Source organism: Lampetra fluviatilis, chromosome 15 (assembly GCF_964198595.1).
Source record: "Lampetra fluviatilis chromosome 15, kcLamFluv1.1, whole genome shotgun sequence".
Classification (NCBI taxonomy): domain Eukaryota; kingdom Metazoa; phylum Chordata; class Hyperoartia; order Petromyzontiformes; family Petromyzontidae; genus Lampetra; species Lampetra fluviatilis.
Genome location: NC_136289.1, coordinates 12,213,170 through 12,357,348, shown reverse-complemented (window position 1 = coordinate 12,357,348; position 144,179 = coordinate 12,213,170). Strand labels below are relative to the sequence as shown.

At 43.4% G+C, this 144,179-nt stretch overlaps 1 protein-coding gene across 3 annotated transcripts; it reads right to left on the bottom strand.

Annotated features, from left to right (window-relative positions):
* Positions 1–45,300: 45,300 nt before the first annotated feature.
* LOC144936231 (protocadherin-9-like) lies at positions 45,301–107,640 on the bottom strand. 3 transcript variants are annotated; one of them, XM_078863238.1, is made up of 5 exons: positions 107,231–107,640; positions 102,138–105,753; positions 74,370–74,694; positions 67,186–67,219; positions 49,696–49,862 (listed from the first exon to the last, which is right to left on the bottom strand). In XM_078863238.1, exons 2-5 carry the CDS (start codon positions 105,642–105,644, stop codon positions 49,826–49,828), a joined length of 3,903 nt encoding a protein of 1,300 aa, XP_078719364.1. In that variant the 5' UTR covers positions 105,645–105,753; positions 107,231–107,640; the 3' UTR covers positions 49,696–49,825. The 3 variants fall into 3 exon arrangements, with proteins under 3 accessions (XP_078719362.1, XP_078719364.1, XP_078719363.1); XM_078863237.1 differs by lacking the exon at positions 67,186–67,219 and adding an exon at positions 51,777–51,817; XM_078863236.1 differs by lacking the exon at positions 67,186–67,219 and having other exon boundaries at positions 45,301–49,862.
* Between the last annotated feature and the right edge of the window lie 36,539 nt (positions 107,641–144,179).

Genomic DNA, 144,179 nt, shown 5'->3' with positions numbered 1-144,179 from the left:
ATAGTGCATGCACACTCCAGATTTTATAGCGTCAAGAAAACAGTTGGCGCGGGAGGCTTAACTTGCCCACAGAGAATAATATGCTTATTGATGATGCGCTTCTTCGAACACATTATCGTCGGATTGAACTGGGGGAAGAAAAAAAGGGATGGGGTTAGAGCTACGTGCAATGCTAACGCGAGGCCAACCAGCGGCCATCAGCGCGCCCGTCACGTTATTGGGGATATATCAAACACGCCGCTCGGATGAGTTACTCGTGTTTTAAATGGAGACCTAGTGACTACGTCTATCGAGCTTGGAAATTCATTGGCATGTTCGCATATTTAATCAATTTCTGAGTGCGATTCCTCATAAGGATGCCGTTGGGTTGACGGGGCCATTATCTTTGTGGTGGCCGCGACCTTGCTAGACGTATATATGATGCTCGCCGCCATACGCACACTAAGTCACCGTAAATTGCGTTTACATAAATTCCGCCGAAAGCCATTGTCGGAGCCTCTTATTTTACACCTTTTCGACCTCTCCCGTTGCGCTGCTGCGTCTGTAACAAAAACGAACCCCCCCCCGCCCAGGGTTTTATGAACAATTGATTAGAGAGGCAGTCGTACGCTGAGCTTAGTGTTCGGTGATGATTAACTTGTGTAACCATCGCAATACACTGATACAGCGAGCGTGGCACTGGATCATATTCTTAGGTTTTTTTTCGGTAAAGTCACGTAGGTAAAACATCAAAATTAATGAAAATAAAATAAAACAAAAATCACGACGTTTCGGAGGCAACACAAGTCTCCGTCATCAGGTGGGACCGTCACAGCCGAATTAGCTGCATCAAGTGTGGCACTGGATGTCTGCCGTTCACCGTCCCACCCCCGTCTCCTCTTTGCCTGGAGCCCTGGACTCTGACTACATATTCCTGTGCGATGTGCTCCGTCGACTAAAAGAACAACACACACGTGTGCACGAGAAGCTGTGGCTTTAGATAACACGGCGTGTTTGTTCTATCGCATTCGTTGATGTCACTACTCCATGATCACTTCCTTCCCTCTGCTAGATCGTATAACTTGTAAGTCAAACACTCAACCTTCAGAGTTGGCTCTTTTAGTATCACACGGTATGGTCTTTTGTTGTGTGCTGCATCTAGTGCCGCATTAAGCGAGTGCTAGGCCTGTGTCATATGTTATAAAGGGGCCCTAAATAAAAAAAACGTAAATATTAAAACATAAATGTTTTACTTGCATAGTTAAGTAATTGTATTTTATCATTTGCTATACAGCCAGATAATACGACAAATCGCTAATCTTAAACACCCAGTCGTTCATAAAAGTTGAAGGCAGTATAGTACTATAGTAATAGAGCAAGTGCAGAATCACTGAACCGAAATTGATAGCTGGAAAGCATTTAGCGCGGGGCCCTTGAACGTGCGGGGCCCGCAGCATGCGCAGCTACTTTTGCTACGAGGATAATCCGGCACTGGCTGCATCTATACGTGTGGGTAAAAGTTCAGCGCTGCCAATTGCCTGCTCGTGCCACTGCTGGCAGAAGGGCCTCCGCTAGAGGCGCCTCTGCAGAGCTGCCTCTCGGAAGGTATTTTGGTCCACTCTTACACACTGGCCAGACGTAGGTGAGAGTACCCACGCGTTTACCTCACCACGTGCGACCTACCGAACGACGACCTGGCTGTACCCGTTTATACTTGCTGGCTGGACGGTGGCCTTCAACAGAGGTTCACGAAACTTGCACCATTGTTTTCAAATGGAAGCGGCTGATGACCACCGGATTTCAAATCCGGTGTGCTAAAAACATATCACCATGGCAACATCCATGAATAAATAAAAGTGAATAAATGTGACTACATAAAAAAAATAGATATATTTACTCAAGGGTACTTTCGGGGACTGAGACGGGGGGGGAGAGACCGTGATGTCCTCCTGCTTCTTCCCTGGGCCCTGAGCGGGATGCTGTGGAGCCGAGTGGGAGTAGTGATCAATAGTAATTAGAGCGGTGTCTTAGCCATGTTATTTCCGACATGCAACAGTCATCTTCTGTGCTCGATCCACTTATGGTACACACGTTGAATATAGATCGATCCGCCCAACAGCCTGGGGATTGTAAAGTTCCAATTATTTTACAGCATGTTAAGCATAATGTAAAAATACAATTATGCATATTTTTTTGCTAATTGAGCATAATAATAAAATAAACATGCCTCTTTTATTCTAATGCCATCAGACTGTAAAGCAACATCACCATCATCCATGAGCGATCCATTTCTGGATAAAGGCCTCATCAAGCCAGCCACCAACCTTCACATCTCTGTGATGTAACAATCCACCAAACGCCTGCACACGAATGGAATTAATTGCCTCATATTCTCGGTAGACATACTCTGAGAAGCGTTCCATTGCTGGAAAACATACCAGATTATAATTTGTTTGAATCCAATAAAAAATCTAAAATGACCATGTGGCACAGGTAAAGATTAAGTGGCTGACCTTTTCCATTTTTGTTTTGGGAAATTTCAACAGATTTTGTTGCTGTTTAAACCTATATTTACTTCAAATATTAAAACATCAACTTGAACAATACAATCGCATCTAAAACATTATATAAATAGCAAAAAAATACACACATCACGGAAGGCTAGTGTGTTAAATGGAGAGCTGGTCAAAGTCTTTCTTTGACACTAACCCTTTATTTTTCTGCCTTCTGGAGAAAGATGAGGGATGAACCTGTGCCAGTAATTGGAGTCTTTGTGTTGTGATCCCATTGGGAGGACAGTAGGAGGGAAAAGGTGGTGGGGGGGATAATTTTGTCACTGTAGATGGAGGGAGAGCCCTGATGAATTAACAGGCTGAATAAGAGCTGCATCATAAAAAAAAAACATGTCTGGGGGTGTGAAGGAAATTTGAGCAAAGTGTATTTAATTCTGTGCGATTGTCTGGCAATAAAAAAAAGTGTAAGTTGAAATGTAAAATATGCATCTGCTAACAAAAATTGTGCATTCGTACCATCACTATTATCATCATCATTAGTGATGCTTTATCTACTGCTGGATGAAATCTAAACAGTACCATTGCAACCTCTTGAGTTCTCAAGATTCAACAATCTATCTTGTTCCTGCGCTGAGCTGATCTCATCGTTCCGTCTCTACGCTGGTTGTACTCTCACTGCCAATCATCAACTGTCTCAACCATCAGCCTTCATTCCTTCCTAACAGTCAACACGATGTATCTTATTTGCGTTCGTTCTCGAAGCCATGTGTTCCTGTTAATATCTCTCAGCGTAATTCCCAGCATGCAGCTCTGTTTGCACTTTCTTCCGCACTCTGTGGACTGTTTCATACAGGTAGGAACAACAGTTCCACACTGCCCACCAGGGATTATTTGTATGTCTGTCGTGCATAGCCACGCCCTCGAATTGTATTTCATAAAGCGCTTCGGGCGGGCTCAGCACCACGTGACACGCCGCCCCACGCAGCTTGCGCCGCGTGACACTGATCGCATGAATGCGCTGTCCAACCAAGTTCCTACCTGCCCACTCCGATGGAACGTGTTTTTATTCATCAGTACCCCCATTTTCTGATGCCGGTGTCATTTCAACTGACGTAAATGTTCTCCCTTCAGGTGTAATGTCATGCTGGTTTTCATCATCAATATCAAATTTCCTAAAGCACTCTATATTTAGCTCTTGTTCACCTATTGGGTTCATCATTGTGATCTTCATCTGCTGTATATGTATACTTTCATTTTCAGTCATCCTTTCAACAATGATTTATTTTTATGAGGAAACTTGCTTTACATTGGACATGGATTTGAATGTTCTAGTTTTTAGCTTCAGTTCAACCTTGTGGCATTCTTGGTGAAATTCTTCAATCATTTCATAAAAGTGTTTTCCTTTGTTATGATTGTCATCTGACAAATGTAGATGACTCATATTCTTAGGTTTTTTTTGGTAAAGTCACGTAGGTAAAACATCAAAATTAATTGCAGTCACGAAAGCTTCAAATGTAGATGACTCGTTCTTTCTTCAAGACAATGCTTACATATATTGCATTAGCATACTTACATATTTGAAAGATTTGACGAATTATATATGTGTATGCTGTTCTTTTTTTCTGACTGCTGAAGCACACTTGGTCACAACACGTAGAAATTAAACAATGAAAACCATACGCCATGATTGCATACATTCTGCAATGCAGATGCTGCAGGTGGAGCAATGGAGCTCCACTACACTGTTAAGCTACAACCTCAGTCATAATTTTAGCGATGGCTATAACAGTGGTCAGTACTCTGAGTGCTATCAGAACCAGTCATGTCTATTACCCCACCTCTTCCCCACTTTACCAGCCCATACTGACCACCCTGGTGACATATACTCGAACAACCTCGCAATGGACCCAGAGGAGTGAGGCACTTGATACAGTAAATCTAGCTGTGACGGTCCCACCTGATGACGGAGACTTGTGTTGCCTCCGTAACGTCGTGATTTATTATTTTATTTTATCTCTATTATTACTTTTAGAAAATTTTTACCTACGTGACTTTACCGAAAAAACATAAGAGTAAGAGTGAGGCATTTACAGGGTTATTATTATTGTGTAATGACAGGGTGCCACCTATCAGCCTAAAAGGGTAATCACGGGTATGGGCAAGACAATGTAACAACTAATCAGAAGGGGGGCGTATCTGGGTTAAAGGTAAAAGGTGGGGTGAGTCGGAAAGCTCCGGGAACCTGCTCGAAGGTTCTTGACGGAGGCGTGGCCAGAGGCGGGGCCTGGCCACACCGAGAGGCAGAGGTGTGGACTCGAGTCATGTGACTTGGACTCGAGTCAGACTCGAGTCATGAATTTGATGACTTGCGACTCGACTTGGACTTGCATAACAATGACTTTGTCCCACCTATGAGATGTGGACTCGAGTCATGTGACTTGGACTCGAGTCAGACTCGAGTCATGAATTTGATGACTTGCGACTCGACTTGGACTTGCATAACAATGACTTTGTCCCACCTCTGCCGAGAGGTATAAAAGGCGGATGGAACGGAAGGTTCAAAGTTGTTGCGGCGGGGTCCCGGGTCCTGGCTGCGTCGCTGCTCGCCGCCATCTCTCGCCGTCGTCCGGTCGCATGGAAGATCCTCTGCACGGCTCCCATCGCCGTCATCGTCACGCTAGTCAGTCAGCGGTGTGGTTGGATGTAGGCGATGGGACTATGTAGAGAGGTCGGCTGTGTGTAGCTAAAGTAGAGACGTGTATATATGTGTATCGGCCTGTGTTGTGCCCAGTGTGAGAATAAATAAGACGAAGCCCTCTACACGACGTGTCTCAGAAGTCGCTCATTACAATTGTTCAAAGACGCATTTCCAATTGTTTATGACACAATCCAATAGGCAACGTAATTAACATCCAAAAATACAAATGTTATGAAAGCTGTATATTTCTATGAGCATTTTATTAGTGATTTTAAACAAATACATAACAATATGACCAACCAGACCACGCAATTTAATACACAATCAGTCTTGTACGTTATTGGTATTCTTCTGTATAAACTTTTCAATTGTATTTTTGTGTGTGTGTGCACTATTGTAAATAACTGTGGTCCAAGCAATTTGGGGCATCAATAACATAAATGTTGGTTTTTACAGTGATTTAATTGGCATAAAGATTTTTTCAAAAATATTTCTAGTAATTACGTTCCCACTGAAATGACATGTATCCTCATTATTTTACCATGTGCAAGGCATATGTCATTTGGGGCTTATCAGTAATGCAGATCAATCGCCATCATTTAAAAAAATGCAGCAGTGTGCAAGGGGCTTACATGTTTGTGAATTGTACGTGATGATGCGGGAAGTAGACTTGGTGACAGGCAGGCTATGGTAAATCGCACATTCAAAAGACCGAGAAGACATGAATATTCCTGGTGGATGATAGACACATAGTTGATGTGTTTTTGCAACACACAGTTGATTTGTATTGCTCTCTGTCAGTGTTTCTCTTTGAAATAAAATGCACATACATGGTGCAAAAATGCCTCCCGTTCGGCAGACAGCAAAAAACATTTACGAAACTAAAGCTTCGTGTAATCCGCGGAAGTATACTTTGGCAGACTGTAATAGAGTTACAGATGAAGAAATGAAGAGTCTATTCACCGTTGGCATCTCTCAACTTAGGGTAAGTTCTTATTCACGAAGCTCCGGATGGCCTGTCACCTATACCTTAAAGAGGTCATCTCATTGAGGGATGAAGAGGCTCACTAGCCCCACGATTGTAAAACAAATTAGACGCCTGTTAAATTGAAATTAATAGCAGTAAATTACATGATGCCAGGACTAAATAAAGGGAACAGATTGGAACCCGGCTGTAAAGAATGTGTCGCATTAATTCATAGCGTGACGGGCAGCGCTAATTGATGCTGGCCCGTCGCTTCCGTGGATGCGCTCCGTAATTAATGGGAGTTGCAAGCTTTCTGCATGTTTCACGTAATGATCCCTCACCTGGACAAAGACCGGAATGCTGATCATTGAAGGGTCGTCTCGTGCGAGGCATGGCTGATGTGATACCGTCCGTGAGGCCCTTTCACCTCGTGTCATGTTATCCAAGTATCAATAGCCGAATGATGGAGCTTACCTCATATACGCGCTGGCTAAATGTCGTTTTTATTCTGAGGCTTTAAATAACAGTACGAATAATAATAAACGGTTCCTTATACATTGGTGTTAGAAGATGGTACATCTTTTTCTGCAATCAATATGAGTTTTATTGGATGCTGTATATACGCACGGAACGTTTACAGTTATGTAACACTGCAATGTGTCTCATCTACTATGCACTGTTACAAAAATATATAGCTACTAATGTAAATACCTTGAACAAGCAATAATATGGTCTAGATATGGTCCGTATGCTGGGCAAGACGTAAGTAATCTGTTTTCCAACTCAGCCTGTCTTAAAATCTAGCCATGGAAATGTGTAGAATTAACATTTTTTGCAATGCTGCCCTAAATAAATTTCTCTCCATATTCCACCTCAGTCTTGTATTACCATTCTGATATGCTCTATGGCAACATAAGCGGCTCAATGTTTTTCCTACATACAGGAACACATGGGTTAGCAAACATACGCAATTTGGAGATATCATATTGATCGTTATGAAACGTGGGTTGGGGCAGGACACGTCGCTAGTAGGGGTGATATTAATAATATGCATTTATATAGCGCCGGAATTCCAAAGATTATGAGACGCTTCAAGATTCTGATGGCTGATGGACTAGGCCAGGGGCTGGCAATGAAAATAACAACAATAACTTCTAGATTTGAAGCTTTCGTGACTGCAAGGAATCATACTCTTAGGTTTTTTTCGGTAAAGTCATGTAGGTAAAAATTTAAATTAATAAAAGTAATAATATAAATAAAATAATAAATCACGACGTTTTGGAGGAAACACAAGTCTCCGTCATCAGGTGGGACCGTCACAGCTAGATTTACTGTATCAAGTGAGGCGAACAATTCCAAGATACAAGTTCTTAAATACAAGTTAAGGGGGGGAGGAGGGGGGGAGGAGCTTATCTGAGTGTGGTAGCCACTGAATGGAACGTATTGGGGGGGGGGGGCGGGGCTAAAAGAGAACAACAGGTGCACATGCTAAAGGCCACATGCTAATTTTATTAGTCACATGGTTAATTTTATTTTTTACCTACGTGACTTAACCGAAAAAACCTAACAACAAGAGCGTTTTTTTTTCGAAATCGGTAAAACAAACTCAATATTTCAAGAGCCGCAATGCACGTGAGTACGAGACGGTGGGTACTTAATAAATAACGGTCACGAAGCGGCAGTCCTTAAAGAGCCGCGTGCCACTCTGGAACCGCAGGTTGCCCGACCCCTGGACGAGGCTAACAATGCAGTGGCAGCCAAAGGGGAGAGTATGTCCAGCATTAGAGGATGTCCACCATGCAAATGGAGCTTGTACGGTGGAGCCAGACGAATGCGAGGTAAGGATGGCTTGGGAAGGCCTTCGTCAAACATCCAAGTTCAAGTTCATTTATTAGGTATAGCCCTGTGAGCCATTCGGCTCTTGAATCGGGTGCAACAGCAACAAACACAAAACAAAAACATAAACAAAAAACATCTTAAAGTGAATATGTGACTGAGTGCAAACAGAAAATCCAAGAAAAGCCAGTAAAATATTGCAGAAAAAGCACCGTACACAAAAATGTGCAAGAATCCCAGTGGGATGCAAGTCAAACAACAACAACAACAACCACAAGACAACTTAGATTAAGGCCATCAGTCTAACTCTGTATTACAACAAACAAACATGGCCAAACCAAAAAACGTATCGAAAATCACCAAAATAAAGCCATAAAAGCAATGTGACTGCGGTCATAGGAACTGTGACCGAATTTTCACAATAAACGACGTGAACAACATGTACTACCAAACTCTGCAGCCATAGCTGGCTGCATGAGTCACTCCACAACAGGAGGAGCATCAATCCAACAGTGGATTGAACACGGCTGATGCTGATAGTGTCATGGCGTGTTAGCAACACTCGCAGTGGCATTTGCTTGGTGGAGGTTTCATGGCTAATCACTCTTAAAGCAATCCTGCTTCGTGTACTCCTGGGAATCAGCAATGTCATGGTAGAAATTGTGTGGTGTTTGTAACTTTGCTTTATAGGTTCACATTTCTGGGGAATAAGCTATTCAATATCCTCAGCTTCTCACGATTCCTAAAATGGCCATTAAAATATGATCTTATGTTCATTATAAATGTATAAAATAGCACATATATGAATGTATTAATTCCAATGCCATGTGCATACCTCTATAGTAGATTCACACGTATGTGGATTAAATGTTATACAAAAATACATGCGTAAAATTAACGCCGATCTGGAATTGTGACAAGTCCTTTTAATGTGGAGGGAATACGTGTTTATAGATATTACTTCTGAAAATAGAAAAAATTAATGTTCTTGTAAACTAATTGTGAGTACATATGTAGTGAGTCACTTCTGAGACACTAATAGTAGGAGGCAACACACGTTTATTCTACACTTTTGGACACTTTGGACACACACGGGAAAACTATAAACGGGTCAGTACAGCCAGCAAGCTCTCTGACCCACGACATCGGAGACGAAGACATAGCACCTTGGGTTCCATTCCACTGACAGACAGCCCTTATCCAGCCTCGGGACTTCCCTTTTATGCCCCCTGGCGTGGCCTAACTCCGCCCTTGGACACGCCCCCGTCTGGAAACTACCAGAAGGTTCTGGGCCACCTTCCGCGTGTCTCCTGCCTGGCTACGCCCCCTTCTGTAACCCACCAGAAGGTTCTGGGGACTATTCCTCACGTGTCCCCTCGGTCACCTTTGCCCCACATCCTTTACCCCGGTCTATCACGTGCTCCACCAGCTGGCCGGGGTGCCACGTCCTCATATGCCCCCTTCTGCCAGCAGACACGCACCCTAGTGACCCACTCCGTGGCATTGCTCTGCTGGCAGAACGGCTGCCACACCCTGCTCTGCCGGCAGGTCGGCCATTACGCCCACATTCCCTCTCAATGTCAGTAACCAGCGCTACACGCCGTAGTGGCCCATTCTATGTCACTACACATACATGCAGTAGTTGGATCGCTTTTCTTTTTACTTCGCAAACATAGTCCAAATGCAAGCTAGCCTTGAACACATTCAATAGCATTACTTAATTAGCTTTATACCTGCTCCTATGTCCTCTCAATGGGTGCATCTCTCTTAAAGGGTGGTTTGAAATGCGGTTTGTAGAGCTGTCTCGAGGGTGAAGCATTAGGGGAAATTTGCCCCCAGGCCTCACGCAGAAAGGAGGGCCCCGCAACAGACATGTGCTTTTTTCTGATGCTTGCGCTAATGAATAAGTGGGTTCCACAAGTGGTGTCTGTACTCGATGACGGAAGCTTGTGTTGCCTCCGAAACGTCGTGATTTAATTTAGTTCTTTTAACTTGTATTATTTTTATTTTCATCTACGTGACTTTACCGAAAGAACCAAAGAGTATGGATCCTTGCAGTCACGAAAACTTCAAATCTAGAATTAAGTGGTGTCTTGCCCTAGGCCTTCCAGCCCAGGGCCTCAGACACCTGTGACTCTTCAGAATGGAGTGTGTTTACTGTTCAAGGTTTTACATTTTCATTTCTTTAGCGTGCTATTGTGATTACAGGCTTCCTAATGGCCGTTTAAAATGTAAAACATTCCTTGCATATTTGGAATGGACAAAATATTTTGGGAATAAAATAAACTGCATGCTGCAACATTAAAAAAAATATATACATTCTTGCTATTTTTTACATTTTGAAGGCAATTTTTTAAAATACTCATCATAACATATTATCGATTGTATTCATATTCTTTGGATCTATCGGTAAATTCACGTAGATTGAAAAATAAAGTGAATAAAAAAATTAATAAGCCACTAATGTAGACTGTAGCCTGGTTCTTCATCGGAGTGAGTGTACTGTCAGTTTATAATGTAGACTGTAACCTGGTTCTTAACCTGAGTGAGCGTACTGGCAGTCTATAATGTAGACTTATTATTCTTGTTTCTTTCGTTAATAAAAAATAAAAACCCACGACCTTTCGATCGCAACACAAGCGGTCGTCATCAGGAAAAGAGGGGTTAGCCTCTAAAGGAAAACTATTTATTAAGGTTTGGAGATGGGCGTAGTCAGCCCGCTGCCTCTTTAAGTTATGTTTGGCATCATCGTCAGAAGTCTGTAGATTTCCGTTTAGGCATATGGCAACTAACTGGTCCTGCAAAATACATCTGCCAACCAAAATAGCCTTGCCTGTCCGAAAAGCATTACACCTGATACCAAAAATCAGTGTTGCTCAGCACACACCCAAATTCCGATAATCCAACGGTGAAGAACACGCACACCAGCCTCTCTACATGTTACAATAAAAAATGGGCCAACACAAAAATCTGTGCAATGTAAATCCCAATACGTTACGTATTTGCTCATATGTATTGTGCTAAACCACTCATTACGTAGATACGGCAAATGCATCCTATTACCCACGGGGTTATCCACAATGTTTAACCCTGCAGATTAGAGGGGTACAATTGCCGCACAGTATTCACTCACTCTCGGACAGAGAACGACACAGAAGTGCGATGAACCGCAGGCAAGCGGCAAGTCAGCCATGTGGTGAATCAGAGTCAACAATTACTCAAGCTCTGCGGTCCTCTATATATTAAGATATTTCAGCCCCTCCCCCCACTCTCGGGTCCCTCCCTCCCCTTCCCCCTTACAGCTTTTCCCCTCCCCATACAAACCTCCAAGTCGCGCCATGTGCTTCTCACTTGAGTGGGGCAGTGAGCCGAATTCTTCCCCGTTCACTGGGCCCTTGTCGCGTCGAAATCGGGCTGCTGCTCGCGGAGTTTCTGCTACCCCCCTCCGTTTTGTGCCGGGCTTGCGTTGAGTTATAATAAAAGCAATAAATATATATTCCGCCGATTAGCACGGTTGGCTACGTACGGTGCGAAAGAAGTGCAACATACATACGATGAATGAGCGTTTACGTGGGAGGAAATCGGAACACCCGGGGGGAAACAATACATCTTGCCTCATCACCTCAGTGTTGTACATCCTTGCTGCATGTCCAACACATTGATATATTTGTTGTAAGTCAGTCACAATTCTGCTCTATGTGTCTTTCGGAGTAATACAACCTGTTTAACGTTCACGTAACCTTTCACGTATGTGTGTGTACATGAATTCGTTTTCACCCTACGAGTCTCGAGAGCAGATTGTCAAGTGTGCAAAAAATATGAATTAGTGCATTTTCATTGCTGTTGGCCAATTTGGTGGCGTATGGCGTGAACATCCTCTATTGTTCTACGCCCGCATTACAAGAGACTGCTGACACAGTGACACGGAATGCTGAGGCATGCTCTTGGAGAGAGCCTCTCCGCATTGAGCCCCATAAATGGGTTTGTATTGATGGTGGGCTATTTTCTTGGGCAAACTTGAGCAATAACTGCCATCATAATTCTGTCCAGCCAAGCATTAAACGCAGCTCGGAAATCACTCCGTTATTGGGCGCAGGTCACAGGCGACGTTCATTACAATAAAAGCACACAGTCATAACGTGCGGAGGAACAGTATTTTCATGTTTGTGAACTGTGAACGTATCTTGCTGAAGGGGAATATTGTGAGAATAACTTATAAAGGCTACAGATTTTCTTAAAATTGTTGACACAACTGTTTGATATATTAAAAAAGTGTGGTGGCTGTGGTGCCGAGATGTTAACTACCTCGCCCGGTATACAGGAGGTTGTGGGTTTGATCCCGACCCTGACGCCTGCTGTATATTTGGAGTTTGCATGCTCTCCTCGTGGTCGCGTGGATTGTTCTCCGGGTCCTCTGGTTTCCCCCTCCACATTGAGAAACATGCGTTTAGAATATGTGGCTGATATACATTTCCACATGGTGATACGCCAATTCGTTGAACTCTCATTGTGGCCAGGTTGCTTCTGGAAAAGAGCTATGTAGTTCAGTCGGCTTTACCTGGTAAATAAAATAGTTTCGTTTAAAAAAAGCCATCAATGGGACCCTTTCGCCAGCATCAATATATCCAAGGATCGAAAGGGCATAAATAGAGGTATTAAAATGTTCGCGCACCAAATGGACACCTATTATACACGGCTTCAAGTCTGCATTAACCACACAAACTTGTGATACTGGCAAATGGTCGCATAGATATAACCGCTTCACCTGAGCTCTTCATGCTTTGGTGTTTGCATTGTTCTCGTGCTGTTTACTTTTTAGTATCCTTTTCTCTATCGCACCGGTGAGACAAAGCCCCTCTCTGTAGTGTGGGCCAATCAGTTTCAAGGACAGTGCATAAATTATCAAACCATATTTGTTTGCTTTTTTAACCACACGTATGAGTGGTATATGCAGACTTGATACCCGGAAATCTGTGTCTATTTGGTGTTTGCACATCCTAACACGTGTATATTTGCAAGAAAGAATACTACCTTTTTAAAAAAAAAATGCAATATAAAGCAATTTGTAATTTGTGAAGTTTCACACATACGGGAGAGCTGCTATTAACACGACGTCTAATAAACACGGAGAGCGAGAGACAGAGAGATCGAGGAACGAGAAAGCGAGAGAGAGAGTCATCTCTGTTCCGTTAAATAATATTCCATCGCAGCTCCGAAGCATTGCTGCTGCACGGCACGTTGTCACGGATGCTCCTCTGATTGGTGACAAAATAATGCATCGTGTTGTCGGTGGAGAAGTGAGTGCTGGATGAAAAGCGTGAGATTGTATCGTGAGCGATGGTCCTTGTAAAGGCGTTGCTTCGTGACAGAATGTACCACGGTATTAGGCGTAACAATGGTTAGAACAATTTGCATGTTTAAATATAGTGAAAGAATGAATGCTCAATTAACAACACCAATTGGTTCGGCAATATATAGGGTTGGGGAAGGCAAAGCCTCATTTTATCCAGGTGAGGAAAATTCCACGTGAATATGATTACATTTTTAGGCACATGAAACAGACATTGAATGTCTTGTTGCTAGCATCTTGTACAGAATATATGCTCTATTGACGTATAAAGTACTTTAGTGCAAATGATCTTTTTATTTAGCATAACGCATAAAGATGCTTGAATGCATACAAAGTTTGTCAATTTAATGCACGTATATTCTCGCAGTCTGGAAAATGGCAATGTCCAATAAATTGTTAACGGCATACAAATCAAAGAAAGAATAACTTATAATCTAACACAACAACGACGTGTCAGTAAAACCCTGCTGTGGAAAAGAATATAATTAAGAAAATCACGTGTGACTTGCGAAGAAGAAAAAAACAACGCAAATCGATTGTAACCGTTGAAGATACATTGCACCTTAATGCCGTTCTAAGTTTCATGGCACAGTGTACACCAAATAGGAATGAAGACCGAATATTAACTGCACGCATTACGTGATTGATGCAAAGAGCGCTGTCTCCGCTCGCTTGTACTGTATGCATGATTTTGGACAGACGGACACATCGCCTGTGCTTGCACAACAGTAATTCATGGCCTGTGCATTCTCTACTCTGACTCTCTGTCTAGAGCTTCTATCTCCCCTCCCCCCGCCTCTACCCTCCTGGCTCCCTCCTCCCTCCATCCTGCCTTGCTCTCCCTATTACTCTCTCACTGTCCACTTTGCTCTCATATAAACTCTCTCATCTTTAATGCATCTATCACCTTTCCATTCTTCCGTCTCCCAGTGTCTCTGCCTGTCTCTCTCCATCTCTTTCTTTGTATTATTCCCTTTTTTTCTTTTATGTCTGCTCGGTTATTGTTTGCTGCGCTAACTAATCTGTCAACTTACCTGATTGCCTGCTTAATTTTCTATCTGCCTGCTTGCCGACATCGATGTGTGTTGAACTTCTTTCTCACGGTACATAGCCAACCGTGCGATCTGCATTGTCTTTTTTTGGCTGTCTGCTTTTTCTAGTCAGTCTGTCTGCCTGCCTTTCAGCCAGTCTGGCCTGCCTGTCTGCCCAGCTGGTTGTCCCCTTCTGTCTGCCCAGCTTGCCATCATCTCCTCACTATCTGCTTCCTCCCCCTCGCACTCATCACGGATATTTCCTCCCACTTCTATTTAGCCCTGGCTACAATACCAAAACCCGGTGCCTGTTATACAAGGCTCCTGGGCATTTTTTTTTCTTCCCACGGAGCCCAATTTTCAATCAGCACGGCTGCTCAGCGTGAGCATGATGTATGACAAACATCTTCAGAGCCTCCAGCGGGTAGCTCGAAGAAGTGAAGCATCGAAGCAGCACTCCAACCATGGGACTGGCTGCATGCGCACAGGCTGCTTGGTATGCAACTGCCCCATTCCGTCTGGCCTTAACTCTCGCTGCTGTGTAATTATTAATTCCTTAAAAGTGTCGCACGTCATTCCCGTGCGTGTTTTGGATTAATGTTAGAGCGCTCGGCCATACTGACTATTGCCTTGTATCAATGCTAACACCAACAGAGATTTTCATATTAATATTTTTCAAAAACACACAAAAAGGTGCCTGCTATTTTTAAAACTGTTATATTTTTTGCTTTGCTATTGATTGATATGAGGTTCGTAAAATAATCATTATCGATAGTATATACCTCAATGACGATACTTGATGTTTATACTCGAAACATCCTACGGAATGTAAAAATAGCCACTGCCACAATTGCCAATGGGTAGTGCATAAACATGATTCACGGTATCGAACAAGGTGGCTAATGGAACATTTATTATGCTTTTAATAACACATTCAAATATGCACGTGTGTAATTTGTATACATTTGCCTTTGATTCTTTTGTCAATAAACTATAAAATTGCAGCCGTGTATTTCGGTGAGCTATGACGCTGCTCTGTGCTACACTGCTGTTAAGCGCCAGACTATGAAGACACTCACACTTTTGGCTCTGCGAATATAAAAAACAAACGACAACTACATGATGATTATTATTTTAGTAGGGAAGGCCAACTGAGCTCCATAGCTCCTTGCCAGAAGCGATATGCCAATCACAAACGATAGCCCGACGAAGTGGCTCATCATGTGGACATTTTAACTGTACCCTCAATGTATGTTTCTAAATGTGGAGGGGAAAAACCGGACGACTCGGAGGGGAAAAAAAAATCCACGCGACAAACGGGGAGAACATTCAAACTCCAAATATACAGCAGGCGTCAGAATCGGGATCGAACCCATGATTTCCTGTATACCGGGCGAGGTAGTTAACATCTCGGTACCACAGCCACCACACTTTTTTAATATATCAAACAGTTGTGTCAACAATTTTAAGAAAATCTGTAGCCTTTATAAGTTATTCTCACAATCTTCCCCTTCAGCAAGATACGTTCACTGTGTGGCAGGAGAGGAAGTGAGCATCTCGCCACCGTGACACTGACCACACACAGTAACCCTCTACTCACACTCCACCGCAACTCGTTGATTCTCTGTTTTTTTTCTAGATTTGAAGTTTTCGTGACTGCAAGGATCTTTGGTTTTTTCGGTAAAGTCACGTAGGTTAAAATAAATAATAAATAAATTAAATCACTAAGTTTCGGAGGCAACACAAGCTTCCGTAATCGTTGATTCTCTGTAACCTCGAATTTCCTCCTCGTATGTCCATTCCCTCATTAGCGGCGTGCATTTAATGGGAAAACTGATGACGATGGAACAACGCGATATTGCATTGATGTCATAGTCCCGTTTCAACTTGTACACTGCAGTTGTTGAACATAATAATAAAACAACAACAAAGTGATTTGTTAAGTAACAGTTATCTATCAGTATCACAAACTAAAACCCAGTTTAGGCATTGTGTAAATTTACTCTTCATTTTTTTTCAGATGGACTGTAAAAGTTAAGAAATTTATAACACGGTAATGAAAATACCAACTCATGCAAGGTTGTGATACATGACACATTCATATCTTATATTGTATGTGCCATTCCCTTGGTTCTTGAATAATGAATCTTTTTTTTTACAATTCTAGATTTTATAGGCAGCTTGTTTAAAAGGTGCTCATCCCTAGTCTGCACGAAAGCAATATTTTCCAAGGTGGCTTGAGGTTTATGCATTATTTACAAACTTGCTTCAAAGCAGCAAGGGGGCAGCGCGTGTGAATGGGACTGGCTTAGCTGATGATCTACACGAAGGCGAGTTAGTTGTCACGAGTGAAGCCTTGCCCTGCAATGATGAACGCTGACAGGGTGCGACACATTTGGTCAGTGTGTGGGGAAAACAAAGGGGGAGCGCATTCCACACAGAACGAAACAATGATGACAAAGCGCTACGAATACATGTCAGCAAGCGGAGAACGAGCTGCTACGCCCTAATATTGTAAGACTTAAAAATGTCACGTGGCAACGATAGCATGAACAGAGTGCTGCCCGAAACATAATGCAGCACGATTGACACGCAGTCTTTCGCGACTAATATCCATAATAGAAGTTTTTTTTTTTTGGGTTAGATCGTATAAATATAAATGTGTCGTTAAACCCGCCACCACCCGGCAGAGCCAACTAGTAAGGATTTGTCACGTAAATAAATCATGTGAATTCGTTACGAGTTCAGCACACCGCTGTGTTGGAGAGTAAAATCTACAACATTTACAATTCGAGTACGACTTTTCGCCGGAGTTGTCAACTCCGGCTGTCGGCATGCTAGCAGCAAGCCCACGACTCGAGGAGGGCACCTAACACAGTCTGGGGTGGGAGTGGCGGTGCAGTGGTGAGTGGCACCGCAACTGCGAACCTGGCCACCCGAGTTCGATTCCCGGCCATGACTTTAACTTTATATCGGTGGTGAGCGATATCATAACTTTCCCGGTTGCCCCCCATTCACCAAACCCGCACTGACTCACCGTGGTGAAGTATGGTCAAACATGTCCCCGTGACCTATATGCACGGGGGGGGGGGTGGGGTGGGGAGACCTGTCTTCACAGCTGTGGATTGTCAAAGTGCTTTAACATTTTTTTTTATTTAATACAGCATACATATACGTGGGTAGAAACACCTGTAAATAGTGTTTAGAAAGTTGTGTGTGGTTTTATTGCACCACCCTAAATATGTATGAGAGATGCATACGTATTAAATATATAATGTGTCCAGTATATCTGCACAGGTAGATTCGTTACCTAAGGATGCGTGCAGAAACGCACACGCCTGCTTTATGGTGCCAAAAGAACCACAATTTGCAGCTGTTGCTTCATCAGCCAGCTGATTAGTATTGCATAACCTCTCCATTATACTGTAAGAAAAAAAAACAACAAACGGCAGAGTGCCACCAGTATAACATTATTGCTGCAAATAGCTCGCATGCCAATTTAATTAGTAAACAAACACAATCAAATGGTTCCATAACTTTCGTCCACAAGCGAAGCCGCCGTGCCATGCAAAGCAATGCAAAAAAAAGTATAAAAGGAGGGTGAGAAAATATGCTCAAGTGGCTTCGCCTGCACTTCTTGATACCCATGCTCTTACTTTGGAGTGTAATATCCACGCAGCTTACAGGGGGAATGCCCCTGCCGCCTCCCACCGTAAACTGATTAATGCGCTTTTGTTTGCAATATTCATCTCTCTTGTGGGAGGGTGAAGGTGCAGTGGAGCTGGCAGATATGCGAACGGTGCATTGGCACGACGTGGCAGACAGAGCAGGTGGGGGCTCGCTTTAATTAGCGGCACAAGGAATAAAACCCGAGCCCATGCTTCATGCGTGTAACAGATTGCATATTAAGGGAGGCAATATGCTCTCGGAGGCCCGGCACCCACGCAATAAAGTTCTGCCGGTAGTGCCTATCTGTCAAATAATCTCGCTTTATGTATACAGTTATGACCTTCAAGGCTCGGAAATGACTTCCTGTATATTTTATATCTTCTCCAGTACCCAGGGGGTTGATCATAAAATTGGCCGTGGTGCCGGGCACCAGACTGGAATATTGCCTTCACAGGTTTGACCTTAAATCTCTCCGATGTTGGGCTTGCTCAACCTGGTGACCTTACCCAGCTGGCTGTTTAAAAGCAGACCACGCTGCTGGCCTCCGTATGCCTTCAGGGCTACAGAAACTCATAATGGTGTACGTGTGTTCAGTGTTTAAAAAAAGAAAAAAAACGTTTTCCCGGATGTGCGCAGTTTGTTCAATGTGCTTTCTGCAATAAATTATGAATGGGCAGGTCTCAACAATTTGCACTATTTAAGCGGGGCAGCCTGACAAAAATGATTTTCCATCGTTCTTTGCTACACAGACTTCACTTATGGGTTGGTCAGAGATCAAACGTTTTCGAGAGGGGTGGTGTATTTTTTGCTTGTTTGGTCTGTTTGAAGACGATTGTACGCTGACCTTTACCCATCAGAAGGTGATACACACTGGTGCCATCGCTTCGCTTGCACTTCAGATGGATAAAACTAAACAAAAAAAACTTTAGGGAGGTTTACGTGCGCGAATTATGTACGTGCAAACGGTAGTGTCGTGGTTAGTGTACTACACTCTTAACTTGGCGATCTGAGTTCGATTCCCGGCTGGTATTCACCCGGATTGATTCGGCCTTAAGTGAGTATCCGGTGCAGTGTGTAAACCTCAGCGCTGGGGAAGACAAAGACGGCCAGGCGTGATGCCTTGCCACGTCGCCCACTTGTGCGCGCCATCCCAACTCTAATTCGTGCCCACTTTACAGCAGTTGTCCCAAGAGTTTGATTTTCGTTGTTGAAAAAATGAACCCGTAGCCACATGCATAATTGAACGTGCTGCCTTACCCGTTTTTGTGCTGTTCAAGCTCGCGTTTGTAGAGCACTCCTTGAAAATATACAGAACGAGGCTTTGCGCTTTGCGAGATGTTTATTTCGGAATGTATATGATTATTGAGCTCTGCGTGGACAAGCGAGTCGGTTTTCCTGTGGCCCCTTGCCTGCTCCCACTCCCCTCCCCCGATCTTTTATATTTCTATCGTCCGTCATGCTTTGCTGTTTCAAAGCCTTCCCTGCTTACGTGTATGTGTGTGCAGTATCGTGGCGCAGTCTGTCTCTGTTTCATCTAATCTTTTGAATGCCTCTCCCCGCGCCATCCTTGTTATTCTTTAACTCTGTGTTTTCATTTTGTGCTCCCTTAGATACCATTTGTATTTCTTTACATTTGGCGTGAGCCCCTTTTTTCTGAATATAGAAACACGTGCCAGTGTATCCATACATGCGTGGTAAATATTGTCACCTAATTCCAAAAGTTGGACAAACATGGCACCAGAACAAGGCGAACTCCATTAAGCGTTCATGCTGCACCCTCAGTTCTTGTGACATAATCGATGTAACATTACCTGACTTGTGAGTTTTATATCGGCGGTAAATATGATATAAATATGCCCTACTCTCTAAAAAAAAAACAAGCACAGTAATGTAATTATGCTTTATAATGTATTCCGCTCACCTTGGTAATCTGTCACAAAATTGGACGTAGATAAATGAGTTACGATGTTGTTAAGTAAAATGAAATAGGTAAAGTAAAAGTAACTTTGCTGTTTTTCACTAACATGCCCTCATCAGCTCCGTCACATATTATATGTTTTAGTCAATTAGACGACGGTGATTTAATTCCATCGCCAACATCATCATCATCATCACCATCAGCAGTCAGAGTCAATCTGCTGATGGATGAAAATATCCTAAAGCACCGCCGTCTTTCAGGGACACGCGGTGTAATGATCCACCGGGCATCTACACAGCTGATTTTGACGTTCCATCTCCCCGGTGGACGTCCTCTTCGACCCTGTTCCATGAGTTGGCTAACAAGTCCATCGTTTTTCTGGACAATTGTTCATCATTTCACCTCTTGATGTCTCCTGCCCAAGCCCACTTACTTTTCTTAGCAGTATTAACGATGTCATTAACCTGCGTGTGTCTTCTAATCCGCGTGTGCCTCTTTCCGTTTCTCAATGTAATTCCAAATTCTAATGACGCCCTTAAATGCTTCTTATTTTACATGTCCATTTTACTGATAAAAGCTAACCTCACAGTATGCTTAAAATAATACGAGTCATCGTCATCGTCATTTAAGGTTTTTTTTGCTTTCAACTATTTTACACAATGCATAGGTTAACATATGGACCACTGCTTTGAGTGTCCCTTGGACTGACTGCATACAATGGGGACACCCGTTGTCTCCCTCAGCAAGATCTCCAAGCCCCTTCTCGTGTGGACACGAGCCAGCTCATTCAACCTCACCCAGTCTCTTGAATTATACCTGGCCCAGGAGTGACTGTCACCACGGTCCCCTGTCTTTTGAAGTCTCTTTTGTGTCTACCGCAGACACAATACCTAGTTCATGCCGTGCTGTATAATGTTAAACACAACACCGTTGATATCTTTTGAATGCGGGCCTCTTTATTCTTGGCTGTGTTTCTTGGGGGGATGGCGGGGAGGGGGGAGGTCACTTGTTGGTTCAGAAGTCTGGCAAGAAGTCTCCCTGGATGAGGCTTGCCCTTTGCTGGCAGCAGCGATGAGAGGCGGCGAGAAAGGCTGACGGGGGAGGAGGGAGAGGTGGGGCGAGAGTTGGGGGGGGTAGGGGGTGGGTAAAGGAGAGGAGTGTGTTTTTTGAACAGGCTTGTGGGTGCGGAGGGAGAAGCATGTCTCATCTTGTGTATATTTTTGGGACATTTTATGTTTGTCGGGCGTGTGTCAACGCAAGATTTTGGCGATGGCAACAAAGGCAAGAAAGAAGGAAGGGCGATGGGCCGATGGCATGAGAGAAAGCGTGCCTCCTTTAAAACAAGAAATTCAGTCAATAAAATGTAAAGGAGAGGATGACAGCTGGATTGTGATGGAGCAAAGGGAATTTCATTACGTACAAGAAGAAAGTGAGAATGAGCAAGGGGACTTGGGGTTGGAGGAGGGTTCACACACGTGGCAGAACCAATGGCATTCGCCAGTGCTTGTCCTCATATTACTTTGTCCTTATGCTTTTTAATCTTACACCCTCTTTGGTTGCAGCCCATGCCTGGATGTATGTTTCAAGTTCTGTATCGATGCCTCACATTTCCTTTCAAAGGGAAGGATCAAATATTTGTTTTACTTAAAGTACGTGCGGCATTTTTTTGGGAAGAATAAAGTTCAATGCCTTTTATCAGCTTTCGAAACATTGACACTCGTAAAATAAAGCGTGTAGACTTTGCGAAGGAAATTCAATGAGTCTGGGTATATAGTTTCGCAAAGTAGCCCTATAGAATATTTTTGGGGGAAAGTTGGAGGCATGTTGAGTTGAATGGATGGTGTTCTTTAATTTATGGAATATATTTGAAATTTCCAAAATATATTTTTAGGTCTAGCTATGGGTTGATTGGTAGACATGAAACATCAACAATTTAGCAAATGTGTGAATTCACATATTCATTCATTTGCAAATGTAAAATGTAGACACGTATTTACGTTTGATATTAGGCCCAGATTTGCACCCTTCTTTACAAATTATGCAATCATTACATTTAATTAATTTACATTGGTGGTTGTAATCACTGTCATCAGCAAATCTGGAATTGCTAATATTTTCCCCATATGTGTTTACATCATTATTTCTCCAAATACAGATTATTTTTTTGGAAAATGTCTTTTGAAAATCAATGCAATTTCAGCGAGTGGGCTTTGGACAAGACGTTTCCCTGGAAATCATGCTGGCTGGTGGCAGAGACTAGAAAAAGAGTTGCAGGTCAAAGAAGGGAACATGCCTGACAGAACGCAAATCGCCGAGATGGAGGGGTGACATTTGCTTTTGAGCAGGAGCTCTACGTTTTTTGTTTGCACCGTTAAACTGTGAGAAATGGTGACAGCCTTGGGGAGGCATTCATCCAGCAGTAGATGGATCATAACTGGTGGATGATGATGACGATGATGATGAAATGTAACCGCATGTGTTTGTTCAGCAGTTAACTACGGATGATGCAGTCGCCGTTGTGAATGTGAAAATATTGCTTGCAGGAAATTGGAAAAATTGATGGTTAAATAATTAAATCATTATGAATATTAAGGCTGTGATGTATTTATTGTTACAAAACACATTTTTAACTCTGCATGAATTCAACAGATGGCTGAGCAGTCATCCGTACACCGGGAAATAAAATGAAAAATTTAAAATGATGATCGTTAGGGGACCTGGTAGTGCACTCATGAATTATAAAGAGAAAGGAAGTTTTGTTTGAAATCCAACTTAATGCTTCTTTTTATGTATACGTCTGTGTGTGTGTGTATATGAGGTAGATTGTGAGAGCAGTGGCGCATTGGTTAGCGCACTGCGCTACGAACCCGCCAACTGGAAAACTATGTTCCCTTTCCCAACAGCTGATCGGAGATAAAATTATGCCTTTGTGGACTTAGTTGTGATACCGTTCCACATCGATCTGCTTTTGTTACATGTGTAGATATCATTACATAACCAGAAGATAGTCCACTGAGAATATTTCTATAGTTTGCTCGAGAACAATGGGCATATTGTAGGTACAGAACTAGATTTGACGCTTTCGTGACTGCAAGGATTCATATTCTTGGGTTTTTTCGGTAAGGTCACGTAGGTAAAAAATTTAAATTTAAGTTAATAAAAGTAAAATAAAAATAAAATAAAAATCACGACGTTTCGGAGGTAACACAAGCCTCCGTCTTCAGGTGGAACCGTCACAGCACGCTTGCTGTATCAAGTAAATGAGAAATTCCAAGAGATTCGACCCTGTAAATATACTGGTTGAGGGGGGAGGAGCCAGGGCAGGCCCCTGGATAGGAGTTTTTTATTATTATGGTAAGGTTGGTGCCGCTGACTTTACCGAAAAAACCCAAGAAGATAGGTACAGAACTGTAAATACTATCACTTACTGACAACTGAACTACCAACTAAGCGATTCAGCCACTGCAACTTATCTGATATTCCTATCAACACATATTTGGTCAGATTATCACGTGGCCTACCCCGAATACTGTATCTCTGAATTTGGTCCAACATTGTTTGCATGAAGACTTGATGCTGCTTATAAACTCGTACGAAGAGTTTATTTTCATTCGTAAATGCACGACGATTAAATAACGTATGTGCATCAAGAGGGTAGTATCCCACGCACGTGACCACTGCTTGCTCGACCTCCAACAACGAAGAAAGGGAGCACAAAAGAGCACAGCGAAATTGCGATTGTTCCATACAATTTTAGCTGAAAGTAGTTCCTCCATTTTTAACCAAGTCAGCTGGAACGATGTATTGTCACATTGCGGTCGGAAATATTTAAGTGCTGTGCGCACTTTTTTTATCCTATGAAATAATTACCAAGCTCAGTATGTGGCACTCTCATGGTTGATCTGCCGCCCGGAGTTGCTCGGTGGGTAATGGTGCATTTACTCTCATCACTGTGGCATTTTCTCCACAAAGCAAAAAAAAGTATTTGGCTCAACACCTAGCACTTACTAAAAATATCGGTCTCTCTCTAGATAGTTTCTCCGTTCCTGTCAATCACTGTGACAGAAAGTGTCAGGCTGGTGCCAACACGTGAAATTGTGATTGTTCGAATTAAAGAAAGAGGCTTCCTTTACGGTTTTTTCCAATGGAATTATTTTATGGAAAAGTATTTTGTCAAGTAGTACATTATAAATGTATATACCTGGCACAACTCTGAAAGACACGTTTAAAAAAAATGGTGTGCCTGATGTTACATTGACCTTGATAACTTTTTTCCCGTGTTGTATACAACATCTAGAGATGTAGACACGATTTCAATCTAATTTATGAGTTTAGGAAATACAATACAATGTGGTAAATGGTTAATTAACAGGACTCTTGAATCATAACTCTCAATTGTGAAAGAGACATATACTTGGAAGAGCATATTTGTATTAAGGACAGTCGCTGATTGACAGTGCCAGCCATGGAAGAGAATGCAGAGGACAGGTACACGAAAGAGCTGATGATGAATTAAAATTAGGACATACTTGAACGTTTTGTGTCTTTTAGCTGCTCATGACTCTGGATAATCGAATCTGCATGGATAAACTTGAATACAGCAACTTATTTCAACTGGACAGCGATTTGAAAAAGAGATGTAGTGTTGGAACATGCAAACCTACTGATGTCTTAATTAAATTTTGGAATAACTGCAGTACAATTCAGTCAATCGCGTACTTAAGTAATTAGGCAGCAGAGCAATCGTTCAATATTTTGCATAGTTAAGTGCTTTGTTTCTACTATCAGCATCGTCATTGCATGTACCGCTGAGCATATGTGGCCCTAAGTGGTTGATAAGAGATCAATAACTTGCAAAGTAAGAAATGGATCTCCGTTCACATTTTTTGGCCCATGGTACACAGTAGGAGGCGAGTGAGAGGGCAATTGGTTATACTGGTAGGAACGAAGTGGACCAGACCACCAATAGATTAATGTGTCCGTCCGTCCGTCCGACTTGTCCGTCTGTCCGACAAGATGGCCGCCCGCTCCCCCTGCGATCCGTGAACTAAATGAACTAAACAAGATGGCCGTCGCATCCGGCGCAGCCAATGACATCGCCTGTTGCAATCCTTGCTCTGTGGGCGCGCGAGTCAGTGGGGAGGTGGGTGTGGACGTCATCGCTCACCCCCCATGCACAAATCATTTTCTTTTTAACTCCTCTATACCCGGTCGATATCCCTGTACCGGTATTAGTATTATTCCTACCAGCCCACCCCGCAGGGTCCTGTTCTCCCTGCTGCTATCGTGGCGACACGGTCAGCCCCCCCAAAAACAAGGTCATAGGTGGTCACCACCAAAAAGATTTGGAATTGAATATACTTTCAGATGTATATTTGGCCACGGTCGAGAGTTGGCTGCACTTTTAACTTGGCCACCTGCGTTTGATTTCCTGGCCACGGCTAACATCAGTGGCGAGTGACATCAGATCTGGTCCCTGGCATCCCACATCACCCGTACGCTTCACCAACCCACACGGACCGGTATGCGAAGTATGGTCAAAAAAACAACCCCATGTCGAGGATTGAGAATGGCTGAAATTAACTTTTTCTATTTTTTTATTGAAATTGCAGATATGGCTATGAAAAAAAAAATTGGGCGGAATTCCGCTTATACTGTATATGTTCCACGCATAAAACACATCCCTCTATGTGAAAGATGCATTTGTAAACTTTATTCAAATTTACGTTTAAAAAGTATAATGTGCATCCATTATTGATTTGCGTAAACATTTACGAAAACAAATGACCCTTTAGAAAAAAAAAACCCTGCCATGTCCTCAAAATACCCATAAAAATGTATTCCCAAATATGTTTTAATTCTAGCTATATTTGATTTTGTGGGTCAAGCATTGCATACACCATTACAAATGGGTATCTTATGTGGACCGTGGCTTTAACACATATTGCCTGTTCAGCTGACATCGTGGGTTGAAGCGATTTTAATTATGCCAGCTCATTTGAAGATAGCAAGTCCATTTTTTTTGTTTATTGAGCTCGATTAAATTATTTGCCAATGCCTTGACATGGAATAATGAAAGATGCAATGTTGTTAGAACTTAATCATTCTGTCAGCCTTGATACACATGTACATTCGCATGTCTTTCATGCCAAACTAATACTTTTCTGGCAGGCATTTTTTGTCGTAATTTATTTTTGTAAGATATATCACGGTATTCAATAGTGCAGATTGTACCCAGAATATAGACTTGCATTATGCTCGCCCACAGTCCTGTGCAATTGCTCCTTCGGGAGCAGGTGCTGGCGATGAATGCGACACTTAGTCACAGTTAAAAAAGAAGATATATATACACGCACATATATATGCCCGCTATGTGCCACTTTGTTGCATATCCACTTTAAGGCAAAATGAGAGTTCCTGTGAGCACAAAGGTGTGCAGATAAAATGGGATGGAATTTATCATAAATTTTTCATAGACATGGCTTTGTGCTACCGCAGCAACGGCCGTTTAATTGGGCAGCGTTGAATCGTTGAGCGTGGCATTAGTTAGGTTTTTAAAACGATATTTGTGGGGCTGTGACCTGTGTTTTTGCTTGTGGAAACAGTTTGTAAGCTATATTTTCAGATTTGTATACGTAAATCACCGTCTATCCATCATAAGGTGCTTAATAATAAGTACAAAATTGATTACTGGAGCAACAATTTTCACTTTACAGGCCCTTTGCCTGTTTGAGGTTAACCATTTTTAAAAGCAAATTGCACAAAAGCAATTTTAATACGACGGCGAGCGAGCATTTTTTTTGCATCCATCTATTTAATTCTGTTGCTGTTGTTTGCACCTTTCCAAAGCTGCATTGCCCTGTAACTGCCTCCACTGCCGACAGATTCGGGCTGTGGTCGTCGATGTGGGCCTCACCGGCTGAAATGAAACCCGAGTCGATGTGAAGGTACGTACGGGTTATGGAATTAATTATGCGACTCGGCTATAGAGTACACCATGTACCAGATAAGCCAAAAGAGCTTGCGTATGCAGTTATCCCTTATTATTCTTTACATCTGCTCATAGTTCATCTCTGCAACCACGTATAAACAATTATTCTGGAAACTGTAAGCAGCACTGTAATTGTCATATTACTGTGTGCTACAAAACACTGAGGATCTGTTCAGGATTATACCTGCTGGTTTATAGTTATTTCGAAATGTATAGGTATTCAAGATCCAAATAACAATAAAAATAATTATGAATTACATCTTTGTTTTACAAATAGAGGATTTGGAACTGTTGCCCACAAGAGTTGATCGAATTGTTATTTCATCCACACATAGAGCGCCACCAAAATTAAAGTTGTCAAGTGGTAGCAGAGTGCTTATTGCATGCATCCAATTATTTTAGTTAACTCTCAAAGCTGTTTTGTTCTTAGGTTTTTTCGGTAAAGTCACGTAGGTAAAAAATGTAAATTAAAATTAATAAAAGTAAAATAAAAAGCAAATAAAAATCACGACGTTTCGGAGGCAACACAAGCTTCCGTCTTCAGGTGGAACCGTCACAGCACGATAGCTGTATCAATACACGATAGCTGTATCAATACAGCTATCGTGCTGTGACGGTTCCACCTGAAGACGGAAGCTTGTGTTGCCTCCTAAACGTCGTGATTTTTATTTTATTTTTTATTTTACTTTTATTAATTTAATTTTTTTACCTACGTGACTGTTTTGTTTACTTTACTGGCGACTGATAAAAAAAGTGAACAAAACCCGGTTATTGGTTTACCGCAACATATAGAAATATTCAAAAAGTCAAAGTCAAAAGTCAAAAGTCACTTTATTGTCAAGTGTGTTACATGCATGACATACAACACAGATGAAATTACAGTCCTCTCTCTTGGTCCCACGGTGCAACCAAGCAATTAAAAAATGAATCACAATTAACAGGCATAAATAAACAATAAACAATCGGCGATCAACACAAGATAAATAATCAAAAATGTAATAGACTTAGCACTAATGTAGCATAATCACAATAGAACACATTCCAAATGATTACTAATCTACAACTCGCATCGTAACAATAGGCTTATTACTAATCAAGTATATAATTACAATAACCCCCCCCCTCAAATCTTTGCACCTGATGAGTTAATGAGTTAATGATGACGTCACCCTGCTGCTGCTCTATATAAGAACGGGAGACACAGCAGAGCCTCACCATTCTGGCGAATTGCCCGATGATGCTTGATGCAATTACCAGCGAAACGTCGTACTCAAATTGTAAATGTTGTGGTTTCACGCTTCAACACACCGGTGGGCTAAAGCAGTGAACTATTTGTCTTTTGTCAACGTGACACTTTTTTTTTACTGATTGGCCGTGTCGGGTGGTGGAGGGTTACGACACATTTATAAATAACGCGATCTAAACCCAAAAATCGTTGATTATTTATCTTGTGTTGATCGCCGATTGTTTATTGTTTATTTATGTCTGTTAATTGTGATTCATTTTTAACAGACATAAATAAACAATAAACAATCGGCGATTCAGAGCAATGGACATGGCATTTGTACCTTTTTCGCTGATTAACGAAGGTAACTGCCGCGGTGCAATGGTAAGCAAATTAGACTTGCAACCAAATTCTAGATTTGAAGTTTTCGTGACTGCAGGGATCCATACTCTTTTGGTTCTTTCGGTAAAGTCACGTAGGTAGAAAATAAAATAAATTAAATCACGACGTTTCGGGCACAACAGCAATTGTCTCTTGCTGTGGTTGTCCCACCTGATGACAGACTTTCAACCGATAGGTCGCTGGTTTGATTCCATCTAGTGGTACAACGGGAAGGTCTACAACCCCTCCCCCCTCCACCTTTGTCCACTCAATAAACTATATGCGTAGAACCACAGTCAGTCAATTGGCAGGTCACGTGTGGTGGGTTAGAGCATGGGTAAGTCCACCTCTTCCAATACGTCTGGTCAGCATGGAAGAGTCGACCAAATGCGGCACAGTGCCCCATAGAGCTCCCTCTAGTGGAGGATCTTCTTGCCAGCAGTTGCAGGCTTGTACCTTACTTTTAACTGAGAGACAGCGGTTACCACTTACCATTAAACAACATTCCCACACGGACCTGAGTTTGGTTCCCCACCACGAAACAAACCCCATGACTGTTGGATGTAACGTTGGACTTCTTTGGCACCGTACGTAGCCAAACCGTGCTAATCGGAGGGGACTGAAACACGACATGGGAAGAAGGGCCTTCAGCTCGCACTGGATTGTAAAGGCCTGAAAGTTTTGATGATGATTATTATTATTAATGAGAAGCAGTGAATTAATACACTCTATATTGTGAATGGTTCTATACGTATTTATATGTTTTGGTAGTTTGTTAATGGATATATATGTAGTGTTGTAAAGGACGGACTTCTAAACTTATTTATGGCACACACTGTTTATTATCTTAATACACAGTCCCTATCACACAAAGGGGGTATATGGTCCCCTCACCCGTTACCCTGAGGAGACGCAGCCTCCGGACCTTGCAGGCTATCTAATCTCTCTGCTATCCCAGCGTCCTCTGGCTGGACCTAGGGGATCTCTCCCCGACCACTGGTTACACTGAGCCCTAGCCCTGATAAGGGCTGGAGGGCTTGGTCCAGGGTCCTAGATGTCTTCGGCCGACTTGGGTCTTCGTGTAGCAGAACTGGCCAAGAGCTCTCAGCGCTCTGGCTTTTATACCTGTTCGTGGCCGGGTTGTCCAATCCCCAGCCACCTTGTGGGACCCTCCGATTGGTCCTTCCCAATCTGGCGTTTGGATCCTACCTCACCCCCTTTGACCCTGACCGTTTGATTGAGCGGGAAAACCTTGTTTACGATCCGCTCTCTCACAGTTTGCGAACAGCGAGTAGTTAACACCACTACATATATATTCTGCTGGAGACACTTTGAGAGATACTACAGCAGTCAAACACTAAGCTGGGAACTCTCTCTTTTTTGCCAGGTGCTTGTGTGAGAACTATTTCTGGCAGGTCACATCATGGCTCTTTGGTAATGGCACTGAGCCTTCTCTACCATCACTTTCTGCACTGCCAGCTCTGTAAATTGGGCTCACCATACACTCACACCCATTACTACAGTGCCGACAAGAATGGTGTGTTGACTGGCACACATAAGTGTCATAGGAAGGTTGATGGCCTTTACAATTACAACTTTACATCAATTTCACTCCGAAGAGTCAGAGCAGCTGAACTTTGCAGTCGATATTCACCATTCCGGGTACATGTGTAATAAAATACTCTGTCAGGCACTGCTGGTCTCTGCTTGTCTTTTATTTAGGTTCTTCTCCGCACCCCCCCACTGGCCTCCTCTCGGACCAGTGTCGTCTCGCGCGCGCCCCGCGCACACTCCCTCTCGTGTGCCACGCACGCTCCTCCATTAGCTCCTCTATTCCCGCACTCCGCACACCGCTGGCCGACGGCGTGCTGAGGTCCTTCGGCCACGTGGCCGATGGCGCGGATCTTTCCTCACCACCCAACGTGGCTCAACCTCTTAACTTCCCCGACTGCCCTGATCTCTTCCGGGCTCCCACTTATATACATTCCCCCCCACGTAACCCTGACTCCTCCCCTTCCGGATCCTCAGATCCGGCCTTCCCATACTACCCCGCTGGCTCCGCCCCCATTCACCTCGCCTCCCATTGGAGCCGAGGTGAACGGTGGCACCTCCCACACGCCCCGCAGACCAGGCTCCGCCCCCCAATACCCCGGGCCGTGTGATTGGACCCGAGCCCAGCAACAACCCCAATTACGCTCGCATTACACATGTGTAATGACAGGGTGACACCTGCCGGCCTGTAGGGGTAATTATGGCTATGGCTGCATTACATAATGCCTTATTATGAAGGGGCGTATCTGGGGTAAAGGTCAAGGGCGGAGTCAGTCGAGAAGCTCCGGGAACCATCCCGAAGGTTCTGGAAAGGAGGCGTGGCCAGAGGTGGAGCTTGGCCGTGCCAGGCAGATATAAAAAGCACTGCACCTCTGGTTCGGAGCTGTTAGAGTGGGGTCTGGGTCCTGGTTGCATCGCTGCCGTCGTCATCTCTTCGTCTTCGACCAAGTGGTTGTCCTTCTGCAAGAGCAGCTCCATCGCCGCCGCTACGCTCGTCAACCAGCCAGCGTAGCGCAGGACGGAGATGGGCTGCGTGTTTGGACAGCCTGGGTGTAGCCGCGTTACGACGTGTATCGCTCTGTGTGCTCTTAATAAATATGAAGCCTTCTACTAGACGTGTGTCGGAAGTCGCTCACTACACATGTATCCAAATGTTTTTGTTAACTCACAATATAAAGTTTCTGCATCATCAAATATTTTATGCGCAGCTTTGTTGAGCAAGCGTCACAATGGGAGGGCATTAAACAAAAATAACGTACACATATCTTTGTACTTCCTGTGGGAAAATAAACACACTGCCTGCATATTTATTACCGTTTTCTCTTGTGGTCCCTCACTGCTTTCGTAATGCACCCAAGCCGATGACCGTGCCTGCGCCGACTGATAGTTCAAATGTCTCAGCGAAGAGTCTCCTCTCCCTTCTGAGCCAGTGAGCTGTGTGCATTGTTTCTACCCTTTGCATGACAATGCCTGAATACTCGCCACAGGCAATTACATTGGATAATCTCACTTCACTGCTTACTGACACCCATATCTCCCTAAGGTGGAAAAAAAGGCGAATTCTAAATTTAGAGATTCCCCAAATCTCAACAACACGGGGGGGGGAAGGGGGAGGGGTCATAAATGCCCTAAGCATTTTGACTCGAGCAGCATTCAAGACAATTTCCTCCAGTCCAATTGTCGCGGTCACCTCAGTGAAAATTATTGGTGGCACCCTTGGACATCCTCATGAATGGTCCTTTCATCTGCACTGACAGTTCATATCAGATGCTGACGTGCCCCCAACACCGGAGACCATTTTTTGTGGAAATTCTGTAGCAGATCATACTAAGTAACATAAAATTCCGAGCAACAATTGTCCATCTTACCTTCTATAATTTGTTTGCATTGCTCACAGGTGAAATGAGGTGCCCAGGGTTTGTTTTGATCCCTAATAGGCATGCCGAAATATGCCTTGTACGCCTCACACATCTTAGCAGATACCTCCACATAGTACTGTGCACTTTTTCGATCTTGTTTTGATAGATTGGCTGCAGACATAGCAAAATGCGTCTGCCGGATGCTTGCAGCCTCTTGATGCCATCTCAGAAAAATGTAGATATGTATCCACTTGGGCAGCTGGAACTAAACTGAACTGGTGTTTATACTACTATTCATATTACTGGAAAGTTCTTGAATGTTCTAGAAGTTACTCCAAGTTTACTCAGCACTGAATCTATCTGGAATGTTCTGTAAAATAAGTACATTTAAAAATATCACTGTCCTGGTCACAAAAGCAAAGTTTGTGGGGAATAATAGCCATTTTCTGTACTTTTGAGGCATAAGAAATTAGGAAATAACACTTAATACCCAGGAACAAAAACGAATTGCTACACAGTGTTATGGATAGATTCCAGAGCCATCTTCGGCCGTTTCTACTCTGATCCCAACAAACAGATTGGGAGCTGATGAGTTGACGATAAAGAGAATACATGTATCACAATTATTCACTCGTCATCAAGTCTCAGGATAACTTTTTTCCTGTGAATGGTATACTTGAAAAACATCATTATTGTGCGTTGGACAAGTGGAAGGTGACGCGAGTAACCACATAAAATAATGTCATACAGGGAGGTGACACTCAGCACTGCCATCGACTGGCCATCTTGCAATTTCACAAATATAACTGGCTAGGCAATAATCAGGCTCAACCCCAGCTTAGCTTCCGAGATCTCATGAAATAAGGTGTTTTTCTGGCGAATTGATCATAGGCAAATGGCATAAATGAGAGAATGAATTTCGCTATTTTCAATGAAAAAAAAATATCTTCAGATCTTGACGTGTAGTTCGGTGAAAAGGGAACAGATGAGCTAGTGTTCCAGTCTGCTTTGCACCTCTCCACTGAAGCTATCTCATTAATTACTTTTAGAGGGCAGCTGGCTCAAACACCACCCCCTTAGGTTGTATACAGTGTTGTTTATATTCACTGAAGAGGGCATCGTCATTAGACGGAGTGCTCTTACCAATAACGCCTGGTAACCCAGCGGCATTTGTTTAACTAACCTGACTTTGCTGATGAGTCCCAGAAGGTCAAAAATTGTTCGGGGTTTGTTTAAAAATATATATGCAGCCAAGAGGATGTTGGGCTAATAAATATTTGTACGTCCATTTTGGAGACACAAAGCAGATGTCTGATTATATACTTCATTTTCCTTTAGCGTTCGTAGCTTTACGATTTGGTTTTACTGTACTATCTTGTTTGGAAGATCCAGTGATTGACCCATTTGTCAACAGTTACCTGAACAGAAGATGAATGCAGAGGCAGCTTTTAAAACATCTATGGCAAGGAGTTGATGTCAAGCAGCTATTTAAATGCTTAACCTGAAAAGTAGCAGTCAAGTTATAAATATTAGTGCCATAGTCGAAGATCAAAGAGTTTGAATGCACTAAGAATATTTAGTTATCGTGTCCGTTACTGAAATAAGTTCTGCGAAAAGTTCGTGCTTTGCTCCAAATGTTCTTTTGATCAATACGTGGAGCTGATTTTATGCAGCACATTATTTGGGCCGAACAGATCATGACCCAAGAATGACTCTGGGGTGTTGGTGGGAGCAAGGTGTTTGGCTAAAACAGCTGTCCACTGACTCGTAGAACGTTCAGATGTATCAGCTTAGTTGTCTGTGGGGCAGAGCTGTTGGATAATCCAGCTTGTAGGGATTTATATGTTCTAGGGAAGTGTTGATTGCGGTTCAACCTGGTTAAACGCACTTCAGCTGCATTGCTGAGCAGGGCACACCTTGTGGAAATAAACAGGGGAAATTATTCCGCTGTGTGATGTGGTTTTTGGGTTTTTACTCCACGGTGTTCGGCATCGCGTCCAACGGCGTTGCTGTTCTTGCGGGGAGTTTGTTTAGTGAAGTAAATGGAGCGTCTCAAGGTTTCCCCATCGACTGTGTATAGTTGCTGCTGGTGTTTTTTTTTTATATGCAGGTCAGCTGATGCACGAGTCGTGAGCGTGTATGCACAAGTGACAGAGACTAATACATAACAGCAACTGGATATGCACCAGATAATCGATTATCCAGAGGCTTAGAGTTTGGGAGGGGGCGATGGGTTTTCAAAAACGACGGATAATTGCATCGTTATTCAACATAGCTTATTTTTGCACATTCTCGTATGACAGTGTTTTTTTAGGCGTTGGCATAAATAAACAAGCAAATAGACAAAAAATAAAGACCCTACTTTAAAAAGTTACCATATTTACTGGACCATGCTTACCACTCCAATCTCGAAGACTCAACATGGGGTGATGTATATACGTGCAGTATTTTCATTATTTAAGTTGTATGTAGTGTATAATGTACTGTATATAATATTTTACACTGAAGTCAAGCATAGCTACTCTTTTTATCACGCACATTGTGCCGATTGCCAGACTGGTTATATCCTTTGGAGTGTTTTTTTGCCGGTTTCGCCGGATCGACCCGGGACCGCCGGATAATGTTGGAAGCAGCCGGATAGTCGCGCAGTGTCGGATAATAGATGATCATCTGTGTAAAACACCAGCAGTAATCGAAAACTTTATATCGTCGAGGGGAAAAAAGGAAAGTATGCTGTATCTATTCAGTTCCTGAAGAAGCCTCCTAGCACGAGCAGTGAAACTTTGGACATCGGCTAAAATCAGCATTCGGTTACAACTCAAAACCACTTCAGAGCACGAAACGGAACAAACACAAAAGAAGCCCACATTGTAGCAGTATGATTCCACTCATCCAAGACTGTTTTTTTTTTAAATAACAACATTTGATCAAATCGTTTTCATGCTCTGTCTGGACCTCGAAGTAAACATAGCTGGCACGTATCTTGTTGTACGTCCACTGTGGTGGCAAGGCCATGCAAGCACCAGACGTGTTTCAGAGGGCCGCAACTATAGTGGGGAAATATTTGGATGTTCGGTGACCTTTTTGATGGCTATTACACCTCGTCGAATTATAGAGCACCTTTCTGAGCCACCTCATATGTCTCTTAAGTAATTAAATGCATGAAAATAGGCAACTTTGACTGAAAGGATGTAGGTGGCTCGGGTCAATTGTAATACTTTGAAACCAGATTAGACTACAAACACAATTCTGTCATAAATAAAAGTGATAATCTATTAAATGGCGACCCTACTAGATGTATACTACACGGCACGCGTATATTTCACTTCCCACGCCCGCTTCGTTTATGACCCTAGGACTACACCCTATAAAACAGCATTCAGCAGCTTTCCACCCTCTTTCCTCCTGATTACGATCACCTGTGTCGTGAGCGAAACGTCGTAGTTTTTTTGTCAATTATATATTTATTATTTTTATTAATTCGTACCTATCTACGTGACTTTACAGAAAGACCCAAGGATTATGAATTCCTGCAGTCACGAAAGCTTTAAGTCAACATTTAAGCATTTGTATGCCCACTGAGCACACAGGAAGGTCTCAAAATGTTGCGTTAGCTGGGCCCCTTTCCAGCATTAGGAGGATGCTGTGGCATCTTGCCTTTTTTTCTCCCGAATAATATAAATCTGCCAAAACCCTCACACGATCTTCTTTTTTAAGCTGCTTTTTTATTTGAAACGATCGAATGAGCTGGCCTCTGAGGCATGACAACCACAAATAAATATAATTATTTACAATAGCTACTTTGAAGCACTGTCCCTGTTGACATTGACGGAGACCAATAATGAAGAACGCCTACATATTGCCTGACGTCATGTTCATGAAACTGCAATGTTTGGCACCGACTAACACTGTAGAACGTCAACAGCTGCACACCATTGACACGAGCATGAATTTGAGCGTATGATAGCCATCGAACAAGCCATCGAACAAAGGCAGTCACTGCATCGTGCGCTTCTGCGGCCGTCTGGAACGCTCTGTCTTCCGATATTAGGAAGCCAATTGAGCCATGCACTTTAAAATTTAGTTTGAAAATTATTTCTTTAGAACTGCTTTTTATGTTTAGTTCGTTCTCCTTACCACACACCTCTGATTATCACGGTTGGCTATGTACGGTGCGAAATAAGATCAACATGCATACAGATCACGATTTCCCACCTGATGACGGATACTTGTGTTGCGCCCGAAACGTCGTGATTTATTTAATTTTATACCTACGTGACTTTACCGAAAGAACCAAAGAGTATGCGTACATACATTATGAAGTTTGGTTACTGAGCTTGATCCACTCGTGTGTTTCAACATCTTTCACCAGATCTCGCAATCAAATGTTGATTTGTGTAAATTTATAACGTGTGTATACAATCAAGTTCAAGTAGATTTGTTTTAACCAGGTGAGAACTCAAACGACTAGGATGAGTCTCCTTTGCAAGAGTGACCAGGGGCATGAGTCTGCCAGTAGGGAGCAGTGATTGGTATGTGTAGTTCCAATTGAGTAATTCTCAAGCGTATCCTTTCCCATCTTTGGAAATCTCACTGTCCTCTGTCAGTTATCCATCTTGGGTGAAATCTTATGGCATGTACTAAACCGTGCTCTAAGCTCAAAACGAGTTTCTTGAGAAACGCTTTTTATATTTAGTTTGCTGTCCTTACCCCCGCATCTCCGATTAGCATGGTTTTTACGTATGGTGCTAAAGAAGTTCAACATACATACATATGAGAATGGTTTCCTTGGTATACGTTTGCAGGATGAAGCTATACTATTTGACGATTTAGACCTTGGCGGATGGAATTCACCAAATTTACTAACCAATAGAATACAATTCTACAATACGATTTTTTTTTTAAATCTCTGTAGTCTCTAACTGCGATTATAGCTCAAGACGCTGTGCAGAAGCAGTGGACATTTTATTTAAAAGAGGCAGAGAAAATAACGAAGATCTTGGGCCTGGACTTTAACAGGAGAGGCAAGTCGACAACACGGATCACTGTGGGGAGGGAGTTTTCGACAAGGGGAGCTACAGAGTAAAATGAGCAACCAGTGACCGGCTGATATGATCAGAACTGTTAAGGTGAGATTTTTTTTTTGTTAAACCATGGACGTGAGTAGACAGGGCCCAAACAGAGATTCTCCCCAATTGGGACTCGGCACTTTGACGCGAGGCATAATTGTAGTCGTGCGACAAGCCGCCAGACCAATTGCTCCCACCATAGTTCTCAGGATACATTCGTTTCAGACTCGTATGCATGAAAATATATTCTCATTTGCCGCAGGTCAGTATAAGTGCAAAAACAATTAAGTTATTCTTTAATTAATAGCGCTTTTTTTTTTACTCGTCAACACATACGATGCCCATAAAAAAGCATCTGCCATGTGTAGTAAATTAAGCGCATTTCTGAAAAGGACACTTTCTTCAATTACTTGTGTCATAGACGCCTGGTAAGCTGCACACTTCTCGTTATTTTCGCGGCTGCCAAATGAAAAGGTCATGTGCAGGCGCACGGCGGTATCGGGGTGGGGGCTCCCAGCCAGCCAACTTCCCCTTCTGCGCGGGCCAGATGCCGAGACGTACAACATTAATGGAGACAGAGGCACGGCAAACATGCCCAACCTACGCGGAGACAATGAAGTGAGGGTGCACAACATGCCCTTTAAAATGCAATGCGCATTGGAAACAATGAAGTTAGGCGCACAGAGTGCGGCCTTTTAAAATGCTGCGTTGATCCGAACCACGCTTGTTTTATCTGTCCCGAGTCGGTTACGCTCGTTTGAGATCTATCACGTAAATGATCGCTTTATTTGTGGAAATTCGTGCGCGTGGCCAGGGGGCAGTTGTAGGCAGGGCTGATATCTGAACAATTTCTTTGTTTTTTTTTGTGCGGAGGGGGGGGGTGCGGCGTGTTCGCGTTCTGCTTGTTTGGCATTTTAACAGCGGAAAAGGCAAAAATCTAGAATGGAAAAACACAGAATAGCAGATGCTTCATTCTGCATCGTGTCATTGCTGCTTTTGCCGGAGGGGGCAGAGGCAGTATAAACTCATTACACGAAACAAAACCATGCATGTGCTGTTTTGGCTTCTCTCTGGGCAAACTGAATAATTCATAAACATTTGTCAATAAACCATCCTTTCCTAAGTTTTATGCGTAACCTCCATATGTTTGGTCCTTATTCAACATATAGTAGTTAGTAATGCAAATGCTGCAAAAAAAGAATTGGCTTGAAGATTTTAGTTCAATTATTTATATTTCAATCACCATCACGACATTATGCTTGCGTTATCATCTGTACCGCAGTTTTGTGTGCGCTGCAAAGCGATGTAAAAAATATATTATTGCACTTGAAATGTATTACGTTTATAATACCAATTGTAAAAAAAAACATTATCAAATTTTTGTTACCCTTTCATACAGCACCTAATTGCATTGGAAAGGGTGCACTTGTAATCCGACGCACTATATCGTTCAACGGGTGCACGTCTTTTTCTTTTCATTGCTTTTGACATTGATGATTATACTACGCTGCTCCATAGCCGCAGTCCCTATAGCTTATTCTTTAATTTACTCGCTCATTCTCCTCTGTACGTGGTAAATTATGAATGAGGGAGAACACGACCTTGCTGGAGACAAGGGGCCACAAGTATGGCACGAAGGCAGCCTTGAATCCAGGATAGAGCTACAAAGCATGGTTAGCCTCTGGCAAAATTGTAGCACTGTGGCTATTAATCTAATGCTCCATAGATGTGGCTGCCTGTTTAAAAACAGTATTAAAAGATGAAATGCATGTTTATGGTTGTAAAAAAATATGAAGTCACTATTTCATTCAGGTGAGATTTGTATATATATATCAAACGATGACAATAGGTGTGATGTGTCTGGCTTTATATACGTTTGGGTTTTGTGAATTCTTCTCTGGCTGTGAAAGGATTAGTTTTCCCTCCACAATCTGGACAGTGTTTAATTTGCTTGCAAACCTAACACCCATCCTCGTGGGTCGATGATTTGACCTGTTTCAGGATCCCGATTAAATAAGCAAATATATCTCTTATTGACATTGTGTGTATAAGCATCTAAAATTCGACGCACAGTTTACATGAACAAATTATGGTACAACCTATACATATTTAAAGTACGTGCACAAGTCGATGACTATAATTGTGTTTGTAAACATTTATTCTTTTAATCAAAGTATCAATATATTATTAAATTGCTTGGTGGTTACATGGGAAGAATATCCTTTCTTTTATTATACATAAGCCCTGTTTTTTTCTATTCCATTTTAAAGTGTTTATTTTCTCATTTACTTCTCTGTGGATGCAAGAGTTTCTTAAAATGTTTTTTTTATTACATTTTCAAATATTTTACTTAAAACAACCCAGAATGGTCTCTGTGTCACACTAAATCTGAGAAATGTTCAGAAATATTGCGCCAGGAATCATATTGCTAAGTAAACACTGCGTAATAAATATATTAATGTTTTACCCTGTTAAATCGCGTGTTATAAGCGCTTCTGAAATCGAGCATATATATGCATATATCAAAAGAATGGCTTAATAATTTCAGCCAATGGAAGTAATATTATTTGCTGTTATAAGTGCAGTCTCTGCAAGGTCTTTGCCAGGATTATTTTTGAAAGCATTTTTGTTCGTGGCCAAAGTGCTGCTTACTACCCTAAAAATGTGGGATGGGAAAGAACGATAATCAATTCAGTAACCATTCACTCACATTAGTTGGCATGGAAACATTCTCCGGGTGATTTTCTGGATTTACGGGAATGCATTTTGGAGCAAAAAGGCAAAATATTCTTTCACTCCACTATTTAACCACATTATCTCGCATCGCTTCCCGGATGGGTTCTTAACAGGATGTGTGCAGTGCACGGACACGCACACTTACGCACATGGGCACGTGCGTCTAATTTCGTCCAACACATGTAATGCTGCTTGCTCCATTTTATATTTTTCACCAGCGCTGCAAATGCAATACACGTGGCCGGCGCTTGCATAAGCTCACAGACAAATAATTACTGTAATGTGTTTACAGCCCTTTGTTAATCCTCCGCAGGGTGAAGGCATTCCCACGGTAAGCCCCTGTAATAGGGTTTTTTTTTTAACCATACTTCTCCACGCTGGTCAGTGGCGGTTGGTGAAGTGCAGGTCCAGTTCAGATGCAATTTGCCACTGCCGGAAATTGAACGCAGGTGGCAGCGTTTACATTGCAGAACACAAACCGCTGAGCCACCACTCTATCCTACAATGGTCACTTTCGACACAAACCGTTGAAGGTAAAGGTGCAGCGTTGCAATTGCTTGCTCACGCGACTACTGGTGGAAGGGGCGTTCATTAGAGGGAGCTCTAAGGAGCTCCTACGCGGCCTTCCCTTCCACACGTCTTCTTTCTTTAGCATGGATTAATCGCATCAGATTAAAGATGTAATTTCAGATTTGGTATCCACTCAATTGTCTGTTCTGAATCAGAGTGGGTCTCGTCCATTCCTCCTTTAACGGAGTGAAGACTGCAGCGGCAGCAGCGGAGTGTTTGCGATGTGGGTCAATGGTTTGGGATTCGTGGCTTCCGAATCTTTGATGGTGCCATTTGTGCATCAGGTGGCCGCATTGGTTACATGCCCCGTTGCTGGCTCGGTTGATGGTCATCCATTGGCCGGGTGGAAGTTTGAAACCGGGAGGTTCGATGGTTGGGTCCTGCACGAGATGTCTTTTTTTGTTGTAACGTCGGCCGCAGTCCAGACTCTCGCTTCAATCCCTCGCATTAATTTGCATTGGTGGCGTGGAGTGAGGCTGCTGCGATTCAGAAGGGGTGGCGTGAACAGACCACTTCGGAGGAGGTCGGAGCGTGCTCACAACTTCACCCCATACCGCACGCAACCTGGTGGGGCCCGATGGGCAGTGCACACAACACGTTGACTAGTTGACGTGGAGAGACAGATATACGAAGCGAGACATCACCTGCTTATCCATTTTGTCATTTATACTGCTGGGTGGATACAAGCTATGGGGCAGGGGGGGTTAGATGATTGCCCGTTATCCCAACTGCGGCGACCTCTGGATTCATAATAGAGGTTTTTTTTGGGTGAGATCGTGTAAGTATATAAATGTGTCGTTAAAACCCGCCACCACCCGACACAGCCAACTAGTAAGGGTTGTCACGTAAACAGAACGTGGCCAATTCGTCACTAGTACATCACACCGGTGTGTTGGAGAGCCAAGCCACAACATTTACAATCTGAGTACGACGTTTCGCCAGTAATTAAAACTAACTTCATCAGGCAACAGCCAGATTTGTGGAGAAGTCCACCTGTTTCGTTCCTTACATAGAGGCGTAGATGTGGTGACCACACTTATGCGCTCTTGCGCAAAGTGGGGGGGGGGGGGGACCTCTGGATTGCAAGTCCAGTGTGTGAGCCATAACACCACGACAACCTCCGTTATTGACATATGACAAGATTTTCCAATGGTGGCATGTCTAAATAGTTGCCAGAATTTTATCGAAATTTTTACTTAAAACTTTCGTGACTGCAGGAATCAATATTCTTGGTTCTTTCGGTAAAGTCACGTAGATAGAAAATAAAAATAAAATTAAGAATACCTTTAATAAATAAATAAAAGCAAAAAACCCACGACGTTTCGATCGCAACACAAGCGGTCTTCATCAAGCGGAGAGAAAAAATAATTCCTATTTTCTATTTTGAAAATGAAAATCCTATTTTCAAGACCGCTTGTGTTGCGATCGAAACGTCGTGCATTTTTTGCTTTTATTTTTAATGTAACTGATTTTTTATTGTATTTTTATTTTCTATATACGTGACTTTACCGAAAGAACCAAGAATAGTATTGAGCCACTTATTATCTCGTGCTCCCCCACTCCCACCCATTGCCATTGATGTAAAGCACCTTGAGATTGTAAAATGAAAGTCACGATAAAAAAACGTAATTATTATTGTTCGCATTGCTGGTCAGAAACCTTGGGATAAATACATCTGAGTGGGTTTTGCTTGCTGAAACCAACGGTGGTTTCGTGATATTAGGCTGACCAGGTGTGAGCATTTGATTTCACGTATCAACAAAGTCATGTAAAGCAATCTGCCCTTCACCTCACTTAAAATACAGGGTGTTTCAAAAGGTTGAAACACCCTGTATTTTTTTTTAAATACCTGACACGAGGCCCAATGAACAACTATGTTTACACTTTTGCCTTCTTGTTTAAAGTATGACGCCCATTGCGAATTTAACGCTATCCAGTTAAATGCTGCCGATTATTTCCAAATGTGGATAAATCCAATGCTGCACGGGTGCATTCGGATATGTATGGATGACATGCGCCTTGCAAATGTAAATTATTGTCATTGCTGAGAATCGCACAACCTGTTTTTTCTCAAAACCGAATGTATCAAAATCAAGCGTGACTCACTCGCAAGGAGAAAGGCAGCAGTGCCCATGACTTTAGTCTGCAGAGAATTTCACTCTCGAGACACATTTAATGCTACATCCAGTAAAGGCTGGATTGCCATTATGTGAGTTGTGTCTTTGTGACTCTGGGAGGCTGCAGGCAGTGGCCATCAGCGCGCGTCCTCCCGAGACTTGTTTTGCTGCCCGTGATACAGGTTTTCCTTCTCCTGGACAATGTAATTGGACTTGGCCATCTCACAAACAGCTGCAAATTTGAACCCCACCATGCACAGCAAGAGCGCAGCAGAGTGCGGCAAAAAGGTATTTCCATGCATTGCTCTTTCTCTCTGTGTGATCTCTTAGGGTGCCAAACAGTCAGAAGCTCAATTGCTTGATGCATCCAAATTGCGTATAATCATACCCCCCCAATCAAAGCGATTGCAGTATTTAATTCACTGACGGTGCGCAGTCATTTCAGTGCCTGTGAGAACGCGCTTATCCCAGCAGGTAGCAGACTCAGGCAAGAACTGTCTGCCTCGGTGGATGGAGATGCGAACGGCCTCGATTACGCACACGCTTGTTGAGCACGAATGGCAAAGCCACCGGTGCACTGTTCCTTGCAGAAATACTGCACGCTCGAGAAATCCCTTTTAACTTAGAAATAATTCCCATTAATCATGCTGACAACCCAATTTAGTACAGCATAAAACATTTTTTTTTGCGAACACAAAGCGCGTACAGGCGATAGGTCAGTCGCGTTGAATTTTTGTCGTCACGTTTTGCTCCACGTAACGTTTTTGCAGGCTCCTTTTGTTGAAAAACAACTTGTAAACACGATGCCTCCTTTTCAACACGTAGGCTTGGACGATGCCTCCGAACATTTCGATATTGCTTTTGTGCGTGCATCTCGCGTGTTCTTCAACTTGTTTAATTGCATTGCTCGTGGTTGGGTTTGTGTTGGGGTTTCTTCTTCTTCTTTCAAGTCTGGTCAATGGCCCAGTGTTTCAAGCATCCACGTCTCTGCAGCCAAAGTACGCTCGGTGGCATAAATGTAAAATCTGGCACTCACACATGCTCTCATAATAATTGTGTACCATCTGGCCTTTTGCATGCTATTTTGCACCAAAAAAGTGACGATATATTACCCCAACAGATGTTGAAAATTTACAAATATGAGCATATTCCATAAATCATTCAGGTGATTCTAAAATAAACAACAAGGTATTTTCTCTGGCGTTTGGTTTACTTTCTTTGTATTTTTGCCAGCTTCATCCACTTGCACCACTCACTGGCACAGGGAAGAGAGTTCTCTCTCTTTTATTTCTCGAAGGACATTAGAAAAAAAATCGCGGGTTACATTCGATGGAATTTTTTTTCTTCCAAATATGTGCGACAGAACCAAACGCTCACTGTTTAATATTATTTTACTTGGAGGCAGAATGTTTCATCGTGAGATGCAATTGCATTTTGCCTTAACACTTTCGTGACTGCAGGAATTCATATTCTTGGTTCTTTCGGTAAAGTCACGTAGATTGAAATTTTCTTTAATAAAATAAAAATAACAGAATAAAAATTCTAAATAAAAAGTATACAAATAAAATGAAATTAATAAATTGAAAATAATAAAAGCAAAAAAACCCACAATAAAAATTGTAAAATAAAATAAAAATGTTTTTTTTTAAATAAAAATAAATGTAAAATAATTCAAGCAAAATACCCACGACGTTTCGATCGCAACACAAGCGGCCTTCATCAGGCGGCGAGGAAAGAGGGGGCAAGCCTCCAAATGTAGCTGCTTATAAGGGTTCCAAAGTGAGTGGGCGGGGGAAAGAGCTGCGCAAGCAACACGAGCTTTTTTATTTTTTGTTTTCTATTTTCTATTTACGTGACTTTACCGAAAGAACCAAGAATATGCAATTGCATGTTTAGCTTAATTTTCTGTTTACATTTGGTGCTCAATATCTGCTGTCGAGACTTTCCCATGAATTATAGACGTTTTTTGTGCCACTAAGTATATAAAAAAGACGTGCCCTAGCTCTGCAAGTTGAACTTAAATTGTGTGTTACGGCAGGCTGGCAGGCATACACCTTTCATGGGTGAGGTGCCAGCCTTGTCCGACAAGGAAGAGAGCTGTGCCCTTTACATCATCAGCACTGCTAATCAAGTTTGAGACTCAAAACACAATTGACCCGAACTGCCTTTTTAACAGTCGCCTGATTACTTGGGTCACTCGTGTAAGCAGTTCACGTCAGTTACTTTATAGCTTAACAGTGTCCCACCAGGACTGGTGGATGAGATAAAATAGTGGTATGTGTGCGGATTAAATTTGCAGGTTCACTGATGTTTCGTTGAGCACTTGAAACAATTACGGTAACTAATAACCCAAAGCACAATTCCTAAAAGCACCGCTGAATATCTGTCTTTATTTATTAAAAATGGCCATTTAGCCATCATTCTTTAATTAAGCTTTAAATAGGGCTTCAATTCTCAAGGGCATCTTTGTTATTACATTTTTTTTGCTTCATAGACATTGGTGTTTCTTCTTCTTGGTTCTTTCAGTAAAGTCACGTATAAGGGAAATAATAAAATAATACAAATAAAACTGAATAAAATAATGCTTATTTTATTATGTTTTATTTTTATTATAAAAAATGTTTATTTTATTATGTAACATTTTTATTATTTTATTATTTCCCTTATACGTGACTTTACCGAAAGAACCAAGACAATGAATCCCTGCAGTCACGAAAGCTTTAAATCGAAAAATTGGTGTTTCTGTCTGTGGTGCTGTGTGGCCAGGAATAATTTGATATGGATGCTGTCCATCGCACCGCGTTTTTAGTCGACTACACAGCGAGTCTCCACACTGGAAATTCACGCAAACAGGTTTAACATTTTTATTGTTTCTTGCAAAGCAGGTTTGTGACATACCGGTAAAAAAAACACAAACAAAACATCAGCTATTAGAGCGATAGCAGAGATTTGACTGGACAGCCTTTTTCTGCCGTGTTTACACATCTGTTGGTATGTTTTTTAGGTTTTTTTTCAGTTTTTGTGGGTTTTTTCTCTTTTTTTCTTTTTGTTTAAAAAAACAAAACTATTTCCTTCACCTATAGATGCAACGAAAAAATCGTAAGGTTTATCAATGCTCAGGCAACAAAGGACCAATTTTATTTTCACGTACCGGGATGGAATGTTCACCAAAAAAATGTCATTACACGCGCACATTAATTTAAAACTAACCAGCAACAATGTTATAACTTTTGTCGTAAAATACCATTGCAAGTCAATGTAAATACAGTGCAGTGTTGGCTTTTACATTCGCCACACTCGGGTACAGTATTCTTCTACATCAGTCGTAGTATGAGTACTTAGCACATCCGCTGTTGATGTTCTGTGCTCGTGACAAGTGCTCCAACGTTTGGCCTGGAACCTGCCAGACTTGGCGACAGCGTGGCCAAGGGATTGCACCGCGTCATGCAAAACTAAAAAATAAAAAAGCAACTCTGACACGGTGGCCACACGGAGCGTGGCTGTCAAATTTGAAAAATGTCCGTGCATTATTTACATGCTACATTCTTTCTGCCTGCTTCTCTGATTGTGGCCAATATTAAGAGCATGGCTTCAGAAATATTTCGTTGTTTTTTTAAAAGATGTATTTTTTTTACCGATGTGTATGAAAAGTGCTAATGCATTGTTTTATTCACATTTATGACGAACGTTAAATCCTAACTAATACCTTGAAATGCGTAAGGACTGAATTTTAACGCCGTATTTCTCTCGGGTTCTACATTGATTTTGATTGACCAGTGTTTGAATGCACTTCTAAAGCTCCATTAAATACAATTTAATGTAATACTAAGTCCCAGAGGCAACCTTATAGGAAATGTATCATCTGGGATAACACATTTAATTAAAAAAGTAGATAATTTAAATAGCAACAAACCACAACATATCAATATTTAATTCTAAAGTAAACTACAACGCACTGAAAAAGCAACCAGAGTATATAATGAGAATGTAAACACGTTTTATGTTTGGCCTCCGATAAACGGCTAATGTTATTATCAAATTGGTTGTAGGTACAATAGAACGGCAGCCACTGTTTAATAAATTGTAGCTAATAAAAAAATAGCAATGTTTATGCAACGATTTTTATTTAATTTAAATATATCCTTTATTTAACCAAGGATGCTAACCTATGTGTATACATATTTAATTTAACAATGCAACACAAACTAAATTATATATACATTACATGTTCGGGTGGGATTATTAACTTTTGCATTTGGGCTGATGTCTGCACATTATATTCCTAATGCACTATATTTACGGTGAAATATTTCATGATTGACAGCCACGCTCATAATAAATTCGTCATTCTTAATGCCGAGGCCCTCGTGCAAGAACGATCACAATGAAGCTCAGTCAACTCCACCCAGCGATAACGTGTTTTGTTTTAAGCATTTTTTGATTGTCCATTAATGCCAATGCACAGGGATTAATGATTTCAGCAATACCAACTCATTCTGGCAAATATCATGTCTTTTGTGTAAAAAAGTATGGGCGCGTACATCACGGAATCAAAGTCACATGTTTCACAAAGACTAGTTTAGTACCCTGTAGTCTGGTTGAAGCGATTTGCCTAAGCTCACAACGGAAAGGACATTGTGTAAAATCACAACTTTTCTACCTTGACATCGCTCAACCACCATGGTTCATAATTTTCCTAGATGTGCGGAAGTATAAAAAGGATGCTGTGACATTGGATAGCTTAAGGAGATGGAACACTGCAACAATGCAGTGCTTTATGCTTGAGAGTTTAGATAAACCTTGGTGTCCAGGGTGTTAAAGAGGGCACAATAAAGCAAGCCTTCTCTTTTATCTCTCTATGCCGAAAGCCACCTCTAGAATTCTGTAAATCTTCGAGGAGTTTGAACTGTGCGGTTCAATATTAACGCACGTCTGGTGTGCAGCCCTCACGCCAAATGTGTCACAGCTGTGAATATACAAGCCCCAGTTTAAATGAAACATTTTGACTTGTGAAAATCGTTTCAATGTACCATAAACCCTTTCAACTTTTTGTTAGATATTTTTTTTTAATCCCAGCTATATAAAAACTGTTTCGTTACATCCCAATTGGTTTTGGATATTACCAATCCCCCTTTTCCATTTCTTTCAGCAAAAGGATTTTGCAAAATAACACAAACTATCCCATGAGGGATTGGATCAACAATGGGCAATATATGCAGTTTGTCAATTGTTCGATTTCCATTTAATTTCCTAATGAAAAGTACATCTCAAAAGGCACAACAGCTATAGATAGGGCAAGATGAATGCAACATTCATCAGAAGCAGTATAACAACAGTTAAATGGCTCTTTTACAACAACTGATGGCTAGGTTAGGCATATCAACGCTTGAACTATACAGCACTGCACTCTCAATGTCATTTATACACTTTCCTTTAGACTATTTGAACAATTTTAGCCTACACATATACAGTTACCCATTTCTTCATTTCTTTTTTAACGTATTTAATTTCATTCAAAGTAGTGTGTACATGGGCCTATTATATAAACTCGCCACTCATAGACGCTTGTGAGATCTTCACACACCGGTGCAATGGAACGGCCTATTAAGCCATCTCAGCTTCCTTCGGATCCCATTCCGTCTCATTTCAGAGAAGCGTTCCATCCCATGGAGGTGACTGCACTTTTGTTCGCTCATGATTCGTTGGGTCCATGTTCTCGGCAATAGTTCATTAACGCGACAAAAGATGTGCTCTTTACACACAGCGTGTTTCTGTGTTAACATCCACCACTCTCCTATTTTAGTTTTTCTTTGGGCCAGGCGTGTGGCTTTATATTATTCCATTGCAGCAAAAATGTTGAATCGTTAAAAACAGTTTTAAAGATCGTTCGCATATATGCAAGTATACATATATTTTTTTGTAAAGAATGAATTGAAATAGAACTTGCGGACATTATGGAGCACACATTGTGTACAATGTATAAAAGCTGTAGTTACACGATGGGAGGTTTTGCCACAGTACATTTTTTTTTAACAAACAATAAATCGTATGTGGGTTGAACGATGAATAGATGAAAGCTGTCTATATCTAGACCAGAATACTTAAACAATCACATAATTAAGATGATAGTGGAATTAGTATTTTGCTAATCTACTCAAGTTCCACAGGTGCAGTGAAGGGTGCTTTTAAAAGCCCCTTTATTACGCATGAAGCTTTTACAGATCACTAATGTTCTCCATACACACAGCATGCATACCTTTACAGTTCTGAGGCCACCGATAAATTATCATTTGTGTACAAATCTGGTGGAGCTGTGTTTTATTTAAAAAGGGACAGTAATTTCCTTTACATATATATCATTTCAGAATACATTTTTATGGCTTTGCACATCTTTTTTCAATAGATATTCTGAATCGATTTAGCATTTCCACACTTATTTTTTTGTAAATGTGGAGAATATCCTGTAATTCTGAAAATGCATATTTAAACTCAGAACTCACACCAAACCCACACTTCTCTACATAATGGAAAAACCATTTTCAAGATGTATATAGTATTCTGAAACCTCTCTGTCATTGAAACAACAGGCACTGATCTTGTGTCTGTATCCAGACTTGACGACAAAATATGTGGCAGTTTTTTTCTTTCTTTTAGGAATACAGCATTTACAGGTAGTGCTCACGGCTGTACGGGGCAATTGACACGGTGGCCTGCTTATACTTGGTAGCCGGGTTGGCGCTGCTGCTGCTGTTGCCACCACTGCCCGGTGTGGCCGGAGGAGGCTGGGAAGACCCCGTGGCCGTCAGAGGGATGGACTCCTTTTCTTTCCCACCGTCACCATCTGAGAGCTGCCTGAAGGCTGCCATGCCAATGCCAGGGCCACCCCCGAGACCCGCGGCGTATGCAGCCTGTCGCAGTAGCAGGTGGTTTCGGTTTCGGTCCTCCCAGAGGTTCCCCTGTGGCGCGTGCTCATCGGACGGGCCAGTGGCAGCAGCAGCAGCAGCTGGGACAGATGGAGCGGTGTTGGCCGAGGTGGGGGACACGGCCGGGGTGGGGGTACGGCTGGAGGCCCGCTCTCGCGCGGGACCCATGAAGGTGGAGAACGGCGGTGCCGGGTGCTGGACGCCTCGGGCGTTGGTGCCAAGGTCGGCGGCGTTAGGGTTGGAGGCCACGGCGGCCGCGCTCAGTGGGACGGCGTTGACGGCGGGCAAGCGGGCACGGGAGATGGGCACGTGCTGGGTGGGAGCGGCTGGCATGGACTTGTCGAGCAGTAGAGCGGTCTCGGGCTCCGGGGGCATCCAGCACAAGTCGGAGTGGCCGTAGCGCTGGCAGTCGGACGTGCAACGCGACGCGATCACAGTCACATCAGGCAGGTCCTTGGGAAGCATTGGGGCTGTGCAGCCTGGGAAGAAACACACATGAGGGAGCAGAGTTAGGCGAGTTGCAAAGAACATTATCGTCCGTGCATGCATTGCCTCTGTGGCATCGTGAGTGAAAGTAATGGACTAGATGGTTTTGGTATCCATGGTTTTTACTAGTTTCATAGCAAATGGATGTGCTGTTAAGTTCATTGCTTTGGCAAGTATGTGTTGTGTGCCAATGATATGCTCTTATTGTGGTGATATGATCTTACTTGGTAAGAAATTGGGATGCTGACGATTGCCATGTGCTGAATATTGATGGAAATAATGTACAAGGTATGACCGCTATCCTACGATGTGTGTGCTCTTCAGTTATAAAATCTGGCGAAAGGCAAAAAATAAAAGAATAAAAATGCACAACCTAAGAGTATCGAATATAGGAAAATTTGCAAACTATCTGTTCAGTACATTATTTGGAAAAAAAATGCGTGTATGTTTACTCCAAAAATAATGTCACGATTCCTTCCATGGAAATGGAATTGTATTAAAATACAAAATGCGAACTTATAATCTTGCAATACCGAACATCATTGGGTGAATTATCATACGACATTAATATGTAAGAAAAGGCCTGTGGAACATAAACATAATTTAGAAAATAATACAAAATGCCCACAAATCTAATTGTCCTTATTTATCCAGCCATATGCCCAAACGTACCATATGGGCCTCAGCCCAGATTAAATTGTTCTTTAGCGGTTTGCTATGTTAATGTGATGGAGCTGCTTGAGAATTTCCTTAAATATGCAATATGCTTTTCTATGGAATGTGCACATGGCCCAGAATTTTAAGTTGTTTTAGAGTTCCTTGTTCTATAAAAATGTCACTTTGCGAAAGTGTTTTTTTTTGTAATCTAAAACCATTATTTCCGAGGGATGTTATTAGGCACAATGATTAAGCTATTTTTCTGCATTTTGTGCGTGTGTTTCATGCACCACATTCACCTCTTGTGCAAGATGCTGCATTATTTTATGCCTGTGGTCGCAATACCAACCTCATATCCTGATAGTTATATAAATAAAAATAATCCACAAATTCTTTGTTCTGGTGAACAATAATAATAATGAAAACATTCAGTTTGGAATTAGAATGGTTATAATTACTCTACATGGTTTTCATAAGCGTACTTTTATTTCAGAAGAAAAAAAAATGCGACGATGACTAAATTTGGCATAGAGGACCATTTCTACTTCTCATGATCACCAACTAAGAACTCTCTCTTCCTACGCGCTGTGGCTTTCACCATTAACAATCGCTAAACTCTTAAAATGTATGCACGTTGATTAGACCAAATTAGCCCTTCCATTAAAATATGTAAACTAATGAGTAATTTCATGGTAAAGAAATATTTCTTAATACATTTTTTTTAATTCTTGGACTGGAAAAGTATAATTTTGTATGACCTGCCCAAGCATGCAAGCCAAGCAAATATTCCGATTGTCATGGTACCAATTTTGCTTTCAACTACAAAGGGCCCATAGCTGAGCATCATCAGCAGATCTCAGCTCATTATGCTTTTATGCCCACATTACCGGCAGCAAGCAGGAGGAGACCACAAACGATCGGGTGTGATTGCTCCTTTAACCTGCCTGATGCAGAATAATTATTCCTTTAATTTTCTCCATTTCTTCTTACTCATTGCTATCCCCCCTTCTCTTGCCTATTTAAACCCTCCCTCCATTACTGGCAATGAGGAGGTCTGTGTTTAGACTAATTATAAACTCCCTGTGTGGTATAAAGAACAGGTGTGAAGCAACAGAGGTGGTAGGAAATTCAAAACTGAAACCCATTTACGCAATTCAGTGCCCTGCCAAGCAAACACAAAGGCCCTCCAGAGAGGCAACTAAGGGCTTCAAAATGGGACCTCTCATCTTATGATCTCATAGGTACATTACCTTGATCCTTTTTCTGTCAAATGTCACCCTGCCGCCAAAGCCTGCACATAAACCGCACAAAGTCTTTTATGACGCCAGGAATTACAGTGATCACTCGTGATGGTAGCATCCTGCTGTCTCTAGGAATTTCCACCCCATTAGCCACCCAGTTCCAAAGTACAGTGAAGTAGCACTGACTCCTGCTGTACCTTTAATTATTTGTGTTGACCAACTCTGTGTTAGAATATTTTAGCTCAAAAGGGCAAGTATGGGCTCTTCACTTGGCAAAATCGTACGTCTTTAAAAAAAATCATGAGTGTACAAGAATTTGATATTACTCTGATGGGTGTTCCATATAATTGAATGGGTTTTTTATTATCCTTATTTCATTTTCTTGGCTGAAGCAATCATATTGATAGTATATTTTTTTTAAATTGGTTTGCTAATGCGTAAAGGGGGAAAAAAATCTAATCTATTACTCGTAAAAATACACCAATGTTGGTTCCAAAATACAGCTTTATGTGCATATCTAATATGCGCTTTCAGCGTTTATTTTATTATTTTACGAATGCTGCGATTAAAGTTATTTCATCAAAAAATGGCACTCGCAAAAGCCTTTGCCTCCAGCAGGTGTCTTGGCTTTGTGCATATCAGCAGAGAAGCGTCACGGTGGTTTGTTTTTGGGCCAGCTGCCCACACACCTGCCCAACCAAACTTGCACCCATTTGATCAAGCATAATCGATGCATCTAAAAGCAAGCACTCCGTGGCGCGATTGTGGCGCCACAGTGGCTAGGAGATGTTAACTACCTCGCCGGGAATACCAGAGGTTGTGTGTTCGATCCCGACTCTGACGCCTGCTGTATATTTGGAGTTTGCGCGTTCTCCCCACGGTCACAAGGATTTTTATCCGAATCCTTCGATTTTACCTCCACATATAGAAACATGCCTTTAGAGTATTTGGCTGCTATAAATTTCCACGTGATAAGCCACTACGTTCAGCTATCATTTGTAATGTCCAGGTCGCTTCTGAAAAAGAGCTAAATAGCTCAGTGGGCCTTGCCTGGTTAAAAAAAAAATAGTTTAATTTATAGTTGAGAAACTGTTGCTAGCTGAATGCGTGTAATCGTATGTGTATTTACATATATGTAGACTATGATCCATTGAATTCCATGACCATGCATACTGACCAGAATTGGTGTGTTACCTATTAATTTGGCTGGGCCCTCCCTAAGGTTGACGTTGTACGATGATAAGGTATGATAAGGTGTGATGTATAAACAACAAACGCTATCCATGGGTACACTATCCACTTGTTCATAATTTCTTACCTTAATTGGTGCTCACTAGTACATAATGCTCAAAGGGGAATGATTGTTGTTGTACATATGCATATTTTCTGTTTAGATATTAACAATATCGATACTTACTACATAAAAATTTTCATCAGTTTCAATCTAACAAATTATTCACGTTCATGGATTTGTCAGGACATCAGTTCTGCTTGGCCACCTATTCACACGAGTCATTAAAATAAGCGTGCACTTTTAACGGTTATGGTTTTCTTATTCATCTTTGTCCGTTGAGTACTGACACTTGCAATGAGAAACTTCACCTTGTTAAATGTTTAGGACCACAGGAGAGGAGTTAAGGTAATTAAAACTTCACAAAACAACCTGGCACCATATGGCCCTTGTGTTCGAAAAATTAACTCGGCCCAGTAATGAAGCAGCAAAGTCTGGTTCTGACATTGATGTGCACTCTAATTGCCACGCTCACCAGGATGACTCGTGAAGACCTCTGTTTCCACCAGTCTCCTCTCGACAAAGACTATAACATGCACAGAATCACCTTATACAGATGCCAGGTCACAATAAATGCGGAACCTGACATTCAAAATTCTCCAGGTATGTTTTTGTTTTGTCAAGTGCAGAACAGCAGTACATGTTATATGTTACATGCACAGCACTTTGTCAGTCCACTACCATAGGGGTTATTTGACTACATGCAACATAATGGCCTGCATGGGTTTCTGAAAGCAGGCACCATAGATGTGGGATACAGGTGTAGTGACATAGAATGGGTCACTACGGCACGTAGCGCTGGCTACTGGCAGAGAGTGGGTTCGTGGGTGTAATAGCCTGGTCTACCAGCAGGGCAGGTGAAGTGTGCCCTGGAGTGGGTAGCGCCAGTTGCTGGCAGTGAAGGGCCATTTGAGGATACACAGCGGCAGGTCTGCGATTAGGGCACGTGATAGGCACGGATGTAGGGTAAAGATGACAGAGGGGACACGTGGGGCAGAGCTAGATCCTGTTGGTAGGTTCCAGAAGGGGGCGTGGCCGAGGGCGGAGCCAGGCCAGGCTGGGGAGGATAAAAGGGAGGCCCCGACTCTGGGTCGGGGCTGCTGCGGTTTGGGAATGCAAGCCGTCGTCTTCACCTCCTCGTCGGTGTTGGGTTAGGGAGTGTGCCGGCTGTCCTGACCCGTATATAGTTATCCCCTATACTGTGGAAAGTGTAGAATAAACGTGTATGCCTCCTACTATTAGTGTCTCTGAAGTGACTCATTACGCAGGTATAGTACAACAATTATATGGCTGCACTGCCCTCTGCTGCCTATCGCGTAGCACAGGCCCATCTCTTTTGACACCTGTTTGCATGGTGTCCGCCCATCCAAGCAATAGCCAGGCTTAACCATTGTTCATATGTTTCTTAAATTGTAAACTAAACTATATTCTTTGGGTCTTTAGGTACAGTCACGTAGATAGGTTCAAAGAAACTAAATGTGATTTCCTGATCTGTCGCTGCTGTTTACTTTGCGCAGACAAGGAAGGAGCTTTGAAGGGGCCCGGATAGACTCACTAAACTAGAGGCATGAGATGTGTGATAACTTTGCCACGTCCTGTGGAGTGTAGGCATATTCTTGGGTTTTTTGGGTAAAGTCACTTAGGTAAAAAATAAAAAATTATAAAAGTAAAATAAAAATAAAATAAAAATCACGACGTTTCGGAGGCAACACAAGCTTCCGTCTATAAGTTTGTGTTGCCTCCGAAACGTCGTGATTTTTATTTTATTTTACTTTTATTAATTTAAATTTTAATTTTTTACCTACGTGACTTTACCGAAAAAACCCAAGAATATGAATCCTTGCAGTCACGAAAGCTTCAAATCTAGAGTGTAGGCATGTTCAATCAAGGTAGTTTACTCAGGATGTGCTACCTTGAATGCTAATCCGAACCATTTAATAAGGCACACACTTGTCTATATAATTTTTTTCCCTGAAAATAAGGACACTTGTTAAAAATAAGCTTCTGTGGTTTTTTTTGTCTGTTCTGAAATCCAAGATTATTATTTTTGTTACAATATACCCGGCACTGCCGAGATGAAGTACTGGTAAGAAAAATAACAGCAGATCAAAAGCAAAAGCCTTCATGAACACAGAGATAAATGTACCTTAATTACACAAGGGACATAAGCAAAAGTGTGATTGGGTTTGTTTATTAACTGAAATTTGATACTGATGAATGGCTCAGGACTTGTTTATTCCCAGCAATGCTATCTTGTCTGCAATCAAAGCCACATTTGAAAACGTATTGGCCGATGGGTTTATGTTATGAGATGATTGCAACCTCTCATGTGGTGAGAACATCAGCTTTTGTTGACATATATCGTATCCAATCGGTTTTACATTAGTAGCTTATGCCCAAGCAGAGATGGAATTCCATTTGAAAATGTATTCCAAAGTTAAACAAAAAGAAAACCCAAACGAGTAAACTCAATGTACAGCTTTTCATATATTGCAAATTATGAGAATGTTGTTTGTGGTGAACATTGCAATGTTATATTATATATGATGGAAAGGGGTAACCAACTATATACATAGATAGGAGGATACAAAGATGCATGCATTTGTATAGGGGGACTTGAGGCTGCTGGCAACAAAAATTGGGAGAACAAATTTACATTCACGTGCCATGCTTTGGCTGTACGAAACCAATACATTTTAATTGTATATGAAATCTAAAGTGCAGAATGTAAGCCAAGTGAGTTTTAACTGCAAGGACATTTGTGCACAATGGGGCAATGTGATGTAAAAACCAAAACTAGCGCTGCAAATATTTCATGTCCATGCGAAAGCAGACAAAACCCCCTTTGAGATATATAAATGTGTCTCCACAGCCCATAATCACGTGGGTGAAAGTTGCCTGGAAATATGGCACAGCAGATGATGTTTGAACTCGGACAAGGATCCTGAACCTTATCTTAATGAGATTTATAAAGCACCTTTACGAGGGTGCTTTACAGCACTCATAAAATTGTACATAGCACGAGAATAATTTGAAATGAAGCATTGGGTTATTGTAAGTGGCGGTGTAGTTTTGATGGCAGTAAAACAAGAAGGACTGATGAGGAGGAATTGATGAGAGGTTGGGATATGCCAGGCCGTAGCTGGGGGAAGACAGCAATCTGGGCGGGTCTGAAAAGTGATTAGGCATCATTCCATTGGGAAGATAAAGGACAACTAGCCACCCAGAATACCAAGAGCAAAAAAAACCGACATGGAATTTATATACGTTAAAAAACGAAATGCTTAAAAATCGGGATACATTTGTAACCCACGAGTTAAAATATGTCTCTGGGACCTTGTGGAAAACACTTCCACACGATTAATGATCGCGGGAAGGCATTGCGCAGCTTATCTCTGCACCTTTCCATATCTACTCCCTCATACCCCGACAGCCGGCATGTCTTTGCATTTAGCATCATGGGCAGCGGGCAATTTGGTCTCGAGCACCACGAGTGCTGACGCGGAATGATAATTTCTTGTTTTGCACAAGTTGCCAACCGCAACACGCAATTGTTGATGATCAACAATTGCGTATGGCGGTTTGTGTGAGGCATCCTTTGCGTTCAAGTACTGCATGTAGTTGTTTGAACGGACCCAGTCAATTAATTATCAAGCACGGCAGAACATGTGCAATGAGATTCGTATGACAGACAGAGATCAACGCCAGTGAAAGTTGAGAGAAATCGGGATTTGCAGGAGATAATCAGAGAATAAACATGCTTAGAGACAAGAGTGGGAGGCTCATATTAATCAAGTCGGCGACCTAAATGAGATTTTTTTTTTAATTTAGACATTGATTTGTGTCACAACATATTTCGAAAGCTTTAACTGAGCAAAATGGAATGTGTACACCATGCTAATCTGAGCTACACAAATAATACGTAAAAATGTTAGACGTTTTAATTTAAATAAGCAAACCTATATAAAATGGCTTTAGAAAGCCACATTTAACCCGGGTGTGAACACTGTCGCTCGGTAAGCCAAAGAAATCATGGACGATGTTCCCAGTCTTCGTCTTTTGCCCCCTTTCCTCAATCCCTCTCAACCCATTCGGCAAACGTCGCGCCTATTTTTTCTTGTTTGGGGGGAATGGGGCTGCGTGACGAGTGCACTGAAGGAGGAGGAGGATCGGCAGGGCAGCCCGGAGGGTTACCCAGAGACACTCTGGCTCAGAGAGAGAGAGAAAGCGGGGCGCACGCATTTGTATGTGTGTGTGTCTTTCGCGCAAGGGATTCAAACATCACTGCCGGCTCTGTGGATGTCGTGCGCCTTCCCAGGAGAGTGCAACACTGACCGTGAGCATGCCCGCGTCATCGGGATTTGTCGCCAGTACGATAATGAGGGTGACCCGTTTCTGTCACACAGTGTGACAAATGCAGCTTTTTACCATTCATTACCTACAAAATCAAAGCGCTCTTGTATGCAGTAGAAATGCATTCAGGACCCCCCACCCCCCACTCCCGAAACTGAATCACTCTGAGCGTGGAGTGTCGGCAAGGGAAGCATGATGGCAGATGACATGGTATGTGTGTATGTATAGATATATATATCATCACAGGGATGATGATGGCCACTCGCTGCCGTTTTTGCATGCTTAGGACATACGAGGACCAAGGCTTTCAATTCAGATATAGATGTCTCTAGTGCCTTTTCCAAACAGGTGCATGAAGTTATTGTGCAAGTTATTGTTGCCAGCACAGAAGTGGCTGCAGCACTTGACTAATTATTGTTAATGCGCATTTGAGTTGCCATTTTAGTTTCGAGCAATTTTCAGGAATTCGGGCAGATGAAATACGACCAGATCAACGAGGTTTCATCGCAATGAATTTAAGGCAAATTTTGCTCGAAACGGCGTAATGTGTTGCCGCAAAGTATCCTATCATTATTTCAGTCGTTTCGTCACCAAATCAGGATAGCGGCAATCAAAATTTGAATTCGACGTGACAAGGCGAAGCTGGCACAACACGTAGTGAGACATCCAATTTGCACGGTCAATTGAGGTTCATTAAAACAGATTATAGCACACCTATTCTCCAAGGGATTTTCAAACCATGCACTTCCCTGTGATATCAAGCGCCTTATCCATAGCTTGCTTTTAATGCAAAAACACACATAAACCCAGCAATGTCGGCGTACATGAGGTTTTACTTTGCTCTACACGCAGGCAATTTTCCATAAATTCCTACCCATTATGGCAAAGTCACAGCCAATCTGTGCCAATTAAGATTGACGTTGGAGCGTGTTTGCAGAATTTGCAGCAATATGTTCGAACATAATTAAGTGAAACGTTGAAAATTTGGATTTCTACGTTGTGTGTGACATTCAAGTTACTTTAATATCCTTCATTTTTTCACGATGACATTCATTAGTTAAGAAAACAAGGACTCCATTATCAAAAAGAAGTATTACTTAATACTGCCCCCCCCCCCGTAATGTTAGTCTCAATAACTGATAAAGTATACGTCTAAGCAGTGCACCAGATGAACATTTTTAATGTAATTAGAGAGTAATCTTAGTTCAGCATGTCCAGTGGGGTCAATTTAACAATATGTGTTCTCAATTTCACATTTTTTCCTCTTGGCAAAAAAAAAACCCCTCCCGTCTTCCTCGACTCCCAATGCAATCTTACAATTTGTAAGTGTGAAAAAGATCTGGATAGGATCTAATTGGCCCTGATGTAAATTCAAGTCACATCTTGGTATTCGTGATCGATTGTTAATTATACGAGATCGGTTTGCAAAGGGTGATCACTACCGGCTTGTTCTGTAAGCAGACTTGGCCAGAAGTCGAACACTGACCTCTCTCCATCACCAAATCACAGTACACAAGCGTGTTTATTTTTATTACCAGGCAAAAAAAAACTGCTTCATGGCAGCTGAGTTATATTGCCAATATGACGTCATTATTCATGGAAGTACAATCAATAATTCCATGGAACCGATGAAATGCATTTTAATGAAACAAGTAAATGACAAGATTGCGCTTAACATCATTTGTTTTTATTTTGTAATTCAAAAGTGAGAAATGTAGATGAAAAAAAAATGTGAATGGTAGCACACCACAGAGGTGTTCTTCTTAATGCATTACAAATGTACATGCGATGTTGTAGCGGTGGGTGGACAAAGTCTGGGCGGGGGGTGAGATCGGGTGCATTTAGAGAAGAAGCAGGTTTAGTGGTGTAGTGGTGGAGAGATGGAGGGAGGGAGCCAGAAGTCCCTGGGGTGCGCAGCTACATTTTTGGGCCATTTTGCAGTGAGTGTGTGTGCAGTCAGGTGCAGAAAAACCCCTGGACTCATTGACACTGCAGTGTCTGTAACCCCATCCCACCCCGTCAATCACGCGCCGAAAACGCCAGGCAAACCTGGCAGTGCTCTCTCTTTCACCTCTCTCTCTATATATATCTTCCCTATTATTGTCATTTAACCGTTTTATTTTTCTCGTATTATTTTTTTTATATATATTGCTTTCACATTCCTGATAACGTCATGGCCATTTTTTTCATATGCGCAAAATTGAGTAAAGAAAGGAGTTATAATACTATTTTACACAATGTGATATTAGACATCCATCAAAGTGTAATTTAATCAAAAAAACTATATGGTATGTAATAACCCATTCTTGAATTGCATTCCTGTACTATTGCCTGCAAGATAAATGCTTTGGATAATGGTACAGCCTTTACTTATATATGTTATTTGTACAATGTTGCAATGGCGGGATTTGTTGCGTATCATTTAATAACAGCCAATCACAGAACCACCATTTGGATAACAAGAGATGCGTTTTGCTGTGACACGTGATACTACAATTGTTGCATTTATTGCATTGCATGCACAAGGGTTAAAGAAAAACCCTTCTGATCAGATCTTTTAGCAGGAGCCCAATAAGAAAACTACGGGAAAGCTCTTCCCGATAAGATTCTCAAAGCCCTTGCGATTATACGCTGCGTAGGAAATGTCGCCTGTTGTTGGAAAGGGGTAACGAATCAAATTTAGGCCTTCCCCTCACAAGCTGTAAAACACGTCCATAGTAATTAAATAATTGAACAAAAGCAAATTATGCCTATTTAAGTTCCCTCATATACCTCAGTTGTGGAAGCTCACAGCGTGGTTTTATACTTGAAACGTGGTGTTTTTGTGTTTTTCGGTTCAATTTAATTTTTTGCACCTTGAAAAAAATACACACTAAATGGCAATTTAATCGATGGAGATTACACAAACTCTGGATTCCACACGCAGCTACTTTTACAGCAACTGTGTAATAATCTCTCGCATTGATGGGGGTTGTCGGTTAATCACCACACATGACGAATCATCATCAATACCACCTACACATGTAATAGGCAGTCTTCATGACTCATCGTGTATGTGTTGGTAATTATGTCTGTAGTGCAAGTTCCTAATTCATATTCTGTTTCCCTCTTTATTTGTCAATTTTTTTCTAACTGTATCTCCTTTTTATATATTCCATCTTTATATGAATAATTTAGCAATTGGTGCAGCCATTAGTTTTACCGGTGTTAATCACTGTGGAAATGGCTCCAGCATAGGCATTTAATCAAACGCATTGGCTGACTTATAAAAGCCGCACCTTTGTATCTTGAATATTGTGGCAAACCGTGAGTTCTCATGAGCTAATTAGTGGACACTTTTATAATCGAGTAGATGATGAGCAAAACAAAAGTCAGGCACAACAAGTTCGCTACACAATTAAAGATGCCTGTTCAGAGCCCACACCTGGGGAAAACACAGCGGAGCGTTGCAGGTATAGCCACGGCAGTGGCTGAACTAGTACTGGGAATGAAAGTGAGGAAGTTAATGGGTGAATGAGAGCAGGTTGGAGTGCTTTTGGAAAACAGAATTTCGGTTATGAAGAGTAACACACCGATGCGTCTGAAGAGGAATGTTTTCAATCGGTGCATATTATTATTTGGTTCTTTCGGTTAAGTCACGTCTAAAGATAAAATCATTTATTATTTATTATTTTATCTTTAGACGTGACTTAACCGAAAGAACCAAATAATAATTCCTGCAGTCACGAAAGTTCTAAAATTAAGATCGGTGCATATTACTTGCTCAGACGTATGGATCAGAAACACGGAGAGGTGTGCGAGGCAGCTATTGGGAGGGCATGTTCGGGATTACACCGAGCCACAGAAAGGGGAACACATGGACCAGAGAGAGAGAGAATGCAAGCAAGAAACCTCGTACTGACTGTTGAGAAAGTATGTGGGCTTTGGCAGGACACATTGCTCGAGAAGGGCTGATAGCCCATGGTAGATACCGATCATGGAACGGCAGTTAAAGGGAGGGAACACGCCCGGGAGGAGATTGATTGAGGAGATGGAGTGATGAGATCGGCTCGTGTGTAGGAGCCTAGACGGTAGATCGGTGCATCGCATCACCACGAGGGTCGGCGATGGTTCTGGCAGAACTTCATCCGGCGTTCGATATGTCGTGTCTACAGATGATGACGAGGATGGCTGTGCAACACATCGTCATACATATGTATCACAGGTGTTGGGTTTCATGGCGGGTAAAAACACATGTGCATGGTAATTTGGCACTACAGACACGCATGCTGGAAATACACCATCTCATTAGGCAGCCCACACTTGCATCGCTTTACTGGCAGCTGAGGTTTGTCTGCCTAACACTTGGTCACATGCTCAGTAATATGTAAATAACTTGTGCTGCCTTTGTAATAATCGCTGCTTGGCACCAGTATTAATGAATTCCTCAATTTGCCTATGTCCACATCTCAAGCTTCATTGCAAACATCATGAAAGGCAGCAACACAGCGCAAAAATCATCGCCTCAATATGACGTAGATACGACCAACAATCATGCTATTATATTGCTTTGAAGCTCCAGATCGTACATCCTGGTCTCAGTATTATTGGGGACATTCTGTATGCATTGCAGTTACATAACGTGCTCAAACAATGCATTGTCTTGCATGCACTGCAAGTTAGCAGAAATATGCCCTCTCCTCCTGCTTGTAAGTCAGGCGATAGTTGGCAAAAGCATGCAAGTGTGTAGTGCGTGCGTAGGGAAAGCTGCTTGTCTTTCACAGTCTGTCTGCCTCTCCATCTCATGTATTTCTACACCTCCCAGCCCATGGGTGAGGTGCATTTCAGAGTGTAAAAATTCTGACACTTAGTTTCATGGGGAATGAATGATGGAAAAGAAAGGTTGGGGAGTTGGGGGCAGGAGGGGAGGCAGGAGGATGCCAGAAGCTGCCAAAGCCTCGCTGTCCAAACGCTTTGCCATGGTAGTGTCAGCCGTGATCAATAACACACACACACAACCAATGCAGTTCTGAGAGAGAGAGAGGGCTACTGAGAAACAAACAGTTCCAGCTATACTTCCTAGCCCACAACAAACACTACTCTGTCCCCCCTCCTCCTCCCTTCCCTCTGCCTATAGCAATAACCGTCTCGGACTTTGATGCACAACTAATATCATGTTTTGCAAGGACATTGCCAGGACTCCTTGAAATGATACAGCATGGCTCCTTTTTTTTTATGAACGGTCTCATGCGTTCAGTTGTGAGCAGGAAAATGGGACGACGGTGGAAAATTGAATGCTATTAATCATGACAGGGCGAGAATTGGTCCCATAAAATATTACAACTTTTGCTTGTTTAATCTTTTTGTCATTTGTGGGCTGTAAATTATTGATGAACCTTTCTCTTTGTGGTTTCACAGTCGCCGACTTTATTAAACCGTGAAAAGGAGCAAGAACGGCCGTTTACGTTACTATTAGTTTTCAGCGACTGGCAGTGCTTTCCATCAAAATAATTAAAAACAGAGCCCTTCATTGACTCTACAAACGATGCATCTCAAAACTTTCTTTTTTCATATGGCTGCGTCCTTAGATACTCCAACTTTGCATGGAACTCCCAGTGGATATCTACGCATTAGAGCTGCCCTTGCCATGTAAAGAGCTCAAACAATATAGCCATTGTGAGTGAGTATATGCATGTGTGGATGTGCATGTGCTTTCACATTTCTTTAATTTTGTTAAGGCTCTCTTCTGATACTGTGTTCACAAAATCAATCTCTTAACGTTGTTAAATTGTTTTTTTTTATTTTCCCTTCTTAGATTTTTTTCTTCTAATAACAATCTTTGGAAAATATAATCCAGAGCTTTTCTGGCACTAATTTTTTTCCAACAGTGCATCGTATTCCAATATCATTCGCATGGCCTTCGGACAAATCACTCGGAATGCATTTGACCTCATTATATCTCTCAAGCAAAGGAACATCGAGACTAAAGAGTGCTTGGAAGACAACTATAAGCTGTGGCACTACGTGGTGAGTAGCAGAGGATGGTGCAGCAAAATCCATTGTTGCGCTGTACCATGCTCGTTTCTATGCTCCCCGCCTTAACTATCCTACTCTGACCTGCATGACGAATTGTGGTCAAATAACCCCCCATGACCTGGGTGGCGTGGAGAGGCCCTCATCCCTGCCGTAGGCTGACAAAAGGGCTGTACGTGTCCAGCCATGATGCGTGTGGTAGTCGTCGTCGTAGTGTGTCGTAGAGGCAAGTTTCTACTGCACGCCACGACTGCCACCGCCACACATTCTACAGACTACATCTTCAAGTACACATTCCAGTTCTTCTTGGATCATTTTCAAAACGCCAAGGTCATGGCCACCTCTTTAGAATGTGATGCCGCAGCCTTGGCGATTGCTTCTCACTCGCACCAAGCCAACGTAACCTCTGGCTGTCGCCGCATTCTATCGCGTGCGGATAAACAAAAAGGAATAAATCAAGAGGACGGGCGATGTGTAATATTATATTTTGCGCTCTGCCAAAAAAAAACAATTGTTGCCCATTTACACCAGGTGAGGTCACCATTCTGGAAGTGCCTTACGTCCAGTATGCAGCACTGTGTGTTCTGTCCCCAAAAACAAAGTGCTGTTGGGCAGCAAATTTAATGTAATCTGTTTCTTTCAAGTGAATTCCAAGTGCGTAGGAGCAATTGTTTTTTAATTACATGTGTAAAACGCCAATGTTTCCATGGGATCGCACGTGCAAGTTTACTGACAACGGTGGATCCCGTGTATAATTATTTACGTTCTCAATTTTAAAAGAACGAGGGGGTGAATTAGATTGACTATTCTTGCTGTCCAAACGTAAATACCCTGAGGGATTTATGATGAATGTAAAAACACTACTAAAAAATCAGCGTCGTCTTCAGGCTCAAGCTAACATAGACCAGTCCTCTTCTCTGCAGCAGTCCTAATCCACCGTGGGAATTTCCACATTCACGTGGCGAAGGAGATCCCCGGTATACAAACAACCACCTCTAACTTCCCGTAAAACGACTGGCGATATCATCGACCCAGAAGGAATGATATTACCGAGATGACACCCAACCGAGATTTGAATTTTGAACCTTCAAATTGTTTTTGTGTCAGGATACAACAAGGTGAAGGTGCAGCCGTACAATTGCCTGCCCATGCCTCTGCTGGCAGAATGGACTCCACTACAGAGAGCCATTGAGGGCTCCTCCAGATGGTCTTTGGCCTACTATTCCACACTGGGCCGACATCTGGGAAGCGGTGGGTAGTTATCTACACTTTATCCCACCACATGCCAACTGCCGATTGATTAGCTGTGGCGGTGCCCATTTGTACAGCAGGGTCGCCAGAGGCCATGGATGTAAGAAATCTTCCCCGTTGTTTTGACTGCCATGCTGGGAAATTCAACCCAAACCCCTAACCATTCTACCATGGCAGCTTCCCAGTTAAGAGTCAAGAAGATATAAATGATAATTCATTACATTTAAACCCGAATAATAGGTTTATTTTCGTGATTCTGCGATGGCGGTGGTGCACAGGCACAACTAATAAGCACTGCCTCGAAAGAAAAACAAGACTATTGCTGTACTCTTTTGTTTTTTCGGTAAAGTCACGTAGCTGAAAATAATAATGAAATAAAATAAAAAAAAAAGTGAAAAACAACTCAATTAAATCACGACGTTTCGGGCGCAACACAAGCGTCCTTAATCACAGTGAAAACAGTTGCTGAGGTATGCCAAAGAGATGGCTTTGACAAGGGTTTATATAGCTGAGGAGGGTGGGGGGGGGACGAGGGCGGGGTGAGTGTGGGGGCGGGGCGTGGGCTGGAGAGGCTCATCCTAAGGGTGGACGTAATGCTCCTGGGCGTACTGCTCGTACAGCTCCTGTACATTGGATGGGTGGAGTGGGATGGGGGAGTACAAATTTGCACGATTGAAACACTGCACGTCAAATTCCCTAGTGATGGAAGTCTACAAGGCTGGGAATAACATTTTAATTTAGTTGTTTTTCACTTTTTTATTTTATTATTATATTATTATTATTTTCACCAACGTGACTTTACCGGAAGAACCAAAGAGTATGGATCCTTGCAGTCACGAAAACTTCAAATCTAGAAGAATATTGCTGGAGACGTTTTGGGGAATGGCTCTTTTTCTATCGTGTTGCTACGAAGAAGAGCCATTGCCTGAAACGTCGCCGATATCTTCTTTTTCTTTCAAGGTACTGTTATTGACGAACGCGTTCAGAGAGTTAACTTTTTTCCCTCGTAACGAGTGACCGGCTCAGACTCCGCTATGCTGGTCACGAACAACTTGCGCCTCAAAGTGGACGCGTAGCAAAAGCTGTCTGCAAGGCAGGCATTGCCCGTGTTTTTGAAAGTGACGCACACGACACTGCCACGAGATGTAACACCGCTGGCCAGAAGCCAGCGGAAGTTGACGTTCGCTTGCTGAGTCGCGCCGCGGATACGGAGGGCTTTGGGTCGTGGTAGTTGAGCTTCACCGGCGGATGTGGGGAGGACCGCTGCCTTCTCTTTTTTTTACGATCAGTGGAAACAAGAAGATGCTCGGTGTAGTCGGCACTTTGCTTCGTTCATCATTTCGTAATTTTTTTTTTCACTTTGCTTTATGTAAACCCCCACCTCTTGCTCACTCTCTCGCTCACTCTCTCGCTCACTCTCTCGTTCTGCACGCAGCCCTTCTCGCAGTCCGACGGCCTCCGACGGGTAGCTCATATCAGCATGCAGAGCTCCCCGTCATCTGCCACCGAGCACACGGCCTCCTCCATCGCCCACTGCTGCCTTCTCTATCTCAACGTCGCGTCCCTGTGGTCGATTCATTTTCTTCAGCGTCGTGTTTGTAGCCAGACGGTAAACAAAATGACTTCTACTTGCACAATCATAGAGGGTGTATGAACTTGTCTGCTTTTTTCCAATAACCAGAAGCTTAGGGAAGCCCTGCTTCAAATCTGCTTGCACTGTAATCTCAGGTAATCCAAGCTATTTTCACGAATCTAATTCGATCTGATTTTCTTTCTGCGAAGATTACTTTCTAGGATGAGCTTAGACTAGTCTTTGAGGTAGGGATTAAGGTGAGGTTCTTCCTTTTGGCATTTGCTAGCTATTATGCGTCTTTCTGCATCTAAGCATCCCATCTAAAAGTCACGCGCTATCATCAAAGGAGGTAAGTTGAAGAGAGAGAAAAAGAAAATCTTGATAAAATATATCACACACGGTCCAACAACACGGGGGAGAGAGGAGACAGATGAATGCTTAACCTCATTGAATACCTGCCTGGATAAGTAAACAGCTGATTTTTCGAAGAAGGAAAAAGCAAACAGGGATGTTTGATTAAGACTTCTGGAGATTACTCTGTCATCCGATAGACAAAAGCGCAAAAAAAAAACCCACAAAAAACATTTGAGCGACTGTGGCTTGCTGTCTGTGATTCCTTCTGTCTGACTGGACAAAGCCTTTCGCGACTCCTCCACACGCCCCACGCACAGCAGCGCCGCAGCCGCCGCCGCCACTAACCCGCAGGACCCCTGCGAAGTGTAAAGGGCACGTTTCAACGGGCTGTCAAAATGTTTGTGCATCGGTGGGAAAAGGGGGCAGTGTTTGTTTTCACTTAGTGAGGTGCTCGTACAATATTTGTGCTGTCATTAGATGAGTGCACAACCCCCCCCCCCCCCCCTTGCAGGGGAGAAAAAGAGGATGGGAGCACTGGGTTAGATGTTAGGGGTCATGGAATGATGTAGTACTTGATTTCTTACTGTAGCATCCCTGCCCTCCAATCCCCCAAAGATCCTGGAATTGTGGAAGATGGAAGGACAGCAGGAGAGCGGGGCGAGGGAAGACAGGATGGGGGGGGCAGGAACATTTGAATCATTGTCATTTGCATATGAACTGGTCTGTAGGCATGCGTCATTGTGACAGGAGGAGCGATAGAGTTAATAAAGAAAGCTTATAAACGACACAGCACACACATGGAAACATCCCAGCATAAATATTTTTAAAGTGTTTTAAAGTTCCTTAAATATGCACGTTTTGGTCAAGTCAACATCTAGGCGATGCACATTTTTCCTTAAAGAGCCCTTTGTCAATCCACTGCTGGATTATGACCTCCCCAAGCCATGTCAGTCCACGGTGAAGTTGATTGACCATACTTCACCACTCTGGTCAGTGTAGGTTGGTGAAGGGCCAGGGTACCCGGGGCTGGTTCAGATATCAATTTGCCAACGATGTTCGCCTTGGCCAGGTTATCGAACTCGGGGAGTTGGATTTACAACATAGCGTGATAACCACCGTGCCACCAAATCGCTACAATACACACGTGACACATTTCGAACAGTGCACCATTGCAGCAGTATTTAGAACAGACCTATCTGCAGGATAGCTGCTAGCACCCGAGTCGTGTCCTTCTACTTGCAAACATTTCACTCTCACGCTGCTCTCTAACCGCACACTTCAATCCGGTTGCCCGTTGCACTGGCCACGCCGCTGTTGTGCAAAATTGAACGCGCGAGGAAATGGAGAAAAAAAAGAAACAAAAACACTCATTATTCAAAACGGAACGGCAGCATCATCTCTTCCCGAACACGGCTAAATATTCCGTACAAGCGTGCTGAAATTGTGCATTATTAGACGGCGCGTGTGCGGAGCGTTGGAGACCTGCACGAATGCAGCTGCCCATTAGCATGCCCAGTGCAGCGCACCTCTCCATTGTGCGGTAAATCTCGCGGGCGCAGCAGAAACGCTTGGCGCGAGTGAGCAGGCAGGCAGGCACCCATATTACAAATTGCTTTGCTCGACACACAAATGAAGATATTGTATTCTGCTCAGATCTTTGAGCCGACGCGATTCCCAAAGGTGTCGGACCTGACTCCGTCGTTCTGTGAGCTGTTTAAAGGCATCAACAACAACAACAATGTTGTCGAAATTCTTCGCCGTTGACTGCACGCTAATGTTGTTTAGCACTGACCTGGACTGCCGTGTTAAACGAGCCCCGTGAATATTTGACATGTGCGCTCTAATGAGTAGTGGCGTGAGCCGTGGCGCATTGGAGTTGGGAGTTGTTTAAACGGAATGCTCCTTTTTATGCCCTAAACTCTCCGCGCCCATTAGAGATTGCAACGCAGGATCTTTAGACTGCCTGCGAGCCCTGAAAGTTATCTGGGATTAGATTATCGAGAAAATAGCACAGGATTGAAGGAAAACAGACCATTACTTGAACATTTTCTGGCAGACGGGGTTTTTTTGTTTTGCTTGTGATAACATTTATTTCATTGACATAACGTTTTAAATGTTGTGACAGATGCCAGAGTCGAAACTTGCTTTTGTTAAACATATACCACCACCTCATTGCACTTGCATTCACAACTATTGCACAGATGCCTTTGTCTTTAGAGCCAAGAAAAAAAACTGGACCGGTGGTAAGAAGAAAAAAAAACAACCCCGACACTCACTGCTTTCTCTTCTTTGTCCTTTTAAATCTAATTTTCCTTCACAACGATGGCAGGAAAGTAGTTGCTTCCTTTGTTCTTCTAATCTTGTTACTTCAGTGCACTTCTTAAAATGCAGGTCCTTGTGCACTGAAGGTCCTTTTGTATTTGCAATGAACTAAACACTGGACTTATTGGTCGATGGATTAACTCCAAGCTTGGATTTATGACAAAAGATGACTTTTCATCCTTCCCTCCCCCCGCTTTTGCAAATACAGCGCTGCATTACTTTTGTACAAAGGTGCAAGCAACCATCATGGCCTCCGGTGCACACGAACAATTAACATTAAAAGTCAAAACGTTTCTGCTTGATTGTCATTGGATGTGGCTCCATTAAACAAAAATTATGCGTCTTCAGTATATGCTGGGTCAGGGTGTAGAGGTCAAATTCCGAAGTCAAATTAATTGACTCCCCTGCAAGTGGAAGAACACCAAAAAAAGGGCTTCTTGACATAGCCCGGGATTGCTGGTAGCCCCATTAGCCGTGGTAAAAGTTTAACCAGAAGGAAATTATATATAACATACTCTTAAAAGTTAATGCTCAGAGCAACATTTTTACCCCAGATTGACTTGTGAATGCCGTTGAACCATTCACTAATACGTCTTAATTCACATGAATGCACGCCATTTACTTTCGTATTAATCTTGATGGAAATGCAAATAAATGAGTTGTGCGCAATTTGAATAAAAGTGGCACGAGCTTAAAAGCCAATTTTCTCGCCCCTGCAATGGTTAATGAGGAACAATGACCCTTAGCATGAGGTTAACCGGTTTTGGACTGATTAGTATTGTTCATGTATTACATTTTCTTCCCATGAGCAATCCCTTGTTTTATTCCAAATATTTATACATTTAGCTTCCCTCCCTCTCTTAGAGATCAACAGTCTGTGTTTATTTCCTGCAGCAAATGGTAGGCTGTCCTGTAAATATATATATTTACTTTATTGTTCAAAATGTTAAGGCATTTATTTTGAAAAACAAACAAATATATGCTCTGGCTTGCTTCTGATTTCACTAACTTAATCTTCCATGACTTATGTGAAGCATGACCAAAGCCCAATATGAAATACAGACTGTGGTGCAAGCTCAAAAAACATGCAGCATGGAGACAGCGGAATGCTTATGAATGATTCTCTCTCGTGTACACCACTTTGTTATGCATGCATCAGAAAGCAGTGAGTGAAATTAAATGAAAGAAATATAAATGTATTCTTAGAAATGGGGGGAAAAGACAAATTATTAAACCATGTCTCTTTCTAAATGAAACAATAATTATATAAATTTCGATTTAAAGCTTTCGTGACTGCAGGGATTCATATTCTTGGTTTTTTCGGTAAAGTTACGTAGAAGAGAAATAATAAATTATTGTTTTAATTTGATTGTTTCCCTTCTACGTGACTTTACGGAAAGAAGCAAAAATAATAATTTTTATATTTTTTATTATTATTAATCTCTGGATGGAGCAGTGGCGTGGTGGTTATTTTGCTGCGCTTTAGTCCCATTCATCCCAGTTTGACTCTTGACCATGGCGAACGCTTGTCGTGAGAGATATCTGAGCTGGCCCTGGCCTGCTCCTTTCACCAATCCGCATTGACCAGTGTGGTAATGTCTGGTCACTCAACCCTCGTGACTGACACGGCGTGGGGAGGTTTTTGTCCAGCAATGAATCAACTGTACAATTCTTTTGGATTAATAATTATTTTCAGCTGGGTTAAAAGAGCATTGTGCTCACCGCTGTGCCAGTAGCCCACCACTCTTTCTTAATACATGTTTCTAAAATACGCATGACTAAATGTTCGTTGTATAAGCACTCTTGTACCATTTATTGGTGAATTGGTAACAAGTCAATTATTTGCTTGCACAAGTAAAATAACTGGGAATAGACATGTTTCTAACACTGCCATTAGAGTGTTATATACGATATATGCCAGCAGGGTAGGTAGGGATGTGATTTGTTTGAGTCGTATATTTCCTCGCCCATTAGTAAATGCTGATGTGTTTTTGGAAGTGTTTTCAATATTTTACAAAGTGTTGTTTAATACTCATCGGTTCGCTGCGTAGATGTTACGCAACTATGAGCTGGCTCTTTCATTAGCAAGCATAAGCACGCTGTATCGTGGGACTCTCAAGCGGTGGGAAATTTCATTTCTGAAACTTTATGAACCGCCCTTCATGAGAGCAGAGATCGTAAAAAAATGTGAGCTTCTTCTGCTTTCAAGTCACCCAACCAAAATTTCAGGCACATTTTCTCTTAATGGATTAAACGCACCAAATTGAAATTAGCACACTTTTTCCTTAACATTTCAAAACGACACGGATTGCCACATGCAGTTCGCATTTCATTGCGGTGATGCACCGTTTTTGTTGTTGTTGCAGATTGTAGGCATGATGGCTTGACACAAAACATCTATTGAATGTCGGCCAATCTAGAAACAGAACACCTTGACCCATTTCACTCGTTAATGTGTACAGAAACTAGAATTGTTGCCATTGAGTTTTCATCGTTAATTTCGGAGGGTTTTTTTAAAATAACAGAACCCTCCAATTAGAACTCGTTGATAAAATTCAGTCTTCACAAAAGACGCATTCAAATTCTCCTTTTGCGTTACTCTTTACCTTTGCCAGTCATAATGACCTGTCTTCAATTGCTTGCTGTCGCGAGATAAACAAAGCGGCATTTCCTCCAGCTGCGTCCCTCCAACATTAACGGTGATGTACTTCGACAATTTGTTGTAAAATTGCGTAGAGCGCTTACTCTACTGCGCTGTTCTTCACTCGCGTATTTTGCTTCCCAAAAAAAGGAGTGACCAATGGAACTCGCGCACGGAAACAATGCTCTCGCACACGATAAGACACGCCGCACACGAAACGTTTCTCCTCTGACATAACATCTCGTGAAGTTGAACGTTGTACAAAAACACACACATTACCAAGTCACCTTTGGAAATGGTTTGATGTGGGATTAGGAGAGAGGGAGAAATGCTGCACCGGTGAAAGCGGAGTGTGCTGCACGCATTATACCAAAGGCATTCCAAGACACGTGTTACCTTCAGCTCTCTAATGATTACAACATAGTTTACCTGTACGTTTTTTTTAAAGGCAACACTGAAAAAAAATCAAGCATTTCTTTTGAAAAGCAGGACCCTTAGGCAGCAAACGTTATAACGGGCTGTACCTAATTAGGTGGAGGTTTTAATTAGCTTGCGGTGGAATAACATGCAAAGGGGGGTTGTTCCCAAGCTACCGGCTTCCTGTTCGCCATGGTGACAGATGCGAATGGCCCGTGACTTGCCTCATGCGTAGTGGTAGCCGGTGGTGGTTGGTTGCGCAAGTTCTGAACACACCGCTGCGTGTTTGCTGGATGATGTTTTTTTTTGTTTAATTATATGCGTGCGCTGGGGTGGGTAAGGGATGAGAGGTGAGGTGAAGCATGGGGTACTCCCATGATAGGGCACGGTTCACTGCCTGCACTGGTGGTCGCGCGCGAATGAGTAAAGACCATGGGGAGGTTGCAAAGCAGCAGGAAATAACAAAACACGACCAGAGGAAGAGACAAATAAGTGATAGAATAAAAACTTTCTTTGGCATCTCTGTTAGCCACCTGTTCTGTTGCAGCAATAAACTAGACTTTTATATTCTTAGGTTTTTTTCGGTAAAGTCGCGTAGGAATTTTTTTTTTATTAATAAAAGTAAAATAAAAATAAAATAAAAATCACGACGTTTCGGAGGCAACACACTTGATACAGCTATCGTGCTGTGACGGTTCCACCTGAAGACGGAAGCTTGTGTTGCCTCCGAAACGTCGTGATTTTTATTTTTTATTTTATTTTCATTTTACTTTTATTAATTAAAAAATGTTTTACCTACGTGACCTTACCGAAAAAACCTAAGAATATGAATCCTTGCAGTCACGAAAGCTTCAAATCTAAAACTAGACTTTATTTTATTTTACTGACCTCTTTTTCAGAAGGGACCTGGCCCCAAATGATTGCTCAACGAAGTAGCTTATCACGTGGAAATGTATAGCAGCCGTATACTCTAAACGCATCTTGATTCCAAAATGTGGAGATAAAAACTGGAGGACTTGGAGACAAATCCACGCGACCACGGGGAAAACATGCAAACTCCAAATATACAGGTGTCAGGATCGAACCAATAGCTTCCTGCATACCGGGTGAGGTAGTTAACATAATGCCACCATGGTGCCCATGCCAATAAATCAGGCGAGGCCCTTATATGCACTGCACATGCACTCGTTGCCTGCCTTTTAGCAACTTTCTTTCTCACATTGAGACGAAACAGCACGAGCCATCAATAAGTGCTCAATTGACAGTCGCTTCTCACTTTTAAATAAGATTAGTTAACAACCATAAATGTATTACCAAGCTACCTTTCAATGTTTTATGGCTTTTATTAAGGGAGTAATTTGGCTCATAATTGTAGATTTCCCCCCACATTTGTCACATTATATTTATCATATTGGTAACCCGAAGACAATGTTATGGTTTTCTTTTAATAACAACATGCGAAATTGATAGAAAAAAAACATAATCCACGATGATTCATTTTAAGCTCGATTACTTCACACATTCCTCAGAATGCAACCCATGAGGTCCCAATGAAACCGGCCAAGTATGAAATGGGATATATATTTTTTTTATATATAAAAAGGCCTCAGATCCTACTTTGTTTCAGCCTTCAGATTTTTAGTGGCTGAATAAATACGGGGGATTAAAGTTTTGATAAGGCACATTGGGAGCACTTATATAGTTTCAGACGACATGAGCCCCTGGTGTGCGATCAGCTATGTTTCAGGTGTCGCGGGAACAAAGGAAATAGGGAAAGAGCTCTCAATCATCTGCGGTGAGATTTTTTTTCTCTAAAATCACTGTCCATGAGGATAGGCCCGAAGGCCTAAAATGGCAAGTAGCCATCAACGAGCAGCACCTTTGAAGGTGTCGCAGACAAGAATTGACGTGTGTCGTGAATAGAATAAGGTTATCATAAGAAGTTGGGAAGAACAAATAAAGGGAGAGAATTCCAAAGTCGCCGTGCAGTGCATTGAAAGGAGCAGAGATAGAAGTGTTGTGATCTGGAGTGTAGTGGTTGAAAACAGCGTGGATGAGATTAAACAGTCTGGTAAACATAATCCTAAGCCATGGGTGGCGTTCCATTGCAATAGTAACCGTGTTTGTATGCATGTTGAACTTTTTTCGCAACGTATGTAGCCAAACATGCTAATCGGAGGTGCGGGAACGATGGTGGTCGCGATAGAAGCGCAATAAGAAGGCGACTGCCCACCGGTGAGAAAGTGACTGGAATGAGTAAGCGAGCGCCAAACTGTCAATAAACCTGACTGCTCAACGCTACATTCTACGAAGGGGACATCGAGGGAGGCGGAGCTCGGTGTTGCACCCGCGGATAACACGACGGCGCAAAACGCTCGCAGGACATACCGTGCTCCAGGTGCTCAATCTCCCCGATGCTGCCGTCCGGGGTGCTCCTCTCGTGCCCTTCGTCCGTGAGCGGCGTCAGCTGGTAGTAGCAGCAGCCGCCTCCTCCCCCCGGGAGACCGGGGCCGTGTTCGGCCCCTCCCCCGGAGCCCGCGGGACCCGAGCCGAGCTCCATTGCAGCTCCCGTGATGCCGCCCGGCCGGTAGGCCATGGCTGGCCCCAGCGGAGGCCCGCCGTCGGACGTGTCGCCGAGGCCGCTGTCGGCGCAGCTCTGCTGCGACGAGCCGTAGCACTCCCCGTCCAGGGTGAATTTCACACGGCGCTGGGGCTGAAACGTTCCGCACATTACACGTCTGCTGTCTATTCACCTTCGAGCGCACGCATTGGTCACACACACTTTGGCCCACGCGGGTCCGCGTGAACGAGCAAATTTGATTGGCAAGACAGTGAACGTTGTGACTACTGTGTTGGTATTTGTGAAGCGTGGAGTGGAGGACTGGGGGCACGGTAGAGCACATGCGTTTGTGTTCTCCCCCGTGGTCGTGTGGATTTTTCTCAGGTTCCTCCGGGTTTGTCCCACCACATTTAGAATCGACGCGCGTTTACAGTATTTGGCTGCTTATAAAGTCCACATGATCACCCACTTCATTGGGCTATTGCTTGTGGCCAGGTCGCTTGCGAAAAAAAGAGCCGGTGGATGAATAGTGCTTAATACCCACGCTGTAAATCCGCGCTCGCGAAATTTGCCGACGTATTCTGATCTCACGGGAACACCTGCGCACGTTTACTTTGGGATGCGCATTTATTTATTTCGAAATTACAGATGAATTCTAGATTTGAAGCTTTCGTGACTGCAATGATTCATATTCTCAGGTTTTTTCGGTAAAGTCACGTAGGTAAAACATTAAAAGTAATGAAAGTAAAATAAAACAAAACAAAAATAAAAATAAAATTCACGACGTTTCGGAGGCAACACAAGTCTCCGTCATCAGGTGGGACCGTCACAGCCAGATTAGCTGCATCAAGTGAAGCAATGATTCAAGATGTAATCCCTTATAAGCAAGTTGAAGGGGGGGAGGAGAGGGGGGGGGAGTTGGACTGCGATGTAATAAGAAATGTGCACAAAGCAACCGACTCAGCAATATCACCTTTTGCAGGTTCAGTACTTTTTTCGAGGAATCCATTATGAATGTTTACTATGTCTCACGTATACACTTGAACGCGTGGGATATACGCGAGCGGCAAATGTAACGGCAACGATTTGGACCTAATTTTAATACAACGGCGTGGCCAGTCGGCATGAACCCCGGTCTGCCCCCATTCTCCGAGGGGGGCGGGAAGGACCTGTCAAGTGAATACCTGCGGAGTGACATTCCATGCGATTCATCAGACCGAAAGTGCGTGCGGACGTAAAAACGCGATTATTAGTTTGCCGTCCGAGCACAAACGCGACGCAAAAAAATTGTCACATCTATTTCCAATTAGCCGGCTCGGGAGAGAGAGAGAGAGCGAGCGGCAGCGCAAGAGCAGGAGGAGGAGGTTTATTTGTGGTCACGGCTCGCGCCATGAATAAAACATCGCGAAATTACGATTCCGTTGGCGGAGCCAGCGTGCAGGGGTTCGCCGCGAGCCGGCACATTAATGCAGCATTGATTTGACAGAGCTCCGCTGGAGTTGAGGGCTGCTGGGTCTCAAGTAAAAGAATACATTGACCAATGGCATCCGCACGCAAGTGAGGAAAACGCGGTTACTTATTAAGTGCGTGTGCACCGCGTACATAGCGTTTTATATGATAAGTTACGCTTAGAACGCATCTGTAGTTGTCGGCAACTCATAGTGCGTGATGCGTGTTATCCGTGGTGGATAAAAAAAAAGCGACAAAACTCGCACTTGTTGTTTTTAAGCAAGACTGCTAAAGATCAGACGTTGAGGTGAGGCTTTGCTGCCCAACTGATTTCCACGGTTCGCTACGTACAGTGCGAAAGAAGTTCAACATACACAAATTATAATTACGATAAATATTGCGGGAAGGGGGAGGGGAATGAAACAGCTCAGTGGTTTTGGGGACTGGGCCACGAACCCAGCGTTGACTATAATACAGGTTTTTTTTTGGGTTAGATCGCGTGAATATAAATGCGACGTTAAACCCGCCAACACCCGACACAGCCAATTGGTCAGGTTTGTCATGTAAACACAACACACAAAGTCGACACTAGTACAGCACACCGGTTGTGTGTTAGTAAGTCCCTCAACATTCACGATCTGAGTACGACGTTTTGCCAGTAACTACAACGAGCATCGCCGGGCGACGGCCAGACCAGCGTTGACTGAATCTCATTCTCAGGCATGGGCTATAAACAGGAGAGGCGTGCAATATCTGCAGCGGTCCTCAGAGGTCCCTCAACTTCACCAACTGTTCACTGACCAGCGGTGAGGTGTGGTCTGAAACACCCCTCCTCACCCCTCGTGACCGGTAGAGTGGCTGGGGATGCCTTTGCCCAACAGTTGATTTGCCAAATGATATGTGATCGAAACATCGTGATATTTTTTTTATTTTTTTTATTTCTACCTACGTGACTTTACCGAAAGAACCAAAGAGTATGGATTCCTGCAGTCACGAAAGCTTCAAATCAAGATTGATATGTGATTTATTGTATTTTTATTATTATTTAATACCGCATGGGATGACACTCTAAGCCGTCATTCAGCTGAAAGGGGCTGCATTTTTTTTGGAGAGGGGGGGGGCAGCTGCTCCAGGTGCATTCTATACAAAGAGCCATTTACAGTCTTTAGAAATGTATATTTTTTTCCGGGTAAAACGTGTTTTTTTTTACAAAAGTCGTGTCTCTCTCACTTGACTGACTTCGCACCTTTCGAAACCATTCATTTTTTTATTGTTCAGGTTCTTTATTTTTGCGCATTTTGTACAAATTGAACATTTCGCACCGTGTGGGTGTAACACCACACAGTGCGAAATGGTGAGATGGAGACCACTCTTTGTCACTGGATGGACGTATGCTGCTACTGCCCTTGTATTCATATCATCCCTCTCAAGCAAGAGCGGGTTTTCCCTCTGTATTGTGAACTAAGTCACCTTTTGAAGGTTGCAGGGAGTGAGCAAACAAGAAATATATATCAGTGAGCCTTACCTGGTGAAATAAAATAAACATTAGTTAACTAGGTAATCGATGGTACGTGCACAAATCTGCACCCTTTTCCTGTTTGTGGGAAATGCTCAGCAGAGATTGATTGATAATGAATTAAAACCTGAGCTTGCTGGAGGCCAGGCCTGATCCTTGCTGTGGCTTGCAGAGCTGGGCACCACACCCAATGTGTAATGTAAGCACCAGACCACAGGTTCTACACATTATACAACCATAGCCCAAACTGGGGTTATAAAAGCAAGAGGAGTCTTGTTCATCGACTGTAATTCGTGTCACTCTACGCTTACTTGGTACGTTGTGTCGATCCATTGTAATTACGGCTTGGGGCTTCACATTTAAGAACAGTTTAATTCATTGACCGCGTAAATATTGTTCTCACAACTTCAATGACTACACCTTAAATTAGTGGCGTTTCATTATAAAACGTGAAAGTCTGTGCGGTTAAAACGTAGCCGCTCTCATTAATGTGTGTTCACAACGCAAACACTTCAGCTACAACTTATTTCGAGTGGACACTGGGCCCAAATCTTCTCCTCTCACCTTCCTGTTTTGAGGTTGATGCTAGCTCAAAATCATCATCTGCCATGATCAATCTACTGCTGGATGAAGGTCTCTCTCCAAGCCACCGTCACCGCATTTCACTATCACGTGATCTATCAATCCACGCAGCACCCACACGCGAGCCAATCCCATCGCTCAATCTCCTCGGTGGATATCTCCTCAGATTCCGGTGTGTTCTGAGCTTCCACTAAGTCGTTGTTCTTCACCTTCGGTCATCGTCCGTTCTAGCCATGACACGTCTTTCCCCAGCTCGCGTCTCTTAACATTTTGCATGGTAGCAGAAAACTAATTTCTTTAAAACTTATTTTTGCGTTTAGTTTGTTGTCCTTCCCCCCGCACCTCCGATTAGCACGATTGGCTACGTACGGTGCGAAAGAAGTTCAACATACATGCACACATTACCATTTGTATGTTCTCTAACCCACATATTCATATTTCTGTCTCTCAATGTGAATACAAATGTGCATCTTTCTCCATGCCTCTTTGTGGTACTGTTGAGTTTTTTGTTCCATTTTCTCTTTCGTTCACCACCGTGTTTCTGAACCATAGCAGGGAGGTAGTCAGCACTGATTAAACACTGTCTTCTTTCGGCACACTGCTATGGTTACTTTTCATAATCATTTAGTCTCTTGTCCTTCCCCGCACCTCCGATTAGCATGGTTGGCTACCTACCGTGCGATAGAAGTTCATCACACACGCGTGAATTTTCGAAACGAAACGGCAAAATAATTACCAAACACCTTTTTTGACGGCCGAAATCTGAATACAAGTAAGCAACTAAATAATTCAACCAGCCTGGCCCAGCGCATCCTGAACGTGTCAAGATATACTGCTGACCCTCTAATGTAACCATAGGTGACAGCGGCGGATGAACCTCCTGCGTGGTAAAGTACATTAACAGGTTTTGGCTCTGGAAATCGGAGGTCTCCCATGTGTTTTGCTCTAACAGCCTAGAAAGGCCTCATCTCGCATCAGCCACATCTTCTCGTACTATGTAACCTCTCTCGCCGCCGAAGTGGCACGTCCCCCCGTTGATTGCGTTGTTTTCGCGCAGTGAAAAAAGAAAACCCCGCAGCTGCCTCCAACGGCTGTCTTGTGAGTATTTTTCTTTTGGTTGTTTTGAAAGAGTCTGATTTGCCTGCCAAGCCTTTCGCTCGGCTTCTGTCCCTCCTTCGAAGAGAGTACTTTAAGAAAAAAATCCGACAAAGAAAGGCGGGGTATCCATTGTTTGCCTGTCACCCCCCATCAACCATTAGCGGAAAATTATACTGACCAACACGCAGTGGAGCCCTGCATTCTAACGAGCGCGCTGCTCCGGCATGTACAATGGCTCGGCCAGCCGGGATTATTTTTTTTTGTGTGAAGAAAGGCTCATTTTCCTCCACTGTCGTCAGTTCGTGCCACTGAAAAGGAGAGCAAAACTGAGGGAACACTGCCAGAATACATAGCCAAAGGACCTAGGGAGCATCCACTTGTATTATTCGCGCCAAACAGTCTGCCTACTCCTGAAGGAACAAATCGTTGCGTTGTATCAGGGCCCGTCTGCGCGTCTTATTGACTCATCAAGGGGAGAGGCAATGCAATCTGCGGCACTGTAAATCAAAATTAATGTGACTAAAGTCGATGCCGTGAGATGTACGGTATTAAAAAAAATCAATATTCCGACGATCCCGAACTCGTGTTTGCCCTTGTTTTGCACGGTTGACTTGTGCTATTAACGAAAATGAAGCTTACACAACACACCACTAATATACTAAGTGGTAATTAAACAGCAACCTCAGTCACGGCGTGGGGTCTTAGCAGTTTATTTGGGGCTTAGTGGCAGTGTTGCCAGCATGGTGTCAAAGATAGCTCAATGCTGCATGCACACGGTAAAACGGCTCAGAGCAAGCTGGCTGCCATTAACTTGATAAATACGACCGATTATTGCATTGTATATACGTGCGTGCACAACCTAGCCTCCGAGAAAAAAAAGTAATTTTCCAGATGTGTCCCTCATGTCATATTAAAGAGCTGCGATGTATTATTTAGCAAGCTGCGCCCCCCCCCCCCACACAAGGAGCGGGAAAGACGAGGAAAATAAGAGCGCTTAAAGCTAATGCTCGGAAAACGATGACATTGGACATTTAATGCGCTAGAGCAGTGGTCATCGGACTGACACACATAGGCTCTCAGATTGTCGGCGGCGTGCTGCTTGCAAGGGACGGTTCTGCAACTGCCAGGCGACTGTGCCACAGGCTAGAGTAATTAAAATTCCCTTTCGATTGGTAATAGTGAGACCCTTTTTGTGCAAAACAGACAAAAAGGTTATTAGGCAAAGCGACCTACAGACGACTGCTTGTTTGAAATCCTTCTTTGATTTTTTTTTAAATACACGAATGATCAGCCAAATGAAAAATGCATCCACAGGGGACGAACGCTCAAACGTTTTGGCATTGCGATGGCTTCCGCTCACACAAGAGGTGCAATGTAACGAAAAAAGAATCCGCAACGTAATGCATTTGTCTCACAGGCGTCTTAGTGGGTAGCAATAAAGCCCATTATAAACCACATGCAAATGCAATCATAAACCAGTGACTTTATTACCAGTGCATCACAGTCTGATTAAAATCACACTTTTAATAATGTTTCTGCAGTGCTACACTGTGAACAATTATATTTCTTCGGGAAATTACATTTTCCCTTTGACAACTGAACAGGATTTTGTTACCCAAACTTCACAACTCAATGGCAGTGCGTGGAGAGCATCGCACGCATATATGAACATAAGGGGCGGTTGTTTCCGTGGGTGGCATTACAGAGACGTACTTAAGCCAGCGAACCTGGGAAGGATTTCGTTTTTGTCCGCTTCAGGCGTCTCTAAAGGTTCACAAACAGGTGCTCGTTTTAGATTTGAAGCTTTTGTGACTGCAAGGATTCATATTCTTGGCTTTTTTCGGTAAAGTCACGTAGGTAAAACATTTAACTTAATAAAAAGTAAAATAAAAATAAAATAAAATATTTTATTTTACTTTTTATTAATTTTAAAAAGTAAAATAAAAATAAAATAAAATATTTTATTTAATTTTACTTTTTATTAATTTTAAATTTTTACCTACGTGACTTCACCGAAAAAACCCAAGAATACGTGCTCGTTTGCATACGCCGCACGCCAGGTCCGATCCGCACCCTTATACAACACGGCGCTGGTGTGGGTGACGGAACACCGGCCTTCGCAGAGAGACCTTTAGACACAAGTGTGCACACACGCACAGAGGTAGCGCATGGCATCACAGCTGTCCACGGGCATGCTTCTTGTGTGGTTGCACAATATGTCATAGGTGTGCTTGACTGAACAATTGCACGTACAGCCCTTTGACGCAATCATTTACGCAAGTTTAAGCACGCGCACCTGTGACCACAGATGGGCAAGCACTGGCAGGCAAAGGCTCAGCTTAACGCTAGATGTGCTGCAGCGATCTCATAAGGGTTGGAGGGGTGGATGAGGTTATACACAACCGTGATAATGCCCCCACCGGAGCCATGGCCCCAAGAGCCCTCTCATTATAGCACTTTGACTAAGACCGCAAGTTTGCCATATTATGGGTCTCAGTGAGTGATACTACTCTCAAGTCTCTTGGCATTTCCAATGGCTTTCCTTGCAAACCTACGCAGAAAAGTCAATGATCATAGCCAAAGGCTGTCAATGAACTTTTGCTTCTCTCTGCGCTTCACGCAGCTCGCATAGAGCTGGCTGTCGCATACTCTCGTTTGCTCACACGATGACATTTGCTAAACCAAGGTCCCAAAGATCTTATGATCTCCAACTGCTCAGCACTCCCAGGTCCAGGTTGCGTTCTTTTGGTGATGGGGCTTTTGTTAGCGTGGCACCCAAGCTAAGGAACGCCTCGGAGTCGGTAGATATATTTAAGTCTGCTTTGAAAACCCATCTCTTTAAAGTGGCCTTCCCTCTTTCGTTGGGTCAGTTGTCCTCGTTCTGTTTTTGTGTCCTGCTGTCCACGCACTGCGCATTGGGATCCTAGTATGGAATGTGGATTATAAATTTGAGTTATTAGTGAGTTTAATGGGCATGAATTTTTTTTTCATGTTGGCGTAAGCACAACATCGTAGATATGGATATAGAGGAGGAATCATAACAATTCTTGAAGGGAGCATTGAATTATTTGCAGAATGTGACGTTGAAAAAAACACGAGTTTGAGTTCATGGCTTTGTGGTTACCGGAAATAAGGGTCAGCAAGGTCTGCAATAATGAAATAGTGCAGGGAAAAGGAGCATCTAAATTGTATATCTGTAAGTAAAAATAGCATTATAAAATGAATAGTATGGCTTACGTTAGTTTATTCTCAACTGCTGAAAACGAATTGTAGTTTCAAGGCTTGTCGGCACAGGGTAAAAAAACATTCTTTACAAAAAATGCACCTCCTACTGTATTGAAGCAGGTGGCCACACCACTGCATGACTTAATCCAATTTTCAACCTTCTTATGGTGCCGAACATCAGATGTAGCCATGTGGGCAACGGCCGTCTGACACATCCAGCATGCAGAACACTCCAAAGCACAAGTCTCAGTGTCTGTATAAAGAAGAGGTGTGTAGCACTGGTTATCCAGAGTGCTTTAGATATACGGCTTTAGGCACAGGAATGACACGCCCTACAGTTAGCGTTGAAAGTAGAAAATTGATTTTTTTCCCCCGCGAGCTCTGCGAGCAAAGGATCTGCATGATATCCCGTGGGTACAGAGTGAGCTTGTGTAAATGCCTTGCTAGCTCATCTGAAACCTTAGCGACGATTGCAACCATTAGGTGATTTCTTCAGAAGCCTCTCAGTGCACGCGATGATGGGACACTCACAAGTGACCCTAGCGCACCTTCTCGTGTTAAACACAAAAAAAAAACATGAAATGGTGCGATGCTGCTGCATAGGACAGTGGTGCACAAGCCCAAATAACAAAAAACTCAAAACCTTTGGTCAACAATAGTGTCTGCGAAACGGAACAAAAATTAGAATGACATTTTTTTTTGGAACCAGGTAAAGCCCACCGAGCCATTAGCTGCTTTTCAGAAGCGACCTGGGCACACATGAAAGTGCATCTATGTGGTTGATGATGTGTGGGAATTCATAGCAGCAGCCAAATGATCTAAACGCATGTTTCATGCGAAGGGCAAGACTGGAGGATCTACGGAAAAAAATCCACGCAACCATGGGGTCGGGATCGAACCCACACACTCCCCTGCATACCAGGCAATGGCTATTAGTTGTAGCAAAATATTTCTTTGCTCAGGCCCATTAACCTAAAACGTTGCCTATTTTTGTTCTATATATGTATTTATGTTATTTGCGTCATCGGAACAGTGCCATTGACGAATTTGTCCAGTTTTTGTTATTCTCCCTTGAAATGTAACCATTCAAAACCAACCGTGTGCAGTAAGCAAGCAGTCAATTCGGAGGATAGAATGTCTTTGCCACGCAAATCGTAAGTGTGCCGTAAAATATGCACGTGTAAAGCCCCCTCCCTGCCCCCTCCCCTCCCTGTGCACACCCTCGTCCAGCCCCCTTCCTGCTCCCCCCCTCCACTAAACAAGGTCCTTGCCCTATCTGCTTTTGTGGAGTAGCACATAAGGCACAAATACACGCACATGTATACATTTGCCTTCCCAAGCACCAAGTTTCAGGTGAACCAGGTGATGAGAACTCAAGAGACCACAACGTGTAATTTGTAAGAGTGACCTGGGTCACGAAAATGACAATGTACCGCACACCTTTGATGCCTTAGCTATGCAAAGAATTTGGAAATATTGATAAATCCTTTTTTCAAACAACATTGAACCCTTGCCTGTGGTGATCTCTGGATAGTGGAGGCAATATTCATGCCTACCAACCTTGCTTCGCGCACTGCTCAACTTACGCACACATTCTCTACGACTTACCCACGACCGAATACCATTACATCTGATGTGCTATACCCCCACGTGCACCAACATATCTTGCGTTGCAGAAAACAAAAATGTTTTTAAAACAGCACGCATTACAAATTTTGTCAATTAATTGATTTGAGTTATTTGGACGCACACCCCTCGATCGCTAGTTGTGGTCGTTTCGCAGTGTTGGAGAAGATAAACTCAGCTTAGTTGTGAGCGTATGTGGCCACGGTGGTGCTATCTGCGACACGCAGGGAGGCCGTGATGACGGCCCCGATTCACAGCAGGGCGCGAAATGTCGTGGAGTTTGGTGATGTGGTCGTGTGAGTTGGCTCTGCCTTTTGGACCCCCTCTCATTACCGATAGGAAGAAAATGCAGTGGAGCGCTGCGGCAGTCAACTTGGCAATCGAAACTTGTTAGATTGCCGCTCTAAGAATCATTTTGTACAATACCAGTGTTTGAGTAAATGTCCAATCAGCGGTGCTACTATAATCATCACAATGGCAGCCACGACATCAAAGTACATCTGCTTCCCTAGGCTGTGTGCCAAATTTGAGTGTGTGTGTTTTGTGAAAATTGAGATATGTATAGCTGTTAGTGTTTTATTTACTGCTCTCGGCTTAACCTTCATGGAAATGTCATGAACATATATTCATGTTTTGTTTTTTTTGCACGTTAAATATGTGTTTTCGGGTTGTACCACATTGTTTTTCGGCGTGGTGCCCAACGTTTCGCTCCATGTGCTCGGAGCTTTCTTTGGGAACTGAAACGTCGGGCTATTTGCGTCAAACAACACATGGCACAACGCACCAGCGAGCTATACAGCACGACCGCACAAAAACTACGTAGTAGTACAAGAATTAACCACTTGTTTATAACCGTCGGGATTTAAATTCTTATGCAATTAAATAGCGATTCTAATTCTGAGAGTAATGATTCTTTCTTGGCCTTATCAAAATGCAAGAACATTGTTGAATATGTGTGGCTTGGACGACCAAAGGGGTAGCCAGTGAAACCAGTAACCAACTTGCTATGCTAACTTGGCCTGGCCACACATCTTGTGCCATTGTCATCATCAGCAGCAGCTATAATCTATCCACTGCTGGATGAAGGACTCCTTCACAGTCTGGTGATGCAATACTCCATCTAGCTCCTGCACACGAGTTGATTTAATCGTTTTCCGTCTGTGGGCACATTGCTGTGTTGCTTTTCATTGTTTAAGTTTGGTTTTCCGAAAGCACTCCAACCTGGTCCCCCGATGACATTTGTATTAATATTTTTCGTCATGATCCACCTTCAATAACTATCCTAGGAGTACATCAATATTCCGATGTATTTTTCATGTGCCCCTCCAACAAGCTTTGCTCATCTTTAGCTTGAACTCAACTTTGCAGCATCTTTTAATCGCGTTCGGATGGATACGATCGAAGTTCCGTGACACCATCGCTCAGCTGCTTTTTTATTTATATAAAAAAAAAGAAACCAACATTTGTTATTGCATTGAAAACACAGAAAGTTGAAAAGTTTTTTTTTCTTTTCTGGATGGACATAAAGCTGATACGTCTAAGGCCCTGCCATTTGAGCGCATTACCTCGTTTCTCTCCAATGCAGGGCATACCCCAGCCTCGGGGATAATCTTGTCAACATCTGTCACTTTCTCTGAACTCCCCCCCTCCCTCCCTCCCTCCCTCCTGCTTTTAATAAACTGCGTCGGTAAAGGTTTTATTTTATCTGGCTTTTGTTCGTTTTCTCATTTCTCGGCGGTCTCATGAAAAAAGCAAGAGGAGAAATAAAGGAGCGGCTATTTGTCACAGGGCTCAGTGGGGTTCCGCTAAATAAGGGTGCAGCCATCCCAACGGAAGCCGATATGGTATGACTCCTGAGCAGCCTCCTTAGCCATTTTCATTTCAGCAACCAAAAAATCCAGTTGTGCCGGAACGCGCAAAACGTGTCACTGCGTACGTTTTTTTTCTCTTTCTTGCAGATCTGCTGCGCAGCGCTCTCCGTTGTGATTTAGGGCTGGTACCGCACGTCGCTCGCCACGACGTCTCACGTTTCCACCGCCCCCACCCCCCCTCCACATTTAGAATGTACGAGCGTTCAAAGAGTAACTCGGCTGCTCTAAATGTCCACGCTTTGATGATAAGCCACATAGTTGAGCTACCATTTGTTATAGTCGGGTCGCTTCTGAAAAAAAAGCTAGATAACTCAGCGGGCCTTTACCTGGTAAAATAAATGAAAACATTGCTTTTGTTCATTTCTGAAGAAGCTCGTGGGCGCATTGGGCAAAAAGTATCGTGCCGAACTACATGCGGAGCAACCCAAAGCCACATCGGAGAACTGAGCTCGATTGTCCGTACACTAGAAAGCTGACAACAGAACACCCACGTGCGCACACGTGCGCATTTCCCTACACACACGTGCGGGCATGTGTGTACGTGCACATGTGTACGCACGCACAAGTGCACTTGCGCTCCCCTAGGCCGCATATGCGAGAAACGCTTAGAGTGAAGAGTCAGCATTTGGGACGTAACTGGGCTCATGTCATGCAACCAAAACTTGATCATTACTCACCTGCCCTGCCATCGACACAGCATGAGCATTGAGGCTCAGCGGAAAATACTGCCTGCAATGTTCTTCTGTATTTCGTCGTCTGGTGTTTAACGATGACTTTTATTTTTCGTTACATTTGTGCCGGCACTCTGAGGTTCATATTTTTAATTTGATCAGAACGTGCCGTCCAATCGACTCGCTTGTGAACACCACTGTGGTTAAGGCCACCTTGCCAAGTAAATAAACAAAAAATACAATCCTGTTACCTGGATCACAAGAAGACCACTTAGATAAAGCACGGAGAGCATAATTAACCTCATTGTTGCACCACAACTTGACTGCAATCTGTCTCATGTAAAGTCAGTAACACCCCCCACTAAATAATAATAATCAGTAGGGGCCACAGCAGGGCCAATTCAGATGATTGCTGTCTGACTTGTCTAATGACTCTTGACGTAATTGCTAGGTGAGAGTAAGATTAAATACATAAAAAAGATGGATTAAATTGGGGCCCATTGCAGTAGAGAGCTTCAAATCATCTCTTGGGCCAGTTATTGCGTAATGCTTGCCTTGCCCGTAATTGTCATGTACTAATTATTGGCATGTCCCTACTTGATGCTCCATTTGAGCAATCACACAGCCAGAGCACCCTGGGAACTATCGTCAGTGACTGATTAAAACAACCTATTGGTAAACAAAGGTTTGTTGGCCAATTCTGCTTGGTCAAGAGACCGTGCATTTCCTGCCAAGCTCAAAATGGAATCCGTTCACCGCTACAGTTCCCCTCTTTGTAATGACTGATTCAGTTAATTGCCTCTTTGCCCCAAATAAATTGGCCACCTAAAAAAAAATCATGTCTTGGTTATGCTTCATTTGAAGCAGACAAAGTGACATTGGAGCTTCTATTCTTTAACCTTCCCGTTAGAATGTGCCATCTGCGTAATTGCTTTTAATAATTGCATCGTTGTTTTGATGTACTGTAAATACGCCTCTACATGGCAACAGGAGACGTAATTTTATTGTTACCTCAGTTCCATTATTTAAAAAAATGTAGGAGTGCCTTTGCACTGTACGTGTGGATGTCTTGCACACGACACCTTGATGACGAAGCCGTATTAAAACAAAATGGGAATTTTTATATAAATATATAACACGATGGCGGTTACAATGACTCTGAAGGAATTACATCCATTTCTGCACCATTGCAGACGACTGTTAAACAAAGACAAAGGGTGCGCTTAACAAAATAACTCATTTGTCATAGCCTCTTGTGGCAAGCGCTGATCCACTGATTCCTTAGCTGCAGTTGTGAGAATTGGGGTCAACACCTTCACAACTCACTGTGAGTTTTTCATTTTCAATCTGAGAGCCGGTGCATTTCCGCACACTTTAAATTCAAAGCAGTGTAAGCAACTAGCGCCCCCCTCCCATCCTTCCCCGAAATTCCTCGCCAATGCAGAGCCTCCCACAACTTCACGCTTGATACATATGTGGAAATGCAGACGATGTTGGACATCTGTGAGAAAGAGCTTCACAGCTCATCGGATTCTTCCTGCAGCATAAATACATATTACGACATTTGTTTTCGTTTGCGTGATTGTTTTGTTGTTGTTGTTGCCCTCACGCAAAGGAATCGAGTTGTTTGTGTAGGCTGTAAATGAGGCAAACAGCGAGACAGCGAGAAATTAATTGCATTTTCTGCCATGATCATTGATTGACTCCGTTGCAACCACCGTGATTCATTATTCCGAGAGAACGGGCCATAATCCGTACACATTTGTTTCATCTCTGTTGGCGATCGCGCAAAGATTTGAGGTCACCGGGGACAGCAATGCACTTGTTAACGTTTGCCGTTGGCATCGTGCACTTAAAAAAAAAGCAGTTACCGAGGGTTCGCTGCTTTTGAATATTGACTTTAATCTGCGCAAAGAACGGACACTGGAGGTATTTGAAAATTGGCCATATGATCCTCATTTCGGAGCAGCATTTGCTTAGGAGAGCGTGAGAGTAAAGTGTGTGCATGTGTTGGTAATTGCCTGCGTGTGCATGTGTGTTTTTCTCAGACCGGCCGGCCGTTTTTTTTTCTCCCCCCCTGTGTGTGAGCCCGTGATGATGAGCTTCCATCCACTTTGCTTTCACTGCACTCACAAGGGCCCTCATTGTTGCTCAGAAGGTGCGAGCAACCCATCTGTCTGGTGCCTATTCACGCCACGTTAAGGGCCCACAAATAAAGAGGAAATGGCCTGCAGTGAACAGGGACAAGGGGAGAGGGAGGCGATGGATTTAGGTTGAGGTGGGGGGAGGGCATTTTGGGTCAATTGTCCAACCAAAAGCACAGCAAAAGACAGTTCGTATGTTCGTACGTATGTATGCACGTTGAACTTCTTTCACACCCTACGTACCCAACCTTGCTAATGGGAGGTGCGGGAAAAGGACAACTACACACAAAAAGCAGTTTTAAAGAAATACATTTTAAATCTAGGTTTAAAAGTGCATAGCTCCAGTATCTGCCTACTATCGGAAGGAAGAGCATTCCAGACGGCCACAGAAGTGCATCTGAAAGCGCCCGAAGTGGTAACTGTCTTCGTTCGATGTTGCTGCTGTTGCTGCGAGGATGAACGGAGTTTGCGTGATGGTTTGTGCTCCTTGACGAAATCAACGAGGTATTGAGGTTCATTTGTTGCAATCAGTTATGCCGGCACCAAGCAATGTGGCCACCCTCCTCACCCCTTGGTTAAGTATGATATCGTGTTGTTCCTGCCACTGTTGCTGCTTTAGTAGCAGGAATTTTTGCGAGTGTATTTGGCTGCTGGGTCTTTGACCCTCGCACATGTTGTGACAAGCGTCTCAGGGAATCTGTACCAGCTGACAGAGCGTCTATGTTACTACCTGTGTCTGTATGGACAACGTGTGGCTTTTAAACAGCAAAGACGTAATCGTTTCTATTAACACCAACATATTGATGTCAAGGCTTTATATAGCCCTCACTGAATAGCACTCTGTGGATCCCCTCCTTAAGGGTAGCCAGACGAGGATTCCCGAATTCCAATGCTGCTTAGCACTAAACGCTAACGAAAAAAAAAACCTTATCAGTATGCGCAGCTGTTAATCCACGGGAACATTAATTTTAATTTATAATATTTTGTTTGACACCAAAAGGAGTTGCATTACAAAGAAAACTGAATGTTCATTGCAACTGTCAGCCAATGTATTTAATAAAAGTGTAAAGCTGTTATATCCAATGCTTATGCAGAGTGTATGTTGTATAAAACTTGGCATTTATATTGTAGACTCATGTGAAAATGGAGCACTGTAATTATCAGGCCTAATAGGGGGTATAATTTAAAGGCAAAAATATTTAAACTTGCTGCTACTCTAATGCAACGTTAACGCAAAGCTGCTTTGGAAGCCGAATGGGCAAACTGTGACATGTCAGCCACTTGCAAGTTACTGTGTCGCAATACAGGCAAATCTTCTATTAAACAGAAACATGATCAGACTGATACTACCGACAGAGCACAATAGATGCATTGGCAGTGAAACAGGGCAGAAAGTGTGTTTCTTGCAGATTGGCTATATGCTTTGTCATAAGGCAGCCAATGCTTAAAGGGCCCATTCACAAAATCTGTTTTCCATCATGCGATGCTATCTGCCATAGCCCTGGGCTAGAGGCTGTTTCATATCATGGCTTTAAAATGTTATTTATTTATTAACCTCTCTTTTCACATTTCTTCTCCCCAGTGCCACACCAATTAGTTCACATCTATTAAAAACTTTTAAATCTTGGAGGTTGCATTGTAGCTATAAACAATGCCTGCACTGTACGGCACATTTATCTTTTCTCTCCACGAGGAAAATATTGAACGTCTTTTTCAGAGCTGTGCCCATACATTTAATTTCTATGGAGAAGGGCCATGTGCTCAAAACGTCACCCATTCTCTATTTTTCTCTTTTAAAGCCACATTATTATTATTGATGACAGATATTTTGAGTGTCTTTACTTATTTGTGCTATTGCACCGCTGACAACAGAACAGCATTGGCACATCACTTGTGTTGCATGCTGGCGGTTTCACGAGGGCCACGGGAAGAAACGACCACGTCCCTGTGGCCGGGCTCACAATGCTGCATTCGAAATTATGCATCCCCCCCCTCTCTAGAAATTCCCCACAGGGTTGGCACGTACGTGATGGAATCAAAGGGTACATTTGTCGCCTGAAACTTATTTCTGAAAACCACAATTAAAGCTCAGGGACAATGTGTGGCGTCCTCTTTGCTAATTGTAATTTTCAGGGGTGCCGCAGTGGCGAGATGTTAACTACCTCGCTTGGTATACAGGAGGTCGTGGACTTGATCCCGACTCTGATGCCCGCATATTGTCGAGTTTGCATGTCTCTCTCCGCGTGGTTGGGTTGATTTTTCCCCAGATCCTCCGGATTTCCCCTCCACATGTTTCGAAACATGCGTTTAGAGTATTTGGCTGCTATAAATGTCCACATGGTAAGCCACTTCATTGTGCTATAATTTGTGGCCAGGTCCTTTCTGAAGAACAGCTATATAGATCAGTGAGGCTTATCTGGTAAAATACAAATAAATAGTAATCAGTAATGAGGCTGGTTATGTGTTAAAAGCAATTTCAAATCATATCAAAGTGAATTGCAACCACATCTTTGAGTGTTTTACAAATAATGTGTTGTCTTCATCCACTTTATTTATATCAAGCAAACCAGATAAAATGTATAATACTAAATTATTATTATGCAGTTTTCCACGTAAACATTTCTTTTAATCTGAGACAAAAGTTGGTAAAATGTTGTTAGAAATATTGAATAGAGTGAAATACTTGGTTGCTTCTGAAGTAGTTTTGTGCTACGTATTCATATATTTCACTTACACCTTTAATTGAAAAAGTAAAATTTGCAATTGGTAGCCGGCTGTTTCAACCGAGCAATATTCCCATTATTGTGAGATGAGAGCCAATTTATACCCGACAAAATTCTTCACTCAGTTTGATTTATTTCCTTCAATTTTTTTTCTACTCCTCCAATTTAAAACGTAACATTAGGGGATTTAAATCTGTAAAATGCAAAACAGAAAACACAGAATGCATTTGGCATGCAATTCTTATTTCCAGAGACAGAGCAATGCCACTCACCAGCTAACATCTGCGCCATTTTCACATTTCAACCGGCAGGAAATTAAAACCCATGCTTAATGCTTTCTCTCAAAAGCATTTAGTGATTTCCCGTTGTTATGTACAACATTTTTCAGCAAGCAGCGGAATTTTGTAAAGGAAAAAAAGTGTAAGTAAAAGAAGCTGTCTGTGTAAACCTCTTTTCTCCCTCTGGCCATTAAATGGACCATTTGCCATGCACAACCTCTCCTGCAAGGCTCTCACTTCTCAAGGAGAAGAATGCCACAAAGGAAAGGCAAACAACAAACATGTCATTTTCGCACGGTTGTTCGCACACAACTAGAGGCTTTTTGCAGTTCTCCTTTTAACTAAATCTAGCAAGCATACAGTAGTCCAACATAAGTCTTGCCTTTAGATACTTTCTTTGTACAGACACGTGCACAAAAAACCTCCCCCCCATTTCATGACCTTTATAGCATACGTTTTATTAGATTGATAAGTAATAAAATAAACAGTTTTTACCATTTAACTACCAGTCAACGTTTTTTCCACTCTATAGACTTGAGAATTGAAAGAACATTTTGAAAGAATATATTGTAGAATGGCAATTAAATAGTGAAAAATTGAGGGAATATATTTGACAGAATACTGTCACAATAATCTTTTATATCTGAAACTTTAAAAAATATGCCGTCTTGGCTGGAAGAAAACGAAAAAAACTGAGAATGGAAATTATTTCCAAAAGATACAAAGTGGGATTGTTCTCTTTTTGGTCCAACTCGTGGGAGCTACTGCGATGGCCTCAGGCTAAACATTTGCATCTGTTTTCCTGAAGGAACCATTGTGTGTGCAATCGCGGCTCGCTGGATATGAGCACAGATTTTTTACTGGCCAATTATGTAATTAAAGGGGGTGTGGGAAAAGGCCAGACCATCAGCGAAATAGCAGACTGGAAATTAATATATAATTTTATCCGTAACTTTTTATGCGTGTTGCAATTACCCACGTACTTTAAATGCAATTAAGTGGTCATGCAGCTTGGAATAATGTATCAGAATACATTGCCATGACATGCCTTCATGCAATCAGTTCCATCTAGCTTGTCATGTCAGGTTAGATGGATAATTATTGCTTTCGACTAGTATGCTTGGTTTCTGTTGTTAAAGCAAGAGAAATCAAGTGGAAATGGGCAGGCCACGTCGTGAGAATGACCGACGAGAAACGGGTGAAATTATCAGGCAGAGGAAGACATGGGTGAGCAGTGGCGCCGTTTTTTTTCAGCGGTTCATGGTTGGAACCCAGCGGTCACCCTGGTTAATACTGCGGGCGTATGACTATTAATACATACCGTCTGATTTACAGCGGACGTTAATGATCCCATGGCGTGATTTGGATAAGAGTAGACCATGTGTTCTGGCGTCATGGTCCAAATTTGCCTAATTTTAAATATGTCTGCAAGTCACGTAATTGCGTAAACCTTAAAAGCAACATCGCCCCCTAATGGGAGACTATACTGGTCTGTGAAACGCTCTTAAAATCGCACCAATATCAAATGTTCCAACGGTACGATTTGGTGACATCAAATTATTTGGAGGGCATTTCTGGACAGGGGCATCTACGGGAAGGAAGGAATGGAGGAGAATGTTAGAGGTCCTTGCCGAGCAGTGGAAACTCGAACACCAACAGCAGAACGCAACGTCAGGTGTGGTGTCTACATGACTACAACACCAGGAAGGGTGGCAAAATGATAACATTTGAACAGGCATCTATGGAGCTATATGATAAAACGTTAATTGTGTAAAAGCAATGGATCGTGATTGGTTAATCAGATTGCATTTATTATTCAAAAGTAAAAGCCTAAGAACAAAAAAACTTCTTAAAATGTTGTACTTTTTATATTTTCCAACTTTTAGTTGTTAGTGGTGCTTAGTATCTGCAACATGACAAAAAAACTGGAATGATATATTGAAAAAATACATATTAAGCAGGCTAATAAACTACTTGTCAGAATCTGCAGTCGTTTCATATATTTTTTTCCGTTGTGTGGTTGTGATAATAAAACTCCAAGCAGCACGTATTTACAAACGTTATTTAATAATTTACTGAAATGGAGCTGGGTGACTCCGTAATGTATTCCGAATGCACGCCATGCCATTTCGTGTTGCTTGGTAATTGTTCTCGGGAGTCCCCATTAAGTGTTAAATATCACTCGGGCTATTGTGTGTGTGTGGGCTTGTCATAATGGTTTGTGAGATTTTTGATTAATGTGTTTGCGAAGAGCACCGTGCCGGAAGAAAAATGCCCTTGCTCGCTCGCTCGTCACAGAAAAAAAAAAACTTTGCACGCACGACGGGACCCGTGCAATTGCGTGCACAGCATGACTTTCCCCACCTCGCATTTTTTTGCCATATTTTTTTTTCAGGGCTGTCATGCCATGAAAGTTCAAACAAATTGCACAAAAATGAAAAGCACCCCCCCCGACTGCAACTCAGGAATTTGTAAATAACATTTCTGCATTAGCACATTTTACATCCTGGCCTACGAAGGGTCACGTTCATTTCCTCAAGCAATCTAAACAGAACTGACACATTAATACAAGTGTTTTATGGGTTAGAAATTAAAGTTATATTGGTGCGCTGCTTTGGGCTGTCGCCTCGGTTTGCTTTGAAGTTTGTGTATTATTAAAACAAATCTTTCTTGTTTATTGGAGAACACTCAGGAAAAAAGAGGGGGTTAATGTTTTCTTGCTGTGACCATTTGATCAGTGTTTATCTTGACTACAATGAACATCCACTTACTCAATTCTGGCTTGCTTTCCCCCCTCTCTATATTCCCCCCATCTTGCATATCCTCTCTTAATTCTTTTTCAACCCAAAACATTACAGCACCAAACAAACACATGGATTATCTGGTGGTCCTGAGGTACAAATAGCCAAAAACCCTGGAGGGCTTCTTCATTGCGCTTACAGAGTGAATATACCCAAAGCAGTGCTGCCCACACTTTTAAAGGTGACCTATCCGCAGGCTGTAGCCCGTCTTCCCCACACAGACCACACCATATGGTAACCGTTTTATGTTTCTAGCCAATCACACGCGTGTTTGTTTTGAGTGCAACTGCATGATACGCATGTTAGGAGTGTTTCACAAACACTTGGCGATTCACAAATTGATGAGCGGAGTTTTGATTGGCATAGGTACAGTCGGACATATTTAACAATTCTTCAATTAAAATATCCCCCCCCCCTTAAAATAATTCAAAGGCTGCTACAGCTAACTCTGCTCATAATTAAACTGCCATTGTTTGGTAACTTATTTAGTATTGTGCACTATATGTGCATCATACATCAAAGTCAATCACAGTATAGCAGTGAAATGTGTCATCCAAAATCATAATTTTGTTGTCTTGCCTGCATTGTGATTCTGATAACCACCACTTTATCTGACACCGTATCACTACGTGTTCCTGGCAAGGAAATTGCAGGGACACAAGCGGAGGACACTGGGTTTTATGGCCGTTAAAAGCAGGTGAATAAAACGGGAATTACTCCTGGACAACACTGAGAAAAGGAAAAAAAATACCAGCTGAGGAAACATTTGATATGCCAGTCCAACTAGCTTTTTGGCTATTTTCTTTCTCCCGTTAAAAAAATAGTTTTCACTTGTATAAACATTCCAGTAGAAAGTGAAACAGAACTGGGATTGTGAGATGGAAATAAAATAAGAGAGAGCTTTGTGTCTAATCAGTGTATATGAAGTGCTTAAACCACAGGAATGTCCAGCAGAGAAATGCTTAACATGTGCAGCCGAAGCAGCCAAGCTGTCCGCTAAGAAATACTGTAATGGGCTAAAGCAAATGGGGGAAAAATGTAACTGTTACCAATTACAATAAAAAAAATTACACGTTGCCGTGGTGTCACGGCTATTGCACTGGACTTGCAATACAGTGGTCACCGGTTCAATCGCCCAGCGTGGCAGTTGAAACGAACGTTTCTTAATTCCCTCCCGCTCCCTCGATCCACCCGGCGGTATAAATGGGCACAGCACAGTTAGTCGATCGGCAACTTCGCGTGTGGTGGGGTAAAATGTGAGTAACTACCACCTTTCACAAGATGTGTGGCCAGCCGTGGAAGAGTAGGCTAAAGTATTTCTAGATTTGAAGCTTTCGTGACTGCAATGATTCATACTCTTAGTTCTTTCGGTAAAGTCACGTAGGTAAAAAAATAAATTAAAATTAATAAAAAATAAAAACAATATTTTTTAAAATTAATAAAAAATAAAAACAATATTTTTATTTTTTATACATTTTAATTAAATTTTTTACCTACGTGACTTTACCGAAAGAACTAAGAGTAGGCTAAAGTACCCTCTCGCGGGGCTCTCTAAAGCTCCGTCTAGTGGTGGCCCTTCTGCCAGCAGTAACATCAGCCAGCAATTGCAGGGCTGCATCTTTGCAATGTCTTTGCCTGATTGCATTGACAATAAGGTTCAATTAAATGTATTTCTGATGGCAAAGGGACCCAAAAAACTGGGACTAAAGTGTATTTATGATACAATACATACGCGCATATGTAACTACAAATAAAGTTTCCTGTTAATAAAACATTAAGTATGTCTGTTACATAAATACCAGAGCGTTAAATCCTCGCGACTGTATAACAATACAAAATATATGCCAAATGTCGGTATGGTTTAATACCATACATTAATTAATAACACTTCTTTCGCGGACCAAGCATGATTTGGCCAGTCAATAAAGTGAGAGCATAGTTTCCAATTTCTCGTATAAACTTGACTCAATGGCAAGGGGAATTACTTGCCCAGTGTCTCTGCAATCCAGGCATATGTCGAATTTTTTTTTCAAGTTTATTTATTCACCCCCACCACCACCAATCCAGCCGGCCAAGCCAACCTCCTGCCTATGAACGATGCTGCACAGGAGTATTGATTTAGCGCAGGATGGATTGCACGCAACAACGCTTGCGCCGTAGGAAGGCAGGACTTTACTACTGAGGCCAACACCCACACGATGGAGGAGGAGGAGGAGGGGAAAAAAAACAAGAAAAGATATTTGTTCGTTAAAAAAAATTGTTAAGCACCGTCGTGGAATTAGTTTTTTTGTTTCTTACCCAATAAAGACGACGATGCATCAATAAGTGAGCGAGCGCTCGGGCCGCCTGGCGGACAGCAACAATGGATGGCAAACGCCACGCCCATAAACATTGACTTTCAAGAAGCAGTGAAGATGCTAGCAAGTACTTTCCTACCGCGGGTGTGTGTGTGTATCGGTGTGTGTAGATGTAATCAGTGCGGGCGAAGGGGCGGCGGTGCGGCTATCGCACTGCGCTACTGCCAACACAAGTGGCGATTATTTGAACCGTTCCTGGGCCATTCCTTAGGTTGATTCCGCCCTAAATAGGTCCCTCGTGCTGGGTGCAAACATCAGCGCTGAGGACACCAGGGCAGCCGGGTGTGGTGCTGAATGCATCACCCCGTCTTGTGCATTATTTTTTGGCCTTCATAAGTGCACGCTAAAAGCACTCTCCCCAGGGGTGAAGGTAAAGCCTTTAGGGGCCGTCCATAAATGACGTCACGCAATTTTGGACGATTTTTGACCCCCCCCCTCGTCACACGGCGTCACAAAAAGTCAGACCCCCCCTTAAATATGACGTCACAAAGCTCTGCCCCACCCCCCAAATATAAAACATGCTTCAAATCGCTTTAAACTATTGTCATTGTAGTGCGTATTTAATGTGGCGCTGCACTCTGATATTGTAGGAGACATTTATTAAAAAGTCTATTTGATTGAGTAGAACGTGTTGTCTATATTTATTTAAAGTTGCGCATTTTAATGTGACGTCACATTTCTCAAACTCCCCCCCTCGTCACACATCGTCACAAATGTCTTACCCCCCCCCCCCCAGGTGCGTTACGTCATTTATGGACGGCCCCTTAGGAGGATATATGTATTGGTGCTCAGTGTCGTGGTTAGTACACCGAAATATTATCTCAACGTCTCAGGTTCAGTTCCTAGCTATGCACAACGCCAATTTAAATTCATGTGTGAACCAGACCTGAGCCAACTTAAATCTCCGTAGACTAAAGTACTTGGAACAGTGTGTCAAGTTGAGGATTGCGGAGACAACATGGCTGGGTTTGGTGCTGACCACACGACTACATCGGCCTAAATAGGTGTTGGCAAATTGCCCTCTTCTATGAAGCTAAATGGGCATCATTGTCTATGTGTGTGAGCGTGATATCATTCTGGTGCACTGGCAGACAATTTAACCTCAAGCCTGGCGGGCTTTAATTTTCTTCTTGGCAAGTCAACCGAGCCATGCTTTAAAGTGGCAACCCTTTTTAAATTACATCTATACCCTCATCTGCCTTTCGTTACACATGCGGCTGAGGTGGTTTCCAATATAATCCCATAAAGCTCACCAGCGAAGAAAACCCCAACTGCTCCATATGCATTTTAACACAAAATTTTGTGGATGTTACACTGAACCTAATCATGAACTTTTACTCCTCCCAAACCTCTTGTACACTTGCAACAAACATTGTGCCACAATGCTCCACATCAGGGTAATAAAACAAGCTTATGAGTTTTGTTTTGCAAGTATCGTTTACAACAAAAAAAACAGACAAAACAGAAATGTAGAGAGAGATAGTTTCATGAGGCAGACACAGCAAACTCCCCTGCGCTCCCCATGCGGTTAATGGACAGCCGTCCTCAACATCCCTGGCGAGAGCGGTGACGCATCTCTTGCGCAAATTGCGGACGGATCACAGGAAGCGAGTGCATGGGATCTAATTAGAGGCCGCTGATTCGAGCCAAAATTATGAATACATTTTAACCCTTTGTGGTAGGCCAGGGGGCCCTTTGAAAGGCCCCCACCTACCCCTCGCGCGAGCCCCAAAAACCGAGTCTCCGCCCGGCACCCCGCATTTATGTTGATTGCGTCCATGAATGAAATATGCTGCCCTTGTACGCGGCACGCACTTACAACCGCACAAGTACACGCCTGAACAGTCAGAAATCCTGCGAGGCAGTCAGTCAAATAATGCACGGTTACTCCGGTGTTGTTCTGTGCCCATCCCCGGCGGACGTTTTCTGCATGATTTGGCCTCAAATCACAGCTCTGCTGCCGAGGGGTTAATGGGGGAGCAGTATGCAACTGTGAAGGCTGAACAGAGCACCGTGTAACTGCCGTCTATTAGCCGCAGTTTTACTCTTGAAATGTAGGAGATGCGCGCTCCAAATGATGTTTGCTGTCAACCACTCCCTTCTAATGGCAAGCCCGATTTAATAAATATGCAATAAATATGCTACAAACTGCCGTCCATTAGCCGCAGTTTTGCTCTTGAAATGTAGGAGATGCGCGCGCTAAATTATGTTTACTGTCAGCCACTCCCTTCGAATAGAAGCCCGGTTTAATAAACACACGATAAATATACTATACATAAACAATGAAACCGTCTTTTATGTACACAGCATTATTTTAAATGAGCATTATTGTACGTTTTTTTGTTATAGAAGTGGGAATTGTGTTTACATTTAGATGATCAACAGTTTTATGATGACGTATAATTCATGTATTCTTCCTGACAATGGCGGCACAACATTTTTTAGAGGCTTGTGAATGTTATACTTATCGTACACATAGTGTCTTCACAGCCTATTTACAGTTTCTCTCTCTTCATATAAAAAAACATAGAATATGGATAGACTGCCCTGTATTGTGTTATCCTCGGTAATGATCACAATATGTTGTTGTTGTTTGCCAATCCACCATGTCAGTCAGTACTGGTTGCTGTAGGGGAAGGTGGGGGGTGGGTAGAACCAGTGTCCAATGTCACTCGCCACCGACGACAGCCAACACCGAGAATCAATTACTCTTTGGTTCTTTCGATAAAGTCACGTATAAAGAGAAAATAATAAATTAAATTAAACACTAGCATACGACGTTTCGATTGCAACACAAGCAATCATCATCAGCATTCTCAGGAAGAACGTAATCAACCAGGTAGGGTGTTGACTGTTATGTCATCCGACTCTCTGTTGTATTACATTACATTTCTAAGTATACTAGATTTGTGTTTCTATTTCATTTATACCTGATGATGATTGCTTGTGTTGCAATCGAAACGTCGTATGCTAGTATTTAATTTAATTTATTATTTTCTCTTTATACGTGACTTTTACCGAAAGAACCAAAGAGTAATTCATGCAGTCACGAAAGCTCCAAATTAACCGAGAATCAAACCCAGGTCGTTGGGTTTATCGTGCAGTGCGCTTAGCACTTTGGCACTGCTTCCATCCATTTTTACATCAAACGTCTGAACGTCACACGGAGTGCTGCATTGCCAGGTGCCCTCTCGTAATGCCCTTCATCCTCATCTTAACACCGATTAAATTCATTATCTCTGCATTGCCTTATATAAATTATCCGTGAATTCTCTGCAGGGAAAAAAAAAAACGGGCACCAGCAGTTAGTACTTTGAGCAATTCAACTATTCCAATGAGACTGCTCCTCTACAAAGGCAATGTAGTCCTTTACAACACACAGTGACCATCTCGTGTATGCTAATATGTGCAGGGAAATCAGAATGTGAGGAGAGCATGGCTAAATTACGCTGTGGATTGTGCATGAAAGGTGAAGGTGCAGCCCTGCAATATCTTGTTCACGCCACTGCTAGCGGAAGGATCTCCCTTAGAAGGGAGGTCAAGAGACAGCTCGAGAGAAAGCGCTCTCTCCTAGAGCGTATTTGGCCTATTGTTCCAACATTTTCCAGATGTCTTCGAGGAGGTGGAGGTATCCTCCAATTAACCACCACCACACATGACATGCCAATCAACTAACTGCGGTGTCGCCATTCATTCTGCTGGAGATTTTGTATATGACAGTAACATGCTCTACGTGTTATCACGACGATGTATAGGAACTGGGAGCAGGACAACGCAAAGATTGTTTGTGGGTACGTCGTGATGATCTCGATTATTTCACCAATTCAGCCCCCACCCCACCCACTCACTTCCCCCCCCCCCCACCACCAATTCCCAATCCTCCAGGGGTCAGGCTATTTGGCTTGCGTCACAGCCGGGTGGTGTGACCTCACGCCGCCTCCGACCACCACATGCCGAGCGCTGCTCTCTCCATCCACTTCGCGCACGCCCTTCCTGCGGTGCTGCCGCACATTGCCAGGAGCCCTCTCGTAATGCCCTTCCTCCTCACTTCAACACTGATGACATTAATTATCTCTGCATTGCCTTACATTAACCCCCGCCCCTCACCCCCCCCCCCCCCCCCCAAATTATTTGCAGGGAAACAAAAAATGTAGACAGCATTGAATTTTTTTTTTTGTAATTTCAAGATTTTCTCTCTCTCACCTAAATCCTAATTTAATTATTCTATTCCTCTTTGTTCCACCGTCTCTGTTCGTCGTGTCTTTGTTCGGCTGCGATAGCAATTTGAGAAGGTGGAAGCTTGTTGGATGGGGAAACGAAAAAAAAATCTTCTCATCAGGCAAAGTAACAGCTCCATAATCTATTGTTCCCACCATCCATCACGCCATTCAAGCTCCCCTTTGTGCTGCAAATGGATCAAATGCCTTTCAGTCATCTTGACTAGTTCCTTTCACCCGTAGCCGTGTAAGACTCCTTCTTGAAAAAGTGTGTTGGTGTAACATAAAGAAGAGGGTCAGCATGCATGTGTCCAACACTGTTTTGGAACTGATAAGGTGCACAGCGGTACGACTGACATTTGCAAAATTGGGTGTGATGTCTTGAATGAATTATACTCAGTGTCAATCCCATTCAAAGCAACCGTTATAAGCTTGCCAAAGTATCACTTAACACCTGCTGCACCGTGAATCAGATCCCAGAGGGAATTACTCTGCCTACCTCAATAAGAATGCCACGATGGTCATTTAATTGTAATTCGACTTGACAGCTCTTATTAAGGTTAAATCCAGCAACATATTGCGTAATTTTTTTTTCATGGTCAAAACACAAACTGCCATTAACACGTTGCACGTCGTACCATCTGCATTATTTACCACGTGGTAATAATGTACTGCGCCTGCAGTTATTCGCGTGAAATTGTGAGGTCACCGTTCTCAGTTGAGCGGCCATTTCTGTCACCACTTTTGGCGAGCGATGTTCAGCTTTTGAGGCCTCCATGACCGTGGGATGTGTAACAAAATTAAATCGGCACATTAATCTGAACCGGCTCCTTTACAAGTCTACATACTTATTGCCTTGCCTCTGCTTTATTATCCCTCACTGGCTCATTAATAACGGCAAAGCGGTCGATGGTACAGCAGCCCTGGGTCATGAGCCGACGATCCGTAACCCTTTCTATTTTCGCCGCTCGCGCGTGAGATGCGGTGGGCGCGGGGGTGCGTGCGCACACGTGGCATTGTAATAACGCTTTTAAATACCTGTCTGTTGTAGCGCTGACCCCCGCCTTTGTTGTTGCCACCTCCGCCACCGCCGCAGCCGCCACCGCCGCCACCGCCACCGCCGCCACCGCCGCTGCTGTTGTTCCCACCGCTCTGCGAGCTGCACTCCGTCTCCGAGTGGCTGTAGTGCTCCGAGCTGATGGACGAGCGTTTGGACGACATGCAGTCGTTTCCCCCGTTGCCTCCGCCGGCGCAGGCCCCGTTCCCAGCGCCGCCGACGCCACCGACGCCGCTTCCGCCGCTGCCCACGAACGTGTTGGCCACTGGGAGCTCCTGGATGACGCCGTACTTTTTCCCCGCGGTGGGAGTCTGCTGCGTGGCCTGGGGGAGGCTAACGGGCGTGACGGGCGAGGTCGAGCGGTAGTGCCGCGCCAGGTCGGGGCTCTCGGACCCACCGCCGCCTCCGCCGTTGCTCCCTCCTCCTCCCCCTCCTCCTCCTCCACTGCCGCCGCCACCAACGGTGCCGCTGCTCGAGCCGGGCTTGAAGGTCGTGGCCACCCCGTCGCCACCGCCTCCTCCGCCACCGAGCCCGTAGATGGGGCTGGGGGCATCGGACTCGTGCCCCCAACTCATGGCCTCGTTAATCGTCTGATACGTTGGGTCTTCAGAATTTTTGCTCGCTTCGATTGCTATGCTGAACGGAGCGCCGTTCGCGTGCTTCTTTTTTTTCCTGTTGTCCGACTTCTTGTTATTTTTGCCGCCGTTGCTGTGCTTTTTCTCCTGCGTCGGGGAGAGCCACTCTTGCCCACCGTGCTTGGCCCTCACGATGCCCCCACCCCCGCCCTTGCGCCGGTTGCAATAGCAGCGGTGCACCAGGACACCCAGCAACACTATGAGGGCAACTCCCAGGACCCCGGCCAACACGGCTGCCAAAAGCAGCACCTTATTGTCCTCTTGCTCCCGCCTGCCAAAGCCAGCGACGTCCGTGTCCAGAGGTGTCTGCAGGCTGCCGGCAATCAGCCACTCTATGTACGTGGCATTCTCCAGCGTCTCGTTGACAAACACGTGCACCAAGGCCACGGCGTGATGTTGCACCGCGATCCCGATGTCACTCACGCGCACCACCAGCCGGTGCAGGCCGTGGTGCGTCTCCGTCAGGGGCTCCATCAGCGTGATGTTTCCTATCACGGGGTCGATGTGGAACAAATTGTGCGGGTTCCCGCCGACGATGTGGTACCGCAGCTCCGCGTTGATCTCGGCGTCGTTGTCGACGGCAGAAACCTCGGTCACGATCGTGCCGGGCAGCGTGCGCGGCACGACGAACTTGTAGGTGGTGTTGGAAGGCGGCATGAGCACGATGGGCGAGTTGTCGTTGATGTCCATGACGTGAATGACCACCTTCACCGTGGAGGATCTCACGGGCTCCCCTCCGTCTGTCGCCTGCACCTCCAGCACGTAGTAGTGCCTCTGCTCCCTGTCGAAGCCCACGTTTGAGCGGATCATGCCGGATTCCGGGTCGATGCTGAAGAGCTGCCGATTGTCCGTGCCGAGGATGGAGAGGCGGACGCGTCCGTTCTCCCCTTCGTCCGAGTCGGCCACCGTCACCATGCCAACGGTGCTGTGCTTGGGCACATTCTCGTTCACGTAGAAGTCAAACTCGGCCAGGCTGAATCGAGGCCTGTTGTCGTTCACGTCGAGGACATTCACGATGACGGTCGCATTGCCCTCCAACACTGGTATGCCCTGGTCCTTAGCCAGGATGGTGAAAGAGTAATTCGCCTTTTTTTCCCTGTCCAGCTGCTCGGTCAGAGAAATGATGCCCGTTTCTGCGTCCATGTGAAACATCGTGGGTGCATCTGGTCCCAAAAAGTAAACCATCTCTGCATTTTTGTCCATGTCTCTGTCAGTGGCGCTGACAGTGATCAGGTGTTTTCCAATCACGTTGTTTTCAGGGACGGATACCTTGTATGTTGGCTCTGTAAACACCGGGGCATTATCATTGCTGTCAAGCAATTTGATTGTGACCGACATTGTCCGAGAGAGGCTCGTCGCTCCTGCGTCGGCTGCCTTTATCTGCACCACGTACTCGTTCTTTGTCTCGTAATCCAGAGTCTCCCGTGTCTCCAGAAGGTACTGGTTTGGGTAGGTTAACTTTTTGAGCTGAAATGGAACTTCCGGATTGTAGATGTAGCACGTCACTGCACCATTGGCACCGATGTCTGGGTCTGAAACCGTGATAAGCGCCACAGGGAGATTGACGTGCGACGCCTCTGAGATGTAGATCACACCGTTGACGGGTGCGACGATGTCCCTTATCTCGATGGTGGGCGAGTTGTCGTTCACATCGGTCACGGTCACCGTCACGGTGGCTGTCGCTGGCACGGGCTCGGGCCCTTTGTCGGTGGCCAGAATGATGATGCGGTAAACGGGGCTCTCTTCGCGATTGAGGAGCCCGTTGACCGTCACCAGTCCGCTGTTCTGGTCGAGGCGGAAGAGGCGCTTTCCGCCCTGGCCCGACCCGGCTCCGCCTGTGCTAGTGCCGAGGCGGTACACCACCTCGGCGTTCGAGCCCGCGTCGCGGTCGGAGGCGTGCAGCTGCACCACGTGGGTCCCCACCGGCGAGTTCTCGGGGATCTCCACGTTCACCTCCGCCTGGTCGAACACGGGGCTGTTGTCGTTGGTGTCGGTGACGTTGATGCGCAGCACGGCGGAACCCGAGTGGGGTGGCGAGCCCCCGTCCACGGCGCGCAGATTCATCTCGTACAGCTGCCGCTCCTCGCGGTCCAGGCTCTTGCGCACCACCAGGTAAGGCACTTTCTCGCCATCGGCCGTCTCGGTGACGCTCAGCTCGAAGGTGCTGACCGTCGCCGGGTCGCTGGGCAGCAGCTCGTAGCGGCGCACGCCGTTCGCCTCGCTGTCGGGGTCGTTGGCCGGCTGTATCGGGAAACGCTTCCCCGCCGGCGCGTTCTCCGGCACGGACACCGTGAGCACGGGCGCCGCGAAGGCCGGCGCGTTGTCGTTGATGTCCTCCACGTTGATGCGCACCTCGATGAGCTTGAAGAAGGGCCCGGGCAGCACGGGCAAGACGCCCACCTGCACGTCCACGTGGCACTCGTCGCCCGGGTCCTGACCCCCGCACAGGGCCTCCCTGTCCATCTTGCGCCCCGCGGCGAAGAGCTCCCCCGTGCGCGGGTTAACCCGCACCAGCGGGGGCGCCGCGTCCTCGGCTTTGGACAACATCACCTTGTAGGTCAGCTCGAGGTTGTAGTCCGCCAGCCGGAGGTCGACGCTCGGGTTGCCTATGAAGGCGCCCTCACGTAGCTCCTCGGCGACTCGGTAGCTCACTTTGAACTCCTCGGCGCTCGACAGCCTGGAGAGCAGCAGCAGCAGTAGCAGCGGCACCAGCAGCAGCGGCGGCGGCGGCAGCCAGCCGGGGCGTGCAGCCCACGCCCCGTACCCGCTGGCCATGACCGGCTGCTGGTCGCCGCTTTCAGTTCCGGCCCAGCGGGGGAGGCTCGTCGACTTTCCGAACCTCAGCTGGAGCATCCACGGCACTTCAGGGTGTGTGTGCGTGGGCGGGGGGGGGCCCTTCCCAGACCCCCCAACCGGGCGAAGAGTAGCGCTCCTCCTTGCCTTGGCTGTCTGCTCACGCGCGCTGCACACCGAGCAAGAGACGGTGTGGACATTCATCCAGTGCGCTCAGGCTCATCTGAGCGCGCGCACACAACACACGGACGCCGCGCCTCCGGGAACACGGGGCGAGTCAAAAAGCACCGTTCGCCCTGCGTCACTATAAATCCGCCAAACTCTCGCCGTCAGTTATTGCAGATGGCACGTGGCCGTTTTTTTGTGGACTAACGCAAGCAAAGCCATATGCACGCACACTGTATGCGTTATATTTTAATTGCCATGCGCCGTGCGTCGTACGGACGTCGCGTGCGTTAGAGGCAGCGGCACGGAGATCATCATCATCATCGCGGGTGCTGCGCGTTCGCTGGGTGGAAATAAATGTCTGCGATTTTACCAATTATGCTCGTGCCCGCTGCGCTACACGTGCCTTTCGAATGAGACGTAAATGATAAGGAATCGCCAGACGAGAAAATCAAGATCAGGCTAAGGTGTGTGCGTGTGGGTTTTTTTGTTTTCTCTTATTTTAAGGTAGGAAGGAAATGCATCGCTGAGTTGAGAGGCGCAATTTAACAGAGCTATCGACCCGAGCGATGCTCATGACGTTAGTGATGATGATGATGATTGTGATGATAATTGTAACGCGAACCGTGCACTCCATCCAACACGGCGAGACAATCTCAGGAATGTAAAGGTAGCGATTAAAAACACTCACGCGCGCCGACAAAAAGAGAGGAGAACCCACATCAGCGAAGCGGCAACGAACGCCCCCCGTTCCCCCCATCGTGTAAGTATACACCATCAATAACGCCCCCCGTAATTTCGCTTTGGTCGCACAGAATTTATCATCGACGCCGCTCTCCTCCGCGCTCGCGAATCGCGAACTTGCCGTTTATTTTTAATATAAATTCGCCGGCTCACGCAACACGCATTCGTTCGTAAGTCCCTTTACGCGATGTTTTTTTCCCACCCCCTCCCCCCCTCAACTTTTTTCGTGATGTTATTCGACAGGGCCGTTTCTTCGCGACGACGAACATCAGCGCATTTCTCGTCGTGGAGCCAGACGTTAATGGGGGTGGCTTGTGAATGAAGGAGCGGCGAGTTGAGGGAGCGGCGAAAACACCGCGCAAGCGATGTGCGCACAGACGCGTGGGGAGGAATCTGTACCCCGACCGCGGGGTGCGGTGCGAGATGATGATGGTGATGATGATGGTGATGATGTTTATTATAGTAAAGCGTTAAACGGAGACGGTAGCCGATACAGTATTTCACCGATGGCATGTGTTGCACACATGTGTTACACATGTGTTGCACACATGTGTAACACATGTGTGTAACACATGTGTTACACACATGTGTTACACACATGTGTGTAACACATGCCACGGCGCCGTGAACTATGGTAACAGACGATGACGACGATGAGAATGAAGATAACGCACGAGTGTTCACGCGGTTCGGCCAGAACGCGCGCGCCTTTGCGCATGAACGCGGGATCGTCTCACCTGGTAGCAGCAGCGCCGGCGTGTGCTCCCCTCCCGTTCGCGCAAATGTCCTCACTTGTGGTGGAGATGGGCGCCACGAGTGGACGAGACGATCGCTCCGAACGCGCGGCACATTATCTCTCCAGGGCGCGCGCGGGACGCGCTGCCTCTCCTCCCTCCCTCCCTCCTCCTCTTGCCGTATGGGTTCTCTCCCTATCCCCGGGCCTGTGCGCCGAGCAGGCGCCGGGGCTGTGTGGCTTCTTTCCCCCCCCTTCCTCTCTCTCTCTCTCACGCTTTTTCTGTATCCCAGACGCCGGGGCCACTGCTTAATTAAGCCCGAACGCACTTCTCCGCACACTGAGTCGGGCTCGTGTGCGCGGGGGGTGGCGCTGGGCGTGCGGTGCGGAGGAGGAGGAGAGTGAGAAGGAGGAGGGAGGCGAAAGGGGGTGGATGCTCGGGTGTGGTGGGAGGTGTGCGGAGTTGGAGGGATGAGAGGGCGGCGGTTCGCAGGAGGGGGGGGGGTGACGGGAGCTGCGTGCAGCGCGCGGGCTCTCGGGGGTGGGGTTTGCGTGCCGGGGCGAGGCATCTCGCCGGTGACTTCAGCACGTAGTGGAGCAATTGGAGGAAAGCGGCGACTACGTAATGCATTCGGCTGTCGGCCGGCATCAGTGCGCATTAACGGAGCCTGCGACGCTACTGGCCGATGGGCCCTTGGCTTGGCTCGAAGGAGCCCGTCAGGATGAGGCGCGGTGCGATTGATAAATCTGGGAGGAGGAGGAGGAAGAGGCGGCGACGGGACGGGTCCTGGTGCCACTTGGAAAGACGAGAGTCCGGGGAGTCGAAATTCCCCGCTGGGAAAAGCAAATAGCGCCGTGTTTGCTTTGCCATCGGCTCAACGCGGCTGGAGAGGAATTGATCGGCGCTTTTAAAAAACCAGAGGCCAGCTTTCAAAACATTAACTACGGCTAGAATGTGGATTTGATAATTCTCCAGACGCGTTTTCTTTGAGCTGCTTTTAAAAAAAAAATCCCAGACTGTGTGGCATTCTCTTGCGCGCATAGTCTGAAAAGAGGCGTGCTCAGTAATTTATAAGAAGAAATTGGCGTGCTGGCAAAAGCTGCATGTATGTGTTTTGTTTGGTAAAATTCCAATTCCCGCCGGAGTAGTAAGTACACATTCTAAATCTTCTCCTGGAGGCCGAGTTCATTTTCATTGCGAAAATGTCCCTTGGCTTCCAACTCTAGGTCTAACCTTATTTTGTTTTTTCTGTATTTATTGAATTATTTATCGAACATTTCCCCACGCGAGAAGTTTTGATCATCCTACTTCCAAACTTTTGAAATGCTTCGCCAGCCTTGCACGAGACAACTTCATAAATATTAAATGCATTGATTTGGTGTCCGCTGTCGAGTCCAAACCATTAATGTTCAATAACGGGAAATACTATTAATCATGTTTAAAAAAAAAAACATACACACAAACAACATAGTTCCGTATCGATGGATGCGTGCGTACTTCGATACATATTCAACTTGAGTTTTGTTTGTTTGTGGATACAGGTCTCATTCGTATTAAGATTACCCTGGGTGTAAATGTAGCTTGCAACGGGGTGAAATGACACATCTGGACTCTGGCTCGCTATCGAAATGAAACGGCGATGCAGTCCGCTCGATCCGACTATCGGCGTTACGATTTCCCACGCACGCGCGCGCGCGCGCGTGTGAGACACGTGGAAGATGCGACTTGGAAGAGATTGGGATTGGCAACGTCGGGAAATATATATACTGTAACTCCTCGGTGTCAGTAAAGCGCAGCCAAAGCTTTCTATATGTACGCTTTAGTGCGATTATTTAATCACGCCAATGCGTGTGCGTGTGTATAATCTGATCGATATAGCTCAAACTGCGCATTCTAATTGTTTTAAAACGTATTTAAAACGGTTGATACCTTCATAGCCAAAACATGTACCAGTAACAAACGCGTGGAATGTAATTCCTTTAACTCATACTCACGTTATTCATATATTTGTTAATAATTATAGAACCATAATCGCCGTATCAAGACACATGACATCAACGTTAACATAGCAGAGTGCCGAGTGTTAAAGCCCGGCGATATTAACACCGCATCTAATTATCGGTTAATGACAAATATGAGCACCGATCTGCATGTTTACACACTGGTGGTGGTGGAGGCGGCGGGGAGCGGTGGTGTAGCGTTCAGCGCATTGCGCTACGAACCTGGCCACCCGAGTTCGATTCCCGCTCACGGCCAACACCCAGTGACGATTATCTGAACCTGTCCTGGGCATCCCCTAGGTCGACTCAGCCTCAAATGAGTACCTGGTGCGGTGTGTAAACATTGCCTCTCGGGAGACAAAGGCGGCCGAGCGTTGTTTGTTGGCCACCCACCCCCTCGTGTGTCGTGCCGGCCTTCAGAGGTGCTGCTCGCTAACAGCACTTGCCCCAACAGTCTGTTAGGGTTATACGGGGGGTCTTTGTCTTGGCAGTGGTGGGGGTCGCGGTTATGAACGCCCGTCCCGCGATGATTATGAACGCAATCCGTTTTTCCACTGAGGTGTTTGCTGTACATTTGTTAGACTTCTTTCGCACCGTACGTAGCCAACTGTGCTATACGCGGGGCAGGGGGGTGGGAGAAAACACGCCTGACACTAAAAGAGCGCTCGTTATTAAGTGAAAGCTTTGCGCTTTTGCAAAATCCAGTCACAAGGCTTTGCGTGCAAGGTTAAAAGCGCACGGCTTACGGATTATATCAATATCGGTATAGTACTCATGCAAGTAATAACAATACTAATGTACAATGTCCTTTTTGTCAATTCATCTCTTGAATGACGACCTCCCCCCCACCCCCTCCAATGCCGTGCCACTCAAGGGGAGTGTGTGTTTTTTTACATACTTCACCACGCTGGTCAAGTGGCAATTCGTCACCGGTGTTAGCCGTGACCGGGTCCACGTTGCAATGACAACGACGGGTACATCTATACAGCGAACACCGTATGCCGGTGTAAAGGTATCTAAGTTGTGTCGCCCTACATCAACATCAGCCGTCTCGCGGAAGTCACATTGTCAATTGCCCGCATATCTAACGCTGCTCTCTATAAAGAAGAAAACAACAACAACACCACCACCACACCGACAAATAACGGGAATCAGAGAGCGGGTGGCCATTAATGGATAGAGAGACTGCCACAGCACGGAAGATTCCCGGCGCTTGGTGAGAACAGTTATGCGATGGGGCGAGGGGGGGTCCCGGACAAACACACGCAGTGAGCGAGAGAGCGAGGAGGAGTTGGAGGCGTCCAAGGTTCGCTGGCAGGAGCCAGAGCGCCCCCTGCAGACGAGAAATTGAAATTAAGTCACCGTGGGTAAACGTGGAGACCCCCCCCCTTCTCTCTCTCTCTCCCCTCCCCAGGTGTTGGTATATGCAACACGGTTGGGAGAATAAATAAAACCTCAATAAACAGAACAATGGGCGTCGATAGGAAGCGCAAACAGAGCAACAGGAACTAATACGGGAGGCTCAGTGATGGGGTGGGGTGCGCAAATAGCGCTCCGTATGGACGAGTGTGCGGACTTCCTCACCGGGTCACTTTGTACACGAGCCGCTCCATCCTTCACCGTCCGGATCAGGACGTGTTACGCGTGGCGGTTTCATTACCGTGATTATCCTACGCGTTGTCGTGGATGCATTTCTGGCCCATGGGCTTGTTTTGATGTAAATACGTAGCGACTGTTTCTGTGTGTGTTAGTGCTGCTTTTTGCGACAACGCTCTTGATAATACCCGCATGAACATTTGCAGCATCTGCGGTTCGTTTTCGTTGGTGTGTTGCAATAAGTTGTTTCCTCGTAGGTGCCGATGTTGGTTGTAGAGCAGCAACCACGACTTTACATTGAGGCGGTTGAGCCAGATGATTGCGTCAGGAGTGCTGGAGTGGAGCGTATCGCTGTGATGATGATCATGTCTCCTTCATATTTGTGAATCGGGAATTGATTCGTTATACGTTGATTCGTTATACGTTGAGTCGTTGTAATTGAGTCATTATAATTGAGCTGTTATACGTTCCATGACATTTTTCATTGTCCATTTGTGCATCAATTTGCGCATAAAGTATCTGCACAAGTTTGTACAGCGGATGCGGTTTAAGGCTGTGGCCATAAGCTTTGCAGAAGATTGAAGCGAGTCTGTGACTTCTTGCGACGTGTGCGCACCACTGATTGGTAGGTGATGATTTTTTCTCTCTCTCTAAAATGCAAAAATAATTGGAATAGGTGGTTACCGTGTGATTATTATTATTATTTCTAAATTTATACACCGCTCTTTCATGTAGCAAATGTGCAATAACTGTAGAAAAGTCTAAAATAAATAGGGGTGCGTACAGGATGGACATGACTCCCAAGGCATAATCATCTTTTGTAACAATCTGATGTTTCTAGTTTTTTACGTGTAGCTGTTTTGTCTTTTTATATCAAGCAGAATGCAATTTTTCGATTTAAAGCTTTCGTGACTGCAGGGATTCATCTTCTTGGTTCTTTCGGTAAAGTCACGTAGAAGGAAAGTAATAAAATAATAAAAATAAAACATAATAAAATAATTCTCATGACGTTTCGGCCACAACGCAAGCAGCCGTCCTCAGGTGAAAACCAGGTCTGTCGAGGCGACAGCGTCAGACGATTTAAAGCTTTCGTGACTGCAAGAAAGCGTCCTTATTATGCTGTCTTTCCGACAACTCTGTTCTTCACTTGAGGACGGCTGCTTGCGTTGTGGCCGAAACAACGTGAGAATTATTTTATTATGTTTTATTTTCATTATTTTATTACTTCCCTTCTACGTGACTTTACCGAAAGAACCAAGAAGAATGCAATTTGTTGATTGGTTGCTTAAAACGAGTGGACACAGCTGCGTTTGATCATGAAAATGAAGTAAAAACATTCCAAAGTACATAATCTTATGAAATATGATGGGGTTTTTTTTAATCCATCTATTTCCTATGCTCTTGAGGATGAATCGTAGACTCAAATGACATACAAACTGCACATATGTACACACAAACATGCTGCACAGCATAAACCTCATCCACTGAACTTAGCTTACAGAGATATGATAAATTGAACTTTCAGAGATCACACCGCGTTTTAATAACAGAACGGTGATTTGCAGCAGATTTGGAAATAACAAGCGCGAGCTGCATTGGACAACGCAGGAGCTCGCCACACTAACGTGCCAACTAAACAAAAAGCTGTTTACTATATTTATTTTTCTTCAAGAAGAAAACATGAAAATGCGAAATCAAAACTTCAAACAAATCATGCAGCATTGCAGCGTAACGCTCCCTGCCATTAACACGGTTGGTGTGACTGAACTGCTTTCTGGCATGATTTCTTCATTATCTGTTCACTTGTCTCCTGATTTTGCTTTATTAAGGTTCGCATATTTCTCTACACTCAACAAAAACACTCTGGACACAAACACACACACACACGGCTTAAGTGGCCACTATAACCATGCATTGTGTATATGCACTTTCTTCAATGCAATTATAAAAGTTGCTGAGATTTTTATGTCCGTGATGTCTGGGGTGGTGCTGTACTGACGGGTTTTTATCGCATTGTCATGTAAAGGCAGAGATCATTGTGACCTGATGGGTTTATGTGAACCTCTTTAGAATGTCGATCACTAAGCTCAAAACGCATAAGCAAGCAAGCATTAGGCAGTGCATGAAAGCTCAACGAGTACTATCATGGAGCATTCCGCATAATAAGTACAATAAATAAGCTACCTCTCCTTCCGAGCAGCATCAGCAACAACAGCAGCCATGGTCAATCCACTGCTGGATGAAAGCCTCCCCAAGCTGTTGGCATCTCTCATGATGCTGCATTCTCCCAATTTTCCATGCAGCACCTGCACACGAGTGATTTTAGCGCTCCATCTCATCGATGCCCGTACCCTCGGATGCCTTTTATTCATTGGCTACCACGCCGGTCTTTGTTATTGGCCATCGACCAAACTCTCCCTTCTAGCAACTTGCTTTGCTCGAGCCCACGTATTTTTAATTAATAGTTTGTTACGTCTTTAACCTGCATATGCTAACCCCCTTTTCCTGATGACGACCGCTTGTGTTGCGATCGAAACGACGTAGTTTTTGTTCTTTTCTTTGAACCTATCTACGTGACTTTACCGAAAGACCCAAAGTATATGAATTATTGCAGTCACTCAAGCTTTAAGTCAAGATTTATGCAGTAATCGATTGTCTCCTAGCCTTCCAAATTCATGTTAACCAATTGCATCTGTTATAAAACACACCGTTTCTGCAGCCTTGTATCATAATAGTGATTGGGTTTAACCTGCTTTTCAATTTGTACGAGTAAAGTCACAAAATAGTCCACATTTTTTTTGTGATACCAGTTGCGAGTTTTCCTTGTGAACAGGACAGCGGGGGCTCAAAACTACAGCAGAATACATGATAAACAAGAGCTGATCATACATGGTTTTAATTCTGGTGAGCATTTAATTTTGGTTTCAAGTTTATTTGTTCCCATTGACTGTGCCTGGCCCCCCACCCCGTAAAGAGGGGTTGGTGGACACGGCTGCCAACTCGTTTCTCGCACAAAGTTAAACATTGTAAACAAATCAGACTCCCCCCCCACCTTCCCCCCACCTCGTGGTTTGTAAGTGGTAGAACACTTTCACCTTGTGGTGTGATATTTAGGGGGTTGGTGGTAAGTGTAGGGTGCGTGTGCTTTCGTTTATCCACTCATTTTGGCTTGCAGCCCCACGGGGTTATCTTGTTCCCTGTCTACGGGGGCTGAAAAGTTTGCCCAGACACCATTTGTCTGTGCCACACTTGTTATTGCCACTAATTTGGCCACAGCAAACAACACAGCTTTTTTTTGTTGGTTTAAATGTCCCAACACACAGATTTATCCTACAGATTTTCGAAATAAAAGGACATTGAATATAGCACGTTACAACAATATAAATTCCATAATTAAATGACCGCACGATTTGTTCGGAAATGTTTATTAGATTAGCAGACAATATGTGTTTTCATACATCTGGCTCTCCACGCAAAAAAAAACATTCCACAACCCATCAGCCCCACAGCCATTCTGAAAGTGATTTACTCTCAGTGGCATGTGGTTCAACACAAGTCAAACTCAGGACCGGTTTTGTCAAACAGTGCCTCATCAGCAGTCAAGCTTTGTTCGATTCAATGCTCGTGAGCTGCCAGACGTCACGTGTACTCTTTCTCCACAAAATGATAAAATGCACAACACAAACAAACGAATCAATAACATCATTGTGGCGAATATATGTAGCATAGTAGTTTAAACAAACATTCAAGTATTTTTTTTACAACAACCACCAGCCCCCTTGGCCTTTTGGAGAGTTGTAGTTTTCTCTGATTGGGATTTCTCCTGTGACTTCATAACGTAATACATACTTTCTTTTGTTGTTTCAATGCTCATAAATAACGACGGATTGACAGCCAAGTAATGGCACATTTCCTAGAGGATAGTCCGCTGGCGAGATGGAGTACCCGAATCAGCTGACGTGCAGCTTTTGACTAAGATTGTTGCATTACAGGTTCACGGGGAGAGATGGCAACAATTTGGGAAGGCCTCGATCCAGCAGTGGATTGGCCATGGCTGACGAATGACAATTCAACATTATTGACTCTTTCCTTGTATTCCTCTGCAGAGCTTTCGTCAGAACAATGCGATCTCCTCTTGCATTTCATTCACCTTGTGGTTTTCTTAATTTAAAGCAAAATTATAGGAGGAGGAGGAGGTTGAGCAAATGTAGCCGAACCTCCCTTGGGAGCCCACCAGAGGCTAAACAAGCACACAGTGGCAGAGCTCAGTTGGACCTTTAAAAATTCCCGGCCTCTAGGCTACTTGATATGAAAAAGTCACCCCCCCCCCCCACACATCCTTTCCACCTCTTCTCTTATTCCTCACCCCCATCACCTCACTTTTACAGGCCATTCTTGCAAATGAGAATATGCTGGTCTCTTGAGTTCTCATCTGGTTGAACAAAATCAACTAAAAACTTGAAGCTTCTCATTCATGAGGCTATTACGACAACAACAAACATATATATGTTACATTTCCCAGCAAAATGGCATGTTGGTATGGAGAAAAGCACTTTACGTCTGATCCCTTCTGACTTATTTTGGAGCTTTCGTGACTGCAGGAATTACTCTTTGGTGCTTTCGGTAAAGTCACGTATAAAGAGAAACATACAATATTTAATTTATTATTTTCTCTTTATACGTGACTTTACCGAAAGAACCAAAGAGTGATCCCTTCTGCTCTGTTTGCCACCAGCGTGCTATAGAAATCGTGGCACTGCGCTCGCTGCATTTTCGCTGTCACTTCCACAGGGCGCAGCGCATGCGGAGTGGACAGCGCTGGAACAGCTGATCTGCGGCACACTCATGGCACTGGGAATCTTCAAGACAAAAAATCAAGACTGTGAGATTGTAAGCATGTACATTTTAATATGCGTACACTTTTAAAGTACACGTTAAGTACACGTGCATAAATGTTCCGCTTATTACTAAATCACCCTGTCTTGTCAATCACATCAATCAATCTTTATTTTATGTGCCAATATCGTCCTCAATAAAGTAGGTATCACTGGACATTGTCAACTTCTTAGAAGCTACGCAGTCTTGGGCCTGGGTAGCGCACGAATGGGTGACCACTGAGCATTACGGCTGCTGTAGCCTGCTGCAGATTCTGCTGACAGCAGAAGCCAGTTTAGCAAAATCCCTTGTACAGTACTATGCTCCTATGTCTATGGTCCCGCTTTCACCAACCCACACTGATCAGCATAGGGAAGTAGCTATATTGTCAAATAATCCCTCATGCGCCGCGTGGTCTGTGGTGGCCTTCATCCAACAATGGATTAATGGATTGATAAAGGGGCAGTAGTTGTGCCTGTCTATTTTAAATTAACAATTCTTTACTCGCACTGTGGGTATGTCACGTTTTTTAATGAGCTTCTGGATAGTCCATGAGATTTCGAATGGAAGTTCGTTCCACATTTCTACGACCGGTGGTTCCGGGCTGACACGTGTGCACCCCTACCCCCCATGGTATCGGTTGCTCTGTCCTCCTCCCCACTCTCCCCTTGCCCCTCGCTGCGCCACATGGCCACCTCCCCCCTGCTCACCCCCTTTACCTTCAACAGTTGGCACGAGATTAACAAAAACAATTGTTGTTTAGACAAAGCTAATCCTGTTTAGCTGTTTGTAAAGTGAGGCTATTACTTGGTGGCATTTCTTCATCATCATCACCACCACCACCAGGATCCATGGGCAGATAGCCCGTTGGTGTCCACTATACATTTCGTCATTTGTTTCCACTTTCCTCTGTCTTGTGCCAATGTGCTCAAGTAGTTGGCCACGAATTTCTGGCACCAATCTCTTGTGATGTCTCTTTGGTTCTTTCGGTAAAGTCACGTAGAAAGAAATGTAATTAAATAACAATAACACACGTGGTTTCGATTGCAACACAAGCAACCATCATCAGGTACAATTTAATGAAAAAACATAGTAAACTTGAAAATTAATGCAATACAACACACAGTCGGCCATCACAACAGTCAACACCCCGCCTGGTTGATTACGTTCTTCCAAAGATTGCAAATTTTGAGAGAGAGAGACAAAACATAGACACGGAGACACACAGACAGACACACAAGCAGAGAGAGACTCACACAGAGACAAACAGAAAGAGACACACACACTTAGGCACACGTGATGTCGTCGTCAAGCCGTGCTATGTGAGTTCTTCCTTTCTTTCCAGTTCCTACCATTTTTCCGAACAACACTTTTAATTTTCCTGCTGTTGCCCATCGTACGTGTGTCCAAATAGTGCCAGTTTCCTTCTCTGATGATATTTACATTTCGTTAAAATTCCACCGTGCAGTGTCTGCATTATTGTGTGGCTCGGAGAGCTAAATTCTAACTAAGCAGCTTGCAGAGAAGCTGTTGGAATTTGAACATAATATTCGATGATTCACGACATGCTCCTGGGAGATTCTTCAGGAATCGAAGAGCATAAAATGTAAGCTCCCAGAAAAGCATTGGACATCATGCTGAACTTTCTTCGTCTTACGACTGACGTTGAAGTAGAACAACAACTATACATTTACATTGAGGTGGTTGAGCCAAGATGATTGCACAGGAGTAGCGAAGTGTGTCATTGTGATTATGCCTCCTCCTTATTCGTGAACCGGGCTATTGAGCCGTTTAATATCCCGTGGTCTGTTCTGGGTGACCACAGTCACACACCGCAGAGTGTTGAAGTTTAAATTTGTGCATGAAGTATTTTTTGATGTATGTATTATGTTGAACTTTTTTCGCGCTGTATGTAGCCAACCATGCTAATCGGAGGTGCGGATGCAGGTTCATGGGTTGTAGTTCATAATCTTTGTGGCAGATCGATGCCAGGGATTTTCTTCATCTTTGGGTCTCTCACGAGGTATTTGTTACTTCTCGTGAACTCCATTGGGCTTTCCCAAGCATCATCAGCATCATGAGGCTTGCAGTTGCATCGTTGGAGGTTAAGCGAGTGGGTTCTAAGGGCCTTGCTGTGTGACTTCCCGTGGCGGTGAGGATCCTGGTGGATGGGATTTGCAGAGGGAATATTTGTGATGAATAGTTTCTCTATTCTTGGTTCTTTCGGTAAAGTCAAGTAGAAGGGAAACAATAAAATAATTTTCTTGCTGTGGTTTTCACACCTGATGATAATTGCTTGTGTTGCAGTCGAAACGTCGTGAGAATTTTATTTTTTATATTTTTATTATTTCATTGTTTCCCTTCTACGTGACTTTACCGAAAGAACCAAGAATATGAATCCCTGCAGTCACGAAAGCTTTAAATAAAAAAAATTGTTTCTCTGCTAATACATTTTTCTCTCCGCACCTCCGATTAGCACAGTTGGCAACGTACGGTGCGAAAGAAGGGCAACCATACATTCAATACATGGGCAGCAAGCACCGTTAGCACGACATCCAGCGTAATGGGCTTTTCAACACATTAGAACACGTAAATTAGTTACATTTAAATTTAATGTTTAATAATAATAATAATATGCGTCTGATATTTTTTCTGCACAGCTTGAGTTTGCATGACCAAAGAAAAACCGAGACATGCATGGTGGTGAAAGAAGTGGTGATGAATTGGTTAGGTAATGCACCCTGAAAAACTAGAGTGCATAGTTTTCATGTCTTTTGAAAAGAAAGGGAATACGTTTTTTCAATACAATTTCAAAGATTATCGTTGAGAAACTTTAATGTAAAACCACGTTTATTTTTCTCATGAGGGTACCGAGTTTTTTTCTTCGTATAGTCGCATTCACGTTTGGTTCTCTACCTAAGTGCCCAACCCATTCGTCAGCGTGGAAAGATTTGCAGTGTTTAGCTAAATGACTCTGGCCTTCCAGGTAATGTCGAAAATTACCTCCTCCCCACCGAAGATGTATTTTACTCATGTCACCGTTCAAATTAGAGCCCAAATTACTCAAAGATCCGAAACATTCTGTGGCGCACTGACTGACTGGAGCTCCATACACCTGTTGATGTAAGCACACGCAGTCAGGAATACAACGTGTGCACGTGTCGTCGTGGACAGCGCATTTGCTACGCCTTCCTGAAGAGGCTCATTTACTTTATAGTAATTTGCTGTAAATTTACTGCGTGAGAAAGTCAAAGCATAACGCAGCGCATGTATGACACGATGACGCGCATCTTTATCGTTAACGCTTGAAAAAATATTCAAGTCTAGACTACAGGCACCGATATCAGCATCGCGTTTTGTCTATTGCTTAGAGGGAAAATGCAAATGCTATTAAATGCATGTACATGTAGACCACATCACAGATTTAGCTGAGCACAATCCGACTTCAAGGCACAGACCCCCAACTGCAGTGGAACCTTTACTCCAGTGTAGTGCATTCCTTCCTTCTGACAGGATGGCTTTTAAAGCGTGAATTTTATTTAACCCTGCTAATGTATACAGCAGTACATCACAGCTAATGGCAGAGCTTTGAAACGGGACTGGCTGTGGCTTGCCTTCGAGCTGAATAGAAAATTAGGCTGCGTTACTGCAGTATTTTATCTTATTTTCAGCCACGTGACTTGTCAGCCTGTGGCTATCCCGGCAATTTAAATGAGCTTCATTTGGCTATCAAATATAATACGTGGCCTACTTAAAAACTAAGCCTCTCATTATGAAAATCATAATCTTTTAAGTTTTATATATTTTTCGCAACTAATTGTACAAATTAAATTAGGCCGATGCACGTGGAAAATATTGCATATTTGCTGAGGGGAAGAAAAAAAACACCGCCTTTGAATAAGTAACGGAAGTTCGGCCAAAGAAAACAGGTTGAGAGAGCTTTTCTGAGCCAGCTTGAGTAATTGTTCCACTTTTCCCTTCAGTGTTGTCCTCTCAGTCCTCAGCTGTCTGGTCGCTCTTACAGATCACTGACTTTTGATGACCCTTCAGTAAAGTAATCCACAGGGGGTCAGATCGAGTGATTAAAGGGGGCATTCCACTTTATCCTTCCTACAATCTTTCATAGAGAGAATTCGTTCATCAAGCCAAGCCAAGCTTGCACAACCTCAACATTCTTGTGGGGATTTTTATTTGTTTTCCATCACACCAATTAACGTGGACTTGTGCCTGTGCTTTATATACCATACTTGACTAGTTAGGTCAGTTTGAGTAGGTGAAGGGGCCAACCACCACTGATTTTAGCCGTGGCCTGGAATTAAACTCACCTTGCACAAACCACTGCTCCACTAAAAAACAGTATATACAGGATGGCCCAAAAGTCAGGACACACAGGGTTGCTTTGCTTCTAGATTTGAAGTTTTCGTGACTGCAAGGGTCCATATTCTTTGTTTTTTTCGGTAAAGTCACGTTGGTAAAAAATAAAATAAAAATAGATTAAATCACGACGTTTCGGAGGCAATTTTGTTGTGACGGTGCCACCTGAAGACGTTGCTTTGCTTCATTATTTTAACAAATGTTCAAACTGACTGCCATTAACATGAATGTTAGTATCAAATATCTTTTGAAATTAAGAATTTAAAAAGAGGTGTAATGTTTAAACGTTCGTCCGTTGTGTTTTGGTGTCTCAATTCGTTCATGGTTCTTGGTGGAATTTTCTAAATGACAGATTTGAAGTGACCCCACAGGAAGAATAAGACAAATATATATTAATAATGATCACCGATAAAATATGAACTTAATGAATAACGAAGTAACATGTTATGCTAGTGTTAAAATAAATGAAATCACCTTATGTGTGCTGGCTTTTGGGCCATCGAATATATGCTTCATATAAAACTATAGTGGAGCAGTGGTTTGTGCTCACTGAGTTTAATTCCTGGCCATGGCTAAAATCGGTGGTTATTGATACATGAACCGTGTCTGGCTGACTCCTTCTCTAACCCACACTGACCAGCATCGTCAAGTATGGCCAAACAGCCTCCATTACCGACACAGAATGGGGTAGCTGTCATCCAGCAGTGGATTAACAAAGGCCTGAAAATGCATCATCATCATAATCATCATCAATCAATATACATCGAGAGCCATCGATAAATCTACCGTCGAACGAACGCCCTCCCCCACCATCGTTGCCACCTCTTGCTGACCTGAGATGCCATAATCTCTCAGTTCTGCAATGAGCGAATATCGCGGCTCCATTTCCACAGCGGTTCTCATCTTGGGCGTGTTCTCATCCTTCAGGCCACCACCCTTAGATCTTTGGCACTTTATTTTGTATCGAGTTGACTGGTGCGCAATTTCCATCAGCAAAGGCATTGCCAGCTGTGTTTGCTAAATTCGGAGGGTGGTTTTTAGCCGCTAGTTTTTTGTTCATTGGCACACAAATTGCCTTTTGGTTATTTCATTTCTGTGCACTCTGTGGGGACCCCCCTTAGCCACGGGGAGTCCGTAGCCATATGTGCAGATGTACAGATGATAATGTAAGACCAGCTTGCGTTGCCATGTTTGCTCTTCCATCTCTATATTTATACCCATTTTTCTCCATTCAAATTACGCGTTTTACACGCGGTTATTAGTTTATTTAGCATCTCTCTTTTTATACAAAACGATCACCTGATTGACTGCGCAGCACTCGATGAGTTCACAAGTTGAAGGCACGTTATTCGTCTGCCCTTTTGCTTGCCAGAACACCACAATAGGACGTGTATGCGTCGACAGACTCATGTGTTGAGATCGTAGCTACATCTGAACTGATTTGTTCGTAATCCCTTGTTTGCTAATACAATACGTGATGGAAGCCAAATTTTTCACCTGGGCCGGTCATTTGCCGAATTCTTGCAGGCTTCTATATATATTTATTTAGAAGAGCAACACGTTTGCTTTCATTTAAAGAGGAACATGCAATGCTGGTAAGGTTTGTCACATGAACAGAACATGCCAATTCGCTACTAGTACAGCACACCTGTGCGCTTTGACTAGTAATTACTGGCGAAACGTCGTACTCAGATTGTAAATGTCGTGGATTTGCTCTCCAACACACCGGTGTGTTGTACTAGAATTGGCAGGTTCTGTTTAAGTGACAAACCTTACTAATTGGCTGTGTTGGGTGGTGGCGGGTTTAATGACACATTTATATATTTACGCGATCTAACCCAAAAAAACTCTATTATGAACATTGGTTCGCGATAGTAGCCGACTACGTGTTAAACTGCAATGCTGCTATTACAGGATTTTTGTTTGTTGTTGCAGAATGGGAGTGAGTTATAGCTGCAGGTGTCTGGTGGGTTGTGGCTCATGCCGGATTGTTCTAAATCGCCTTGTTGGAAGTCAATTCCCATATTACCTAATTTGCAGTGGGGAGCCACTTGCGTTAAAGAGATTGGGGGATGGAGCATGTATAATGTCCTACATGCCATCATTTGTGCAGCAAAGGTTCCATAACATATCATCTCGATTTGGTGAATGAGTTTGCCGTGAGTTGGGAGACTTTGAGGCTCGTGACGGTAACAAATACTCTCATATTCTTCACCTGTATGCCGAAGGGATTCTGAGGTTTTTGGAGAGGGTGTGGGGGTATGAGGTCATTGAATCAGCAGAGGGAAGTGGGAACTGTAGATAGGGGATTAATAAACGAGAATACATTAACATAGAATGACTATAATGGAGAGTGTGCCGTGGATACGCAAGCATGAAAAATGGAAACGAAAGGAGAGGCTGAAGTTGTAAGGAGGGGAAAATCAAATAATTTCAGCGGGTGTGATGACATTGATGTGAGGGGGGGGGGGCAGAATGAAGGATTGATGAAACATAAGACAGCATTTATAATGTATATACACAGCATGAAAACATATGGCATACAAGACGGAGGAGCATGTGTTTGTGCACCGAAGAAATGGAATGCGATAAAGGTGAGGATAAATTCGCTCGGAAAAGAAGAGTGGCGGAGATGATAGCAATTTGGGAAAGGATGGATGTGAAAAAATCACAGGGAAACAATGAAAGAGAAAGAGACAGGAGAGAGATTGAGAGAGCTAGGAGGGCGGAAAAGGTCTTAAATATTAATGATGGTTTAACAAAAACACTTAGAGGGGAGGAGCACCTTAAGCTGTGATCTGTAATTAAATTGATTTCTCAAGGGGGGCATTAAGAGGAAGTTATCATTAGTCACAAACTTCCCTCTAGACCAACTCCATACTTATGCTATGTCTGTGCGGAACATATTTTCTCACAGTCCTGAATGATTTCCGCACATTTTATTTAACTGTATGTCACTCGCTCGCGCACCAACGCCCCCCCCCCGCCTTCTTCGGCCATCGCTGCGATATATTAATAAGAGGAGTTTTATATTGCAAAATGAAGACTAAACGGAAGCTTTGATATGACTGTCAATTATTGGATTTCATTGTGTATTTTTAATATAACGGAAGGATGGCCATTGCCGTCGAGTTAATCTCGGCGCAATTCAATTTTGCACGGCATTAGCAATGCCAGTGGCATAATCTCAGCCTGGGCAGAAAGTGCGCGGTCGGACAAAATGAGAGCAGCGTTCGAGAGAGCAATAATATCGTGTACATCTGCTATCCTCTGAAGGCCACTTCAACTGGCGCATGGAGCCGAAAAAACCCCGAAAACGTGGCACACGACTTTCGCGCGTGGGGCGCAGGATGTGCCGGGTTTTTTTCTTCTTTTCAAATTCCCCGGGCCATCCACCCGCCCCGAGTGCTGACAGCCTTCCCGTAACCGATAAATAATTCATTGCCTGTTTATGGCTCGTAACCCAGCTGTAAAGTGGAGATATCCTTCTCCGGCACGCCGGGCAGACAGACCACAAGGACCCGGGCACATTTTGACCATCGTAGTTCACTGCTTCTGGGCATATTCGTTCTCTGGCCGCATGTTGCCCGGAGCTGTAAACTGCTCAGTGATGTCGCCGTGTCTGCGTGCTGTAGTAATGAAGGACTCTCATTTCTCAAGGTGGATCAATTGACATGGGACCAGTTAAATATTTCTCCTCTTGGCAAGTACACTGATATGATCGTTAAAAATGTGAGTGAAAATTTGGTATTAATTTAGCAGTAAATACTCATTACACGTGCTGAAAATGTATAATGAATGTTCACAGTTACTTTAACACGTAGGCTTTCGCGACCAATATCATCCATAATACAGGTTTTTTTAGGGTTAGATCACGTAAATATGGTGGGCTTAACGACACATTTATATATTTACACGATCTAACCCCCCAAAAAATGTATGATAGATGTATTATGGGTTATCAGTTACATTGACAGAAAATTCCACAATGCTTCGATTTACCATCTACAGACAGTATGCTTTTATATTTTATAAAAAATGTTTAAAGTGCAATGAAAATGTTGTTGCAGTTTGGCTATGTTACGTTATGCATTTGCAGTTTATATTTAACAAAGTTGTGTTTTTTTTCTTTTCATTATTATCCTCATGGAGTCACCGCCATATTTCACGATCTGACTTCGAAATAATCCACCCAGCACCCGCACACGATCCGATGTCACGGCTCGATCTCCTCGGTGGACGAGGAGATGGAGCGATCGGACACGTTCCCTTCCTTGGCTGCCTCTCCATCATTATCCTCGGCTATCGGCCATTATCTCTTCCAGCGATGTCTCCTACGCCCAATATTAAACACATTTATTTTGTGACGCTGCTGCGTTGGCATTGGTGCACAAGCGCAATTAACAACAAAAACAACACACTTGACAACAATTGCCCTTATTCATAGCACATAAACTAGTGCTATGAAGAAGGGCCATATCCCAAAAATGGCATCGATTAAACATACATTTTTTTATTTATGTTAAGGCAATGTGGTTTGACACGCGAGTCTTTTTTGTCCAGCCCAAGCTCACTTTTATGAACAGATTGAATTGTTTCATTGACCTCTGTACAATCTCTAGTCTACGTGTTCCCCTTTCTCTTTCACTCGCACAAATAAAACACATTTTAAATGTGCATTACACCCCCCTCCCCCCCGTGGGATTTATTTACAACAGGATTTCTCTTACACAACTCAGCTAAGCATGTATGTGCAGTACAACGTAAATTATTGTAACCAAATAAAGATGTATGATCTTCTTGGTTCTTTCGTGATTTTGACTTTACCGAAAGAACCAAGAAGATGAATCCCTGCAGTCACGAAAGCTTTAAATCGAAAGATGTATGATGCCTCCAATCTTTCAAAACAGCACTGTACAGTATTCCAAAAGTAATGGAGCATCATTTCCATATTGGACTGTCAACAATTAGATCCGCCTTTGCTAATTTGAAGCTTGTGATCTTTATTTTTGCAACATACCCAGGCTCTCGGAAGGTTAATCAATACAAAATGCATTTATAACGTCCACGGTATAATAAAAAAATAAATCAAATAGGCCTCTAGATTACTCAATAAAATCTGTCCCCTTTCCTCCCTTGCTTGCTGCCGAGATCACCGCCTCTCCCGCCATCCTTTCTGCTCATCGCATCCCCTGACTTTCACGCTGACAGCATCATTAAGTTAACCTCGTTAGAGACCTTACTGAATATATTGTGCGCGGCGAGAGGTGGGTGTTTGGGTGGGATCGCAGTCGGCAGGAAGGGGAAAAGGAACATCGTGTGAGGAAGCCAAGTAAACAAGTCGTGAATGTTTTTAATTAGGAATGACCCAGAACATATCATGTTCAGACAGACAGAATGAAGGAAACAGTCCCTACCGAACAATTGTCATGCTTATGAAAAGTTAAAGTGCATTTTTTTCATCACTGAGTGACAGAACGCACAGCACGTGGCGATATGGCGTTTATTGTAAGTCCTGTTAACAAAACACAGCACCCCACAGGTGTTAACATCAATCAATATTTACGTATTAAGTGGAAAGTCCCGTTTAGCCAGTTACCCAGCTAGTTTGCAAGGGAGGTCAATTTAACCTTATGGCGGGACCCCGGGGTCCCGAATAAACGAAAGTCAAAATCGCAATTACTGTTCATTTATTTTGGGCGACTCCGTGCCACCGCGCACATAAACGCCGCGACCCACGTGGCGCGGATCGTTCTGTTGTGTCGTGTCGTGTCCAAGCGCAGCAGCAAGGACGAATGCGCAGAAGAAACACAACTTTGAAACTTTGTATTCTTGGTTCTTTCGGTGAAGTCACGTAGAAGGGAAATAATAAAATAATAAAAATAAAACATAATAAAAATTCTCACGACGTTTCGGCCACAACGCAAGCAGCCGTCCTCAGGTGAAGAACAGAGTTGTCGGAAAGACAGCACAATAAGGACGCTTTCTTTCCGACAGCTCTGTTCTTCACCTGAGGACGGCTGCTTGTGTTGTGGCCGAAACGTCGTGAGAATTTTTATTATGTTTTATTTTTATTATTTCATTATTTCCCTTATACGTGACTTTACCAAAGAAACCTTGAATATCAATCCCTGCAGTCACGAAAGCTTTACATCTAAATTTTAAACTTTGATTAGCGCATCGTGTTGAGCTCGTCGAGAGGAATAGATTTTCCGTATCGTTCGCCTGCAACAGACATAAAATAACGTCGCAACGCAGTTTATGCGAGAGCCGGGGGCTTACGGGACCCCGGGGTGCTGCCATAAGGGTAAACTGTGCATCAGCACAGAAGACAAACAGCAACGTAAAAAGGCCAGTCAACGATGGGACATTCAGTCATAGAGTTTAAATCATGTGGGGTCCGCTTTTGCTTGCAAAAAGTCTTTTAGCGGAGCAAATCCAACCACTTCATGCTGTGACCAGCGCAGCGTGCCGTATGTCCCTCCGTGCAAATCCACCAATAATCACTCTTCACCTCGGCGCTGCATGGCCAGATGCCAGTTTAACTAACCAACCGCATGCCCTCCCTCCTCTGACACTTCATCTTGCCTGCAAGCCGCCTTCCTCACTTTCCAAGCACATCTTCCCGTGCGCCAAACCCACGGGCAAACATTAATGACAAGGCCACCCATCTGGGTTAAGTGTGAAGGGCACGTACGTTTACCTCAATATGTAAGAAGACAAACCGTCAAGGAGAGGAAATTGTGCCGTGCGCGGCGTTGTATCGCTCAAATTCAACGGGTTTATAAAAGCGGCCATTTTCCAATTGCCGCTTATGAAGTAACCGTCAAACGCTGCCAGGTAACCTAATGCAATTCGAGCAACAATAAATGCAAGTTCGTTTTATTTTCCGAAAGAGATACGTGGAATATCGGGCGTTAAAGTTGCGTTTTAACGGCACTACCTTGAATGTTTTTTTTCATAATGATAAGTTGCGTATGCATCGCATGCAATGAGTTTTTTTTCATTCTTTCCACGCCCCCTTGTGTTCTTGCGAGATCAAACGCACCGAACAGCTGAAAGACCAAAGAGACAGATTTTGTGTGCGTGTGTTGTGTTGTCATGGTCACTTATGTACAGCTGCATGTACAGACTTCTGGGTAATTGTCAGCTCCTTTTTGTACAATTGTGCGTGAGTGTCGAAAGGCAAAGGTCCTCCCGCTGAGTTGTGTGTTTATCCCAGTAGTGCTTATTGAATCGTGCGTCGGCATTATAACAGCAGCCCACGTAATTAGATTGGTTCCTTTCAGTCTGTAATTACAAGCACACACGGGATAATCCCCTGCCTGATTGCTACGCACACCGGGCATGCATCGCATCGGGAACAGAGCGGGAACTTGGAGATTTTTAACCCGATTTATTACCAATGCCTAAACGGTTTAGGGCAGCATGAGAATCCTCACTAGGGGATCGCAAATGAGGGCTCGAACCTTGATTTAAAGCTACATTCTCAAAGGGCCGAGCCATTGTAATATTCAATAATTGGAAGTAAACCCTGATTCGCATTGTTGTTGTTGTTATTATTATTGATAATACTATCGGTTACCTTTTTTTCCCGTTACAAAATGAAACATCCGTGAAAAAACTATGGCCTTCGTTGGCCACTTGCCATCATGACGCATTGTTTGCATGTAATTGAAAACAGGTAGGGATGTTGGGTGGGTGTGAGTGAGTGAGTGAGTTGTTGTTTACTGATGTGCATCCTCCACACTGCCTGGACAAGTTAATGGGTTGCATATTGGATGTACAAGACCGGGGGCATGAACCGTGGCACAATCATGGGAAAAAAATGTTCTTTAAAAATATCGGCCAAGGGCACTTGTTTGCCAAATACAGGCACTTTTATTTCAAAATATATTCATAGTTGGTGATACCATGCAAGGGTACAATATCTTTCTCCCGCCACTGCTGGCAGAAGGGCCTCAACTAGAATGAGCCTATCCCAATACTTGTTGGGATAGGTGGGAGAACCCACACCTTACCCCACCACACGTGGCCTGCAGATCAACTATAGGACATTAGTGAATATAAGAGCATACACTTAAAATGTAGGAGCCAAACTTCAACATATAGGCAGGTAACAATATAGTTAACTTACACGATGCCAAACATAATGTAATGTACAGAAATGTAAATAAAGGTTAATTTTTACAACCAAATCCGCATGCATGTCTTCATGACTAACTCGGTGGACATTGATGCAGTTTGTCATGCTTTCATAACAACAATTATTTATTACATGAAGGAAATTAAGAAGTAAAATGGGGTTGCGTGAAGAAAGTAAAATCAAAATTTATGAGGAGAATCGGACACTTTTATTTCCAAATATTTTCATGGAAACGTTAAAATATATTTTCCCCATAATGTATATGTGAGAAAAGTAATGTAATCAGTATGAATGCTTACATTAATAGCCATTTTGTAAATTCATATTTCGTTAATTTTGGGTTCGATTATTTAGATCTAGTGTGAGTTCTTAACTATAGATTTCAGATTTGAGATTGGCAATTATTCTTCTAAAATGCAATGCATATGCGCGTGTAGGTTATTTTGTTTGGTAGATTTTGTGATGTGCACTCCCCCCACCCCCACCCCTTTCTTCCTTTACTTTAGTTCCTCTTTCTTTGTCCTCCCTTCCAAATATAAAATTAAACTAAAAACTATTTTTTATTTGACCAGGTAAGGCCCACTGAGCTATGTAGCTTTTTTTCAGAAGTGACCTGGCCACAAATGATAGCTCAACGAAGTGGCTTATCATGCGGAAATGTATAGCAGGCAAATTCTAAACGCGTGATGTTGATTTTAAATGTGGAGGGAAAACCCAGAGGACACGGAGAAAAATCCACGCGACCATGGGAAGAACATGCAACCTCCAAATGTACAGGCATCGTCAGGGTCGGGATTGAACCCGTGTCCTCCCGTGAGCCAGGCGAGGTAGTTAACATCTCGTCACACACATTGCCCACGTGAGATGGACCAGTGAGCTCAATCTCCTCCTCTTAGAACCCAAGAGCACTGAGTTCGAACCTCGGTCTGCGGAATTTCTGTAGCGCCCAGACCCCCCCGTCTTGTACCCGGCTCGTGTCGAATTGAGACGTAACCAAATCAATAAAACGCAATGGATATGAACTACGAAAAATGATAGGACTACATAAACAAGGCTGGTTAGCGGGGCTCAGAATACATAAGAGAGAGAAACAAAAGTCACGCATCACAAGTTCATCCAAACGATTGAAGCTTTTGTTCAGCAGAACACAAGTGTAAAAAACACACATCAGTGTGCATAGCTAGGGCAGTTACTGAATGAAAACCAGGATCAAAACGATGACAGACAGATGAGAGTATATAGGAGTGCTTTTGTAAAAAAAAAACTGAACATATCGTTTTGCCTAGGAAAACTTTTTGATCAGTATACGTTACCTGCTATAACACTGTGCATTGTTTGGCAAAGGAAGTATAGGCAACGACAGATACATTGGAAAGAAAATCAAATAAAAGCTTTAAATTGCACAAAGATGTATGGAGAGGTACATTGTTGCAATTACTGTACTTTTAATGTTTTCATTCATGTTCAGCCTATGCACAAAAGTTTAACAATAACATTTTAGATTTCACGAGCGCATTCCTCTGCCTCTGCAGGCAAACAACCTGTTTTGAAGCCCAAATAGAGCCTTTCAATAAGCTTTCTTTGACATTGCCTCCTATGCTGCAAGGTTTGTAAAAAAAAAATCTTCCCATTGTTCTCCACTCGGCCAAGCCAGAAGGTCTAAATTTACATTATTTTGAGCCCGTTTCACATGCCTTTGAGTCTGCAATCAACCTCCGCCCCTCTCCTGGACCCCCTTGGGCCCACAGGTAGAAGTCTGGCTACTGGGTAATTGGGCCCTGATGGGTGGGGTTTTTTTGGGCCCTTGGTCTGGCCCCCGCACTCATCATCTCACGGAGTGGTGGGGAGGCCTTTTGCAGCCTTTGCTCGCTGTGGGCCCTAGAGTGTTGGGCCCTTTGCCATGGTGTTTCTGGCATTAATGGACAGCCGCGGTCAGCACATCACTGGACATAATGGGGAAGTCTGGCGGGATGGGTCTGCACCGCGGGTTACTCAGCCAGTTCTGTCGAAGTCACTCAAAAACCATTAACTGGATTATGCATGAGATCACTTGTCTCAGCGATATTCTTTCCCCTCATGCTCGCCATGATGGTTATCTGCCAAACCAACCTATCCTCAGCTAATAGGATACGAACAGAAAGGTATTGACCCCTGTATCGGCCTGTGCACTCACCCCGCTGTTTGCTGTATTTTCAGCAAAAAATACTTCGTTGTAGCATTTATGCAAATTAATTTGTGGACAGCGCTCAATCTGATGTTTTAAGTTTGAAACATAAATCTGCCATGAACTTGCCAAGGGTTGTGCTCACAGCTGCCACTTAAGGAACAGCGTGGGCATGCTTGTGTTATGTGACCTGGATTTTTTGTTATGTTTCGCAGGTGCTGGTCAGTGAAGGCAGGGGATGGTATCTGGGTTGGGAGCGGGGCATGTAGCTCCGCCGGTGTTGGTGTTTGGATGCAAGGAGGAGCAGGGTGGGTTGAATGTTGTTTTGTTGAGTGCTCATCGATTGCCTGTGTTTCCTGCAGGCCGCACGCATATGTCTCTGTCGCAACCCATCGATCCCCAGGCAGTTAGAACAATAACAGCCAAGCCTGAGACACCGTGCATTATATACCAATTTACCCACTGCCAGGGGCTCTGGGTGGGCCATTAGGGCGTCATTCATACATTTCAAGAGGAACTCACGACTTGACAATTTACCTTTTGTTCAATCAGCCAGCATTTATTGATGGCTTTCATAAGAGGATATTTGGGGATTACTACTGTAATCTCTCGTCCCGAGGATTGAAAACTCCACGCTGTTGAAGCCACGGCTGATTCTGTTATTGTTGATGTTGATGGGTTATTGTCTTTCCTGAGTCATAACACTTAAGCGTGTAATGTCGCATTTCAAGCTGGGAGCAAATTAGAGCATTGCTATCTGATGACTGCAAATATCAGCAAATAAAACATTCTAGGCAAAAAATGGCATATTATGATCATTTTGTAATAATTGTGTTTATATTATGATTTTCATTAGTCGGGCTCATGAGCAAAACTTTTCCCGTCTAATAACAGGCTGAACAAATTTGGTGTTTAGACTTGAACATAATAAAGCAATAACTCAAAAATTCACATCGTGCATTTTTAATTGCAAATCACAAAAAATCCCATTACAGCAAGCCCCAAAATTACACTGTCAGTTACTGATGAGTATACACAGTGTGCACAGCATGCAAATCCTATTCCAGAAGCTGATAGTTATTTAGCTGCCTTTTGCGAATCTGCCACCTTACTGTTTTCATGGCTTCTGTTGGCTGCACATCGCTTGTAGGGGTATATCAGCAATAAAAGAAAGGACATGAGCAGGGTTGGCAGGTTTAATACATTTTTGTCCACAGTATCACTAAAATGCAATAAGGTTACTGTGCCTTTGTGTGTCGCGAAGCATTTCAGGTCGAGTGCAGCTTTTGGTGGAAAGGGCCATTTTAGGCAGGATAGTAGCAAAGAGGGTTTTAATTGGCCTTGATAGGATGTCTCATCGATTCGCGTCATGTGAGAAGCGCCAGCATTTCTTCTTGCCCTGCCCCTAGGCCAATGAGGTCATAGCACAGGTCAGGCCTCCTCCCCAACGACAGATCGGCCGTATTGGCAAAGCGCCAAAGCGCTGACACATGCACACACTGATAAACGCGCGCTCGTGCAACGACGCACGTGTTGTCGGGAGACGAGCCAGTCAACCCCTGGAAGCAGTGGAGTCACCAACCGTATGTTCACACTGCTGCATGATGCCCTGTTGGGTGACAGCTTTGCCCTCAAATTACAACGGTGCAAAATGAACGGTGTTTATTTCTTGTTTTGATTTTCACCCCCCCGCCCCCGCCCGCCTGTCTCACGGCAAACCTAGGAAATTGTGTAGAATGTTATAATCGCAGCGTATCCTCATCCCTGAATGACCTAACTCGCCTCTAACCATAATGGGATGAGCATATGAGTCACCGAAATAGCATGAAAAGCAACTGTACAATTATACCTTAAGGTATTATTGATTCATAAATATGAGTCTTTTTTTATCAATAAATCTTTATCACAAAAAATAGCACCCACACGTTTCCCTTTGGTATTTGTGATTTTTTTTAATTTTCAAAAAACATGCTTTAAGCATTCAGCCTTACACTTTTCTGCTCCATATTTTTTTGATGAGTGTTTGGGCCCAGTGTTTGCACTGTGGATATTAAAGTCTTTGTTACGCAGTTGACATTAAGGATGTTTAAGGTGTCCGCTTTAATATGTCATAGCATTTAAAAGTTTTCATTAAAAATACCACGATTCAATCCTTAAATGTTGGCAGCTTAAAAAGCATTTGGTAAAGCCCTGCTTATTGGAAACTAATTGTTGCTCGAAGTTGAGCATATTATGCATTGTTTTCATCACGGTCACTGAGTCTGTTTCGATACATTTGCATTGCTTAGTGTAGTGGACAATGGAGCCTCCTTTAATTAAATACAATTACAATGACACAACTTTGTCCTGGTTAGTTGTTAACAGCCACGCCGTGCTAATACTAATTAGCCGTGGCATCGTCTCATGTGCAAATATGTTTGGCCAACACAACACTCACCGCTATGAAAGCATTGCAGCATTCAATTAATAATCCACCACATGAGGTGAGGTGCGGTTTTTCTTTCGCACAATATCACTTTGGTGCCCGTTTCAGCTGTGATATGATTAATTTCGTGTCTCCACAGATTTTTAGTTTTACAGTGAATGCATCTGTCCAAAATAAGAGTGTGATCATTTGGAAGGTTCATTTTTTTGGTATTTGTAAATGTTTGCCACGAGGCTTTTCAAATCCTGCTTTCAAACATACGGTTTGTCTCTTATTACACATGTATACATATTCCCACATAGGAGAACATTTACATGAAAATCACCCATCGCAGAGTTGCTATTTTTTCTACAAAATATCATCAAATATACTTGTGATTTGATGATTAGTCACAATTGAAGGTTGATATTGTATTAATGGCTTAATTCTATTTTACATTTTAATGGCATTAAAAAAAAAACTTGTGCTTCGTTTTTCCAATTGTGCTCAATAAATTAGCAAACACTTTCCATATAAATTGTACATCGCCGATTTTTTTCACTGTAAGAACAATCAACTTTTAATCGAGGATTCAATAAATCATTACATAACTAGAATTAGTAAAATCATCATCGTCCATCACCTTTAATCCATCCGCTGGTGGATAAAGGCCTCCACCCTTCACTCGTGATCCCACCACCTGAGCACATAAACAAACCGTGTTAAAATTATTACGTGCAAGTGACAGCCGAAAGTGATGGCTCCTACTTTTAGTTTCGTCTCAGCAAGCCTTTGTTGTTTCCTTATAAATTGTTCACACACACACACATTGCTTTGAGACTCTGGCAAATGAGGACAGACACTTATATGGCAGAAATTATCATCCAACACAGCAATGCTAGAATACACATAAGATCAAGAACTTCCAAGGTAATTGCACCATTTAGGTGGCTTGTGCTGCCCCATCCATCGTACAGCACAAATCTAGAATCAAACAGATTTTCATGTTTTTCAGCTTTTTGAAGGACCACCTAATGACTTACATGTGTAGTATTTTTAAAATAACACATATACAGAATGTTGTTCACAAATAGTTAAGCGGAGCTGATTAAACCTTTGATTGTATTCGAATGCTGGCCATGGGTCTATATAAGCACATGGAAAAGCATTAAGACTATAAAAAAATGCCAGTGTTTGTGACACTGAACAAAGTTAGAGATATAATAATTAGTAATAAAGGCAAATGTTATTTAGGCAGGGTTGATGGCTGTTGGTCAAGTGACATCATGGCATGGCCAAGTGGACATTTACTGCAGTGACGAGATCATCTCATATACAGGGGTTATAAGGATCTATTTCACTGTGAGATCACGAGAGATGGCAATCGCTTAGCAAGGCCTTCATCCAGCAGTGCATGGATCACGGTTGTGTGATGATAATGAACTGATAGAATGCATTATATTACGTATAAGCACAGTTATAATATATTAATCTTGGAAGGACGTCTTTGCAATGCGAACATTGTGTATTCTATGGGTTTTTATTACATGACATCATCACAGTAATGTCAACTTCGTGGACACATGGATTAATTAACCACTTAACCTCCCTGTGGGTGCAGAACATGTCACCCCCAGTTTGACCTGCCAATGTGACAATTTGATGGGCATGTCCCCGAATGTGCAATACTGGGATGTCAACGTAAAATAAATTAAAATCATCTTGACTTAAAATTAAAATAATAATTTACAGACCTTTTTGTAAAATCACTCCTGGATGATGACGGCCTTCCCTCGCCATATCAGTCATGGGGGATGTTCATTTGACCAGACTTCGCAATTCTGGTCAGTTATAGGTGAAGTTAGAGAGGGATGGGGCAGGTGGGGAGGGAGGGAAGGGCGAGGAGGCGTGGGGGGGGGCAGAGATTGAGGGGGGGGGGTCAGAAGTGGGGAGGTAGTAGGACTGGTTTAGATATCACACATCACTAATGTGATGTTCACCGTGGCCAGGAATCGAATTCAGGTTAATAGCGCAGTTCTCGAGCCATTGAACTTCCGTGTGGTATAAACACAACACTTAATTAAGCTGTTGTTGCTGTAATGATAGCATACTGATAGCAGCAAATTAACTGGAATGAAACAAATAAGCTGGAATTATCTTTTCATCAAAATCACAAAGGGACTCAAAATATTGACTTACTGGTCGTTTATGTTATTCACAATGGAGACCACCGAGCTGAGATGTCCAATCTTTATTTTATATTTAAACAGTACATCTTTCAAAAGAATCACACTCATATGCACGTGTGGCTTAAAAAACATGTATTGGATTAAAAAAATCCTTTTGACAATAAAATATAATGTATAATATATGCTTTCCTTTCACATGGTCGGCTTTGCATGCTGCTTTTGTATTTAGCTCGTGTGTGTACGTATGCTGAACTTCATTCGCACCGTAAATAGCCAACTGTGCTAATCGGAGGTGTTGGGGAAAGACAAGACACTAAACACAACAAAAACAAATGAGTTTTCAACCTGGATGATTTAAAAGTGCATAGCTCCAGTTGGTTTTGAATATCGAAAGGAAGAGCATTCCAGACGGCCGCTCTTGCGCAAGCTTTGCTAAATCTTTTCATTGTTGGAGATGAGGGGACGGAATCTTACCATTTTATAGTGTCCCAAGAAAAATGTGCAATTCTTACCACCACCCACAAGCGCACCTCCCATCCGACGCCCATAAGATCTGACCCCCCAGAGCCACACGCGGTGATTAATGTCCGCATTAAGAAATTCGTTAAATTACAATACAGAGGGGCGGGTGCCCCGGAAGCTCACGATAGCTCATACAGACATGCGGGGAGCCAGATGATGAATGGCCTGCTGCACTCCGTGTGTTCCCCTCCCCATCGAGTTGCCGCACACACTCTGCACTTCGCCTCAGACTGAATAATGGGTTTAATTGTGTGAGGAGGGGATGGTGTTCATTTTGGTGGGCAATTTTTGTAATGCCGCGGAGGATCTTACAGCGGTGACACAAAAATTGCTTAATAATTTATCGTGGAAAAGGGGAAAAAAACAAGCCCAATATTGCAGTAATTTTGGAGGTGATCGTATTTATTATTTATTTAGTTTTGGTATATTTACTGGTCTTCAAGTGGCTTTGCAATGTTTCGAAATGCAATATATTTGAACCAGATTAGTGTGTGTTATTATTATTATTATCATCTCAATATGTATTTTCTGCTATTAATGAATGTGTGTATATGTTTTACATGCGTTAAATTAGACCCCCCCCCCCCCCACCAATTCTGTACCATTGTAACCTTTAGGTGTGAGTAACGATTTTAATTGTGCTGAGCAATAAAAATTCTCATTTTATCATAGGTCTTTAAAAATGAAACACAGCATTATTAAAGAATCATTTGTTTAGGCTCTCACAATATGGACGCAGAAATATATTACCTACATTACCAAGATTCAAAATGGTTCTTTACCTTTTTTATTTTCATTTCGAATGTTATTAAACCCCGGCTATTTTAAACACACAAGAGTTACAATACACTGGCATTGCGAATTTTTTCATCGGAGCCTCATCACAATATTACCTGTACAGTTTTAAGTCAAAATTACCTGTACAGCTTCCCGCCAACAACAAAACTTGCAACTATGCAGCCCCCCGAAGTGGCAACACGTATGGGGTGCAGGAATGGGCGCTGCAATGACAAACAGACAGGCACATAGCGGGGTCCAGACAGAACGTCAAACTCGCATGCTTGGCTACTCGGTCGACAGTGACGGGCAAATACTTTCCCGCAAAAATAGGTCTTGTACCGCAGAATTCATTGTTGAATGTAGACAGCTTGATAGCGGTTGAAACTTTATAAAAAAAATATATGTAGCCACTTGTTCCATTTCATGTCCCTTTGATCTAAGAAAAAAAAAGCAATGTAATACAGTTTCAGCTCCCCGAACGACCACAATGCAGATTGATATGCTCAGTGACACTGCAATATAAAAGTAATGTGGTGTGTTCCGCTTGGCTTTGATCTGGGTGACCTCAGCAGCATCCGCCGAACTGTATTTTATCGTTGCCAGCTCTCCTTCGCTCAATGGAAGACGCAAGCAGGACCGCTTGCCAGTCTGTAAGCCTCAAAACGAAATTCACACCCCCCCCGCCCCCTCTCCCCCGTGCGAGCGCTGTGATGTGATGAAAACCAAAGCCAAACGCGCAGGACGCGCTCGAATGACCCCTCGGCACCGAGACTGTTATCGCAGATGTCATCTCGCTCCGGTCAGATAAAAATGTCAGCAACTTTTCAAAGTCTCGGAACATTTTTTTGATGTGCTCTGTAATGATGCATAATGCCTGTAATTTGTTTGGAGGAGGGGTGGGGGGGAAGGAAAGCGTCTCGCTGGAAGTGCATGCACGAAGACTCAGCTCGCCCGTGTAGCCTTAACAAGATGTTTCGATTTAAAGCTTTCGTGACTGCAGGGTTTCATCTTCTTGGTTCTTGGTTCTTTCGGTGTCTGAAGACGCTGTCTTTCCGACAGACCTGTTCTTCACCTGAGGACGGCTGCTTGCGTTGTGGCCGAAACGTCGTGAGAATTATGTTTTATTTTTATTATTTTATTATTTCCCTTCTACGTGACTTTACCGAAGGAACCAAGAAGACTTAACAAGACTGTCGGGGCGAGTGCTGTTCGCGATCACCTATGGAGGCCGGCACGGCACACAAAGAGGTTGTGTGGCAAGCACCATGCCCGGCCACCTTTGTCTCCCGAGTGGTGATGTTTGCACGCTGCACCAAGTACCCATTTAAGGCCAAGTCGATCTATGGGATGCCAAGGACTGGTTCGGATAATCGTCACCGTTGTTGATTATTAGTGGGTATTGAACATGGGTTTCCGGGTTCATTGGGCAGCGTGCTAACCGCTGCACTCCCACTCTCCACACAACATTAACACACACACACGCCATGCACGCAAAGTGTGCGTGTGTCCATTTAAAATAGAACATAGTTGCAAAATAAACACGTTATTAACGTGCAGCGAAATTTGCATTTCATTAAATGTATTGCCATAATTGTATTTTGTATCCCCACGTAATCAACACTGTGGAAACAGCACTTTACATTTACGTGCCAGACCCATTGGTTACGAATGAATAATAAGTGCCAATGCAGAAGCAGAGTTGACCTCAAGGACCTCTCCCCAATCGAGGTGTTATATCACGTCATTCTTACGTACGGACCAAGTTTATTTGAGATTGTCCTAATGTCCAGTCAGTAAGCCTTACCTTGGATATCCATATAGAGTGGTCTTTCACTCGACTATCTAACAATTGTCTGCAGTGCCCTGCGCTTTAAGCTGCTTAGTGTTGTGCATGCCATATCAAGTGTAAGTAGAACAGTTTTAGCTGAAAATGGTTTTCATGCCTGGCTTATGTACACATATATTTTGGATGAGAGCACAATGCTCGTAGCATAATGGAATCAAACAACCACCAGAGGGGAATGAGTTGCAGTCATGCCTCCATGGGCTGGATTTAAACATAAGGTCTCCTGGGAAGTTAGGAAACCATGCTCTGGAACAATAGGGGTAGCTCACTGAGGCATCCAACTGCAGTGCTTTGTACTTTAATTGCACTAAACGTGAATCCGTCGCCTCAAATACTGGCGTCAACATTTTAGTCACAAACAATGTGGATGTCATTCTAACTGTATTTTTTGCTTTGCTACGGCAGAGAACGGTAATAGAATACTAACTTTCTCCCAGGCATTCTGCCAACATGAGAATTCGAAACTTCAAATAAGTCACCGCTAATCATCACTTTGGATAAACTACTCTACCGTTGGCCATAAACATTTGTAAGACATTCTTTACGGAATAATACGTTTCCGTCGGTATTGATCCATCACGTGATGGCAACGTTTTGACACGGTTATTGAGAGCTCCATTCTCGAGCGCTTTTGAAGGGACGCGATTGCAGGCCTGAATCGTGAGAGCACACCACTGTGTCGCTTTGTTCCCTCCATAATATATATAATATATGCATTGTAAGGGCAGCACATCACGCTCACGCATGACACAACTCGTGGGAAGATGTGTCTTGCCGGCAATCTCGTGGATGGCAAGTGATCGATGCCGTAGCATTGTGTCGACGGGAAGCCGCTGATTTATTTTTGGAAGTCTTTTTTTTTAAACTGCGATTTGTGGTTCGAGTTTTTTTTTTGAGCTGGAAAATAAAAATCACTCTGTCTTGTCAGGGGCCCCCCCTGCTCTTTTTTTTTGCTGCACGGCTAATTTGTGCTGAGCCACAACCACTGCTGTTTGGGACACGCGCCAACGCCATCAAATGAGTTCATATTCTTAGGTTCTTTCGGTAAAGTCACGTAGGTACGTAGGTACCTACGTGACTTTACAGAAAAAACCTAAGAATAAGAATCCTTGCAGTCACGAAAGCTTCAAATCTAGAATCAAATGAGTTCTTCAGAGCCACTGGGTGTTCAAGGCACATCCTGAACATGGGATATTTTTTCACCCCCAACACCCCTCCTCCCTTCGTAAAAATTTCGTTATCATGCTTCTTGATTCTTTGACTCTGAAAATTACAAAAAGTCTCTCGGCTGTTTCGGAGCAAATCTTTCTAGCCTGTCGCAATAGCTAAATTATCAGCTAATTTGCATTCTCATTACTTAGATGGAACTGTGTGCGTGTGTGTGTGTATATGCAACCAGCAAAACGGTTTACCCACAGCAAGGAAATGTTAAGGTGGTTTTTGTCTTCTTCTATTACGTGCTTTTGAGTTCAAAATAATGTATTTCCATATTGTGTAACATCAACTGCTTTATACGACATTTGCAGATGTTTCATAAAAAATCGTGCATTAAGATGCATTTCGATAAAAATGTTTTTTTTAAATACAGCTACACTGTATCTTGCCTTCGTCACTTAATGCGTTACCCTTATACACTGCCTCAGTGTTATCCTTATACACTGCCTCAGGCATAAGGACAACTCAGGCTAAGAGCCTGACCAGTTTCACCCCTGGTCTGAATTGGGCCAGTTATTCGTTAACTTATTCATTAACTGGGCCCATCTTCCTGGTTCTTCGCACCTGATGACGATTGCTTGCGTTCCAATCGAAACGTCGTGATAATTTTATTTTTTTATTTTTATTATTATTTCCCTTCTACGTGACTTTACCGAAAGAACCAAGAATATGAATCCCTGCAGTCACGAAAGCTATAAATCGAAATTTAACTGGACCCAGTTATTCATCAACGTATTCATTAACTTGGGCCAGTTATTCGGACATTCTTTATGGACAGAGACTAACCCAGAATCCCTCAAAACGAGTCATGAAAATGTTTTTTGTCGCTCTATCACAGAGTAGATGCCGCACTTCTTGACGAGCCATCGGAGACGTAATTTGTGCTCCAAATTGGGAGCGGGTGTCTCGATTAAGGTGGTTCTGGTTCAAGCAAAAAAAAAAGGCAATTTATTTCAAAACATTGTTAGAATGCTATTCAAGATAAGATTACTTATTCACAAGTTTAGCGGTAATTACTCAATATTATGCTGGCAACACTAAGTTTAGATAGCAGAAAATACGTTTGGGGCACGTATTTAATGCGATGTGGTATTTGGTAATGGATTTATGTATGTGGTCCAATATTTATACGTTTTAAGCAAAATTGTATTGATGCTGTGTAACAATAATTACGAAATTATCATATATAGCATTTAACCATTTAAAAGTAATAACAGATTAAACTTTTCATGCTGGAAGCAGACGTGCCTTCATTATAACACAGGCTCCGATGTTCATCTCCTGCCATGGCCACCTAAGACGAGTTACACGGGTTTGTCGCATTACAAGTTGTGGTTCCCCCTCATTGGCGGAACAATGGTGAACCGTTTACGACTGGTTCCGAGGGCAGCTGGCCATGTATCCACCCAGGGCTACAGCCACACTTTCAACGTTGGGGAAAGGGTGACATATTCTGGTCGAGTATGGTTCAGAGGCTTTCCGGCTGAGTCGAGAACCGATTCCCGAAGTCTTCCGCAGCCGCAAACACGCGGTCCTCCCACTCACTCTCTGTCGAGCTCTCCGTGAACCAAGGCCGTAATTATAATATATATTGGGGGGCGGGGGGGACACACAGCACCCCCCCAATATTCAAATATGCTCAAAATGTCCCCCCCAAAATATTGCTATAAAATAGATTTCTGGTTATATTATTGTGGTTATAGTTGTACTTTATTAATCCTTAATCACTGCCATTACATACAACGAAACAAGAAAAGGTAAAAAATAAAAAAACAGAGAAATGTAATACAATACGCTATTAGATATTATTGTAAAAAATAAAAAGGATCATCCTATGTGTTAGTGATTTTTTAAATCTTTTAGGCAGGAAATTCTTTTCAAATTTAGATTTTTTTTCTGGGGGGCCCAGACCCCCTGGAAGATTTGGTCCCCCCCAATGTTGACTCCATGGCTACGGCCTTGCCGTGAACCCTGCACGTTGCTGCAGCTCGTCTCGTCTCGAACCGTGCCGCGACGTCTCCCACATCACGGTTTGCGATTCGTTTTCAATCTGCCGCGCAGCGTGCCGACGATTATGGGGGCAGTCGCAAACCGTCGAGCAATCCGCAAGTTACAAGGAGGCGGCGGATTATTGGACCGTACATTTTTGTGTTTTCTGATGTTAACCATTATATATCTTCCCAAAAAGTTTTTGGGTGTCTTTTCGTCATAGGAAAAAAATTATGGAGGCATCCGGACACACATGACACCCAAAGTGGGTGAGCATCCCTTACTGGTGTAAGTTTTTGTTTACATTGTTGTCCCTCTGCTACTGTGTGTGGCTGGTAAATGTTTCCGGAATGTTCTGTAACATTTAATAACCACGCTCTTGAAAGGATGGTCGAGAGTCTGTTTGAATGCCCTTCCTTGTTGATGATGGGTACAAACTGAGTAATCATTGGAAAGATGTCATTAACCATGCAAAAAATATTTATCTACACATTTTTAGACCATCTTATTTGACAGGTACTATTCTACTTTACCGAGTGTTGACATCCCCAGCGTTTAACAGTACTCTCCTTTTTGGTATTTGGATTGTCAACCAACACTGGGTAAAACAACAACATGTGCACCTGTCGTTCTCTTTTAGTCCCGCCCCCCCCCCCCCCATTATTACGTTCCATTAATTGGCTACCACATTCAGATAAGCCCCTCCCCCCCTCCTCCCCCCTCAACTTGTATTCAAGAACTTGTATCTTGGAATTTTTGCCTCACTTGATACAGTAAATCTAGCTGTGACGGTCCCACCTGATGACGGAGACTTGTGTTGCCTCCGAAACGTCGTGATTTATAATTTCTATTATTTCTATTATTTTATTAAATTTTTTATTTTTACCTACGTGACTTTACCGAAAAAACCTAAGAGTAGGAATCCTCTTTCTCAGCCATGAATTTCAACGCATATCTTTTGTTCTTGTCAAACCTGACGAGCAGGCAGGTTCTCACTGGGCCAGAGAAATGGCCCAGCAAACGTGTTTTCATCATCAGTTTTTCTCTTTTCTACTCGTGCTAAAGAAGTGCATTGACACATACTCTTAGTTCTGTCGGTAAAGTCACGTCGTGATTTTATTGCTTTTTTATTAATTTTTATTTCATTTTTTACCTACGTGACTTTACCGAAAGAACTAAGAGTATGAATCCTTGCAGTCACGAAAGCTTCAAATCTAGAAGTGCATTGACGCCACTAAATATCTGGCAGCCAATAGGTAGCCCATAAATAATAGCGCTTGATGTTTATTTAATAGCCTCAGAAGTGTTGAAGCTAAGGTGGGCGGTGGTTGGGGGTTATCGTCTCATAAACTTACAATGATGAGATGGGTAGGACGATGGGGGCTGGTGGGTGGAGGTGATTAATCACGTTCCTAGAATTCATGCATGACACGGTGAGGGCAGTGGACAGGGGTGGGGGCAAAAAACTGTGACAAGGCAAGCATGCGATGAGCACGATATGGAACATTAACTGAGTTACATTTTTATCAAGAACCATTTATTAGCCGTGTATTGTTATTTTAATTATATATTATTTCACATGAAGGTGAGAGCGTAAGGGCGATACGCATTTTTTTTACTGTTTATACTTTGTTAGTGCGAGGATGTTGGTCCATTTGAGGAATATTTTAAATACCGTATTGGACCATCCTCTGGAAAACGCCCGGAAGATCATTGGGACTAACTTATAAGGAAGATAAGATGCAGAGCAGCAGCATGTATAAAATATTAGTTCAAGGGCAACGTCTATTGGGTACTTGGGCAAAGGTTATCTTTCGCATGCGCGATTAATGTAATCGGCTCAATTTCATGACGTCCTTGCTTGGATTCAACAACGTCAACAATCATACTGTAGTTGTTTTAACGTTTGGAAACCAATTAGCGAATTAAAATGCTAGCATTCAAGACTAACAAAATCATAGCGCCGTTGATTTTTGTGGATCCACAGTACGTAGACTCTGGAATTTGCAATTTGCCTTCATTCCAGCTGCAGTGGGAGGGCGAGAGCGGAGAGAGAGGTCGTGTAAAGCATTCGCGGATCCGTGTTTGGGCACCACCTCGCTACTCAATGGTGTGTCAGGTGGCAGCGTGCATAAACGCAAGGTCACATGTAAAGGTCGGCTCGATTCCTAACCTTGAAACAGTTGTATGATCATACACAAATTCCCAACTCCAGATAGTATTGATAATATTATGCCAGCGCAAAGTTTTACAAGGCATTTTCAAGAAAAAACCTTGAAATGTCGTCCTCTCTGTGGGTGCATTGTAACACTTGTGTTAAGTGCTGAATGCCCCCATAATTGTAATGCGCATGCCAGTTCGTGGCTCTCTGCTCAGGCCTCGTGGCCTGAATGTTCCTCAACTGGCAGGACTTGGTCCATAGCTCCATTATTAATGAGAGGCTTTATGCTATGTGGAATGACGCATTTTGCCAGCAAGCCAAAGATGGCTAGCTTTTAAACCATCTCCCATTCCATTAAATCTTGAGCAAAAAAAAAATCTTATTACTGCTTATCTACCTGTGATGGTTATCATAAATTTTTCCCTGCATATGACCCTTTAATTGAGGCCATGGCAGCTAAACATAAATTTGTATTCCGAGTCACAGAATGTGTCCCTAACTGTTTAAAAACCAGGTTATATGGGTGAGTAGGATAACACAGTGTGGAGGAAAAGGCAATATATATTTTATAAATGTGTGAATAAGAGCACACCGACATTTAATAGAACTGGATGCACGCATTATTACATTTCTGCCAGATGTGACATTAGCATAGGCTGGAAATGTGAAATAATTTGCCTACAAAATCTTT

Excerpts from the sequence above, each read along its gene's own strand:
- LOC144936231 (XM_078863236.1), bottom strand. The coding sequence starts at position 105,644 with ATGCTCCAGCTGAGGTTCGGAAAGTCGACGAGCCTCCCCCGCTGGGCC. Across the intron at positions 74,695-102,137 it reads GTCAGCGCTACAACAGACAG|CCCCAGCGCCGTGTGAAATT; the intron begins GTATTTAAAAGC and ends GGAACGTTTCAG. Across the intron at positions 49,863-74,369 it reads GATTGAGCACCTGGAGCACG|GCTGCACAGCCCCAATGCTT; the intron begins GTATGTCCTGCG and ends GTTTCTTCCCAG.